This window comes from Chiloscyllium punctatum, chromosome 22 (genome assembly GCF_047496795.1).
Source record: "Chiloscyllium punctatum isolate Juve2018m chromosome 22, sChiPun1.3, whole genome shotgun sequence".
Classification (NCBI taxonomy): domain Eukaryota; kingdom Metazoa; phylum Chordata; class Chondrichthyes; order Orectolobiformes; family Hemiscylliidae; genus Chiloscyllium; species Chiloscyllium punctatum.
In genome coordinates, this window is record NC_092760.1 from 24086455 (window position 1) to 24230633 (window position 144179).

The 144179-nt window shown below is 43.9% G+C and overlaps 1 protein-coding gene across 1 annotated transcript; it reads right to left on the bottom strand.

The window, feature by feature from the left end:
- Nucleotides 1–1452: 1452 nt before the first annotated feature.
- LOC140493450 (SITS-binding protein) lies at nt 1453–86508 on the bottom strand. Its single transcript, XM_072591894.1, has 10 exons — nt 86044–86508; nt 66873–67044; nt 53216–53414; nt 44075–44225; nt 20876–21067; nt 19918–20186; nt 13255–13391; nt 3704–3825; nt 3218–3397; nt 1453–2401 (listed from the first exon to the last, which is right to left on the bottom strand). Exons 1-10 carry the CDS (start codon nt 86506–86508, stop codon nt 2201–2203), a joined length of 2088 nt encoding a protein of 695 aa, XP_072447995.1. The 3' UTR covers nt 1453–2200.
- Nucleotides 86509–144179: the final 57671 nt, after the last annotated feature.

Consider the following 144179-nt stretch of genomic DNA (forward strand, 5'->3'; position numbering starts at 1 on the left):
GATTTCCTGAGACACACATTTTCCTTGATGACAGCCCCTCCCATATGTGGTTGGAAATTCATTGTGGACTGTCTTGCAGCACATAGCCTGGCATGGCTGAGGCAGGTTCCATGGTCAGAAACAACGGGATTTTACAGAAATATGAAGGTGGTGGGCAGAGAAGGATTAATCTAATCATTTGGGAACTGAAAATCCTTGCAGCTTTGTGTTGTTACCTCTGAACTCAGCAGCTTTTATTCACCACGAGGGAAAGAAATGACATGCTTGCAGAGTCACTCAGGGTAGCCAAGAGTGAAAAGCAGCTATGGAGCGTTATGGGAGAGAATGGGTGAAGATCAGATGGAAAGTAAGGGTAGATGAAGAACACAAGGAGCATCACCTATGGAAACTAGAAATTTACCACAAAACCTGTCATTCTGATTCTTATCAGAGGTCTAGGCAAAGGAATATTATTGAATAAGATCAGTCCAGTGGTGAACACTCTAGGCAGGTTCCTGATTTTTGATAATCTCAGGCATCATTCTAGAAATACAAAAGCTGGAATTGTCTGTGTCTTTTTTGCATTCATTAGCACCCGACTAAATCAGACACTTCTTTAATGTGGCTATTTGTAACATCAAGACATTCGTCAAATATTTCTTCAGAAGTGCCTTGCAATTTGGTGACACTTGAGTAAACAGACCAGAGATGAACCTTGCTGGAAGGGGTGGCCTGTTGGTGGGTTCCCCATCTCCTACCCAAACTGCTGAGAAACTGCAGATTCAGGAAAGTCCTCTCACTCTCTTGCAGCTGAACAAACTGCAGCATTTCCAAGCAGACCCATAGGTTTAATAAAGCAGTTCGGCATCATGTTCTCCACCATCTCAACGTTCACTCAACATGCACCATAGCTGGTGATTAATCGGTCACCATCATTCGACCTCAACAAGGTTTCCTTGGTGAACCACTGCATTCCACTGGTGGAGCCACAGCAGCAACACTGTGACAAAATGAAGTCCAGGATTTTGACCTAAATACAGAACTAACAGTAAAACACTTGTAAGTGAGGATGGAGAGATAATTGAAAGGCATCCAAGGATTTGGAGCTGGGAGTGTTAGTATATAAGCTTGCAGTCTCTGGAAGACATTCCAGCTCAGACAGACACCTAGGTGGTTTACACAAACAAGAGGCAGCAAGATCAGCTCTTTGAATGTAATGCAAAGCAACTAATATTGACTGACTGGAGCAGGGTCTGACTGGATTTTGGAATATTGCAGATGTTTTTACAAGTTCTCTTGTCAGGAATTGAGAACTGAAACAAAATTCAAAACCAGCCTCCAAGATGTGGCACGTGACTTGATATATGAAGATCTGTACAACTTCCAGAAAAGATTAAGCATTAGTTTTTAATTCACATCTATATACAAAAACAGATTTTAATTACTCTGTTTAAACAGATTGTAATTGCTTTGACTGACAGTTAAAGGCACAATTTCTACTTCATTAAGGGATGAACATTTATTATAAATCAATCTTCACATAAAAAGCATGCTATGTATTTTACCAGAGAAGGAGCTTTCCTCTGTATCTAACCCTGTGCTGTACCTGTCCTTGGAGTGTTTGATGGAGCCATTGCAGAGGGAGACTTACATTGTGACTAACCCAGTCCTGGGACTATTTGATTGGGACATTATGGAAGGACCTTTACTCTGTATCTAACCCCATGCTGTTCCTATCCTGGGAGTGTTTGATGGGATAGAGTAGAGTCAGCTTTAATCTGTATGTAACCCTGTCCTGGGATTGTGGGTTGGGGATCAACTTGGTGACAGTATACATTCTCATATCAATGTGTTAAAGTAATCTGTAAATGGCTGATGGCTGTGATAAAGATAGAGAAAGTTGGCTTGATCTGGTCTCTGGCCTGTGGCATAAGCCTAGACCCTAAATTAGGGCCTAAAAAGCATCTTTAGCTAAGTCTGCAGTGCCCTATCGATTTCACTGGGATAGCACATTGTGCTGGGACTGTAAACCTCTTGGCAATGTGAGTTACATCGATAGCGAGAAGAATCAATGTTTGTGAGTTTCCTTCCACAAAACTGGCAGGTTGGTGCCTTTCCTCAGACACATGCTGACATTCAGGAGACTGTGGGCAGTCACCCTCCGATCAGGAAGGCATCTGCTTCTCCAGGAATAAGGAACTGTTTTGGTCTCTTCATGGACCTAGGATGCAGTTTGCTGACTGTCTCCAGAGTCCTGCCTGACAAAAACTGGCACATCGGTCAGAGGCACTGGATAATCCTGCAGGAGAGTACCACCATCAAATACCTGGGCAGTGCTCACATCCTTCCACTGGTAGCTGCTTCCTGGCAGGTAGATGTCTCTGTGAACTCTGCCTGGTGCCGTCACTGGTGCCACCAGTACCTGCATGCAGGAAACAGACAGGTTATACACAGCTAGCACTGGATTCAGCAGCAATCTTTAGTGTGCCCACATAACACTCCCTGCGAACGATGAAAGCCCATGATGGGAGAGTCACTTCAGTTTTGTCTTAATGATACCCCTGTATGGGAGGCAGTTGAAGAATCAGCTCCTATACAGACACTGACTACAGCCAGCTCTACCTCAGCCCCAGTTTTCATTCAGTCCCTCCACTATTAAGCTATTTTCCCAATCTCTTCTCCTGGGATATGCAATACTTTTCTTCAATTATACACTGGGAAGTTGTAGGCCATTATGTTCACTCCTGCTACACATTCTAACCAATAACTCTGTGCTTCTCATTTGATGACATTTCCAACCAGGTACCTCCATTACTGAGACTATCTTCATCCCCCTCTGGAATACTGACCCATTGCCATCACTACTTCCACTTCTGGACTGTGGAAAACCTCATTTGTGCTCGTCTTACATCCGCAAAAACTACATACCATTCCCAAACTTGCCACATGTCTGGAATAAACTTGACCTCATCCCAAACTTTACAGCCTATTCCTAACTCCAGACTCCCAGTCCCAACCCCGACTCCTCACACCTGGTGAGTGGCTTGGAGGGGAACTTGCAGGAGGCGGTGTTTCCAATGTATCTGCTGCCCTTGCAGCAGTGAGAGGGCTGCAGATTCATAATCACCAATAATCCTAGTGTTTCATCAAGGAATATGAGTAGGACAGGCAGCAAGCAATAAGCAAAAGCTGGTCTCAGGAACCTGAGACACAACATACTGACAGCACGTGCTCATACCTCATCTCCAATCAAAAACTCATCATCAATGGTCAATGTCTTTGGGTCATCTGGACTGACCCACCACAGTGGTCGAAACACAGGGTGCCCGAGGGATGCCAGCTCTACAGCCTGTTTTCTAATGAGTGGCACCACAAAGCTCTGGTGTCTTTGTATGCACATCTGAGTCACGTTCACAATCTGCAACAGAGAGTGCCACACGAATCAACAGTGATTCATAATCCAGGTCCACAGGGGGTGGTTTCCATTTAGAATAACAGATACCCAGAGTGAGTTACAGATTAGAATCTAATTGAGGGGTTGATAGGTAGGAAGAATAACATAGCAAGTTACAGACTTGAATCTAATTAGGGGTTTGAGGTGGGATTTATATTTAGAATTATAGAAACCCAGGAGTGAATTACAGACTGGAAGTTAGTGTACACCCTCAAACACTCACCCAAATGCTGTTCGTTAGCTCCTTTCCACCCACCTATCATTACTTACCCAGTTCTCACCGAAGACCCAGGGTGGTGTACTGAACGCCATTACTGGTAAGAAGGTCACGATCTGCAACCAACGAATGAATAGTTCCTCATCTGCGAGGAACCCCTTTGTCAGCGAGCCTCCTGAAAGGTCGAAAACCACAAGGTGAAGATCAGCCAATAGGTTTGCATTGAAACACAATACCAGTAAAGACTTCGAGGGAGAGTGAGGGGTCACCATTTGCTGCCACACCACGTGTAGGACTGGTGTATACTTCAGAGTCAGACCCAGGATTCTGGGAGTGGACACTGAGAGGGGGCAGTGAGAGAAAGAGTAAGGAGAGCACGTCTCCTAGAGTTTTTTAATTCATTCCTGGGAGGTGGGCATCACTGGCTGTCTAACATGCATTACCAATATAGTTGCCCTTGAAAAAGTGGTAGTGAGCTTCCTTCATGAACTGCTGCAGTCTCTGTGCTGTAAGTAGATCCACAATGCCTTTCAAGAGGGAATTCCAGTATTTTAACCCAGCGACAGTAAAGGAGTGGCCGATATATTTCCAAGTCAAGATGGTGAGTGGCTTGGAGGGGAACTTGCAGGAGGTGGTGTTTATAATGTATCTGCTGCCCTTGCTCTATTACGTAGAAATGATCATGGGTTTGGAAAGTGTTTTTGAAGAACCTTTAGTGAATTTGTGCAGTGCATCTTATAGGTAGTACACACTGCTGCTTCTGAGCGTTGGTGGTGGAGAGAGTGGTTGATTGCAGACGTGGTGTTAATCAAATGGGCTGCTTTATCCCAGATGATGTCAAACTTCCTGAGTGTTGTTGAAACTGCACCCATCCAAGTAAGTGGGGAGTATTCAATCACACTCCTGACTTGTGCCTTACAGATGGTCAACACATTCAGAACGCGCTGAGACAGGGAGTGAGAGAGTTAGATTATGGGAGTAAATAGTTCAGATGGAGCTTTAATAAGATGTTACCAGTTAGACGTGACTGACTGACTAGCAATTAACAGTGGGCTAACCACTCATGGGGAAGTGAGGTTGAGTTTTAAACGGAATGAAGGCTGGATCAGTTCCGATTTTGGGAAGAGGCTTTCATTGGAAGAGGTAGAAAAAGGACAGTGGAAAAATTTGTTCTGTAAGAGTGGAGAGTTGGAGAGAGATCAGCATATATCAAAGGAATAGGTTTAATGTGACATTTGCAATGTTTTTTTAAGGCAGTGACAGTTCTCAAGGGGAGCTGTGTATGAGCAGGAGTTTGAAGCTGCTGAACCAGCCAATGGCAGAGGGTGAGGGCTACAGTTAGCTTAGTCATTTCAGCTAATACCAGGAAGGTGGGGGGATTACTGTTGAGTGTCTCAGTCATTTCCCCCCTCCCCACTACTGTTCTGGGCCTTGTAGATTAGCCAGCACAGGAGGTGTGACTGCATGGAATGAATGAGTCACAGTACAGGGTCATTCCTGCCTGCAGAATGGGCTAGTACTGTGAAGAACTGGCACTCTCCTTGGCCTTCAAGCATTATGCACCAGAGGAAACTGTTTGATTTTAAACATGGCCGAGAGCTTGCCGACAGACTGCATTGACTTTAGATCAGGGAGCTTTTCCTTCTTCTCATAAAGCTCCATCTTAACCATTTACTTGTTTCTATTCTCTTCAATGTCCCCCCAACACCTGACACAGGATGTGTTCAGGAATCACATCAAACAACTCTGGGCCTGGTCTGTGTTGGAGAAGGAGTGGGGAGATGTGGAGTCTGAATATTCACCTCTCTTTCATTTATTTGACAGTGAAAATGTGGGAGTAAAAACAGCAAATCAGATTGTTATCGGAATGGCTATAAATGGAACACGAAGTGGAATGTGCAATGAGACCTGGGTACACTTGTACACTAGTCACTGAAGATAAGCATGCAGGAGCAGCAAGTGGTGAAGGAGGCAAATGTTGGCGTTCATAGTGAGAGGATTCGAGTACAGGAGCAGGGATGTCCAGGGCCTTGATGAGATCACACCTGGAGTTTTGGTCTCCTTGTCTGAGGGAGGATGCTCCTTCTGCAGAGAGAGTACAACAAAGATTTACCAGACTGTTTCTTGGCATGGCATGACTGGCATATGAAGACAGACTGGATCAATTGGGACGACTTTCACTGGAGCTAGGGGGTGGAGAGATCTCATAGAAATTGATAAAATTCCAACAGGACCAGAGGGTAGTTTCAGGAAAGATGTTCCCAATGACTGGGGAGTTCAGAAGCAGGTCACAGTCTAAGGATACAAGGTAAATCATTTCGGCCTGAGATAAAAAGACATTTCTTCACCCAGAGGGTGGTGATCCTGTGGAATTCACTCACACTGGAAGCAGTTGAGGCGAAAATATTGTAGGATTTCAAGGAGGAGTTGATATAGGACTTGGGGCTAAAGGGATCAAAATGATCTAGGGGAGAAGCAGGAACAAACTCTTGAGTTGGACGATCAACCATGATCATAATGAATGAAGCAGCCTTGATGCACCAAATAACCTGTCCTGTTCTGCTTGTCTATGTTTCGATGAATGGACATAATACTCTGGAGTGACAGAAGTGCTTCGATTGCTGATATAAATCTCTCCTTTTAATTTTTCAGTTATTCACAATTCAACAGACCACAAAATGGCAGAAGGATAATAAAATGCATGAATGAGTATCTGAGGAATGGGTTTTCTATGAGTTAGAGTAAAGCTTCTTCTGCACTGTCCTCATTAAGCACAAATCCAACTTCTAAACCCACGACCGCCTCCATCTAGAAGGATGAGGGCAGCAAATACATGTTCCCTTCCAAGCCGTTCACCATCCTGACTTGGAAATATTTCACTATTCCTACAGTGTTGCTCAGTCAAAATCCTGACATTCCTTCTCTAACAGCATTGTGGGTCAACTGACTGCAGTGGCTATAGAAGCCAACTCACCACCACCACCACCTTCTGAAAGGCAACTAGGAATGAGCAATGAATGCTGGCCCAGCCAGTGATGCCTATATCCCACAAATGAATTTATAAAAAACACTCCCAGAAAAGGTACAGCACGGGATTAGATACAGAGTATAGCTCCCTCTACACTATCCCATCAAACACTCCCAGGAACAGGGACAGCACCAGGTTAGATAGAGTCAAGCTCCCTTAACACTATCCCCACCAAATACTCCAATTAAGTAAAGAAAAGCAAATCCCTACGAAAGGTGTCATGACCTGCCATTGATAGTGAGATTCTACACATGGGATCAATGTTGTTTGCTCTGCCTCCAGTGATGAAACAATCTTGTGCCTCTGTCAACAGACTGTTTGAAACCTGTACACCATCACTAGCCTCAAATCATCCCCACGGACCTGGCTTCACCGACTGCTACGTGACATCAAATGGACAAGTTATGTGTTGGACTGTTCTGCATTCACTTAAATACAGAATGGTTACAGTTCAGAAGGAGGCCATTCAGTCTGTCATATGCATGGTTACTCTCTCAGTTTGTCCACCAACCAGTCTTTCCTATAGCCTATTATTTCCTCATCTAAAGTGTTTCACCATTTGCTTTTGAAAGCCTTGATTGACCTGCCGACAGTCTCAGATAGCCCAATTCAGATCCTTGATTCACTACCCCCTCACTCCCACACACAGACAGCACAGATCTTAGTCAAAAGGTGTGGGGCTGGAAAAGCACAGCCAGTCAGACAGCATCTGAGAAGCAGGAGAGTCGACGCTTGGAGCATAAACTCTTCATCAGGAATGTGGGGTTCCCAAGGGGGCTGAGAGATAAATGGGAGGGCGGTGGTGCTGGGGAAGGTAACTGAGAATGCTATAGGTAGGTGAAGGTGGGGGGTGATGGTGATAGTCAGAGAGTGGAAGGTGAAATGGATAGGTGGGAAGGAAGATGGACAGGTAGGACAATTTAAGAGGGTGGTGCTGAGTTGGAGGGTTGGATCTGGGATGAGGTGGGGGGAGGGGAGATGAGGAAACTGATGAAATCAACATTGATCCCATGTGTTTGGAGGGTCCCAAGGCAGAAGATGAGGCGTCCTTCCTCCAGGCGTTGGGTGGCTAGAGTTTGGCGGTAGAGGCGGCCCAGGACTTGCATGTCCTTGGCGGAGTGGGAGGGGGAGTTGAACTATTTGTCCACAGGGCAGTGGGGTTGTTTAGTGTGTGTGTCCCAGAGATGTTCCCTGACATGTTCTGCAAGTTGGTATCATATCTCCCCAGTGTAGAGGAGACATGACGAGAGCAACGGATACAGTAGACGACATGTGTGGAGGTGCAGGAAAATCTCTGCCAGATGTGGAAGGATCCTTTGGGGCCTTGGATGGATGTGAGGTGGGGGGGGTGTGAGTGCAGGGCTTACACCTCTTGCGGTGGCAGGAGAAGGTGCTGGGAGTGGTGGGGGGCATGGATCTAACAAGGGAGACGCAGAGGGAATAGTCTCTGCAGAACACGGATAGGGGTGGGGAGGGAAATATATCTCTGGTGGTGGGGTCTGTTTGTAGGTGGCAGAGCATATAATGTATCATTCTACAAGCAAGCCCTGGGCCTCCTCCACCACCAAAATCTAGCCACCTGATGCTCGGAGGAAGAATGTCTCATCTTCTGCCTTGGGACCCTCCGACCACACAGGATCAATGTGGATTTCACCTGTTTCCTTACCTCTCCTCCCCCCAATTCATACCAAATCCAACCCCCAACTCAGCACCACCCTCTTGACCTGTCCTACCTATCCATCTTCCTTTCCACCTATCCGCTCCAACCTATCACCTTCAACCCTCACCTTCATCTATCTCTCATATTCCCAGCTACCTTCCCCCAGCCCAACACCCCTCCTATTTATCTCTCAGCCCTCTTGGTTATCTCCCCTCCCCTCCCCCTCCCCCCCCCCCCCCCCCCCCCGCCCCACCACCTCCCATTCCTGATGAAGAGCTCATGCTTGAAACATCAACTTGCCTGCTCCTCAAATGCTGCCTGACCAGCTGTGCTTTTCCAGCACCACACTCTTTGACTCTGATCTCCAACATCTACACTCCTCACTTTCTCACAGTCAGATCTTAGCCAGTCACTGATTAACCAGGTTCTGTCTCATGCTGCCATCCTGGAGCATGATTTTGAATACCTCTAACAATTCTGCTCTTAATCTTCTCGTCACAAGGAAAACCATCTGAACATTTCCACTATATCGATAAACTGAAGTTCTTCATTCTTGTCTGCACCCTGTCTAAATACCTTCTTATCTTATCTATAGTGTGGTGTCCTAGTCAGGACACAACAATCTAGTTGATGCTGAACTAGCACTTTATGAACGTTTGCCACAGCTTCCTTGCTGTCATTCTATACACCTCTATCTATACACTGTACGCTTTACTAGCCATTTTCTCAACCTACCTTGTTATTTTTAATTACTGAAACACATTTATGGCTAGGACTCTCTGCTCCCATACTTCCTTGAAAGTCGTACTGATTATTGCACATCGCCACTCATGTTCTTCTGAACAAAATGCATCCTCCCATGTTGAATTTTAGCATCCAACTGTCCACCCATCACACCAACGTATGTTCGATAAAGTTTAGCAACCTCATCACTGGTGACAAAGCCTCCCAGCTTTGGATCACCTGCAAATTTTGAAATTGTGACCCTCAGACCCAGGAAAGGTTCACTGAGAAAAAAGGTGATCCCAGTAGTGACCCTTGGAAGAATTCACTACATACCACTCTTAACCCAGAAAATAAACACTCAACACAGCTCTCTCTGTCCTTGCTGAACTTGCGTTTTTACTCCATGAGCTTCACCTTAGCTGGTAAGCCTCAGTGTGGGGATTTTAACTGTGATGCATCCCTGGCTCTTGGAGGAGGCTATGTACCACAGCACTGAAGGACTGTTAACATTGTCCCATTATTTAAAAAGGGAGGGAAGATAGACCAGGAAACTACAGCTAGCCCAGTTTAATTTCTGTGGTAGGCAAGTTATTAGAAAGAATTTGGAGGGGCAGAATATATCTGTACTTGGAAAGACAAGAACTAATAGGGAATAGTCAGCTTAGATTTGTTAAAGATCGTATTCAACAAACTTGATCATATTTATTGACAAAGTAACTAGGAGTTGATGAGGATAATGCATTTGATGTGGTCTACATGAACGTTAGCAAGGCTTTTGATAAGAGCCCTCATGGAAGATTGGTCAAGAAAGTACAAATCTAAGGATGCAAGAAAAGTGACAGATAGGGTCCAAAAATTGGCTGAGAGGCAGGAGAAAGAGGGTGATGGTAGAGGGATACATCCATGACTGGAAATTTGTTTCCAGTGCAGTGCCACAGGGCCCTTGATGTTTATTAATTAATAACTTGGATTTAAATGTCGGGGGTATAATCAAGAATTTCATGGATAACATAAAAATTGGTAGGGTGGTGAAGAGTGAGGAGGATAACTAACCCGTCCGAGGATCTCAAAAGACTGGTCAGCTGGGCAGAGCATGGGCAAATGGAATTCAACCCAGAAAAGTGAGAGCTCATGCAATTGGGGAGAGCTGACACAATGAAAGATCTATATGTACATACATATATATGAAACAAATGAAAAGGTGAAATGAGTAAAAGGATGAAATGAAAGAAAGGATGTGATGAATGAAAGGATGTGATGAATGAAAGGATGAAATGAATGAAAGGATAAAAGAGCAAATGAGTATTTTGTTGTGGCATGTATTTGGGAAAATACAGTGAAAAGTCGCCACAATCCGGCACCATTCTGGATTATAAAATGAATTAAAAAGGAATTAAATAGAGCTTCATCTTCTGTTCAATTGATAGAACAATATAAAGGCAGAAAAATAAGAAATGATGTTCATCTTTACAGTCCTTCTTGCCAAACATGGCTCCGGGGTTTCTCGAAGGTGTTCCGATCTCTGGGCCGCAATGAGGCCCCATTCCAAGTCCAGTCAATCCCCAGTGGTCCTCCACGTCTCGCTGACATCACTAGGAGTTCTGATCTGGGCCCACAGTACAGCCGAAGCTGCAGCTGCTGCCTCATCGACGTTGCTACTAATGGAAACAAATAGTAGCTGACAAAGAGTTGTTTGTGGTAGCAGCCCATGTGTATGGGGGTTGGGGTAAGGACATGGAAGATGATGTTCAAAACCTAAAATTACTGAACTCACTTGAGTCCTGAGGCTGCAGGGTCCCCAAGTGGGAAGCGAGATGCTGTTTTCCAAGCTTGCGCTGACCCTCAATGGAGAACTGCAGTAGGCCTGAGACAGAGATGTTGGCCAGGGAACATAGTGGTGTGTTGAAGTGGAAGGTAACTGGAAAGTAGAGTGGTCAATACATAGATTTAAGACAAAAGGTAGAAGGCAAAGTGGAGAGTTGAGAAGAATGTTTTTCATTCAGATGATAGGAGTCTGTACCTCACAAATTGGCTGAGGTTATGGGGATGAATTAAGACAGAAAATCTTAGAAGATCTGAACAGAATCTGGACAATCCCCTGAGTTGTCATAGCCTCCAGGGCTTTGGGCCAGAAGTCAGAAAATGAGATTAATGGAGTCAATCACTGTTCACCAGCATGGACAACAAGGGCAGAATGACCTCCTCTTCAGCTATAAACAAACTAAAGTCTTTATCAAAAAGCACTTCGTTGAATGTTTTCAGAGGATCATGTAGACCACATTTACCACGTTACACTCATCAACCATCTCTGGCACCTTATTAAAAGGAATGCAATCTATTTACTTAAACATGATTTGCTTTTAACTAATCCGGGCTGACTTCCCCTAATTAATGCCAATTTATCTACATTGTTGTTGAGTTTGTTTTGGATGAACAGATCAAAAACCTCTCCCATCACCAAGGTTACACTGACTGGCCTGTAGTGAGCATTTTTCAACAGCAGTGTTGAATACAAAACTGGCTTAGTCACAGAAGATAGAGGGTGGTGGTGTTTTTCAGAATGGAGACTGGTAACTATTGGTGTTCCACAGGAATCAGTCTTAGGTCCTCTGTTGTTTGCAGTATATGTAATTGGTCTGGAGGAAAATGTGGGTGGTCTGATTTGGTAAGTTTGCAGATGAGATGAAGATTGATAGAGTTTCAGATAGTGCCAACGATTGTGAAATGATACAACAGGATATGGATAAATTGGCAGCTTGGGCACAGAAATGGCAGATGGAGTTTAATCCAGGTAAATGTGAGATGATGCACTTTGGAGGATCAAATTTAGGTGTGAATTATACTGAAAATGGCAGAAGCCTGAGGAACATTAACTTACAGACAGATCTGAGCTTGCAGGTCCACAGTTCCCTAAAAGTGGACAGACAGGTGGCTGAGCTGAGTAAGAAGGCATGTGACATGCTTGCCTTCATTGGCCAAGGTATGGAGTACAAGAATTGGCAAACCATGTTTCAGCTACATGAAACCCTTGTTAAGGCCACATTTGGAGTATTGTGTGCAGTTTTGGTCGCCAAACCACCAGAAGAACATGGAAGTTTTGGAGAGAATGCAGAGAAGGTTCACCAGGATGTTGCCTGGTCTCAAGGGCATTGGCTATGAGGAAAGGTTAAAAGACTAGGATTGTTTTCACTGGAAAGACAGTGAGTGAAAGGAGACCTGATAGAGGTCTACAAAATTGTGAGAGGCATGGATAGGGTGGATAGTCAGAGGCTTTTTTCCCAGGGTTAAAGTTTCAATTACAAGGGGACACAGGTTCAAGGTGAGAGGGGGCAAGTTCAAGGGAAATGTGCGAGGGAAGTTGTTCATGCAATGTGTGGTAGGAACCTGGAATGCACTGCCTGAAGAGGTGGTGGAAGCAGACATTGGCAACATTTAAGAGGCATGTGGATGGTTACACGAATAGGGAGGGAATAGAGGGATTCAAACCAAACAAGGGCATAAGGGTCATTCTTTAGTTAGGACATGATGATTGGCTGAAGGGCCTGTTCCTGTGCTTGTTCTTTGTTCTCTTTGTGTAACATTTCATCTACCTGACTTGGTCCCTGAACCAAAGTGGGATTGAAAGATTATGACCAGTTCCTGTGTAACTTTCACTCTGCCTTCAAGTGGATTGGAATTTGAGACAGAAGTCCAAGGCAAAGTCAGTGGATGAGATACCGTATCACAAGGTAAATGAAATATCTGGAATAACTCCAGGTAACAGAAGTCATTCCTGAATATTTCAACTTTTAATGTCTCAAGGTGGTACGTGTCAAAGGGATAAGTGAGTGCAGCACCAAGAAAAGAGGTGCGATTTTCTTCAACAAAGATAACTACAAAAGTAATAAATGCAGAAGAAAGCCTGAATGTTTCTCTTATACTATTCCCTTCATAGTGAAACTCTGACACCCAGCACTCCGAAAGGAGAGCACGTTCAAAATGAACAACAAAAGTGAAACTGTTAAAGGCAATCATGATATCAATGATCCCTCTGATATTACATTGGACAGAGCTTTACTCTGTATCTAACATAGTTCTGTACCTGCCCTGGGAGTGTTTGAATTTCAAAAGGAAAGAGAAATACGTAGAGGATGAAGAGAGAAATTAATTCTGACTGTGCTCCCAACTGGTTTCTGTTGTTGCTACATTACCTACAGCATCCGGAATGAAGAAACTGTAACCCAGCAAGCTGTAGTGAAGAACAGTGGGAATGACTCCCTTCAGTCCTGCATAACTCCAGTCTGACTGGCGAGGAGCCATCCGAACAAAGACAGGGATATGAGCAGTCCTGTGGTATATATAGTGACATTATCAATTGGCAAGCAAGCAAGCATCACGCTTACAATATCATCCTTTGATATCATTGGTTAAACATAGTGATCAGAGAAATGAAAGCCATAATGTAACAAGGTAAAATAGAGAGAGAGGGACAGACAGACTCACTGAAATGGAGACAGGGAGAGATACTCAAGGCAATAGACACCATCTGCAGCTCCCAAAGTGTAACAGACCACAACTTTTTATTGGTTTTGGACAAAGGACTGAAAATGAGAAAGATGGACTCTGCTTTAGAAGAATACAAGGAATTTTGACAAGGAGGCAGTAAAGGAACTGTAAGGGCTGATGTGTCACTTAGAGGGGAACTCGCAGGTGGTGATGTTCCCATGTAGCTCCTTCTCTTTTTTTTGGTAGCCTCGGTTGTGAGTTTAGAAGGTTGAGTTTAGAAGGTACTATCAAGGTGCCTTGATGAATTTCTGCAGTGCATCTTGTAGATCATACACACCAATGCTACTGAACAGCAGTGGTCGAAGGAGGGAACAGTGGATTATTCCATCACACACTGCCTTGTAGATAATGGACAGGCTTTGAGAAGTCAGGAGGTGAGTTAAGTCATTGCAGAATTGCCAGCCAAATTCTGGCCAATGGCAACCACTAGAATGCTGATAGTGGGGATTCAGCAAGTGTGACAGTGGTCAAAAGATTTTCTTTTATTGAAGATAGTCATTGATTGGCATTTATGGGTGTGAATATGACCTACCACTTCTCAGCTCAAACCTAGATATTTTCCAGGTCTTGTTGCATTTAAACTGCTTCAGTATCTGAGGAGTTGCATCCAAGAATGATGCTGAACATTTGTGCTAAAATCAGCCAACATCCCCTCTTCTGACCTTTTGATGGAGGGAAGGTTATTGATGAAACAGCTGAAGATGTTTGGGCCTAAGGAGGTCCTGCAGAGGTCCTGCAAAGTTGATATAACTGACCTTCCAACAACCACAACCATCTTCCTATGCGCCAGGTATGACTCCAACCAACAGAGAGTTTTCTCCCTGACTCCTACAGACTTCAGTTTTGCTAGGGTTCCTTAATGCCACACTTAATCGGATATGGCTTTGATGCCAAGGGCAGTCAGTTGCCTTACTTTTATTTTTAGTGCCCATTACAATAAAGGCCAACATTCCATTTGCTTTCCTCATGACTCCAGGTGATGGTAATACTGGAGAAGTCTGATCCCTGACTGAAATCTGGATTACTATACCTTAAGCTTCCTTTTTACTATATGTTTATCATGATGGTCAATCACTAAACTTATTCATAAGAGGCTGCCAAAGTACTTTAAGCCAAAGAACAAAATAAAACAGAAAAAGGAATTAAGAACTCTTTGTTATGTACAAACTATTTGAAACAATTAAAATAGTGCCTTTTATTTACCAAGCGAAGGCGACAAGAAACAGGCAACTGTTGGCCAGTTTACTTAACGGGAAAATGGGAGTTTCCACATTCTCCTCACACCTGCGTGGCTTGCCTTTTGGTGCTCTGGTTTCCTCCAATAGTCCAAAGATGTGTAAATTAAGTGGATTAGCCATGGGAAATGCAGTATTACCAGGATAGGGGTGTTGGGTCTGAGTGGGATGCTCTTCAGAAGGTCAGTATAGATCTTTTGGGCCAAATGGTCTCTACTTGCACTGTAGGGAATCTATTCTATAAAAATGGGTATAGTGGGAAAATGTTAGAGTCTATTATATAGACTGTAATAGCAGTACATTCAGAAATACCTAATATGGTAAACGCGAAGCAGTGAATGTAATTTATTTGGATTTTCAGAAAGGATTTAAAGGTAACACATGTTAGACTACTAAATAAGTGCACTTAGAATTGAGGTAGTATATTAGCATAGAGGATTGGATAACTAAAAGAAGTCAGGGAGTTGAGTGAAGGGAGCATTATCAAAATGGCAACCTGTAACTAGTGGAGTGCCACAGTGATCAGTGCTGGTGCTACGATTATTTATAATATCCATCAATATCTTGGAATGAGGACGAACATACTTGAGCTAAGTTTGCAGATGACACAAAAATAGGTTAGACAACAAGTGGTTGAAGTCATCACAAAGCGTGTTCAGAGGGATATAGATAGGTTAAAAGAGTAGGCAAAAACTTGGAAGATAGAATATAATGTGAGAAAAGTGATGTTTCACATGTTGCAGGAAGAATAGATGAGCTGAATATTGTTTAAATGGAGAGACTACAGAAAGTTACAGTACAGGGGAATTAGGGCTCTTCCTGCATAAATCACAAAAAGAAATACCATAAAAGTTCAACATGTAATAGGGAAAGCAATTGGAATGTTAGTTTTTATTTCAAAGGAAATGGAGTAAAAAAGTTAGGAAGTTTTACTAAAACTGGACAAAGCACTAGTCAGAACACAGCTGGAATACTGTGAACAGTTTTGGTCCCCTTATCGAAGGGAATACATTCTGGGCATTGGAGGCAGTCCAAAGAAGGTTTACTGGCTGACATCAGGTATGAATACATGGATAGAACATTGAACATTCCAGTGCCTTCGGCCCTCGATGTTACGCTGATCTGTGGAACCAATCTGAAGCCTATCTATCCTACACAATTCCATCTTCATCCATATGACCATTTCAATGCCTTTAAAATTGGCGAGTCTACTACTGTTGCAGGCAGGCATTCCACGCTCCTTCTACTCTCGGAGTAAAGAAACTACCTCTGACATCTGTCCTATATCTACCACCCCTCAATTTAAAGCTATGTCCCTTCATGCTAGCCATCACCATCCGAGGAAAAAGGCTCTCACTGTCCAACCTATCTAACCCTCTGATTATCTTATGTGTCTCAATTAAGTCACCTCTAAACCTTCTTCTCTTTAACAAAAACAGTCTCAAGTCCCTCAGACTTTCCTCATAAGACCTTCCCTCCACACCAGGCAACATCCTAGTAAATCACCTCTGAACCCTTTCCAAAGCTTCCACATCCTTCCTAAAATGTGGTGACCAGAACTGTACGCAATACTCCAAGTGCAGTCACACCAGAGTTTTGTACAGCTGCAGCATGACCTTCTGGCTTTGAAACTCAATCCCACTGCCAATAAATGCTTTCTGAACAACCCTATCAACCTGGGTGGCAACTTTCAGGGATCTATGTGCATAGACATCAAAATCTCTTTGCACATCTACCCAAATATCTCACCATTAGCCCAGTACTCTTTATTCCTGCTGCTTCTTCCAAAGTGAATCACCTCACACTTTTCCGCACTAAACTTCATTTGCCACGTCTTAGCCCAGCTGTGCAGCTTATCTATGTCTCACTGTAACCTGCAACATCCTTCAGCACTATCAGCAACTCCACCAACCTTGGTGTCATCCACAAATTTACTGTCATCTAGGTCATTTATAAAAGTGACAATCAGCAGTGGCCCCAAAATAGATCCTTGTGGTACACCACCAGTAACTGAACTCCAGGATGAACATTTCCCATCAACCTTTACCCTCTGTCTTCTTTCAGCTAGCCAATTTCAGATACAAACTGCCAAGTCACCCTCAATCCCATTCTTCCCTCCATATTTTGTGCAATAGCCCACTATTGGGAACCTTGTCACACGCCTTACTGAAATCCATATACACCATATCAACCGCTTTACCCTCATGCATCTGTTTGGTCACCATCTCAAAGAACTCAATAAGGTTTGTGAAGCATGACCTTCACAAAACTGTGTTAACTATCCCTAATCAACTTATTCCTCTCTAGATGATTCTAAATCCTACTCATAACTTTTTCCAGCACTTTACCCACAATCGAAATAAGACTCACTGGTCTATAATTACCAGGGTTATCTCTAATATTGTTTAAACAGGGGACAACATTGCTTTTCCTCCAGTCTTCTGGCACTATTCCTGTGACGACATGAAGATCAAAACCAAAGGCTCTGGAATCTTCTCCCTGGCTTTCCAGAGAATCCTAGGATAAATCCCATCCAGCCCAGGGGAATTATCTATTTTCACACTTTCCAGAATTGCTAACACCTCCTCCTTGTGAACCTCAATCCCATCTAGTCTAGTAGCCTATATCTCAGTATTCTCCTCAACAACATTGTCTTTTTTCAGTGTCAATACTGACAAAAAAATATTCATTTAGTGCTTCCCTGATCTCCTCAGACTCCACGCACAACTTCCCACAACTATCTTTGATTGGCCTTAATCTTTCTCTAGTCATTCTTTTATTCCTGATATACCTAAAGAAAGCTTTACGGTTTTCCTTGATCCTATCTGCCAACGACTTCTCGTGTCCCGTCCAGGCTCTTCTTAGCTCTCTATTTAGGTCTTTACTGGCTAACTTGTAACTCTCGAGTGCCCTAACTGAGCCATCCCATCTCAGCCTAACATAAGCCTTCTTCTTAGGAAAGGATGAAAAGGAAATGGGCCAAATGCAGGGAAATGGGGTTAACTTAGAAGGACATTTTGGTCAGCATGGACCAGTTTGAGACAAAGGGCCTGTCTCTGTGCTGTAGGGCTCTATGACTCTCTGAAGGGACAGTCTTATGAGGAGAGATTGAATACGTTGGGCCTGTTCTCATTTGAGTTTAGAAGAATGAGGGGTGACCTTATTTAAACATACAAAATTCTTAGGTGACTTGGACCAGGATAGATGTGGAGAGGTTGTTTCCCCTTGTGGGAGAGGGAATAATCTCAGAATAAGGGGTCACACATTTGGGGTGGCACAGTGGCTCAATGGTCAGCACTGCTGCCTCACAGCACCAGGGACCCAGGTTCAACTTTTCCGCACTAAACTTCATTTGCCACCTCTCAGCCCAGCTTTGCAGCTTATCTATGTCCCACTGTAACCTGCAACTTCAGCACTATCAGTAACTCCACCAATGTGGAGTTTGCACATTCTCTTTGTGTCTGTGTGGGTTTCCTCCAGGTGCTCCAGTTTCCTCCCACAGTCCAAAGATGTGCAGGTGCCCGTAGTGTTATGTACATTAGTCAGGGGTAAATGAAGGGGGCTGGGTTACTCTTTAGAGGGTCAGTGTGGACTTGTTGGGCCAAATGGCCTGTTTCCACAGAGTGGGGAATCTAATTTAAATCAGAGATGAGGAGAAATTTCTTCTCTCAGAGGATTGTGAATCTGTGAAATTCTTCACTGCAGAGGGCTGTAGAGGCTGTGTCATTAAGTATGTTCAATGCTGAAATAAACAGATTTTTAATCAAGAAGGGAATCAAGGGTTATGGCGAAAAGGCAAGAAAATGGATTTGAGGATTATCAGATCAGCCATGACCTTACTGAAAAGCAGAGCATATTTGATGGGATGAATGGCCTACTTCTGCTTATATATCTTCTGGTCCTGTTTGCAAATATCAGAAATAAAGATTCAACCTTTTGACCTCAACCACAACCTTACAGATACTCGAACTTCAGTGAAGCAACACTCTGCTTTCATTTGAGATGTCCTTGTCAAGTTGGCACACCTATACTTGGTTTCTTTCCAGCATTCCTCTGCATTCAGTTCATACGAGCTTCCTTAGTTAATGTCTCATCAGGAGATTCTTAAACATAGCCTTGGGGGCAGCACGGTGGCTCAGTGGTTAGCACTGCTGCCTCACAGCACCAGGCACCAGAGTTCAATTCTTGCATTGTGCAAACTCCACACAGAAAGTCGCCCATTCTCCCAGCGTCTGCGTGGGTTTCCTCCCACAATCCAAACATGTGCTGGTCAGGTGAATTGGCTATGCTAAATTGCCCATAGTGTTAGGTACGTTAGTCAGGGGTAAATATAGAGTAGGGGAATGGGTCTGGGTGGGTTACTCTAAGGAGGGTCGGTGTGGACTTGTTGGGCCAAAAGGCCTATTTCCATACTGTAGGGCATGTAATCTAATCTCCTTATATGTGCTTTTTAAAAAATTCATACATTCAACAAGTTTGTAGGTTGTCTTTCTCTCTCTCATGTAAACATTTTCTATTTCAGAAGCTTTTCTCTGACTATCTTCTCAGCCATTTGGGTTGACTGTTCTTCTGCCTTTATTGTTCTGGAGAATGCTAAACTGTGCTGTTGATATAACAGGCTTTTTCTATCCAAATGATCTGTTTCTCTCTAGGGAAAAACAAGCCCACTCTCAGATAACCAAAGTGGTTCTGTTTTTCAAACATAACCTTGTTCTGCCTCCCTGTGCCCTAGGACATCTTGCTGTGAGGCAACAGTCCAGTTTTCTTCTGTCTTTCACTCTGATTTCTACAGAAATGAATTGTTCATCTCAAAATGGATTTCTAAAAAATCTCATTTAAACGCATGCAAATCTCTGAACTCAAAACTGACATTGAAGCTATGTCTACTTTTCTTATTGGACCATACAGAAAATAAGTATCAAACTTAAAGCAATACATGACTCTGTCCACATTACAACACAAGTTTCAATATCATGAACCCTCCTAATTATATGCTGTACCTCCAGGCTATGAGTCTTGTACATTGACACCAAGGTCCATTGTGATAAATTATGGAGAGGTTTCACCACTTACTGAGTAGCAGTTGATATAATGGTTGTATTTCCCAGTTTCTCAGCCAGCAGTGTGAACTGGGTGATATATTCATCACTGCTGAGCTGCCAGGAATGATGCTGAAACCCGTTGATATTGGGCCTTCCTTCTCCTCCTTCCAGCGTGATGTATTTGACATCTAACCTTCTGTGAAGTCTGTGGGCCTGGGCCACGAACCAGTCGCGTGCTTCCTCATTACTGAGATTTAACTTGACGACAAATGTCCCCCTCCACTTCATCACAAAAGGGACCTGCAGGGCAAAACAGAGACATTGAGAGGTTAAGGAGTTTTCCGCAGGGAAAGCAGATAATGGGCTGGGGGCAGGGTGTCAGCCATGTGCCCCAACACTGAAACATACAGCGATTGGACTATGAAAAGGAAGGAGTTACGGTCAGCACTGGGAACGCCATTAAAACACACCGATCTTTCTGACTCTGTAAGAAAGTCACGTGTCCTCCTCTACCCATGTCCATCAAAGACAAGTGAGCCAAGGCTGGCCCCTCCATTTGCTTCCCATACAGAAAGAGCTACATAACATCCCTCTCTATATCTCACTCAGACTCAGCACTGGGCATTTCCAGGCACAGGCTGAGATACAGAGTAAGAGTTCCCTCTGCACTGTCCCCATCAAACACTCCCAGAACAGGGACATCACAGGATTAGGTACAAATGAAGCTCTATCTACTTTGATAGGTTTTGGTGAATGAGGCCCCAGAGCCTCATTCAGTTTGAGAGCAGTGAACCTGTGGTTTGAAGTACTGGTTAGTGAATGGGGACTAGACCCGGAGTCACTGCTGAGTCTGAAAGCCTTAGAGTGAGATAGTTCCAGGTAGATGAAATTTCCATACTTCAAGTCAGGGCTGGGTTGGAGCTTGGTCACATGGACTTCCACATTTGTTGAAGTGACAGTGTGCAATCAAGTAATAGGGAAGAGAGTACCTGAGATGAATGTGATGTTGCTGGAAGGCTGATCCAGAAATTTTCCCTCCCTTCCTGTAGGATTGTCTGGAACTGGTTGGAGTCAATGCTGATATAAGGGGAGAGTGTGATGCACAGTCTCAGCTGATGCAAGTTCAGGTATCTGCGGTGTGGAATGAGAGTCTTCCCTGTGCTGTCAGTCGCACTGTGTTCCTGCAAATGGTATAGTACTGGAATTAAACAGTGGAAGCAACCTCTGAGAATTTACCTGCAACAATGCACGCCAGTGAAGGGCTGCAGAAGTTCAGCGTGACCAGATCAAGCTCTACTGCCTTGACTAAATCCCACTGAATGCCAACATGAAGGTTTTCATTATGAAGGCAGCTAACACCTAAAACATGGTGAAGCGCAGTAAACTGAGATACACAATAAGATCCCACAAACAGCAATAAGCAGTAAAACAATCCATTTGCTTTCTACAAGTTAGTATGCTGACATGAAAAAATACACTCCTACCTCTCACATGAGGGAACAGCATCCATCAGAACAATTCACCCTCCAACAGTACAACATTCCTTCAGTAATGACCCTCCAACAGCACAGCACTACTTTAGCACTGACCCTCTGACAATGCAGTGCTCCCTCAAGATTAATCCTCTGACAGTGCAGCAATCCCTCAGTACCGACCCTCCAACAAAGCAGTATTCCCTCAGTACTGATCCTCCAACAGCACAGAACTCACTCAGCATTGACCATCTGATACAATTAATGCTTCCATCAGAGTATGTGCCACCTGTCAATCAGACTGATGTTGGAAATACATATATCTATATGCACTGTGTAAGGAAAAGCAAGTGGAGGATATTCAAGTGTTTGTATACTTGCTATAATAAATAAGGTGTTTTGCTTTCTTCAAGGAACCCCCCATCTATGGAAGTGACTGAGGGTCTTCTGTGATGAAGGTTGCCTCGCAACCCTGGCTAGTTTTGGATTTCTGCATCAAACAGAAGCAGAGAGAAATAAGAGAAAAAGCAGTAACAATAATACGTGGCAAGGTTCCAAGATCTCTCTCTTCTGTTGCTTGAAACTTGGGAAACTGGTGATGGCAACACCTCAATGTTTTTAGTACCTTGCAAAGGCGAAAAGCTGAGAAATGATAATTATCTAAAGGCTTGGATCCAGCTTGATTTCTAATCAAACTGAAGTTTTATTTAAGAGATGTTTCATCAGTATATAACTGTCAGAAATTCAGTTTTGTTAGGAGAAGCTCGGTAGAAATGATCACTAAGAACATTTCTACCTTTTCTCTGAAAGAAGATCTCTGCAGTGTCATTGAATTGTGCGTATGAGTGAGTGCGTTTGTTCACAATTAAAATTTAAAACAAGTTTATTAAATTAGCATGAGTATCATTACTAAAAGGAAACAATTAGCTATTTTGTTGATTGGATTTAAACATTTACACTAACAGCGTGACTTCTGGACTGGTAGGGTTCAATCACCAGCACGCTCCTCTTTTCACAGACCAGTGGGAAGAATCCTGTCAAAGCAAAACTGCAACACATCCAGGGAATTTTTAACATCCAGGGTTCACAAAACACTGACTTCTTGGTTTTTGTATCCTGCTTCCATCAAAATTGCATTCATCAGTACGAAATACTGCCTCTCGACCCAAGTAAGGATAGAAACTTCTAACTGAATCATTGGTAAAGAGAGAGAAAAATGTTTCATCCTGCACCCATCAGAACAAATACAAAAATGCCAAATTGACTTGAATTGCCCAACCCTTTTGGGGTGGCACAGTGGCTCAATGGTTAGCACTGCAGCCTCACAGCGCCAGGGACCTGGGTTTAATTGCAGCCTTGGGTGACTGTCTGTGTGGAGTCTGTGTCTGTGCGGGTCTCCTCTGTGTGCTCTGGGGAAGGGTTTCCTCTCACAGTCCAAAGATGTGCAGGTTAGGTGAACTGGCCATGCTAAGTTGCCTATAAGTGTTCAGGGGTGTGGAGGTTGGGTCCATTAGTCAGGGGTTAAATGTAGGGAAATGGGTCTGGGTGGGTTACTCTTCAGAGGGTCATTCTGGAATTGTTGGGCCAAAGCGGCTGTTTCCACACTGTAGGGATTCTATGATTACCATGGAGGAAACAATGGGGAATAAGGAGGCTCTCCAAGCCCCAGCTAATTTGGAAAAAGTGCCAGTTTTGAATGCATTCTCTATATTTATAGAGAATGAGTCACTACCCATTCTAACAAGTCTAAATGAAGCATGTAATGAATTTAAAGGATTACTTCAGTTATTTATGTAGCTCTTAGCACATTCAGGGTTATTCAACAAGTGCTGCCAATTGCAACTAACGATCAAATCTTTTTTTCCCAAACATTCAAATGAGTCAACATCTACCACTCCCAGACCTTTACAGGACCCAGCCTACTACAAATTATCCCAACAAGGTAAAGTATCGCAAAAAACTGAACAACCTAAGCAAGCTTTTAGACACTGCTATTATGCAGCAGCTTTACTGGTGATATTTTTCATTAATAGGAGGCTGCTTTAGTCCATAAAGAGTTCCTGCCTACTACATATTTGAGGTATCATGTGTGAATTTCAGTCAGTGCAAATTCCTGATATATGTGCCCCAAGTGATTGGCTAACCCAATCAAACAGCACTTTTTGATTGTTCATGCATGGCAGAAAACAGCCTGCACTCAACTAGCATGTGCTTGCAAAACCCAATACAAAACATCAATTGTGAGATGTGATTGTGATTGGGTAGCACTTGGGGAAAAATCTTGAGTGCACCAAAAACTACACCGACAACAGTTGATGACAGGTCAAACTTGATTCACTGATACTTGTGGGAAGGAACATACACTCATACATAAGGACTTGTTCTCTGCAAACAAAAGGAATATATTCAAGCCTTGTCTCTTTTCTGCAGGATCTCGGAGCTTAAACAGCCTATTGCTTTCTATGTAGAAATGCCCAGGCCAGTCAATATGCCAAATCGGTCAGTCTGTTCTCCTGCAATATAACAGTTGCGATTGTTGAAATTTGATATTCTTCCATCTGTTCTGATGAGTGCAAGGTAAAATCTCCTGCAGCACGTCCCCATACCAGGAAATGCAACTGTTTCAATTTTACAGCCCACTCTGTACATAGTTGGGAGTCAGCAATATCATCCATCACATGTAAAGAATATATGCACAGGAGGCCATTCAGCCCTTCAACGTGTGCGTTCATTATGTTAGCTCAAGTCTGATTGGTATCTGCTCAGTATTATTTTACGAGCCTTACCCAAGAAAATAATGCAAGAATATGGTGGACATGTTGTAATGCCATGTGAACATCAACATCAGTATTCTGCACATCTCTATTAAAGGAGAGAGTCCTAATTTCATCTCTGGGTCCCACTCCCTCCTATTCCTCCAACATTGTGTGTGCTTTGCAGGCATCAATCATTTCTGAACGTCTCAAGATCTTCCAGGAAACAGGAACTGTCATCCAAAATTCACCTGTTGTCAAATCCAGCTGGACCAGACAGAAAGCAAGTCCAAACGGCTCTGCAGGAAAATAAAAGGAGATTTCCGAGGGAGGTTTTCCTTCTGATCAATAACACCCCACTTTCTCTGCTATCCAGCCCACAACAAGGCCTGGTTGCACAGGGCTGAAAGTCCTTGAAAATGAAACTTTGCGACCAGGTTTGTGTGAACAGACAGCTGATTTTGTCTGAAGATTATCAGATTTTCATCTGTAGTCTGTGTCCTGATATCTCTCTCCAAATTGTTCAACTGTCCTGGTTTTACTCCTAAGGGCTCTGCCATTCACTGCATAATTTCCACCTGTACTAGAGCTTCCAAAGTGCATCACCTCACATTTGTCTAGATTAAACTCCATCTGCCATTTTTCTGCCCAAGCCCCCAACTGATCTATATCCTGTTGTATCCTCTGACAATGCTCCTCACTATTTGCAACTCCACCAATCTTTGTATCACCCTTGAACTTACTAATTAGAACACCTACGTTCTCTTCCAAATCATTTATGTAGATCATGAACAGCAGAGGTCCCAGCACTGATCCTTGTGGAATACCACTAATTACAACCCTCCAAAAAGCATCGTTCCATGCCAGTCCATGTAGATAACATCAGCCACTTTTCCATCTTCATCACCTCTGCAAAAAAGTGAGTGAGGCATGACTAATACTTAAGGAAGATGGTCAGGAAAAGCCAGGCAACTATAGACCAGTGAGCCTGACTTCGGTGGTGGGAAAGTTGTTGAAGGGAATCCTGAGAAACATGATTTGTATATATTTGGAAAGGCAAGGACTGATTAGGGATAGTCAACGCAGCTTTGTGCATGGGAAATCATGTCTCACTAACTTGATTGAGTATTTTGAAGAAGTAACAAAGAAAATTGATGAGGGCAGAATGGTGGACGTGATCTATGTGGACATCAGCAAGGCGTTAGACAAGGTTCCTCATGGTAGACTGGCTAGCAAGGTTAGATCACATGAAATACAGGGAGAATGAGCCATTTGGATACAGAACTAGCTCAAAGGTAGAAGACAGAGGGTGGTAGTGAAGGACTGCCTTTCAGACTGGAGGACTGTGATCAGTGGGGTGCCACAAGGATCATTACTGGGTCCACCACTTTTTGTCATTTATATAAATGATTTTGATGTGAACATAGGAGGTATAGTTAGTAAGTTTGCAGATGACAACAAAATTGGAGGTGTAGTGGACAGCGAAGAAGGTTATCTCAGAGTACAACGGCATCTTGATCAATGGGCCAACGTGCTGAGGATGGCAGATGGAGTTTAATTTAGTTAAATGTGAGGTGCTGCATTTTGGAAAGATAAATCAGGGCAGGACTTACACACTTTATGGTAAGGTCCTGGGGAGTGTTGTTGAACAAAGAAATCTTGGAGTGAAAATAGACAGGATAGTGAAGAAGGCATTTGTTATGCTTTCCTTTATTGGTCAGAGCATCAAGTATAGGAGTTGGGAGGTCATGTTACAGCTGTACAGGATATTGGTTAGCCCAATTTTGGAATATTGTGCACAATTCTGGTTTCCCTCCAATTGGAAGGATGTTGTGAAACTTGAAAGGATTCAGAAAAGATTTACAAGGATGTTGCCAGGATTGGAGGGTTTGAGCTATAGGGGGAGGCTGGATAGATTGGGACTGTTTTCCCTGGAGCATTGGAGTCTGAGGGTTGACCATATAGAGGTTTATAAAATCATGAGGGGCATGGACTGGGTTTATGGACAAGGTCTTTCCCTTAGGGTGGGGGAGACCAGAACTAGATGGTGTTGAATTAGGGTTAGAGGGGAAAAATTTAAATGGGACCTAAGGGGCAACTTTTTCACACAGAGTAGTGCATGTGTGAAATGAGCTGCCAGAGGAAGTGGTGGAAGCTGGTACAATTACATTTAAAATGCATCTGGATGGGTATATGAATGGGAAGGATTTTGAGGGATATGGGTGAAGTGCTGGCAAATGGGACTACATTAGTTTAGAATATCTGGTTGGCATGGACAAATTGGACTGAAGGGTCTATTTCTGTGCTGTACACCTCTATGACCGTATGGTCCTCCCAAACACCCCCCCACACACAAAACCATGCTGTCTATCACTAATAAGTCCATTTGCTTCTAAATATGTATAGATCATGTCCCTGAAAACTTTTCCAATAATTTCTCTACTGCCAATGTGTGACTCACAGGCCTGTAATTCCCAGGATTAGCCCTGCTACCCTTCTTAAACAATGGGGCAACATTGGCTATTCTCTTGTCCACTGGGATCTCACCTGTGGCCAAACAGAAGAAAAGATGTCTGTCAATATCCAACAATTTGTTCTCTTGACTCCCTCAATATTCTGGGGTAGATCCCATCAGGACTTTTCTACCTTAATACTTTTTGAGACGCACAACACCTCTTAATTTTTAATAGCAACTTGGCTTAGAAACTTGACATTCCTTTCCCTGGGATCATACTCCACCAATTCCCTCTGGCTCCACACATAGATTCCATCGAATCCTTAGGAGTATTAAGGTGCAGATGGATCTGGGTGTGCAGGTAGTAAAGAAGGCCTATGGCGTGCTTGCTTTCAATGGAACATGCATTGAGTATAAGGGTAGATGAGTAATGCTGTAGCTTTCTTAACCTTTACTTAGGCCATACTTGGAATATTACATACAGGTCTGGTCATCATAATACCAGAAGGATTTGAATGCTTTGGAGAGGATACAGAGAAGGTTTACCCGGATGTTGCTTGGCATGGGGGATTTTAGCTATGAAGAAAGGTTGGATAGACTGGATTTGTTTTCACTGGAATGCAGGAGGTTGAGAAGCGACTGAATAGAAGTTTATAAGATTGCAAATGGCATGGATAGAGTGGAATGTGTGAGGCTTTTTCTCGGGGTGGAAGGGTCAATTATTAGGGGACACAGATTCAAGATGTGAAAGGGAAGTTTTTTCACATAAAGAGTGGAGAGTGCCTGGAATGCATTGCCAGAAGTGGTGGTAGAAGCAGCCACAATAGTAGCATTTAAGAAGCACCTGGATGAATACATGAATAGGAAGAGAATTGAGGAAAGATAGTTTTAGTATGGAAGGGCAAAATGTGTTGGTCAGATTTGGACAGCCAAAGGGCCTATTCCTGTGCTGTATTGACCTTTGTTCCGCTTTTCCCTCCAATGAAACACATGGGAGATTTTGGCCGGTGTGCCATGTTTCCTTTCAGCATCTGCTCACTTCCTCACTTTAGCCTGCCCTACCAGGTACTGTTAGCCCTCTCACACTGCACAGAATCTAGTGAATTGGAATGCCACCCACCTACCACTCATTAAGCAGCTATGCCATGACCCTTCTATTGGCTCAGGACTCCTTCTCAGTGGCATCCAGAACTCGAAGGCAGTCAGAACAATGATTGCAGATGCCAACCAAATCCAAGCTGTACTTGTGGAGAAAATCAGGAAACCATCACAATCAGCATCAAAAAAGACAGAATCTTAGAATCCCTACAGTGTGGAAACAGGCCATTCAACCCAACAAGTCCACACCGACCCTCCGAAGAGTATCCCACTCAAACCCCCTCTCCATGACTCTACATTTACCCCGACTAATACACCTAACCTACACATCCCTGAACACAATGGGCAATTTAGCGTGGCCAACTCACCTAACCTGCACAGCTTTGGATTATGGGAGGGAACCGGACCACCCGGAGGAAACTCACGCAGACACGGGGACAATGTGCAAACTCTACACAGCCACCCGAGGCTGGAATCAAACCTGGGTCCCTTGAACTGTGAGGCAGCAGTGCTAACCACTGAACCACCATGCAGCAGGTTCACTTCAGTGTGGCACATTCAACCAAATGTTTCATTGGAAGAATGCAAGCTTTGTTGCTCATATCTCTGGGCACAAACAAGATTTCCAACATTTGAGGTACGTTTTGAAAGGCAACATCTAGCTAAAAGATATCTATTGTTAGCATTGGAGTGTGCACATTGCCTTTCAAGAGCATACCTCCATATATTGTATATACAATGTTATGACTCTGTCTGACAGTTAGTCTGCTGTAGGCCTGCAAGCTGCACATGTAGAAATCAGTCACTTGCTGTAAAGTCTGCTATATATACAGGTACACAATCCTTTATGCGAAATTCCAAAATCTGAAAACCTCTGCAATCCGAAGTTGTTTTGTGAAATATTTTTCTGTATTACAAAGTTGTTTGGTGTGCAAAGAGGTCTCCCAACTCCACACCCACTCGATCCACTTCACTCAAATGTGACATGGCGGCATGGCCCAGCCCTGGCAGGTGTCAATTGTGTCTCTACATTCATACTACTTCCACGTGGATCTGCTGTTCAATAAAATTTTTTAAATTTCAGTGTAAAAATGTCATTTATTCTGAAATCCAAAAAAATTCCAAAATCTGAAAAACAACTGGCCCATGGATTGTGTACCCTTATTACGATGTATTTTACCATTTTAAATCGACTAACCCATACAGTAAATCAATCTCGAATGGGTGATTGGTTATTAGACCATTATCATTAACATGACAGTGAACAGTGGTGGAAAACATCATGTAGGTAAAGCCTATTGACCTTGAATAGGTAACAAGTTAATTTACAGATGAAACACATGATCAAAGTATTAAAGCTAAAACTCAAGAAACAATTCTTGGCATCTTTGCTCATTACAGCTTCGGAGAGTGTTGAAAACACAGCTCGCTAGATCGCAGACAAGCAGTTCAACTCGCTTGAAAAAGGCAAGTGACCAGGATCGATGGTAAGCAAGGGAATATTAAAAGCATATTGTCAGAATGTACACAAAAGTTCCCAATTTAACGTGAGACTCAGCAGATCTTCTAACGTAGAAACATAGAAAAATAGGAGCAGAAGTAGACCATTTGGCCCGTTGAACCTCCTTTGTCATTTACTACGATCATGGCTGATCATCCAACTCAGTACCCTACTTGCACTTTCTCTTCATACCTTTGAGAGCCAAAAATTATATCTACTCATTGTTTCAGCCTCTTCGGTCAAAGTCAGTGTTTTGGTGACAGAATCTAAGGTTAAGCTTAGATTAAGCTTTGTCTAATGCAGAAAAATAAGCCTTTAAGCAATTGGAAATGAAAAGCTACAGATTGTACATGTCTGGATTAACCAAAGAACTAGAAGACCCGAACAATATGGATCTTATTAGAAGACTATTTCTGGGTTGGATTACACTTGTTTACTCATCACTGTATGCCATTTATACAGAAGGCTACAGAATCTGTGGGCCACTTCATCAGCAGATGTCCAGGGAAGGGCTTATGTAACTTTTCAGATGGAGACGTAGTTAACAGGATCACTAAGTCAGTGATCACAATGTGGCACCAGGGAAGCTGTCTCAAGAGACCTTCCAAAAATGCAGTGTCCAAGTGCTACTGAAAGATAGACATACGTTTGAAGCAATCCTGGCTGTAGGGCTGGTGTAGGAGGAAGGGCTTCCGATATGTCAATCATTGGGATACTTTTTGCAACTGAACTGGAGGGCACCAAAATAGTGGGCGGGAGGTTTGCTAGATCTCTTTGGGTGGGTTTAAACCAGATTGGCAGGGGGGTGGGAACCAGAGCTTTGGATCAAATGAAGAAGTAGGTAGTAAACAGCCAGACACAGCGTGCCACGAGTGCAAATGTTATTCCCTTGTTCAAAAAAAGGGAATAGGGATAGTGGAGAGAACTTGCGCCCAGAGTTGGAGGAAGATGGGAGGTCTTTAATTAATACTTTGCTACAATTTTCACTGTTGAGAGGGGCCTTGATGTTTCTGAGGACAGCGTGAAACAGACTGATATGCTAGAACAAGTTGGTGTTAGGAAGGAGGACGTGCTGAAAATTTTGAAAAACATAAAGATAGATAAATCCCCTGGGCTGGACAGGATATACCCTCGGTTACTACAGCGAGTGAGGGAGGAGATTGCTGCGTCTTTGGCGATGGTCTTTGCGTCCTCACTGTCTAGTGGAGTACTGCCAGGTGATAAGTGGGTGGCAAATGTTATTGCCTTGTTCAAGAAAGGGAATAGGGATAATCCTGGGAATTACAGATTAGTCAGTTTTACATCAGTGGTGGGCAAAGTGTTGGAGAGGATTCTGAAAGACAGGATTTATGATTACTTGGAAAACTATTTTTAGGCTAGAAATATTCAGCATGACTTTATAAGGGGCAGGACATGCCTCACAATCCTTATTGAATTATTTGAGGATGTGACGAGATTTGTTGATCAAGGTAGAGCAGTGGATGTGGTGTACATGGATTTTAGCAAGGCGTTTGATAAGGTTCCCCATGGTAGGCTCATTCAGAAAGTAAGAAGGCATGGGATACAGGGAAACCTGTCTGTCTGAATACAAAATTGGCTGGCCCATGGAAAGTGTTCAGTCTGGAGCTCGGTGATCAGCCGTATTCCACAGGGATAGGTTCTGGGGCCCCGCTCTTTGCGATTTTTATAAATTACTTGGATGGGGAGGTGGAAGGGTGGGTTACTAAGTTTGCCGATGACACAAAGGTTGGTGGGGGTGTGCAGAGTGTACAGGGCTGTTGTAGGATGCAATGGGACATTGACAGGATGCAGAGCTGGGCTGAGAAGTGGCAGATGGAGTTTAAGCTGGAAAAGTGTGAAGTTATTCACTTTGGAAGGTCAAATTTGAATGCAGAATACAGGGTTAGAGGCAGGATTCTTGGCAGTGTGGAGGAACAAGGGGATCATGAGGTCCATGCCCATAGATCCCTCAAAGTTAATAACCCTATCAACAAGGGTGGCAAGAAGGTGTATGGAGCATTGGTTTTAATTCCAGGGGAATTGCGTTTAAGAGCCGCGAGATTATGCTGCAGCTCTATAGAATCCTGATTAGACCACACTTAGAACATAGAACACAGAACAGTACAGCGCAGTACAGGCCCTTTGGGAAACGATGCTGTGCTAAGCATTTATCATAATCTAAGATCAACCTAACCTACACACCCTTCAATTTACTGCTGTTCATGTGCTTGTCCAGCAGTCGCTTAAATGTCCCTAATGTCTCTGACTCTATTATCTGCACTGGCAGTGCATTGCATACTGGATTAGAGGGGTGCTGGAAAAGCACAGCAGTTCAGGCAGCATCTGAGAAGCAGGAAAATCAATGTTTCGGACAAAAGCCCTTCATCAGGAATAGAGGCAGAGTGCCTGCAGGGTGGAGAGATAAATGAGAGGAGGGTGGGGGTGGGGAGAAAGTAGCATAGAGTACAATAGGAGAGTGGGGGAGGGGATGAAGGTGATAGGTCAGGGAGGAGGGTGGGGGAAGGTAGCAAAGAGTACAATAGGTGAATGGGGGTGGGGATGGAGGCAATAGGTCAGGGAGGAGGGTGGGGGAAGGTAGCAAAGAGTACAATAGGTGAATGGGGGTGGGGATGAAGGTGATAGGTCAGAGAGGAGGGTGGAGTGGATAGGTGGAAAGGAAGATAGGCAGGTAGGACAAGTCTTGGGGACAGTGATGATCTGGAAGTTTGGAACTGGGGTGAGATGGGGGAAGGGGAAATGAGGAAACTGGTGAGCGAGTCAGTTTCAGGACATGGTTGAAGAGCTTCAGGGCAGAGGAAATGACATGGGAGTTGCAGTGGGAGAGGGACTCCCTGAGATTCTTGTAGAGAGAGGAGGAAACCTTCAAGGCAGGCATCCTTGCAAGAGGATTCGCAGTAGGGCTAAAATCAACTAGGTAAAAACAAAGACCGCAGATGCTGGAAACCAGATTCTAGATTAGAGTGGAGCTGGAAAAGCACAGCAGTTCAGGCAGCATCTGAGGAGCAGGATAGTGCATTGTATACACCCACCACTCTGCATAAAGAACAGACCTCTGACACCTCCCTTATACCTTCCTCCAATTGCAAATTCTGACCTCTCATGACAGCCATTTCAGTCCTGGGAAAAGGTCTCTGGCTATGCTTCTCATTACTTTGTACACCTCTATCAAGTCATCTCTCTTCCTTCTTCTCTCCAGTGCAGAAAACTCTAGCTCACTCAATCTCTCTTCATAAGACAAGCCCTCCAGTCCAGGTAGCATCCTGCTAAATCTCTTCTGCACCCCCTCTAAAGCTTCTGCATCCTTCCTATAATGAGGCGACTAGAGCTGGACACAATATTTCAAGTGTGGTCTAACCAGGGTTTTATAGAGCTGCAGCAATGCCTCCTGGTTCTTAAACTCAAGTTGTGTGTAGAATCTGAAGACATGGGGAAACACTTAATGAATACTTTTCATCAGTATTCACATTGGAAAAGGGCAATGTTAGTAAGAATACAGGCTACAAGGTTAGATGGGATTGAGATTGACAAAGAGGAGATTTTAGCAATTTTGGAAGATCTAAAAATAGATAAGATCACTGGATCGGATGGGATTTTTCCTCGGGTTCTCTAGGAAGCCAGGGAGGAGACTGCAGAGCCTTTGGCTTCGATCTTTTTGTTGTCATTGTCTACAGGAATAGTGCCAGAAGACTCGAGGATAGTAAATGTTGTTTGTTTGTTTAAGAAGGGGAGTCAGGTCAACCCTGGTAATTATAAGACCAGTGAGCCTTACTTTGGTTGTGGGTAAGGTGTTGGAAAGTGTTATCAGAAATAGGACTTATAATTACCTGGAATAATTCGATTAGGGATAGTCAACACGGCTTTGTGAAGGACAGGTCATGCCTCAATAACCTTATTGAGTTCTTCAAGAAGGTGACAAAACAGGTGGATGAAGGTAAAGTGTTTGATGTGGTGTATATGGACTTCAGTAAGGTGCTTGATAAGGTTCCACATGGTAGGCTATTGCACAAAATATGGAGTTTCGGGATTGAAGGTGATTTAGCGGTTTGGATCAGAAATTAGCTAGCTGAAAGAAGACAGAGTGTGGTGATTGATGGGAAATGTTCATCCTGCAGCTCAGTTACCAGTGATGTGCCGCAATGATCTGTTTTGGGGCCACTGCTGTTTGTCATTTTTATAAATGATCTGGATGTGGACGTCGAAGGATGAGTTAGTAAATTTGCGGATGGCACTAAGGTTGGTAGAGTTGTGGATAGTGCCGAAGGATGATGTGGGTTACAGAGGGACATAGATAAGATGCAGAGTTTAATGCGGAAAAGTGTGAGGTAGTTCACTTCAGAAGTAACAGGAATGCAGAGTATTGTGCTAATGACAAAATTCTTGGCAGTGTAGATGGACAGAGAGATCTTGGGGTCCTAGTGCATCATGAGGCCATGCTTCAGCTGTACAAGACACTGGTAAGGCTGTACCTGGAGTACTGCATGCAGTTCTGGTCACCAGATTTATAGGAAGGATGTGGAAGCTTTGGAAAGCGTTCAGAGGAGATTTACTAGGATTTTGCCTGGTATGGAAGGAAGGAATTATGAGGAAAGGCTGAGGGAATTGAGGCTGTTTTCGCTGGAAAGAAGAAGGTTGAGAGGTGACTTAATCGAGACGTATAAGATAATCAGAGGGTTAGACAGGGAAGACAGTGACAGCCTTTTTCCTTAGATGGTCAAGGCTAACAGGAGGGGACATAGCTTTAAATTCAGGGGTGATAGATTTAGGACAGAAATTAGGGTTAGTTTCTTCACAGAGATAGCAGGGGTGTGGAACTGCCTGCCTGCAACAGCAGTGGACACGCTGATGTTAAGGGCATTTAAATAGTCATTGGATAAACATATGGATGAAAATGGAATTGTGTAGGATCGATTAGCTTCACATTGGTTCCAAAGATCAGTGCAACTTCGAGGGCCATAAGGCCTGTACTGCACTGTAATGTTCTATTTCCTATGTTCTAAATGACCAACTTAATCACTAAGATAGAGTCGGAGTCAGAGATCAACAGCACAGAAAGAAACCCTTTGATCCATCACATCCATGATTGTCAAAAATGACCACCCAACTGTCTAATCCCTTTTTTCCAGCAATTGGCCAATAGCTTTGTATGCCTTGGCACTGCAAGTCACATCTAAATACTTCTTCAATGTTACATGCATGCGTGTCACTCTCTGGGTGAAAAGGTTTTTCTTACATCCCCTCTAAACCTTCTGCTCCTTACCTTAAATCTCTGTCCTCTGGTCATTGATTCCTCCATCAAGAGAAGAGTTTTTTCTTATCTACTCTAACAAAGCTCCTCATAATTCTATACATCTTAATCATTCCCCTCTCAACAGTCCCGCCCCTCATAATTTTATACATCTTAATCATTCCCCTCTCAACTTCCCTGCTCTTCATAATTTTATACATCTTAATCACTCCTCTCTCAATCTCCCCTGCTCTACACCTGACAAAGGAGCAGCGTTCCAAAAGCTTCTGCTTTCAAATAAACCTGCTGGACTATAACCTGGTGTCATGTGATTTCTGACTTTGTTGAGCACAGTCCAACACCAGCACCACCACATCACATTTACAAATAAGACAGAGAAGGCAACTAGTTCTGAGGATAAACAGTCCAAACCCCAAGAGGCTGGTGGTGGTGGTGGTGGGGGTGGGGTGGTGGGGGTGGGGGAAGAGAGAGAGACAGAGACAGAGACAGAGAGAGAGAGACAGACAGACAGACACAGAGACAGAGACAGACATATAGAGATTGAGGGAGAGAGAAAGAGAAAAAGAAAAAGAGAATGAGGTACCTTTCTCGCAGCTCTTTTGGATTTTGACAATGATCTCACACTGTATCAAGAGCAGTAATTCTCAATTCAGTAGCCAATCAGTTGGACCTAGGCTTATATTAGAACTACAAGTTTTTCTTTTCAGGGTTGCTGAGTGGCAGATTTCCCACTTGCAAAAGGGAGATAGACAGACAGGTCTCGTACAACTCTCCTTCTCTTAGTTCTCTGACAAACAGCAACCTAACTCCAAAAGCTGTTGTTAGGCAGTTTGTTTTCACCCAGCTGCCAACATATCTCTCAAAAACATCAAATCCAGCTTCATAAAAGTTACATGACATTGTGAAACCAAGAAGTGAACATTTCGCAGTTCTAGGTTTGATCTTCACTTAGTCAGAAGTTGACTTGCTGTAATACAGCTGACAAAATTCCATTTTCCAGATCATATTTTTCAATAAAAATACATGTAGCCCTTACACAAGGAGCATCTTCAAACCACAATAAAGTTAATCTAGTATCCTCCCACAGGCATGTACATGAAGTGATTGACCAACTAGCATAAAACAATATACACAGTAAACATTGTTGAACACATATTTTACACAGTCAATTTTGTGAAAAATATCAATGTCATCACATCATACAAAGCATTTGCAAAAATTATAACCATTTTTCCTCAGAAAAGTGGTGACTGTTCATTATTAGTTAAGATTGACATGAGGCAGTTGCCAATACACTAACTTTGTAAATTCCAAGAAATAAGTCTGTATCCATAGACATGGGAATTTATGATAAAACCAACAAATATACATCTTTCAGGATACAATGGTTCATAAATTCCACATGAAGGATCTGTAGTACTGGAGTGCAAGTACAATCAATCCACCTTGATTTGTAGATATTTTACTGTTGCCACTACTGGAACAGTGACTACACATATATCAGCATACCGTGATCTTGTACAAGTCACAATCGAAGCAACCTATCAGAGATCAGAGAAACAACAGAAACTGTAGCAGGCTGTTCGGGAAACATTAGCAGAATTAAATATTAGTAAAGAATGGAACAGTTCATTTTCTTCTGAATTAGTGGAGCTAAAATCTCAGCTTTCTGCTGGAGAGAGACAAATGAAAGTTCAGGAAGAAAAAAGCTGAACAGCTAGCTCAGGTTAAATCCAAACCTGAGAGACTCCAGCCTCCCCCACTACTCTTGACCCAGTCCAATTTGTCTATCGGACCAACAGATCCACATCAGATGCCATATCACTTGCCCTTCACTCCTCCCTAGAACACCTTGACACCAAGAACAGCTACGTAAGGATCCTTCTCATTGACTACAGTTCAGCCTTCAACACTAATATCCCCTCGAGACTGATTACTGAGCTTAGTGATCTCGGACTAAGCCCTACTCTCTGCAACTGGATCGTCAGTTTCCAGACCCACAGGCCACAATCAGTGAAGATTGGGGACAATATTTCATCCTCACCAACACTCAACACTGGATTTCCCCTCCCCCCAGGGGTGCATATTCAGCCCCCTACTGTACTCACTGTATACCCATGACTGTGTTGCCAAATGCCAGACCAATGCCATTTACAAGTTTGCTGATGATATAGTCGGTCGAATCTCAGATGGCAACGAAACAGACTACAGACGGGGGGTGGAGGTAAAATGGTGCACTGAGAACAACCTAGCTCTCAATGCCGGCAAAACCAAGGAACTCATTATTGACTTTCACCAGGATGTTACTCATGCTCCCTCAACACATTAACAGCACAGAGGTGGAACGAGTGGAGAGTGTCAAGCTCCTGGGAATGGTCATCCACAACAAGCTTTCTTGGACTCTTCATGTGGGCGCACTGGTTACAAAGGCCCAACAATGTCTCTTCTTCCTCAGGCAGCTGAGGAAATTTGGCATGATGGTGAATACCCTTGCCAACTTTTATAGGTATGCCATCTAGAGCATTCTGTCAGGATGTATCACTATCTGGTATGGGCAACTGTACCATTCAAGATCGGAGACGGTTACTGAGAGTGGTGAACTCAGCTCAGACAATCACAAAGACCAACCTCCCATCTATAGAATCCATCTACCAGGCCCGCCATCAAGGAAAGGCCGCCTGCATTCTCAAAGATCCATCCCACCCTGGCAATGTTTTTCTACAACCTCTACCATCAGGGAGAAGGTACAGAACCCTGAACATAAGCATCAGCCGGTTTCGAAACAGTTTCTACCCTACTATTGTTAGAATACTGAATGGACTCACAAACTCTTAACATTCACCTGTATCTGTGCTTTTGTTTTTGCTGCTGTTTACCTATTATTTACTTAACTCTGTGATCTGCCTGTATTGCTCACAAGACAAAGCTTTTCACTGAGACTTGGTACACGTGACAATAAATTCAATTCAATTCAATTCAGATAATGAAATCTTTATGTGATAACTCTGCTCAGCTCACAAAGATGAATGAAGAGCTGAAAGGGAAAGAAAGAAAGCAGGGTGAACAGTATGTTCTGTATTCTGAAAACGGTAAGTTTGCTATCCAGTGAAAAGATTGCTAGTTTAAAGGAAGCTCTTAAGCAGTTTGCTTGTAAAATAGATCAGACTCAGCAGGAACATCTACAGAAATGCTGGCTTGAATTCAAAGGAATGCTGGAGAAAATGCCAGATTTGCAAAAATAGGTTATGAGCAGCACACAATCCAAGAAGCTACAAATCACTCACAAGAGAATCCTTTCAGAGATAAATACTAACAATGATGCTCAAATGAAAGAATTGAAGGACAAAAAATACCAAGCAACTGCTAAAGCAGTATGTGGAAGACAAGAAAAAAAAGGGAAAAAAGCACTGAAGACCTGGTCATTAGAACAGGTTATGAAGGAAGAAATATACTAGACCAACAGAAGGTTAAAACACTGACAGAATTGGAAGAATCCAGGGTACAAAAACAGAAGGTTCAAGATGTGAGCTGGTGACTTTTAAGAAATAAAACGGCAGGCATTAAGACAATGTGAACTACTGAAAATAGTTTGTGGAACGAGATCAGCAAGTGACTAATTTGGAACAAAACTTGGCTTTTATGCATCAGGATAAGCAAGTTCTGGGACAGCAACTGTAGTCCATGAAAGAAAAGCTGAACAACACAAACAGGAACAACGAGTAGTATCACTGGCTCTATGAAAATCAGAAGTCACATTACATTTTATTTTGTTCAAAAATGGCATAAATCCATGTAAAATTCTGTAAATCTCACTTTAGAAATAGAATCGGTCTGACCCAAGATTAGGACACAAACAGACTTTACCTTCACACCTTCAATGCATTATCTGAGCTGAGATGGCACCTATTGCTACAAGCTATCTTGAGAATGTAACTTGAAAAATGTTCTGGGATTTACATATGAAAGAACCAAAACTAACATGACCAGTCTAAAAGATGAAAGATTCAAGCTAAATTTGTTTAATATCATATTCCAATGACACTGCAATCCTGTCGCGATAAATTCTGTGTTATATGATTCTAGTCCACAACCACTTGATGAAGAAGCAGCGCTTCGAAAACTCGTGCCTCCAAATAAACCTGTTGGACTATAACCTGGTGTTGTGTTATTTTTGTCCACCCCTTCCACAGAACAGTTCTGTCAATCAGAGGACCAAAGAGGCCAATCCCAACATCGGCACTCCAAATCATGAGAAACAAGGGGCCTGGTTTAGTTTTTGTCAGGAATGAGGCAGAACCAGCATTGAAACAATAGGCTGTGGCTTCTAATGCTGATTTCAATAATTAGTGCCTTTTGGCTTATCAATTCTGACTGGACAGAGAGGTTACCACATGATCTCTGACCTTCAACTGCCCTAGCTACAAACTTCTTTTGTAGTTCAATATGTGCATCATCACATAACCTTACCCTCCCAAGGCATTTCTTTGGTTGGGAGCTCCGACTTCTGAGAATCAGGTTATCCTATAAATGGTGAAAATGTGTTGCTGGAAAAGCGCAGCAGGTCAGGCAGCATCCAAGGAGCAGGAGAATCGACGTTTCGGGCTTTTCCAGCAACACATTTTCAGCTCTGGTCTCCAGCATCTACAGTCCTCACTTTCTCCTATCCTATAACTGGGTTTGCCCTGTCTAGGTAAAAACAATGACTGCAGATGCTGGAAACCAGATTTGGGTTAGTGGTGCTGGAAGAGCACAGCAGTTCAGGCAGCATCTGAGGAGCAGCAAAATCGACGTTGCGGGCAAAAACGTCGATTTTGCTGCTCCTCAGATGCTGCCTGAACTGCTGTGCTATGCCCTGTCTAGTCCTATTCAACTCAGGTCTAATACTCCTCTGACTGGCAAGGGCTCAAATACACACACACTCATAACCTGCCCTTGGCCTCCCTGCACTCCAAGCATGGGATCTGCTGAGGCGGCACATTGAGCAGCCAGAACAATGACAACAGGTAGGTTGGAGGATGGGGAAGGAGCCAAGCAGTGTTAGAAATATTCAGAGAATTCACTACATCAGCCAGCAGGCGATGCATTCCCCAAGCCATTCGAAACCTTGATCAGGAATGGACTTGGGCAGGGAGCCAATCTTGTGAAAAGCCCAGAGGCTGTATGTATCAGCTCCCAGCTGGTTCATGGCTCCAAACAGCCACTTGTAGGCGTGGCTGCACAGACCAAATGCTAATGAGTGAGAGCATCTGTTCTAAGGATTAGAGATGTGTGAAAATCCCTGGCCTCAGCATTCAGTATGTTTACAGTTCAGGCCTTCTCTTTGACCTTCTGTTGATCCTGAGTCCAGCTGTTCCTAGAGCACGGTTACTGCCTCCCAACCACCATTAATGCTAATCGAGACCGCACGTCTGTCACAACCAGTCAGCACTCAATGTCTGACCATTTCATTTCCCTCACCACCCACTTATTCTCACTACAACCTGGCTGTACAAAAATCCAGTTATTTTTCCAAATCACTGGAGGGATGGTGAATCAAAGACAGTTAACCTCACAGAGAGGCCTGGAGGGCAGAAAGAGTAATACTTGGAAATTAATGTTGTGGAGCCCCATTTTGAGGTGTACAGGATGGGTTGTGTGTCATTCGCATTGTTTTACTAGTTTTCCTTTCTGGGGTCCGACACATAGACACCTATGTGGATACTGGCCTTGTATATCTTGTATGCCTCAAGAGCTTCTATGTGACCAGTATCCTCATTCTGAAGCATTACTGTTTCTCTTTTACTTTTATTTCCCCTCTGGAGAAGGGCCTTCACTGGGAGATTCAGAGGGGAAAATAAAACTGTAAAAAGTTTGGAAATGAAAGTACTGGTCACATGGAGGTCAATCAAGACAGAACAGTTCCACTAAGCAATCAAATAAAAACTGAAAAGAATTGCCGGTGCTGTAAATCAGACAAAAAAAGAAATTGTTAGAAAAGCTCAGCAGGTCTGGCAGCATCTGTGATCAGAAATCAGAGTTAATGTTCAGTCGAGTGACCCTTCCACAGAACAGTTCTGTCAGTCAGAGAACCAAAGAGGCCAATCCCAAGGAGAGTTGCTGTAGAAGCTCCCCAACAAAACGAGAGCTAAGGCTGCCAAACTAGCAGCTGAAACTTATTTGGTCAGCTATCCTGAAAAACATCCCAGCAGACATACACTGAAACAGCATGTATGTCTAAAATGACTTGGCGGACTTCCTGCTACTGGGGGAAGATAGAGGGTTTGTCTTGGCAGATGGGGAAACATCACCATCTGTACCCGTGCTCAATCATATGCTCCAACCTGCCCAAGGTCATGAATTAATATTGGAGCCCACCACCTAACTTCCCCAAATGGGAACATACGGGCAGATAAAATGTCTAAGCAAGGAGTCCATGAAGGAGATCCATGGCAGGCCCCATTCTGGATCAAATAGACGCCATTGTTGTGAGCCAGGCTGAGGATCTGGTCCGGCCTCAGACCAGCAACACTGAGTTAAAGCAAGTACATGAGAGAACGATATCCACCTTGAATAGCAAGCAGGTGGCGAAGGTAAGTGCTTAGGACGGTCTGGTTCTCAAAGATGGACAGTATGTGATACTGGTGCAGAACCAAAAATCAATGCCACGATGTTCATAGTCATCAAGCTACAACTGTCAGACTTAAGGGATTGTGTTGGTGGTCAGAAATGGGAAAAGACAAAATGTCAGCATCATCCAAAGGGGGAGCATGGTTAGAATATAATGGCACCCTTTTGCCAGCTGTTGAGAAAGACGGAACGCTTCTATGTATCACTCTTGGATAAATGTCAGCAGACAAAAGAAGTTGTGCAAATATTGTATATTCAAATGAACATGCCTTGTGTAGTTTACAGACAAATGCTGCTTTAAATTGTACTGTTGGAGGTCTAGAGCCTGAACACAGGCATCATCAGGGTAACATATGGGGGAAGGGAGAATACTGCATCACAACTTTCTGAAAATACTATCATTACATGACCTTTAGATGTAATATTCAAAACCACCACTTGTATTAGGCCACACATCCCAGCCAGGCTAGGCCTAAATGAGTCACAGGCATCCACAGCAGGAGTCAGAACTTTGTAAATGTCAGTGACAAACCTTAGCAGATTATTGGGAGAAGTATGACACTGGCAGTGAACCCTGAACAGAAAAGTTACAGCAGGTCCGGATGAAATGGCAAATGCACAAAGTGTTGTTATTACTGTTAATCGGCAGACAGCAAATTCAAAAGGGTATCAGGGAAATCAGTGACTAATTCGTGGGTTGACTGCTGGGAGTAGTGCTCAAACACGCAGATATACCCGTGCGTATGTGCCCTGTTGCGCTGGTTGTGTTGTTCATCCTGTTTACGTTGATCTACCACATCATCCTCACTGTTAACTTCATCTGCTGAAAGGAGGACAAATCCAGACACTAATCTATGGTCTTACAGCAGGAACCAAGAAACTAATTAATCCAGACTGTCATGAAAGGACGATGCAAATTGTTGTGTGGTTTCAACTTTACACTAACGAATGCTGCTAATCACCAAAGATGGTGAACCAATATATGTAAAGTGGCTAATTCTTATTTTATGTATTAAGTTGTGTCAACATAGTACTTTTGAGCTTATTGATGTGCAGAAGGAAGAAATTTATTTTATCGGGTACTATTGTCTATGTACAATGTGAAACCCAGATGCTCAGGGCGTTAGGCTATCCATCTGAGACCTTCTACATGCCTACATGAGACCGTGGTTTGAGCTTGTGATTCCATTTTCATAGATGTTTCAAGGGACCAACAGGAGGGACTATGGTCAAACAACCATGAGCCCAAAATTGTACATTCTAAAGTAAAACACAGCTAGAGAAATCAGGACTGACAGAAAAGTGGACAAGGAGAAAGCGAGGACTGCAGATGCTGGAGATCAGAGTTGAAAATGTGTTGCTGGAAAAGCACAGCAGTACAGGCAGCATCCAAGGAACAGGAGAATCGACGTTTCGGGCATAAGCCCTTCCTCAGGAATCCTGAAGAAGGGCTTATGCCCGAAACGTTGATTCTCCTGTTCTTTGGATGCTGCCTGACCTGCTGCGCTTTTCCAGCAACACATTTTCAGAAAAGTGGACAAGCCAAATTAAAAAGCAACTAGCAGCTATTGGCTACAGAGGACAATGGAAACCAAGGTCAAAGAGGTCACAAAGGTTCAAGGGGAACCAGTTATAACCAGCCCAAGGGTTATGTATTGGAGAAGAATCGATCAGACTTTCTGGCACCTTGACTTCCAGCCAGTGCCTGAAGATGTGCACTTTACACCTCCCCAGCATGGCAACAGTGAAAGTGCTGGCACTACCCCATTGGATGCTTAAAACCCCACGCATGACCCCATTGGCCAAAAGCCTTAGAACATTCTGGAAGGTCCGGGTCAAGGGAGATAAAACACACATGGAAGCCATCCCATCAATGAAGAGTCACAGCAAGAAGAACGTGCAGCAACCCAAGAAGACCCAGAAGATCTGCCCTGACCAGTGAGACCTACCTTCATGGAAGAAAGCCAGCCCTATGTCAGAGAGGAAGAAGACTCCAATGGCCCAGCTCAAAGACGGGGATTGCTGCAGGTAATATCCTTTCTCAGACAGATGGAGCTAGATAGAGAGTAAATATTGTGGGAATTTGGAAAATGCTCACATGGTGATTTTAGTAAGGAATATATTGTGAATAAAATCAAGTTAAATGCAAATTCTGTGTCCCCATGTCAATCTTACTGACAAGGCCACTTGGGTAAAATGTTTTTAACACAAACAATGTGTCCAAAAACAGATAACAGTATCAAGGAAGTTTCAAAGGGATGAACGTAAAAGAGAAATACACTACAAACTAAAACGTAATCTCCCAAGAGCATTTGAGTCTGCAAAAATGATGGAAGAAAAGATAGTCATCTGGGTGAGACAAACCTCCATTTTTCCCTTTCAGGTATATATAGGGTCAGGGGTTAAACATGAGTTTCTATCCTACAGTTCGTATATGTTTGTGCCTTAACATTGAAGTCTACTGTTACAGTAACAGTTTTGAAATCAGCCATTAAACAGGATTGCAACACAGGTAAAGAAAGGAAAAGGACAACCACTCACTCTAAATGCCAGCAGCCAGCCACTCTTAGAAAGGAATCAATATAAAGATTTTCAACGAAATGCAAAACCGAGAATCTTGAAATCAATGTCAAGATTACTGGTAAAAACCACTAACAGCAGAAACATTCTTCCTTCTCCTATTCACAAAGGACCCAGAGACTGAACCATAGAGCTTTTAGCTTTTTTTTTGGAAATCAACTTCATTTTCAATTTGTATGTTTGTTGCATTACTACTTCCAATATTTAGTCATTAATAAATTCACTCTTCTGAGAAGTCAAAAAGTCTGGTTAAATTGATTACTATTAAAAATGATTCTATTTGAGTCTGGGAGAAAGGGATCTATAGGAATTAAACCAATTGAGAAGTGGACAAATAATGAAGGCGAACTAGTTCATCCCTCCTTAGCTGAGCTAATTGATTTGGGATATCCTGTCTGGAAGGAACCAACTGGGGCAGCTCACCCGGGGCCTGGGTCTGCTGGGAACACTCTCATACCTCTGCAAGTAGCAGCTGTGTGTATTGCTCAGTGAGATCGAGGACTCCATCTCCCAGCTGATGCTGCTTCAGTTTGTTGGACAATGATCTGGCATTGTGCTCGAGTTTTGCAATGATATCAGCAGCTTTCTGTAATCTCCAGAATGGAAGCCTGCAGTCAGGAGGAGTAAAGAAACATTCCCCATCAACAATATAAAAAAAGCTCGTTGAAAGTGAAGGCAACAAGGAAAGAGGGGATGAGAAACAGAGAGAGGTCACCCTCCACTTTCTCCACTAATGCCCAGTCAGCCCCCAGGATTCCACTTCTCCCGTGAAAGGGGGGACAGGACAGAGCGCGGAGGGATAAGAGGGCAGTGGGAGGTAAGTGGGGGTAAGAGAGCTGGGAGGGTGACAGCTGGGGAGGTGAAAGTTGGGGTGGGGGGGGCGAAGAGAGCTGGGGGTGAAGAGAGAAGCGCAAGGGGGGGTTTTAGGAGAGAGGAGGTCACTGGAGAGGGGGGGGGCAATGGAGAGACGGGGCCACTGGAGGAGGGGGTGATGGGATAGTGCAGAGGCAGGAAATTAGGGGTAGGAAGCAAGAGTGAAGATAGACGGGGAGAGTGGGAGAGGGGGAAGACAGCATGGGAAATGTAGGGGAGAGGGGAGGGAGTGTGAGGGACAGCTGCAGGAGTCTGAGGGGAGTGCAGGGTGGGGGAGTGAGGGGAGAGCAGGGTAGGGGAGTGGGGGGACAGTGGGGCGTGGAGGAGTGAGGGGAGAGCAGGCTAGGGGAGTGAGGGGAAAGCAGGAGGAGTGAGGGGAAAGCAGGGGAGGGAAGAGTGATGGGACAGCAAGGGGAGACAGAGCTTGAGGCAGTGAGGGATAACAGAGAGCAGGTGAGAGCAGGGCAGTGAGGGAAAGCAGGGAGAGCAAGGAAAACTAGGGAGAGCAATGAGGGAGACCAGTGGGCACTGGAGTCAGCATGGAGAAAGGGTATCAAGGAAGAGTGGGGTCAGTGAGGGTGAAGTGGGAGAAAGCAGGGTAGGGAGACCACGGGGAGTCAGGGACAGTGGGGAAAAGAGGGGAAGGAGGCGGGGGGGGGGGGGCTAGTGAGGGAGTGTGGTGGGGGTGAGGGAATGAGGGGAATACAGGATTGTGTCTTTTTTTTAAAAACAGCCATCTCTGATTGTATTATCATCTTCAAAAATAGGTGTACACTCTCAGGTCTTTTGTTCTCTGCACAAATTTTTAAAATTATGACCTTTACTCATATTGTTTCCCTTCATCTTTCTGACCAAAATTTATTATTTCATATTTCTCTACATTAAATATTACCTACAATGTGTGCACCCATTTTATTAGTTTCCCAATGTCCCCCCAAAGCCTGCTGTTATTTCCCTCATCATCTTCTAAATTTCTGAATTTTGTGTCAACTGCCAACTGGTAAACGATACTGTGAAAACCCAAGACCATGTCATTAATATGTAGACAAGGTTAGAAATCATACAACATCAGGTGACAGTCCAACAAGTTTATTTGAAATCACAAGCTTTTGGAGGACATCACCTGACAAAGCAGCAGCACTCAGAAAACCCGTGATTTCAAATCAACCTGTTGGACGATAACCTGGTGTCGCGTGACTTCTGACTTTGTCCACCCCAGTCCAACACCAGCATTTCCACATCATTAATATATAGCACAGAGCAGAGCAGGTGGGACCTGTACATAAAAGAAGGGGTGCACTTAGACTGGAGGGGCACCAAAGTCTTGAGTGGGAGATTTGCTAGAGCACTTCGGGAGGGTTTAAATTAGTTTGGCGGGGGATGGGAACCAGACCTACAGATTCGAGGAAAGGGTAGTTGTTGAACGAGCAGATATGGAATGCAGAGAGTCTGACAGAAGGATACACAGTTGATAAAGCAAAGGGATGGATTAAAGTTGTTTGTTTCATTGCAAGGATATCATGAATGAGAGTGATGAACTTAGAACATGGATCAGTACTTATGGTGTGGCCATAACAGACACATGGCTTTGACAGAAGCAGGAGTGATTACTGGATGTTCCAGAGTTCAGATCATTTCAAAAGAATTGGGGGGGGGGGGGGGGGTAAAAGAGAAGGGGCAGGATCATTGTTAATTGGAGACTGCACTACAGCTGCATAAAAGGAGGTTGTTGAGGAGGGTTTGTCTACTGAGTCAGTGTGGGTTGAAGTCAGACACAGGAAAGGAGCAGTCACTTTATTGAGTGTTTTCTGTAGACCCACCATTAGCAGCAGAGAGATAGAAGAACAGACTGGGCAGCAGATCTTGGAAAGGTCCAAATGTAACAGAGTTATTATTCTGGGTGACTTCAACTTTCTCAATATGGATTTGAACGTCCTTAGTGCAGATGGTCTGGATGGAGACGATTTTGTCAGGTGTGTCCAGGAAGGATTTCCTGACTCAATAAGTATATAGGCAACTAGAGGGGGGAGGCTATATTAGATTTGGAGCTTGGCACCGAACAGGCCAGTGTCAGTATGGGAATCATGATGCGGAGATGCCGGTGTTGGACTGGGGTGTACAAAGTTAAAAATCACACAGTACTGGGTTATATTCCAATAGGTTTATTTGGAAGCACGGTAGACGCTACAAGACGTGTCAGAATGTCGACACGGATAACACCATTACACGTGGAGACACCTCCCACCATGTACGTGGCAGGTATTCATCCGACTCAGCCAACGTTGTCTATCTCATGCACTGCAGGCAAGGATGACCTGAGACATGGTACGTTGGTGCGACCAAGCAGAGGCTATGGCAACAGATGAATGGACAGCGCACAACAATCAACAGACAGGAGTGTTCCCTCCCAGTCGGAGAACAGATCAGTGGTCCAGGACATTCGACTTTGCACCTTTGGGTGACCATCCTCCAAGGCAGACTTTTGGATAGGCAACAACGAAAAGTGGCCGAGCAGAGGCTGATAGTCAAGTTTGGTACCCATGGAGATGGCCTCAACCGGGACCTTGAGTTCATGTCACACTACAGATGACCCAATTGCACTACACACCCTCTCCAACTTATACCCCTTTACACTCACACTGACACACATACACATAATCTCTCATAGACACGCATAACACATCCTCCCCTCCACACACACACACACTCACTCCACAAACTTGTGTGTGTATTTGCAGAATTACATTTTACTTTGCTCAAAACCTGCATGAATCCATGTAAGATTCTGTAAATCCGTTTTTTATATTAGAATCAGTCTGACCATTGTGGCACAGACAGCCTCATACAGGGAAGCTAACACCTTCAACACATTATCTGGGCCACATGACACCAATTGTTAAAATTCAATTGTGAATGTAACTTCCAAAAAAAGTTTTGCTATTTACATATGAAAGAACTGAAACCAACAGGGCATTCCAAAAGATGAGAGACCTAACAAACAATCCAGGTCGTTTTCAAGAGATCATTTCAGTTACATCACACTTTTGCTATAAATTCTGTCTCACAATCTTATTCTCCACAACCACCTGATGAAGGAGCAGCGCTCCAAAAGCTAGTGCTTCCAAATAAACCTGTTGGACTACAACCTGGTGTTGTGTGATTTTTAACAGTATGGGAAGGTACTTAATGGAAGAGGGGAAATTATATTGTAATTTGTTAGGAGCTGTGGAGTATAAATTGGGAACAATTGTTCTACAGGAATTGCACAAAAGCAATATGGAGGCTGTATTATGAGCACTTGTTGAGAGTGTTGGATAACCTTGTTTCACTGAGACAGGCAAGGAATTGGTAAGGTGAAGGAGCCTTGGATGACAAGAGAACAGTTGCTCAGTGGTTAGCATTGATGCCTCACGCCACCAGGGTCCCAGGTTTGATTGCAGCCTCAGGCGACTGGCTGTGTGGAGTTTGCACATTCTCCCCGTGTCAGCGTGGGTTTCCTCCCACAGTCCAAAGATGCGTAGGTCAGGTGAATTGGCCATGGTAAATTGCCCATAGTGTTAGGTGCATTAGTCAGAGAGAAATGGGTCTGGGTGGGTTACTCTTCAGAGGGTCGGTGTGGACTGGTTGGGCCAAAGGGCCTGTTTCCACACTGTAGGGAATCTAATCTAATCTAATTAGAAGAGATGATTTGGAGATGCCGGTGATGGAGTGGGGTGTACAAAAGTTAAAAGTCACACAACACCAGGTTATAGTCCAACAGGTTTAATTGGAAGCACACTAGCTTTCGGAGCAACGCTCCTTCATCAGTTGACTGTGGTGGGCACAAATCTAAGGCACAAAATTTATAGCAAAAATTGACAGTGTGATGTAACTGAAATTATACATTGAAAAATACCTTGATTGTCTGTTGAGTCTTTCACCTGTTCGAATACCATGATAGTTTCACTTCTTTCATGTGTAAATCACAAAACCTTTTTTTTAAAAAGTTGCATTGTCAGCTTAGCTGTAACAATGGGTGTTAGCTAGACAATATCTAGCTAACAATGTCTAGCTAACACCCCTTGTTACAGCTAAACTGAGAATGCAACTTTTAAAAAAAAAAGGTTTTGTGACTTACACGTGAAAGAAGTAAAACTATCATGGTATTCGAACAGTTGAAAGACTCAACAATCAAGGTATTTCTCGATGTATTATTTCAGTTACATCACACTATCAATTTTTGCTATAAATTCTGTGCCTTAGATTTGTGCCCACCACAGTCACCTGATGAAGGAGCGTCGCTCCGAAAGCTAGTGTGCTTCCAATTAAACCTGTTGGACTATAATCTGGTATTGTGTGATTTTTAACTAATTAGAAGAGGAGCTTCTCATCAAGAGGAAGAAGGGAGTTTACTCAAGGTTGAGGAAACAAGGATCTGGCACAGCTTTAGAGGATTACAGGGTAGCTAGGAAAGAACTCAAAAATAGACTGAGGAGAGCTCGGAGGGAGCATGAGAAAGCCTTGGTGGGAAGGATAAGGGAAAACCCAAAAGGTGTACTACGCTTTTGTGAGGAATAAGAGGATGATCAGGGAGAGGGTAGGGCTGATCAGAGATAGCAGAGAAACTTGTGCCTGGAGTCTGAAGAGGTAATGGAGGTCTTAAATGAGTTTTTTTGCTTCAGTATTCACTCGAGAGAGGGACCTTGATGATAGTGAAAACACCCTGGGCCAGGTTAATAGGCCTGAACAGTTTGATATTAAGAAAGAGGATGTGCTGGAAATTCTGGGAAGCATCAAGACCCCAGGGCCAGACCAGATATATCCAAGGTTACTACGGGAAGTACGGAATGAGATTGCTGTGCCTCTGGCAATGATTTTTGTATCCTCACTCTCCACGCGAGTTGTACTGGATGATTGGAGGGAGGCGAATGTTGTTACTCTGTTCAACAAAGGAATAAGTAAATCACTGGGAATTACAGACCAGTCAGTCTAACATCTGTGGTAAGCAAGGTGCTGGAAAGGATTCTGAGAGATAGGATTCATGACCATTTGGGAAAAACATAGTTTGATTAGAGATAGTCAGCATGGCTTTGAGAGGGGCAGGTCATGCCTCACAACCCTTACTGAGTTCTTTGAGGATGTGATGAGACAAGTTGATGAAGGTCGCGTTTTGGATATGGTGTATATGGATGTCAGTACGTCATTTGATTAGGTTCATGGTAGGCTCATTCAGAAAGTTAGGAGATTTGGGATACAGGGAAATTTGGCTGTCTGTATACAGGATTGGCTAACCAAAAGACGACAGCAAGTGGTAGTGGATGGAAAGTATTTCACCTGGAGGTCAGTGACCAGTGATGACCCGCAGGAATCTGTTCTTGGGCCTCTGTTCTTTGTAGTTTTTATAAATGACTTGGATGAAGAAGTGGAAAGGTGGGTTTGTAAGTTTGCCGATGACACAAAGGTCAGTGGTGTAGATACTGTCAATGGCTGTTACAGGCTACAACAAGACATTGATAAGATGCAGAGCTGGGCTGTGAAGTGGCAGGTGAAGTCCAACCTGGATAAATGTGAAGTGATTCATTTTGGAAGGTCAAATTTAAATGCTGAAATTTGACCTTCAGCATTCAAATTTGGGTTTGAAGACAGAATTCTTGCCAGTGTGGAGGAACAGCAGGATTTCGGGGCCCACATACATAGATCCTGCAAATCGATACCCAAGTTGATAGGAGAAAGTGAGGACTGCAGATTCTGGAGCTCAGAGTCAAGAGCATGGTGCTGGAAAAGCACAACAGGTAAGGCAGCATCCAAAGAGCAGAATGCATCCAAGGCATAAACACTTCTTCAGGCCCTTCACCAAGCCCTGATGAAGGGCTAATGCCCGAAACATCAATTCTCCTACTCCATGGATGCTGCCTGATCTGCTGTGCTTTTCCAGCACCACGCTCTTGATTGAAGTTGATAGAGTTGTTAAAAAAGCATATGGTGTTTTGGCTTTCAGTAATGAGGGATTGAGTTTAAGAGCCACAAGGTTTTGCTGCAGCTGTATAAAACCCTGTTAAGACCACATTTGGAATATTGACTCCCGTTCTGGTCGCCTCATTATAAGGAGGATGCTGATGCTTTAGAGAGGATATAGGGGAGATTTACCAGGATGCTGCCTGGTTTGGAGGGCATGTCTTATGAAGAGACGTTGAGTGAGCTAGGGCTTTTCACATGGAGAGAAGAAGGAAGAGAAGTGGCTTAATAGAGGCATACAAGGTAATGTGAGGAATAGATAGAGTAATTAGCTAGAGACTTTTCCCCAGGGCAGAAATGGCTGTCATGAGGGGTCAAAATTTTAAGGTGACCAGAGGAAGATATAGGGGAGATGTCAGAGATAGATTCTTTACACAGAGAGTGGTGGGTGCATGGAATGCACTGCCAGCGGTTGTAGTAGAGTCAGAGACATTAGGACATCTAAGTGATTGCTGGACAAGTACATTAACGGCAGTAAATTAAGGAGTGTGTAGGTTAAGTCAATCTTAGATCAAGATAAATGCTCAGCACAACATCGTGTGCTGAAGGGCCTGTACTATGCTGTACTGTTCGATGTTTCTGTAAGCTAGAGAAGTAGAAGCAAGCCATTCAGCCCAATGAGAGTTCTCCACCATTCACTTGGGTCATGGCTGATCTGATAATCTTCAACCCCACTTTCCTCCTTTTCTCCTTAACCCTCAATTCCCTTATTGATTAAATGTCTGATGATCTCAGCCTTGAATATACAGAAGAACCTTGATTATCTGGCATTCGATTATCCGATCATCAGATTATCCAGCAAGATCACAAGGTCACGATGCTTGGCTCAACTGTGTTTTCCGGCATTCAGTTATCTGGAATTTGATAAACCAAATGAAATACTCCCTGCCAGTGCTCTTTGGATAATTGAGGTTCGTCTGTACTTAATGACCCAGCTTCAACAGTCCTCTACTGGAATGAATTCCACAGATTCTGAGATTATACGCTCTGTTCCTAGACTCTCCCACAAGGGGAAATAACCTTTCTGCATCTACCCAATCAAATCTACTAAGAATCATTTATGTCTCAATAACGTCATTTCTCATCTTTCTAAATTCCAGTGACCAGAGCTGCTCACAATATTTTATCTATGGCCTTATATTCTACGCCCCAGCTAATGAAAGCAAGCATCCCATATGCCTTCGTCATCACTCTGTCTATTTGGCTGACACCTTCATGGATCTATGGGCTCATATACCAAGGTCTCTTTCTTCCTCAGTACTCTCAAGAGACCTACCATTCACTATGTAAATCCTTCCCTTATTAGAACTCCCAAAACGTATCACCTCACACTTATCAGAATTAAATTCCAGCTGCCATTGCTCTGCCCAGTTTACCAGTTGATTGTAAGCCTTAGTCCATTCTCCTCACTATCAGCAATATCACCAATTTTGTGTTGTCTGCAAACTAATTATATTATCTACATTCACAACCAGGTCATTAATGTATATAACAAATAGCAAGGGTCCCAGCACCTGTGATACACCATTGCTCATCGGCTTCCAGTCATAAAAACAATCCTCCGCTATCACCCTTTGCCTCCTATTTGCAAGCCAATTTTGGATCTAGTTTGCCAATTTGCCTTGGATATCCCTCCAAAGACTGTTAGTGTCATCATTACATTTGCCTTCCCAGCTATTTAAGAAGTTTGCCTCAAACTTGGCTATAGTGCATTCATCTTCCTCAACAAAGTTATTTATATATTTTGTAAATAGTTGTAGTCCCAGCAATTATGCCTGCGGCATTCCAGTAGTTACAAGACACCATGGGGACGATGCCCTTCTTATCCCAACTCTGTGACCTCTACTAGTATTCCAATCCTCTATCTATGCTAATAATGTTACCCCGATATCATGGGTTCTTATCTTATGAAGTAGCATAACATGTGTTTATTTATCAAACGCCTTCTAAAAGTCCAAATATCTGACATGTATTGCTTCCCACCGATCTATCAGCTTATTGCCACTTTGAAGAGTTCCAGTAAATTTGTTAGCTATAATTTCCCATTTATGAAACCATGCTAATTCTGTTTGACCATATTATATATATATATATTATAATGCTCTGCTATTATATCCTTTATAATAGACTAACATTTTCTAAATAACAGGTGTCAAGCTAACATGGCCTCTCGTTACCCATCTCCTTACCTTTATAAATAAACACGTATACATGTCCCCTGGTCTAATCTATCACTGTTTAATATTTACTAGTGTCATTTGGATTTCCTGTTAGTCACTAAACTATTCTCATCATTTACTTTGTTCCTTCATTCCTGTTTTAGATCAATTAGCTCCAAGTGCTGACAGATCTGAAACCTGAACTCTTTCTTCTTTTGGCTGATTATTTCTGCTTTAATTTCAGGTTTCCAGCACCCACAGTATTCTGCTTTTGTACATTCTACTTTCAGTGGTCCCCCGTCTTACTTGCTGTTGAATCTATAGTCCCCCTCTTGTCCTCAGTCTCCATCAGAACCAAAAATGGGACTGTTAAACATTCACTTACATTGGCAGACATTGCCTTCAATCTGACATGCATACCCTGCTGCTTTTTAAAGAAACCCAAACTGCTTGGTACTTTTATTCTGAAGAGAAAAGCAGTTGCGATTAAATAAAACTGTGAACATTCATGTAAGCACTACCACAGGAGGTCTAATCCTGGTGACAAGAAGTTTCAAACTGTTGCCTCTTACTGTAGAATGTCAGTGTCTGGGAGAGCCACAGGGATCATTCTTCCAACTTGCTGGTGGACTGCTGTGAGGTTGTCACTGACACACATGGTGTACCTCAGAGGTACCATCTCAGCATTTGGCGGAACCCCCAGGCACAGCCACTTCTTGCTCTCAATCCCAATGTGTAGTGGGACTTCTGGGTGAATTTGAACTGCCACACCTAACAGCAGAGAAACACAATATAAGATGGGTAGAAACACATCCAGTGCAGTTACCACGAGATAAATAGCCTTCTTTTAGTAACTCTGAGATTCTGGGATCTTCTCTATACCACTATCTCTGCTGACGTATAATCCCACTACAGCCAACCTCATACCTTGGCCACACCTTCATCTGCACAGTGTACGCTAAAGTGCAGAATCCAGATCAGATTGGCCTGTATCTTTAAAACAGCGAGTTGACATCCCAACATTTGAGGTTCCTGTGTAAAGGTACCTGCACTGGCTCCAGTCTGTTCTTAATGGAGTACATTTTGGGGGTTCAGTATAGTGTTTGTAATGCATTGTAACATCAATAGGCACAGAACCCAGAATGTGTATGTAAGCCTTGGACATTGGAACCATGATTTTTTTATCCACTCATGGGATGTGGGTGTCACTAACTCGGACAGTTGAAAGTCAATCACATTGCTGAGGGTGAGGAGTCACATGAAGACATGACCAGTTAAAGACAGTTTTCCTTCACTCAAGGACGTAAGTGAACCAGACTGTTTTTATTTTGACAATTAACAATGGTTACATGATATTTTATTGAATTCAAATTCCATCACCTGTTGAAGCAGAATTCGAATCCTGGTCTCTAGAACATTACTTGGGTGCCTGGATTAGATTAGATTACTTCCAGTGTGGAAACAGGCCCTTCGGCCCAACAATTCCACACCGACCCGCTGAAGCGCACCCACCCAGACCCATTCCCCTATATTTACACCTGCAACTAACACTACGGGCAATTTAGCGTGGTCAATTCACCTGACCTACACATTTTTGGACTGTGGGAGGAAACCGGAGCACCCGGAGGAAACCCACGCAGACACGGGGAGAAGGTGCAAACTCCACACAGTCAGTAGCCTGAGGCGGGAATTGAACCCAGGTCTCTGGCGCTGTAAGGCAGCAGTGCTAACCACTGTGCCACCATGCCGCCCTAAATTAATAGACTCAAGATAATACCACTGGAGCACCGGCTCCTCAAATAGTAAATATTACTCACAAATGTCAAGGTATCTGACTCCACAAGAACACAGCTCTCTGGTAAATGTTATGTGGATTAACATACAGAAAACTACAAAGCACATCAAAGTACCTGTCCCCAAAAAGCCTTCCAACAGCAGTGATAGCCTAGCGGAAAGATTCCTGTTGACCTTGTTAGCCTCGGGTCACTTAATACAGTATACAGGCATAGGATTTAGACTTAAAACTGTGGACTCAGCTAGCCCACACATCTTAGGTATTTACTGTCTTGACCAGAGTGGAATCTCTGTCTTCTCTCTGCCCCCCTGCCAGCTGAATGGGTTGGGCCCAGTAATCCATGTTTGTAGTGCAGGGAAAGCCACATGAGCTACAAAACATCACGTCAGTCCATCTGCTCGCACTCTTGATTTACAGATTGCGGAATGTGCCTGAAGGAGGTTATATCAAGTCTATATCTTCCTCCCCACCCCCTCCTAGCTCTCCCATTTCACAGTGTGCTGTCACCTGATTGCAGCCTAATGCCGTAAAAACCTTGTTGGCAAGAGCTTGTCGTGCTGGGAATTGCAAGATGACAGATGCAGTCTGAAAGCTCATTCGGACAGAAAGCAAACACAAGGAACCGTGATGGCACGCCCGAACCAGTTACATAACTGAAAAGGGCTCAGTCTCCCTATGTCATCAGAAACTCCTCAAATCCCAACTCCCAGATCAGTCACTAACCGGCAATGACTCCCTTCAAGCAATACCACTATTTAAAAATACCCATCGTGGTTTTCAAGTTTCTCCATGGCCAAACTCCCTCCCCTATGCTGTAATCTCCAACCCCATCACCCTTGAATATCCTCTTCCATCCCTGCTTATAGTGGCTCCAAAATTGGCAGCATTACCTTTAGCATCCAAGACACTGAACTCGGGTAACTCGCTCATTAAATCTTACATTTTCTCTCTGTCTTCCTTTCAAACCTGCCTCTTTGTTGTAATATCTCTCTATATATTGTAGTGAGAGATTTTGCTTTATAATGTTGTTCAGGACATTTTTATTGTGGTAAAGGCTATGTAAATGCAAGTTGTTATTGCCTGGCTCAGGCTTTTCTCCTTCTCCAGCTGCTGTCCCTCACATTCCTCTTGATTCAGTCAAGCAGTTGTTCTTGCATTAGGCAGACTGGGTTACGTTAGGCTGAGAGAAGGAACCACCTCAGTCTGATCTGACACCACCCACTGCCCAGTTAGCCCTGCCTGGCATAGACCAGGAATGTTTCTTGACTGAGGGATTTGGTTATGTACTAGACACAGCATTCCCAAACTGAGGCTCCACAGGGAGCTCCCAGCCTTAACAGTCCAAGCTGAGCACTTCCTAAAATAACATATACTCCACAGTGTCAAGGGAACGTCGTCAAGGAGACCTGCCGTCTATCAGTAAGAGCTGATCAGCCTGGGCGGCTGTCATGGTTTCAGAGAAATATGATATTACCCCTGTGAGGCGTGCCTTGTCATGAAAAGCTCAGTACGCCCCTTGCATCCTCACTGACTCCTACTCAATAACGACTGTCCCAAATTAGCAGGATGTTAGCAGGCTGCAGCTGGAACTACTGTGTTGGGTCTTAGCACAGGGTGCTGTGTGTGGGGGAAGCCTCAGGCTAGTGTGACGAGCTGCATGCATTGAGAATGGGGGTCAGAGTTTGGCCCAAGATTGTGGAGCCACGAAATGATCAGATTAGATTAAATTATCAACAAGTCCACACTGACCCTCCAAAGAGCAACCCACCCAGACCCATTCCCCTACATTTATCCCTTCACCTAACACTACGTGCAATTTAGCATGGCCAATTCACCTAACCTGCACATTTTCTCACCCAGAGCACCCAGAGGAAACCCACGCAGACAGTTGCCTGAGGCGGGAATTGAACCTGGGTCTCTGGCGCTGTGAGGCAGCATGCTAACCACTGTGCCACCTGAAGTTTTTTTTGATTAGATTTCCTACAGTGTGGAATCAGGCCCTTCAGCCCAGCAAGTCCACACTGACCCTCCAAAGAGCAACCCACCCCCCCCCCTACATTTACCCCTGACTAATGCACCTAACACTACAGGCAATTTAGTTTGGTCAATTCACCTAACCTGCAGATGTTTGGACTGTGGGAGGAAACCAGAGCACCCGCAGGAAACCCACACAGACACGGGGAGAATGTGCAAACTCCACAAAGACAGTTGCCCAAAGCAGGAATTGAACCCAGGTCCCTGGAGCTGGGTGCTAACCACTGAGCCACTGTGCCACCCAAATCAAAGGCCGCATTTCATCTCAGGTGAATGGGAAACTCAGCCCACAAGCCAAGACATTCAAAGTGAGAAGCACAACCAGTGGATTGTCTAACAATCTAAACTTGTGGGAAAATGGACAGGTCAAACAGGGACCTTGAAGGCATACCCTTTCTCCAGTGAATAGAGAGAGTGTGGCACAGGATGAAGCAAATCACAGAATCATACAATCTTCCAGAATCTATTTTATCCATCGAGCATGTGACAGCTCTTTGAAAATACTGTCCAATTGCATAACTCACACCCCAGTATTTCCCCATGAACCTACAAATGAGTCCTCTTCCCTCTTCCCACACACACATCCAGTTTCCTTCAGAAATATCAATCATTGACAAATTACTTTAAAATTTCTGACTTTTGGGTCATAATCTAATTAGCATTGAAATTGTTTCTCCTGACTTCCTCAATCCACCCCTCTAAGCAGCCAAATTGCAGCTTCTGTGATTACTTCACATCCCTCACCCTGGCACCGTTCTAATGAACCAACACTGGACCCTTTCCAAAGCTTTGGCATCCTTCTGAAATAGCGCGCACCAGTCTATGCTGAAGGGCACAATACCCCGCAGGGAGTTGCCTCTTTGAATTGGCTTATGAAGGAAGATTGGTCAGGCTTGGCTTTTAACGGCTAGAGTTTAGGAGAGTAAGAGGCAGATTGAAACAGATCAGATCCTGAGGGAAACAGGCAGGATGGAAAAAGGATATTTCCTCTTGTGGGGACAATATAAACCAACAGGTCACTGTTTCAAAACAAGGGTCATCCATTTAGAACAGAGGTGAGGAAATTTTCTCACAGAGGGTGGTGACTGTAGAAATCAATCAATGTATTTAAGACAAAGAGAGATGGGTTCTTGATTAGTAAGGGGATCAAAGGTTATGGGTAGAAGGCAGGAGAATATATGGTTGACAGCCAACAGCAAATGGCAGAGCAGACCCAATGGACCGAATGGCCAAAATCTGCTCCTATGTCTTCTGATCTTACCCAAGTTATTGCAGCCACAACTGCTCACACAGCAGCATGGTGGCTCAGTCGTTAGTACTGCTGCCTCACAGAACCACGGACCCAGATTTGATTCCAGCCTCGGATGACTGTCAGCGTGGAGTTTGAACATTCTCTCTGCGTCTGCTTGGGTTTCCTCTGGGTGTTCCGGTTTCCTCTCACAGTCCAAAGATGTGCAGGTTAGAGTGAATTGGCCATGCTAAATTGCCCATAGTGTTCAGGGATGTGTTAGTTAAGGGCAAATATAGGGGAATAGGTCTGGTTGGGTTTCTCTTAGGAGGGTCGGTGTGGATGTTTTGGGCTGTAGGGTCTGTTTCCATACTGTACGGATTCTATGATCACTTCTATGATAAAACCATTTAAAAGCCTCTTCCACCTTTCAACGAGATCAGAGCTGATCCACAACCTAACTAAACTGGGGTAATAGAGAGTATCAAAGTATATGGGTCCATTATCACACAGGAAGTAATGGGGAACATAATAATGGGATAATTGTCCACACTGGAATAACACAGAGTATAATAATGAATCTTCATCCATGCTGGGGTAGTGGGGAATATGTGACATTGGGATCATTGTCCACATTGGGTTAAGGGAGAGTATGTTAACGGGATCATTAGCTACACCAGGGTAATGGTGGCATGTAATAATGGGATTATTATCCACACTGGGAAGACAGGAAGTATAGTAACAGGATAGTGCAACACATACCCCTTTAGCAATGGACATTACAGAGGGCACAGCACCAAGCCTATATTGCTTGGCTGTGCCTGACTGGGCCTGGCACTGGAACCTGATCTGTAGATGCTCCCTGGTCTGGTCTGGTACACAGTAGGCCTTGTTCAAGCCTGTACAGTGCTATATCTATGGTTGGGTCAGTCTGAGATTTTCTTACAGGGGACCATGTTTTGTACCAGCCTTTGTCTACCAGCAGCTTCATTTCTACAGGCTACGGGTGTTTGCAAGAGGTAGGTACCTGTGAATTGTCCAGCAAGCATGATCACTGACTGCTGCCTTGATATCTAACTCTGACTGAGAAATCTGGCTGATATGTCAGAAATACTTTATGATTGAGAGAGTAGAAATACTTTCTGTTCATGAACTCGGTTGGTGATAGGGAGCTTGCGTAACTACATGGTTACAATCAATAACACCCTGCCCCTTTGAGAAGGCAATCTTGGTCTCTGACTGGCACTGACAAGGGGAGTTACAAAACAAAGGGGGTGGGTCTGGAAAACACAACATTAGTTACATCCCAAAGGCATTTTTAATCAGGCGATTGAGAGATACCAGAGAGGTCCCCAGCTGCTTCATCAAACAAATCACTGACAAATAAATTAAGGGCAGCTGTAACCTTGAGGGCTATGGAGAGGGATTGGCATGCAGACCTTGTGGTACACGTGTCTGCATCCAGCAGCTGGAATAGGTGTGACATGTTGGCCCAGGACTTCCTTAACATGACATATTGAATCTCCATCATTAGCAATTAACTCCAACAAAGTCTGGAGATGTAGTTCCCTGCCAGAATTCATTGCTGAATAATATCTTGCTCAATCTCCTTCTGAAGGCTGAGTGCCAGCTTACTTCCTAAGCTGGCAGCAACTCTGCTCCCTGTTGCCTTCTGTGCCTGTCCCATCAGTGAAACAGACTCTCGAGAAGACAGTCTGTTTGGATTGGCCACAGCAGTATGTGCTCAGTAAATGCAAATCGGGGACAATATTCAAATTCATTGTCAAAGACATGACCTCACAGAGTGTGCTCTTAAAACAATACAACAGAACTCTGATCCTGAGTTGATGAAGAATACAGAGTTCAGCATCCTTTACTCAGGGATAGCGACCCAACAACTTTTGCCTTTGTGCTTGATATGAGGCTGCTGCTCCTTGTAAATATACCACACTCTGCACCAGTGCCGCTCAGGAGTAAAGTCAGTGCAGTTGATTGTCGCTCATCAGGAGTCATTGAGATCCACAGTGTAGAGAAAAGCCCTCCCGCCTATCATGTCTGCACTGGTCAAAAAACAATCTTACCTATTCCAATCCCCTTTTCCAGCACTTGGCCTATAGGTTGCATGCCTTGGCAGCACAAATGCATATCAAAAATATTTCCTTATTGTTTTGAACGTTTCTGGCTCTACTACCCCTACAGGCAGTGAGCTCCAGATTCCCACCATCCTCTGGGTGAAAAGGTGTTTTCTCACATCTCCTCTAAACCTTCTATCCCTTACCTTAAATCTATGTCCCCAGTCGTTGATCCCTTCTCCAAAGGGAAAAGTTACATTCTGTCAGCAGTATCTATGCCCCTCATAATTTCATCAGTCTCAAACATGTCCCCTCTCAGTCTCCTCTCCTCTCAGAAAAACAGCCCCAGTCTGTCCAATCTCTCTGTGGCCTAACGTTTTGTACAGTTCCAGCACAATCTCCCTGCTCTTAAACTCTTAAAAGCTTTGTCTAATAAAAGTAATAAAAATAATATGCCTTCTTAACCACTTTATCCACCAGCCCGGATACCTTAAGGGACCAGCATACATATACACCAATGTCCCTCTGATCCAGAGTGCTTTCTGGGGTCTGACCGATTATCATGTCATCATTTATCTTGCCTTATTTGTTTTGCCCAACTGCATCACGACATCTTTATTCAGATTGAATTGTATTTGCCACTGATCAGCCATCTGACCATATCTTCCTGTCATCTAAGGCTATTCTCCTCGCTATTTACCACCCCACTAATTTTTGAATCATCTGCAAATTGATCAAACCCACACTGTGTTCAAATCTAAATCATTGATAAAAACCACAAACTGCATGGGCCCCAATACTGATCACCATGGAACTTCACTGGAAACAAACTTCCTGATGAAAAATACCCTCAACCATCATCCTCTGCTTCCTGCAACTTAGCCAATTGTGGACCCAATTTGCCAAATTTCCTTGATTCCCAGGGGGTCTCTGTCAGTCTCCCATGTGGGATCTTATCAAAAGTCCAAGCAGACAACATCAAAAGCATTGTCCTCATCTGGTCAGCTCTTTGAAAAATTCAATCAAGTTGATCAGACATCGCCTCCCCTTACAAAAACCATGCTGACTGTTCTTGATTAATCCCTGTCTCTCCAAATGCAGATGCATTCTGTCCCTCAGAATTGTTTCCAATAGTATCACCATCACTATAGTTAGACTGACTGGCCTGTAGTTTACAGGTTTATACCTTGTTCCCTTCTTGAATAACGGTACCACATTAGCTGTCCTCCAGTCCTCCACACCTTTCCTGTGGCCAGAGAGGACTTGACAATTTCTGTAAGTGGCCCTGCTTTTTCCTCCCTTGCCTCACTTAACGACCTGGAATACTTATCTACTTTTAGGTCCCATACCTCAGAAAGGATGTAGTGGTCCTGGAGAGGGTCCAGAGGAGGTTCATGAGAATGAACCCAGGAATGAAAGGCTTAACATACGAGGAACGTTTGAGGACTCTGGGTCTATACTCCATGGAGTTTAGAAGGATGAGGGGCAATCTAATTGAAACTTACAGAATACTGAATGGCCTGAACAGAGTGGATGTTGAGAAGGAGAAACGAGGACCCAGGGGCACAGCTTTAGAGTAAAAGGAAGACCCTTTACAACAATGATGAGGAGAAACTTCTTTTGCCAGAGAGTGGTGAATCTATGGAAATCATTGCCACAGAATGCAATGGAGGCCATGTTATTTAGTATATTTAAGACAGAGATGGAAAGGTTTTTGATTGTCAAGGGGATCAAAGATTACAGGGAGAATGGGGTTGAGAAATGTATCAGCCATGACTGAATGGCAGAGCAGACTTGATGGGCCAAATGGCCTGATTTCTGCTCCTATGTCTTATGGTTTTTAAGCCTGTCAGATCTGCAGAATCTCCTCTCTGTCTTTATTAATGGTATCACAAGATATAGCAGTTGGAAAATGGAGGCTTCAAATCTTCCAGACTGTGTATATCGGTCATTTGAGAAGATGAGGCTGTGACAAGGCACTGTCATTACATTCAGTATCGTTGAACATAAGATGGCAATCAGTGGACACAAAGCCCTCTTCATGGGTCCTTCATGATTGCATGTCCAAACTGGATTATGTGGGATATTTATGTGGAATTAACTGGATTATACTTCGATCTCTGGGTTGAAGATCTGGGTTGAAATCCTCCCCGCCATGTCATAACACACTCAGTGAGGCTGAAGAATGAAAAAGAATGTTAACTTCCAGATTAATGATGAATTGAAAACAAATGGTGAGCATTGTTTAACCACTTGAATAATGATAAATGCAAAAACCCTTCGAAGGGCTCACATTCCAGTCCTGCACTTTGGGAAAAGAAGAGCAACTGACTCCTCCAACTTTGCAATTGGTTCATTCAATTTTCAGATTTTACTGCACAATTGAGACCACCAGTCCCCTGTGATATCACTTCTATTGTATTGTCTACACTAACCCCATTGAAAACAAAGCCCATCCCTTTTTTTGCCAAAAGCTGTTCCTTGACTCAAGGAGATTCTGTCCTTGATTTTTTTCAGAGGGGTAATAAACCAGGTTGGGCTCCAATCAGTCTGGTATGGTACAGAGATGAAAAGGATTTTGAGATGCCTTTTGTTTATATGTAAACAGATGAGACTTCAGGCCAAAGTGGTCATGTTTTAAAAGGCTAGATTAGAGTGGTGCTGGAAAAGCACAGCAGGTCAGGCAGCTTCCGAGGAGCAGGAAAATCGACATTTTGGGCAAAAGCCCTTCATCAGGAACGAGGCAGGAGCCTCTAGGGTGGAGAGATAACTTAATCCAGGTACTTTTCATTATACACTTACCGAAACAAATTGCAAAGTTATGGTCTGAGGTGCCTGCTTAATAAAGTTTTGAGTGGTCTGGCTTAGTCCATAACACCATAAATTTATCTCTCCACCCTGAAGGCTCCTGCCTCATTCCTGATGAAGGGCTTTTGCCTGAAACATTGATTTTCCTACTCCTCAGATGCTGCCTGACCTGCTGTGCTTTTCCAGCATCACTCTAATCTCCAGCATCTGCAGTCCTCACTTTTGCCATGGTTTAAAAGTGACCTGTATAAGAATGGGGAGTGGTCAGCTCTCTAGCTGAGCTGAGCAGTTTCCTGATGAATGGCTTGTGCCCGAAACATCGATCCTCTTGCTCCTCAGATGCTGCCTGACCTGCTGTGCTTTTTCAGCAATATACCCTCAACTCTGAGCTCCAGCATCTGCAGTCCTCACTTTCTCTCAGTTTTTAGTTTAGTCTGATCTGGTGACAAGTTCAACAAGAGCTACATTGAATCTCTCTCTCTCTCTCTTTCTGCCCTTGAACTTCAACCTGTAAACATGTACTCCATTTATACTGGTTTTTAAAGGGAATTTGCTTATTGGGACTGTTGTGTGTATTCGGATCAGCATAATTAAGTCTAGTAGGATAGTTTGAGTTCTGTGGGGGTTCTTTATTCTGTTCTTTGTGTTTCATTGTGTAATTCTGTGAATAAAGTTTTGTTGGTTTTAAAATCTAGTAGTCAACCTAGCTAACTTAATCCAGGTAATTTTCATTGTATACTTAACCGAAACAAATTGCAAAGTGATGGTCTGAGCTGCCTGCTTAAGAATATTTTGATTGGTCTGGCTTAGTCCATAACACCATGACCATTTCCTCAGAGACTACATAGAATGAGGCCAATCACAGAGTTAAATTGACCACAGGCGTGAAGAATGCCATGAACCATATTCCCAGATTCTACACAATTCCCAGCCCCTGACCAAACATGGGCCCATGCCATTGTACAGGGCAGCTCAACTGACTGCAGCCTGGACCGACACCATAATATCATCCTGACTGACCGAAACTGCTTTATTTGACCATCAGGATGGACAATGATGCAGACTGTAACTGTATGAAATCCATAACTCAAGTTGCACCGACCACATGACTGAAAGCGGCCCAGCCCCTAGACTCTAAAAGGCCCAGCCCCTGAATCAAGTGGCTGGAGTCCAGCCCCTCTGCTTTGACTTTCACACATCACTTCAAACATTCGCATTGCCTCATAATGTAAGTTGTTGATATATCCTGCCCCTCTGGCCTTGACGCTGCACAGCAAAATGACCCATAATTCCTCCACCCTTGAGGACTGGTATTTTTCAATGTTTCCTCAAGCCAGAAGGTTTCTGAACCTGTTTGTGAGAGAAACCGGGAGAAAGTGAGGACTGCAGATGCTGGAGATCAGAGCCGAAAAGTGTGGCGCTGGAAAAGCACTGGCAAGTCAGGCAGGAGAGTTGACGTTTTGGGCATAAGCCCTTCATCAGGAATGTGTGAAACCAGTAAGCCAGAAGCTGACTATCTGTCCATCTGTGTGAAAATAATATTACAAAGGAAAAAGATGCCAGGCAGTCCAAATCTGTCAGTACTACCTCTAAGCATCAATGGTGTCCAAGTGTGCCCAATCTCAAGTAGTCTGATGTTGTGAGGTGGATACATTGACAATGCCCTGTTATGTTGATGAAGGGATTCAACTGCCATGAAGGCACTTGCAGCAGATGACATGATTGCCAGTAAAGAAAAGGAAAATGGTTGGCACAGCCATGACTCGATGCTGAGGTATGAACTTAACAGGTATCCAGGGTGAAAGTGAGGACTGCAGATCCTGGAAACCAGAGTTTAGATCAGAGTGGTGCTGGAAAAGCACAGCAGGTCAGCCAGCATCCGAGGAGCAGGAAAATCGACATTTCAGGCAAAAGTCCTTCATCAGGAAGCCTGATGAAAGGCTTTTGCCCGAAACGTCGATTTTCCTGCTCCTCAGATGCTGCCTGACCTGCTATGCTTTTCCAGCACCACTCTGATCTAAACTCTTAACAGGTATCCACTCTGTTTTGAGACATTGAGAATTATGACCAGGGAAAACATTACTCAGGAAGGGGAGGTTTGCACAGTAAGCGTAATTAATGAGGTACAAACTCATGCGACTAAATTTTATTGTCATCAGATAGTAAGAATTGGATCTTGCTATCTAGGTAGAAGTGAATTGCAAGAGTTTTTCTCAACACAGACTTTCACTCATTGGAGCCATTACATTCATCATTATTCTCCCCACCTCTGGGAAGGTAAAATCATACCCAAGGTTAGGCCACTTGAAATCAGAGCTGTGCCACCGTGCCACGGTTAGCACTGCTGCCTCACAGTGCCAGAGACCTGGGTTCAATTCCCGCCTCAGGCGACTGACTGTGTGGAGTTTGCACATTTTCCCCGTGTCTGCGTGGGTTTCCTCCGGGTGCTCCGGTTTCCTCCCACAGTCCAAAGATGTGCAGGGCAGGTGAATTGGCCATGCTAAATTGTCCGTAGTGTTAGGTAAGGGGTAGATGTAGGGGTATGGGTGGGTTGCGCTTCGGCGGGGCGGTGTGGACTTGTTGGGCCGAAGGGCCTGTTTCCACACTAAGTAATCTAATCTAATCTAATCTAAAAAAGATTATAGAACATTTTTCATGTTAAGGACAATGGAAATGCGGAAATCTCACAATAAATGACAGGTCAATTGAGCTTTGTAAATCTGGTAAACAGATTTTTTGTTTTTCTCCATATCACATTTTTAATTTGAGGAGAAATCCTGTAAGCGATCTCCTTCATCTCCAAAGGTGATCCAACTAAATGTACAACAACTGTTCACTTGAAATGAATTCAACTGCATTTCTATGGAAGGAGGTTAAACAGGTCAGCTCCAGTGAGTAATGTTATGGGTGGTTTGTGGTTCCTGGATGGCCTGATGTACTAGTGTGCTGTGAAGGTCACAGTTTGAGGACAGTCATTAAACACTTGCACTACAGATAAAGAAATACAAATATCACTCTCACTCTTAGTGGTGCCTTATAGCCACTGTCAAAAGGAACCAGGACAAAAGAATTTCAATTAATTTCATGCCACAACACGCTTTGTTCAAAATGTTCTTACATGGGAATTATAGAGAGCTCTCATTTTCTCCAATTGTTTAATCACCTTCCACAGCCCATATGTAGACTTTGGAGTAGGACTGCTTGGAAAATTGTTAGTGTAATAACAACAAACAACTGGGATTATATCATGAAACTTCATCCTCTGTCTTTGAATCACTTGAATACTACACTAATTACTGATTGAAATCCTAACTCAACTTATGATAGTCACTTCAGGAGGCGAAGACAGTTAATCTCTGAACAAGGTTTCTGTATCAGAGGAATTTGTAAATCAGAGGAATTGGGCAGATGTTCTGGATGTGAATCAACCCAGTCTCAGTAGCTACATGGAACTCGGTCAATATGCAACATTGGACATATACATGTAATAAAAACGATGGTTGGACAACAATGATTCATCTGCTGTGATGGTGACCCAACTCTCAAAAACTTCTCATTAAGAACACCAAAGTCCTCCACAAGGAGGATTTAAACCCATTCTTCACCCAGACATGGAATATGCCAACAGCTTCTTTAGCAAGGAAACTTAGCCAATCTACTTTCACCAACAGTGAATAAGCATTCATCCAGAGCAGTGACTGTACTACACTTTTATTTTTAAGATTAGATTACTTACTGTGTGGAAACAGGCCCTTTGGCCCAACAAGTCCACACCGACCCTCCGAAGAGCAACCCACCAAGACCCATTCTCCTACATTTACCCCTTCACCTAACACTACGGGCAATTTAGCATGGCCAATTCACCTAACCTGCACATCTTTAGACTGTGGGAGGAAACCAGAGCACTCGGAGGAAACGCACGCAGAGACAGGAGAATGTGCAAACTCCACACAGACAGTTGACCGAGGCAGGATTTGAACCTGGGTCTCTGGCCCTGTGAGGCAGCAGTGCTAACCACTGTGCCACCGTGCTGCCTGTTTTTTTTTAAACCCTTGATTCGATTCCAGACTGTATCTCATTCCTGGGTATCTGGTATGCTGTATATAAACCACCCCGAACTTCTTGATAAACCCAACCTCCCTCATAGTCTGAGACAAGCTCAAATCAATACACAGAATCACAGTGATCTGCTCCTCAACCAGCCCAACATTCAACCTTGCCATTAAAGCTGAAGCCCAGATTCCCAGAAGAATTCAATTTGTATCAAATATACAGAATGTCAACGTTCTCACCTGTTGATCCAAGGAAATACCTCTCTAACACAGATCCGTAGCCTGTGGGGGTGTCCTGTAGGTTGCTGATGATGAAAGGTTGGGAGTCAATGTCAGCATTGTTAATGGGCCAGTATTGAGAATGCATGCTTCCTCCTCCATACCATGACACATTGTCCATGGAAAAACAATCCTGTGAACAGAGAACCCAATGACCAACTCCATTGAAATTACAGAACAGAAACAGGCCATTTTGTCAAATTTGCAGTTTATGCTTCACACTCACCACCTCCTATTTCTCATAGTCGAAACTGTGGTGCGGGAAAAGCACAGCAGGCCAGGCAGCATCTGAGGAGCAGGAGAATCAACGTTTGGGTAGAAGCCCTTCACCAGGACTGAGGCTTGTGGGCAAGAGGGCTGAGAGATAAATGGGAAGGGGGTGGGGTTGGGGGAGGGGCAGGGGGGAAGGTAGCTGAGAATGCGATAAGTAGAAGAAGGTGAGGGGGAACATGATAGGTCGGGGGGAAGGGGGAGGGAGGTGGAGGTGGAGCGGATTGATGGGGAAGATGATGGACAGGTCAGGAGTATGGTGCCAAGTTGGAGGCCTGGGACTGGAATAATGTAGTGGGAGGGGAAATGAAGGAACTGTTGAAATCCACATTTATCCCATGTGGTTGCAGGGTCCCAAGGCGGAATATGAGGCGTTCCTCCTCCAGGCGTTGGGTGGTAACAGTTTGGCAATGGAGGCGGCCCTGGATCTGCATGTCCTTGGCAGAGTGGCAGGGGAAATTGAAGTGTTCAGCCATGGGATGGTGGGTTGGCTGGTGCGTGTGTCCTAGAGATGTTCTCTGAAACAATCTGCAAGTAGGCATCCCCTGTCTCCCCGATGTAGAGGAGACCACATCGGATGCAACAGATACAGGAGATGACATTGGTCAGGTACAGGTACATTTCTGTTGGATGTGGAAGGGTCCTTTAGGATCTTGGACGGAGGTGAGGGGATTGGTGTGGGCGCAGATTTTACACTTCCTGCCGTGGTAGGGGAAGGTGCTTTGAATGGGGTGTAGGCTGGTGGGGGCGTGGACGTGACGAGGGAGCCACAGAGGGAATGGTCGCTCTGGAATGCTGATAGTGGTAGGGAGAGAAATATATCTCAGGTGGTGGGGTCCTATTTCTCATAACAATGAATCAAAACCTCAAAGTACTTATGAACACATTGAACTTTTAAGTCAATGTGCTTTTTTCTAAAAAAAAGGACAGCTACAGTCAAAAGATGACAGTGATTATGCAACAGTGTTCTGTGCAGATATGTTTATGTTTTACCCTTTCAAGAAAGCATAAATAAAATGTTAGGGCTCGAAACGAACTGCAACCATTGGTCTCTGTGTTCATGGCCTGATGTACTAGTGTGCTGTAAAGTTCACCATTTGAGGACAGTCATTAAACCCTTGCATTACAGGTAAAGAAAATCAAATCTCTCACTCTTAGTGCTACCAGACAGCAACTGTCAAAGGGAACCAGGATAAAAGAATTTCCGTCAACTTGCAAAGCCAAGAGTATTCAACCGTCAATGTAGCAACCACAACTGTCCAATGTCTCAGAGACTGATTGAATTTGTAAATTTTTTCTTCGGATTCACTTTTCATTGCTAGTCTGGATGTTGTTTTTTTTGCAGTTAGCAAAACTTCCTCTTTTGTTAACTCAAGGAAGTCTGATTAAATTGGCTCCCTTCTTAAAACAAATGAATTTGAGTTCAAGAGAAAGTATCCACTGGGAAGGGATCCTTCACAAATCAATCTTGTCAGGACCAACGAAAAATGACTGAATAAAGGAGGGGAGCTAACATCCCTCCTCATCTGGAACTGAAAAATTTGGGGAATGTCATCCACGGACTCATCATCACTTATTTTGTTTTCATCTTATATTATTAGTATAATCTTTTAATCCTTTCTCCCTCACATGGGTGGGTTGCTTTTGTTAAACATATCAGTATGGGTCCCCTAAAAGTCCATGTGGCATTAGGTTCAACATTCCCACTGAATCTGTTAGAGACTATTTTATAGTTCTAACCCTAGTTTTGCAATTCATAACAAGAAGAAACATTCAAACCTTCTACAATTAACAGGCTTTAAGAAACCAGACAACATACAATGTTCTCCAAGAAATTCAATGCATTGAAATTAAGCTTCATTATTCCCAAAGTCATCCAAAGGATTCAAAGTGTTATCAAAGAATGCAAAATTCTCCACTTTACCTTTTAGACACAGGTTGACAAAGCACAGCCCAGGTTTCTGTACTTCAGAAATACTAATGCTTTGAAATAAATAACCTTTCGCTACAGTAAACAATTATGAACCATCAAGAGGGAGACAGGGGGAGAGGGAGGGAGGGACGAATGTGCACGCGCACACACTCACAAAAAGAGGTCATTATGGGTGGTGGAAAAAACTAGGATGACCCCCGTTCCATAGACCCAAATCACTAAAATGAGATGATAATTTTTGATTCTTAGAACCTACTGCTCCTTGATCTTCCTTCTTCAGATACCATCACTTGCTTGCAGGAGACATGGAGCAACAAGGTGACTCCTAAAATCTTTGACCTATTGGTTAAAAACTACAGCTAACAACAACCAACCAAGGAGGGAAAACAAACTGGCTTTCTTCGGCTTGTGGCGTCTTTATTTTTTAAATGCAGAGAAAAGGGCAGCACCTTCCTTTCTGAAGGTCCAATGGCTTCTTACCAAACATACACAAGCTGTTCAGCTAGCGGCAAGCCAATCACATAATTGTCAGCAAGCAGAGGGTCTGCACATTAACAACTGGTCACCATTCCACAGGCCAATCAACTACTTGTTGCTGGTTGAATCTCTGTTCACACACTCCACTGTCTCCAGCTTATCTGTAGTAACATTCCCCACTACTTCAACAAAGATCAATGTAAAAAGCATTTGCAATGAGTGTCAAGTAACTTGCTTTTAAAAAGTGCAGCAATCTTTCTACAATCTTTTGCTTTTAAACCAGTCATAAAGTCATAGAGCTGTACAGCACGGAAAGACCTTTGGTCCAACTTGTCCATGCCAACCAGATAGCCTAACCGATTAGCCAGCATTTGGACCATATCCCTCTAAATCCTTCCTATTCATATACCCATCCAGATGCCTTTTAAATGTTGTAATTGTACCAGCCTCCACCACTTCCTCTGGCAGCTCATGCCATACAGGCACCTCAGTCTGCATGAAAAAGTTGCCCCTTAGGTCCCTTTTAAATCTTCCTTTCCCATTTCAGTCCACAGTCATAGAAAAACCGAGAAACAAATCAAAACATAGAAATATTTAAAAAGTACCATTTTTACACTCATGCAGTAGCAGAACCGCAAGTATTCACCAATGTCCTCACCAATTATCACCATTGTCTAAAATGAAAGCCAAGTCATACAAAAGCATCAAGTTCCCAGACACCATATATAAATTGGCACAAAACATTAGGTACAAGTTAGCAATCAATATTTGTTCAAAGGTACTGACGCACACTTTTACACACAAAAAGCCATCACCTTACCTTCAACAGACGGGTGAGGTTTCAACTGAAGCAATGCAATCTCATACTTTAATTAATCAATTACCACCTATTTCATTGAAGCTCAGTTTTCAATCCCAGAACAGAATTTAGCAATTTACGTTACAAACGCTATAATCCCATTCACAATATTTTTCCTTTTACTAGCTCTTGAACTGACAGCCTGTAGCTAGATGCTGGATTAATGGTGCTGGAAGAGCACAGCAGTTCAGGTAGCACCCGAGGAGCAGTAAAATCGACGTTTCCGGCAAAAGCCCTCCATCAGGAATAAAGGCAGAGAGCCTGAAGCATGGAGAGATAAGCTAGAGGAGGGTGGGGGTGGGGAGAAAGTAGTATGGAGTACAATAGGTGAGTGGGGGAGGGGATGAAGGTGATAGGTCGGGGGCGGGGGGAGGGTGGAGTGGATAGGTGGAAAAGAAGATAGGCAAGTAGGACAAGTCATGGGGACAGTGCTGAGCTGGAAGTTTGGAACTAGGGTGAGGTTGGGGAGGGGGGGGGGGGGGAGGAAGGGGAAATGAGGAAACTGTTGAAGTCCACATTGATGCCCTAGAGTTGAAGTGTTCCGAGGCAGAAGATGAGGCATTCTTCCTCCAGGCATCTGGTGGTGTTGGAGCGGCGGTAAAGGAGGCCCAGGACCTTCATGTCCTCGACAGAGTGGGAGGGGGAGTTGAAATGCTGGGCCACGGGGCGGTTTGGTTGATTGGTGCGGGTGTCCTGGAGATGTTTCCTAAAGCGCTCTACTAGGAGGCGTCCAGTCTCCCCAATATAGAGGAGACCGCATCGGGAGCAACGGATACAATAAATGGTATTAGTGGATGTGCAGGTAAAACTTTGATGGATGTGGAAGGGTCCTTTAGGGCCTTGGATGAAGGTGAGGGAGGTGGTGTGGGCGCAGGTTTTGCAGTTCCTGCGGTGGCAGGGGAAGGTGCCAGGATGGGAGGGTGGGTTATAAGGGGGCGTGGACCTGACCAGGTAGTCACGGAGGGAACAGTCTTTGCGGAAGGCGGAAAGGGATGGGGAGGGAAATATATCCCTGGTAGTGGGGTCTTTTTGGAGGTGGCGGAAATGTCAGCGGATGATTTGGTTTATGCGAAGGTTGGTAGGGTGGAAGGTGAGCACCAGGGGTGTTCTGTCCTTGTTATGGTTGGAGGGGTGGGGTCTGAGGGCGGAGGTGCGGGATGTGGATGAGATGCGTTGGAGGGCATCTTTAACCACGTGGGAAGGGAAATTGCGGTCTCTAAAGAAGGAGGCCATCTGGTGTGTTCTGTGGTAGAACTGGTCCTCCTGGGAGCAGATAGGGCGGAGGCGGAGGAATTGGGAACACGGAATGGCATTTTTGCAAGAGGTAGGGTGGGAAGAGGTGTAATCCAGGTAGCTGTGGGAGTCAGTGGGTTTGTAAAAAATGTCAGTGTCAAGTTAGTCGTCGTTAATTGAGATGGAGAGGTTTGCCTGCCATTTTCTGGTTGTTAAACTGAACTAATGGAGTGCCACAGCAGTCAGTGCTGGGTCCTCAACTATTTACAATCTATTTCAGTGACGTGGGTAAAGGAATTGAATGTATGATAGTTTCCAACTTATCCTTGTGACATCAGAAAATCAGCTAAGTTGCAAAAGGACAAAAGAAGTTAGCAAAGGTAGGTTAAGTGACTGGGCAAGATGGAATATAATGTGGGAAAATGTGAACTTGTCCATGTTGGCAAGAAGAACAGCAAAACTGCACACTCTCTGAGTGAAGAGAGATAATATTATTCTATATTACAGAAGGGTCTGGATGTCCTGGTACATGAAACACAAGAAATTAGATTACAGGTACAGCAAGTGATTAGGAAGGCAAAAGGAATGTTGGGCCTTAGTGAAAAGGAGACCAAGTACAAATGTTGTGTTGCTGCACAGGCTTGGTGAGACCACATCTGAAATACATCATCATGTTTTGGTATCATCACCAAAGAAAAGATATACCCTGTAACTGCAACTCAAGGCAGTAGAGTGATTCAACCTCTTCCTGAAGTGAGTGGGTTATCTTATGAAGAAAGGCTGGACATGTTGGGCCTGAATCCGCTTGTGTCTAGAAGAATGCGAGGTGATCTTAGTGAAACAAAGGAACTTTGACAGGATGGATTTTGAGAGAATGTTACTTCTTTGGGGAAATCTAAAACATATTAAAAAAAGAGGTTAACTAATTTAAAAATGAGGTAGGAATTACTTTTATGTCAAATGCTGTTAAGTCTGTGGAATTCTCTTCACCATAGAGGAGGCTGGATTGTTGAACTCTATATAGAGTTAGACAATCCTTAATTGACAAGGGATTCAAGGATTATTTTGGGGGCAATGACAGAAAGGTACAGTTAAGACACAACCAGAACAGCCAAGATGTTACTGAAAGTAGAGCAGGCTGAAGGGGTGAATTGGCCTAATCCTTACTTCGTATTCCTGTGTTCTTATATGAATGAGAAAAGAAAAAGAAATCCATGTGCCACCTCTTCCTGCTATCCAGAGGCAGTGAGCATGTGGGGAAGGATTATGTCACTGAAGCACCTGGTTTTGTTCTATATCCTGTCAAATTCCATCCTGTCATTGTGGAGGCCAAGCAATCACACAAAAGTCCCACCTTTTTACCATCACAGTCACAGAACAATGGGAGTATCCTGTCTCTGAGTCACAAGTATGATGGGCCAAGTCCTGAGCTAGATCTTAAGCACAATACTCCAGGTTGCCAATCTAGTATTACATTAAATGAGACCATAAAACTTTTACCCTTTCAGGTGAATGCAAATGATTTATTGCCATTTTTTGAAAGAGAAAAGCAGGGAATCTATACCTGGCCAAAGTTCATGAATTACAAAAAAAGCAAGGATACCTGCCCATGATCGTACTGTAGTCATGGGAGGTCAACTGTCTGTCTAGCTTCCTATATTACAAGTGGTTAAAACTGCAAAAGTACCTGATTGCCAACAAAGCACTTTATGCCATGCCATGCCATTGAATAAATGCAAATTTTTTTTTACTGTCAATTACCACTTCAGTTTAGTGGATTCCCGGCCTGTGGATTAGCAGATCAAAAACCATTCCGCATGACTTCACTCTGCTGAGCTTTCCTGACTTCCCCTACAATAACATTGCTTCACACGATCATATTTCATTGCATAGCAAGCCAAAGGAAGTTTGCACACCCAAATTGGGGCGGCATGGTGGCTCAGCAGTTAGCAATGCTGCCTTACAGAGCCAGGGACCTGGGTTCAATTCTTGCCTTGGGCAACTGTCTGTGCGGAGTTTGCACATTCTCCCTATGTCTGCGTGGGTTTCCTCCCACAATCCAAAGATGTGCAGGTTAGGTGAATTGGCCATGCTAAATTGCCCATAGTGTTAGGTGCAGGGGTAAATGTAAGGGAATGGGTCTGGGTGGGTTGCTCTTCGGAGGGTTGGTGTGGACCTGTTTCCACGCGGTAGGGAACTTAATCCAAAAAAATTTTCATCTAACTCATTGACTAATCATTTAGGTTTCCTGTTACATATACTCAAAAGGTATTAGTCACCAAGGAGATGATCCTTGCTACGCTCTCACAGAGTTCACAGTGAGTGACAGCCATAACAGTTTTTCCACACTCCTGAGTTGTCATAATGGTGATGTCGGTGTCATCAAACGAGGAGGTGGGGCTGATTAGTTATGCATGATGTAAAGCTCAGACACTGAGCCTTGATCCTTTCTGTCTGAGCCTCATATTAATATTCTCTGTTTGCTGGAACTCTCAAAGCCAGATACAATCTGCTAAATTCTTGTAGGGATTACAGTTGGTCTTTGAATGGCTCATTAATCCAATTCTACTGCTGGTTCACTCACATCAGATGCCAGCTCTGGCCTATGAATGCTTACACATATATAGACAGGGCTTTTCAGATTTACAAAATCATTCTCTGATACATAATAGCCAATTTAAACATTCAAAGATGTAACTTTGAAATCCTGTTATCAATTATAACATCTGAAATAGCCCAGAACATATCAACGCTGTCACTTATGCTTTTTGAGCAACAAGGCAGCTGATTTCCACACTAAGACCTGAACAGTTTGGAAATAAATGACCAAGTACTACAATTGGTGGAGGCAGGAAGATTAGTTAGGCAATTCCAGAACACAGTGCAGATAATTTATTCACACACAGGCCCTGTCACAAAATCATTCAGACCTCATTCTCACCTTATCATGCAGTCTGCATCTCATGACCTTTTTTTTGCTACAGTGGACATTAAATACTCAATAAAGTGGTTGAGGTCTATGGAATAATCAAACTGTAGTAGTATCTAAATCATCATCCTTTTACAATAAAAGCTTGCATTTTTCAGTTGAAAAATAATCATTATTATTAACTTTAATTGCTGTTGACAAGGGTATCAGGAAAAATTATTAATACTTGACTGCTGTTGTATCATTGAATCCTAAAATCATTACAGCAGAAGTGGAGACCCAATCGATTCACTGGGCTGACTGTCCCAAGGAGCAATTCATACACTGACACTGCCCAACCCTCTCTCAATATCCCTGCATCTTACTTCTCTTTCAATATTTTGGAAACACAAACATTTACAGCACAGAAGGTGGCAACTCTGCCCAGTGAGTCTGCACTTATCGAGAAACAAACTATCCAGCCTAATCCCGTGAACTAGCACTTGGTCCCATATCATTGGATGATATGGGACTTCAGGTGCATATCCAGACACAACTGAAATGGTCTGAGGGTTTCTGCCTCATCTACCCTTTCAGGCAGTCAGTTTGAGAACCCAACCATCCTTTGGTGGAAATCACATTTCCTCAACTTCCCTCTAGCCCTACCATCAATCACTCTAAATTCATGCCCGCCTACCCCAAATATGTGCTGCCCATCCATTCCATCCAAGACCCTCACTGTTTTGTGTACACCTCAATTAAAGTTGCTCAGCCTCCTCTGTTCAAAAGAAACCACCTCAGCCTAGCCAATCTTTCCTCAGAGCTACATTATTCCAGCTCTGTACACTATCCGATGTGATTGTTGAGGTGCCTAGAATGGCAAACATTAAGGGTATGAATGAAAGAGACAACAGGGCTATAAGGAACCTTAGCTACAATTGGAAAAGGCATGGGTTGCCCGACAGTGATTAAGGGGCCATTTGAGGTATATGGGTGACATGGCATGATTGGGACATGGAATGTGTGTGGATGATGATGCAATAGGAAGGTGAGAGCTGGAGGATCTAATATTCACCAACTAAATCAAATCTCAATGAACTCGGTCAGGCCTTGTAGCTAACCCACCTGGCTCCATCCTTCACCCACCGCCAGAAACAAAGTTCAACTTATTTGTTGCACTTTTTCCAGAGGCAGGCGCAGCAAGCCAAGAAAACTCCTAATGTTGGTTTACCGTCTTGAGAGTGAGAAATGTGGGCAGCATGTGTAACTGTTGGCAGATACAACACAGCTGTGCATTTAATATAGTCACGATACATTGTGCACGTGACACTCTATGCACATAGTAGGCACACTAGACATCTCACACACATGGCAGAACACATGTCGTAGACAGCCCATGCACATGACATGGCAGGTACACTAAACCATCAAAATCTGAAATGTGAGGAAGAAAACTTTCAGCCAGAGGGTGATAGGAATGTGGAACTCACTGCTTGTAAGTGTGGTGGAGACAGAAACCTTCACAATATTCAAGAAATATTTAAGCATGCATTTGCGGTGCCATGGCATACAAGAAATGGGCTAAATGCTAGAAAATAGGATTAGAATAGTTAGGTGGTTGTTTTTGACCAGCATGGACACGATGGATATTTTTCTGTGCGGAGAATCTCTTTGACTTTGTGACATTATATCCCATCTACCAACTGGATACTACATACAATACAAAGCCTTTACAAGGGGAAGGTAAGGGCGAACGTGAGGACTGCAGATGCTGGAGATCAGAGTCTAGATTAGAGTGGTGCTGGAAAAGCACAGCAGGTCAGGCAGCATCCAAGGAGCAGGAAAATCGACGTTTCGGACAAAACCCTTCATTAGGAATGAGGCAGGGAGCCGTTGGGGTGGAGAGATAAATGGGAGGAGGGTGGGGCTGGGGAGAAGGTAGCCAAGAGTACAATGGGTGGATGGAGGTATGGATGTAGGTAATAGGTCAGAGAGGAGGGTGGAGTGGATAGGTGGGAAGGAGGATTGGCAGGTAGGACAGGTCATGAGGATGGTGCTGAGCTGGCAGGTTGGAACTGGGGAAGGTTAGGGGGAGGGGAGGGGAAATGAGGAAACTGGTGAAGTCCACATTGGTGTCCTGTGGTTGAAGTGTTTTGAGGCATAAGATGAGGCATTCTTCCTCCAGGCGTTGGGTGGTGAGGGAGTGGCGATGGAGGCGGCCCAGGACCTGCAGGTCCTTGGCAGAGTGGGAGGGGGAGTTGAAATGTCCAGCCAAGGGGCGGTGGGGTTGATTAGTGCAGGTGTCCTGGAGATGTTCCTAGAGCTCTCTGTTAGAAGGCGCTCAGTCTCCCCAATGTACAGAAGACCGCATCGGGAGCAACGGATACAATAAATGATATTGGTGGATGTGCAGGTAAAACTTTGATGGATGTGGAAGGCTCCTTTGGGGCCTTGGATGGAGGTGAGGGGGTAGGTGTGGGCGCAGGTTTTGCAATTCCTGCGGTGGCAAGGGAAGATGCCAGGATGGGAGTGTGGGTTGTTGGGGGCGTGGACCTGACCAGTAGTCACGGAGGGAACAGACTTTGCGGAAAGAGGAAAGGGGTGGGGAGGGAAATGTATCCAAAGTTTGTGAGAAGATTTGCAGCTCAGGTGCTTGTTGTTGTGGTTCTGTTCGCCGAGCTGGGAATTTGTGTTGAAGACATTTCGTCTCCTGTCTAGGTGACATCCTCAGTGCTTGGGAGCCTCCTGTGAAGTGCTTCTGTGAGGTTTCCTCCAGCATTTATAGTGGTTTGCCTCTGCTGCTTTCGGTTGTCCATTCCAGCTGTCCGTTGCAGTGGTCGGTATATTGGGTCCAGGTCGAGGTGCTTTTTGATTGAATCTGTGAATGAGTGCCATGCCCTTAGGAATTCCCTGGCTGTTCTCTGTTTGGCTTGTCCTATAATAGTAGTGTTGTCCCAGTCAAACAGTACACCAACTAGCCACGAAACGATACGACCAGCTATCCTTAGTAGCCACACACGCAGATGACAAGCAACATGAGTTCGACTGGGATAACACTACTATTATAGGACAAGCCAAACAGAGAACAGCCAGGGAATTCCTAAGGGCATGGCACTCATCCACAGATTCAATCAATAAGCACCTCGACCTGGACCCAATATACCAACCACTGCAACGGACAGCTGGAACTGACAACCGGAAGCGGCAGAGACAAACCACTACAAATGCCGGAGGAAACATCACAGAAGCACTTCACAGGAGGCTCCCAAACACTGAGGATGTCACTTAGACAGGGGACGAAACTTCTGCAACACAAATTCCCAGCTCGGTGAACAGAACCACAACAGGGAAATATATCCCTGGTAATGGGGTCCGTTTGGAGGTAGCAGAAATGTCGGCAGGTGATGTGATTTATGTGGAGGTTGGTAGGATGGAAGGTGAGGACCAGAGGGGTTCCATCCTTGTTATGGATCAAGGTGTGGGGTTTGAGGGCGGAGGTGCGAGACGTGGATGAGATGATTTGGAAGGCATCTTTAACCATGTGGGAGGGAAAATTATGGTCTTTAAAGAAGGAGGCCATCTGGTGCGCTCTGTGGTAGAACTGGTCCTCCTGGGAGCAGATACGGCAGAGGCGGAGGAATTGGAAATATGGAATAGCATTTTTGCAGGAGGTAGGGTGCGAAGAGGTGTAATCTTGGTAGCTCTGGGAGTTGGTGGGTTTGTAAAAAATGTCAGCGTTCTGTCGGTCATCATTGATGGAGATGGAGAGGTCCAGGAAGGGGAGGAAGGTATCAGAGATGGTCCAGGTGAACTTAAGGTCAGGTTGGAATACGTTGATGAAGTTGATGAATTGCTCCTCCTCCTCGCGAGAGCACGAGGTGGCGCCGATGCAGTCATCAATGTAACAGAGGAAGAGGTGGGGAGTGGTGCCGGTGTAACTACGGAAGATGGACAAAGAGTTAGGCATAGCTGGGGCCCATGCAGGTGTCCATGGCTACCCTGTTCGTCTGCAGGAAGTGGGAGGATTCGAAGGAGAAATTGTTACGGGTGAGAACCAGTTCAGCCAAACGAATGAGAGTCAGTGGAAGGGTACTGTTGGGGTCATCGGGAGAGGAAGAAACGGAGGACTTGGAGGCCCTGGTCATGGCAGATGGAGGTGTAGAGCGATTGAATGTCCATGGTGAAGATGAGGCCAGGGAAATGGAAGTCTTGGAGGAGGTGGAGGGCATAGGTGGTGTCTCAAACATATGTGGGGAATTCCTGGACTGGGGGGATAGGACAGTACCGAGGTAGGTAGAGATGAGTTTGGTGGGGCAGGAGCAGGATGAGACAATGGGTCAGTTGGGATGGTCAGGCTTGTGGATCTTGGGAAGGAGGTAGAATCCGGTGGTGCGGGGTTCCCGGACTATGAGTTTGGAAGCTATGGATGGGAGATCTCCTGAGGTGATGAGGTTGTGTATGGTCTGGGATATGATGGTTTGGTGATGGGGGGCTGGGGTCATGGTCGAGGGGGCGGTAGGAGGAGGTGTCTTCGAGTTGGCGTCTGGCTTCAGCGGTGTAGAGGTCAGTGCGCCAAACTACCACTGTACCCCCTTTATCTGCTGGTTTGATGGTGAGGTTGGGATTGGAGCAGAGGGAGTGGAGGGCTGCACGTTGTGAGAGTGAGAGCTAATAATTATTGGTACCTGATTAATCCAGAGACCCAGGTTATGTTCTGGGGACTGGGGTTCAAATCCCTCCACAGCAGATAGGGGAATTTGAATTCAACAACAAAAATCTGGAATTAAGAGCCAGCATGGCATCATGAAAGCAAAATCATGTCTGAAAGAGAACCCCCAATCAGAGTGATAGAGGGAAACAGTAGATGAGTTTTATTTAGACTTCCAGACAATGTTTCACAAAGTACCTCACAAAAGCTTAAGATATAAGATAAGAGCCTATGGTGTCAGAAGTAGCATATTGGCATGGATAGAGAATTGGCTAATGGGCAGGAAACACTAGGATGATCCCTGGTACAGAAGGATTGTCTTACAAGCAAAGCCTAAACAGTTTGGGATTCTACTCACCTGAGTTTAGAAGAATGGAAGGTGATCTCATTGAAACATAATAAAATTCTTAAGGAGCTTGCCAAGTTAAATACTAAGAGAATGTTTCCCCTCATGAGAGAGTCTAGTTCTAAAGGGCAGAATCTCAGAATAAAGAGGTGCCAATTTAAGATTGAGATGAGGAGAAATTTCTTCTCTCAGAGGATTGAGCAAGTTTAGAACACCTTGCCTGTATGGGCAGAGTCCTTGTGTATAGTTAAGACTGAGATGAATAGATTCTTGATCAGTAGAGGAATCAACTTTTATGGGGAAAACACAGGACATGAGGAATTTTGGAACTGCCATGATCCTACTGAATGGTGCAGCAGGCTTGAGAGGCAGAACAGTCTATTCCTGTTTTTATTTCTTATGGTCTTATGGTCGAAAACACGAATGTCAGAAAATCCCATCTAGTGGATCAAGGTCCTTCAAGGAAGGAAATCTGCCATTCATAGCTGGTCTAACCAGGAAACAACAATGGCAGAAACAGCCCTGTCAACTCTGCAAAGTCATCCTTACTAACATCTGGGGCTAGTGCCAAAGTTGGGAAAGCTGTCTCACACACTTGTCAAGCAACATAGTTGTACTCATGGAATCATACCTTACAGACAACGTCCCAGACATCACCATCACCGCCCATGGATATATCCTGACTGATTGGCAGGAGAGGTGATATACACTATTACAAAGTCAGGGGCACGTTACCTTGGGAGTCCTCAACATGACTCCAAACCCCATGAAGTCTCATGACTTCAGGTTGAACATGGCTAAGGAAACCTCCTGCTGATTACCACATACCTAGCAGGGAGGTCATCTTGGATTTGCTACTAAGCAATGAGCCAGGCCAGGTGTCAGATCGCTCAGCAGGGGAGCATTTTGGCAACAGTGACCACAACTGTCTCACCTTTATCACAGCCATGGAGAGGGATAGGAATAGACAGTATGGGAAAGTATTTAATTTGTGGAGGGGAAATTATACTGCAAGTAGACAAGAGCTGGGGAGTATAAATTGGGAACAATTGTTCTACAGGAAGTGCACAACAGAAATGTGGAGGTTGTTTAAGGAGCACTTGTTGGGAGTGTTGGATAACTTTGTCCCACTGAGAGAGGCAAGGAATGCTAAGGTGAAGGACCCTTGGATGACAAGAGAAGAGGAGCTTCTCATCATGAGGAAGAAGGAAGCTTACTTAAGGCTGAGGAAGCAAGGTTCTAGCACAGCTTTAGAGGATTACAGAGTAGCTAGGAAAGAACTCAAAAATGGACTAAGGAGTGGGAAGGATCAAGGAAAACCCAAAGGCATTCTACACTTAAGTGATGAATAAGAGAATGATCAGAGAGAGGGTAGGGCCGATCAGGGATAGTGGAGGGAAATTGTGCCTGGAGTCTGAAGATTTAGGGGAGGGCCAAAATTAATTTTTTGCTTTAGTATTCACTAGAGGGACCTTGTTGAGAGTGAGAACATCGTAAACCAGGCTAATAGGCTTGAACAGATTGATATTAAGCAAGTGGATGTGCCAGAAATTCTGGGAAGCATCAATATAGATAATTCCCCAGGGCTGGACCAGATAAATCCAGATCCAGATAAGTGATTTATCTCTCCACTCTGGAGGCTTCCTGCCTTTAGCCTGATGAAGGGCTTTTGCCCGAAACATCGATTTTCCTGCTCCTCGGATATTGCCTGACCTGCTGTGCTTTTCCAGCATCACTCTGATCTAAACTCTGGTTTCCAGCATCTGCAATCCTGACTTTTGCCCAGATAAATCCAAGGTTACTATGAGAAGCGAGGAATGAGATTGCTGTGCCTCTAGCGAAGATCTTTGCATCCTCACACTCCATGGAAGTAGTACCAGATGATTGAAGGGAGGCGAATGCTGTTCCTCTGTTCAAGATAGGGAATAGGGAAATCCCTTAGATCTGCAGACCTGTCAATCTTACGTCTATGGTAAACAAGGTACTGGAATGAATTCTGAGAGGTGGGATTCATGACTATTTGGAAAAGTATGGTTTGATTAAAGGTAGTCTGCATGGCTTTATGAGAAGCAGGTCATGCCTCACAAGCCTTGTTGAGTTCTTTGAGGACGTGACGAGACAAGTTGACAAAAGTCGAGCAGTAGATGTGGTGTATATGGATTTCAGTAAGGCATTGATAAGGTTCCCCACAGTAGGCCCATTCAGAAAGTTAGGAGGGAAATTTAGCTGTCTGGATACAGTATTGGCTGGCCGAAAGTAGATAGTGAGTGGTAGTGATGAAAAGGATTCCGCCTGGAGGTCGGTGACCAGTGATGTCCACAGGGATCTGTTCTTGGGCCTCTGCTCCTTGTAGTTTTTAAAAATGACTTGGATGAAGAAGCAGAAGGGTGAGTGAGAAAGTTTGCCAATGATTTACGATCCAGCTGAGAACACGAAAAGATCAGCCATGATCTTGTTGAATGGTGGATCAGGCTTGAAGGGCCAGATGGTCTACTCCTGCTCCTAATTCTTATGTACTTATGTTAAAGGTCAGTGGAGTTGTAGATAGCGTTGAGGTCTTTTGCAGGCTACAAGACATTGAAAAAATGCAGAGCTGGATTGAGAAGTGGCAGATGGAGCTCAACCTGGATAAATGCAAAGTGATTCATTTTGGAAGATCAAATTTGAATGCTGAATACAGGGTTAAAGCCAGGATTCTTGGCAGTGTGGAGGAACAGCAGAATCTTGGGGTCCACACACACAGATCTCTGAAAGTTGCCACCCAAGTTGATGGGGTTGTTAAGGCGGTGAATGATGTTTTGGCTTTCATTAATAGGGGGATTGAGTATAAGAACCGCGAGGTATTGCTGCAGCTCTCTAAAATCCTGGTTAGACCACACTTGGAATATTGCGTCCAGCTCTGGCTGCCTCATTGTAGGAAGGATGTAGCTGCTTTAGAGAGGGTGCAGAGAAGATTTACCAGGATGCTGCCTGGATTGGAGGGCTTCTCTTATGAAGAGAGGTTGTGAGAGTTAGAACTTTTCACACTGGAGAGAAGAAGGAAGAGAGGTGACTTGATAGAGGTGTACAAGGTAACGAGAGGCATAGATAGTGTAGGTAGCCAGAGACTTTTCCCCAGGGCAGAAATGGCTGTCATGAGGGGTCAGAATTTTAAGGTGATTGGGGGAAGGTATAGGAGAGATGTCAGAGATAGGTTCTTTATGCAGAGAGTGGTGGGTGCGTGGAATGCATTGCCACTGGTGGGAGTAGAGTCAGAGACATTAGGGACATTTAAGCAACTGCTGGACAAGTACATGGATAGCAGTAAGTTGAGGAGTGTGTAGGTTAGGGTGATCTTAGATTAAGATAAATGTTCGGCACAACATTGTGCGCTGAAGGCCTGTAATATATACTGTACTGTTCTATGTTCTATACATTTCTCCCTTGGATGATGAATCAGAACTAACCACCACCCTTTAACAATCAATGGAGGTACCATTACCGAATCAGCCACTATCAACCAACTGGAGGTTACCATCAATCAGTCACTTAACTGGACTCGCCATATAAATATAGTGGCTACAAGAGCAAGTCAGAGGCTAGGAATACTGTTTCAAGTAACTCACCTCCTGACTCCCCAAAGCCTGTTCACCATCCACAAGACAAGTCAGGAACATGATGGAACACTGCCCATTTTCCTGTATGGTTGCAGCTCCAATGTTACTCAAGAAACTCAACACCACCCAGGTCAAAGCAAACCACTTGGCTGACACCCATTCCCTCCCCCACTAATATTCGGTAGCAGCAACATGTTAAATCTACAGGATGCACTGTAGAAGGCTCCATAGACAGCACCTTCCAAACCCAGAGTCACCTCCAACTTGAAGGAGGAGGGCAGCAGATACAGAGGAACACCACCACCTGCAGGTTCCCCTCCAAGCCACTCACCGTCATGATTTAGACATATATCGCTTTGAAAATATATGTTGCTGGGACGAAATTCAGGAATTCCTTCCCTGATAGCATTGTTGGTCTAACTACAGCACGTCGACTGCAGCAGTTCAAGGCAGCAGCTCATCACCCCTTTCTCCAGGGAAACATAATAAACACTGGCCCAGTCAGCGACATCCTTATCCCACGAGTGAATAAAAAGTATTAAAACTCCTCCATGTTAAACAACACTTGGAGGAAGCACTGAGGGTGGCTGGAGCACAAAATGTACTCTGGGTGAGGAATTTCAATATCCACTACCACCAATGACCATGCAGTAGTCGCTGTATTGAGGAGGTTGATCGAGTCCTAAAGATATTGCTGCTGGACAGGGTATGTGGCAAGTGACGAGGGAAAAACATACTTGAACTCTTCCTCACCAATCTGCTAGCTGCAGATACATTTGTTCATGACAGTATCAGTAAGAGTGACCACTGCACTTGTAGAGGTGAAGTCCTGTCTTCACATTACGAAAATCCTCAGTCTTACAAACTAAGATATCCCTCCACGTCTCATCAACAGGCTAGGCCAAGAGTTCTCAAATTCCCTCTCCAAATCCTCAGCACCTCGCTACTTTCCTCCTTTAAGACCAGCACATCTTTTGGACTGTGGGAGGAAACCAGAGCACCCAGAGGAAACCCTTCTTAAAACTTAAATGATTGACTGGAAGCTTGGTTATCTTCCCTAACATTTCCTTACATGACTTAGTGCCAAATTCTCTCTGATCATTGGTCCTTAGATTTTTTTCCTATAATAAAGACACTTTATCAATTGCTGCATCACCTCATACTACTTCACACTGAAGTTCATCTGCCATGTATCCAGCTATTCCTGAATCCCATATCCTCGCTGTAACCTACAACATGTAGAATGCAACCATAATATTAACAAAATGCAGCCAATATATGGAAGGTTCATGTAAAACAGCTTGCTTGCATCAGACACTGTGTAACATAGCACTAGTGTTATATATAACAGTGAAAGTACACAAGATAACGTGTTTGTAGCCCATCATATGGTGCCTCCTGTAATACTGCATTCTTTCTATTCTCCTGTAGGAGTTTGTGCACTCCACTACAGCCTAACCCTCTTAATATTTAATTGGCTCGGTTAATGTTCAAATCAGTCAATGTCCATAAAGCAGCAAGACTTGGATAGTACCCAGGCTTGGGCTAACAAGTGGCAAGTACATTTACAACACACAAGTGCCAGGCAATGACCTATTCCAATAAGAGACAATCAAACCACTGTCCCTTGACATTCAGTGGCATTACAAATGCCAAATCACTCACATCATGGGGTTGTATGATTATTTGTAACATCTTGGGGTTACCATTGACCAGAACTGAACTTGATCTGCCATGTAAATACAGTGGCACAGGAGCAGATCAAAGGCTAGGAACACTGCAGCAACTAAGTTATCTCCTGATTCCCCAAAGCCTGTCAATCATATACAAGGCACAAAGAATATTCCCCACTTACCTGGATGAATGTAGCTCCAACAACCGTCAAGGAGCTTTACATCAAGGACAAAGCAGGCTGCTTGATAAGCACAACTCCACAAGATGCCAAAACCTCTCAGGATCTTGAATGTTTCAGTCAAGTCACCTCTCACTTTCTAAACTCCAGTACAACAAACCAAGCCTGTCAAACCTTTCCTCATAAGACAAGGTCTTCATTCCAGAGATTCGTTTGGTAAATCTTCTCCAATGCATTACATCCTTTCTTAAGTAAGGAGGCCAATACTGTGACAGTGCTCCAGATGCAATCTTACCAGTGTCTTGTATAACTGAAGCATAACCTTCCCACTTTTATATTCAATTTCCCCAAAAATTTAATTACAACATCCTACTGGATTTCCTTTGAAATTCATGGACTACAGTTCCCAAACCCCCCGCCTCACATATCACCTATGCACACACCATTTAGATAACATGCTCTTTGTTTTTTATTCTCTGCCAAAATGGACAACTTCACATTTCCCTCCATTAGACCCTGTTTGCCAGATCCCACCTCACTTATTGACACCCTTTTGTAGCTTTGCTACATTCTCTTCACAACTTATTTCTGTACCATACGTTCATTTGTCAACCATAGGGTTAGGATGAAAGTGGTGCTGGAAAAGCACAGCAGGTCAGGCAGCATCCTGATTTTCCTGATCTGCCTGCTTTTCCAGCACCACTCTAATCTCGACTCTGATTTCCAGCATCTGCAGTCTTCACTTTTGCCTAACCATAAGGTTAGGGTCATTGAAGCCACTGCTATCAAGTGTGAATAGTTGAGGTTTCAGCACCGATCCCTGGTGCCACACACAACTCCATGTATTACTTGTTCCTAACAATGAAACGAATCATACCTGCCGTTTGTTGTCAATGACAGACACTGAACTGCTGACCAAGTCGCAGCTTACCTGGGAACAGTGGATTTACCTTGAGAGCCACTTGGCAGTGTCTGGGGGTCCACTCCACTCGGTAACATTCGGCCAGGCTTTGGTTGATGGGTTCCAGCAGGATCTGTAGCTCACTCACGCCATCCCAGCTGGAGCACAGGAGGCTCTGGTTGTACCAGCAGCGGTTGGTAAGGAGCGTGTGTCCGGAAAGGGGGAGGTGCCGAGGCTGGATGAGGGCGAAAGACTGCTCCCCGAGCACAGATCGAAGTGCCAGCACTGACCTCTTGCTGTGCCACACCAACCCGCTGAGCTGGCCCTTGAGCAGCCAGGCAGGCTCCGGCCGTTCGGCCACTTGCCAGTAAAGTACCCCGATGGTCATAAGGAAGAGCAGGGCCACCCCCACACAGCCCAGAGCCCCTTTCCACGGCTCACTCATCTCCCGGCTGCCCGCTTCCAGACTGCACTCTGCAGCCGGGCTGCTCGACTCATCGCGCCGCCGTGCCATCCCGGAGAGAGCAGCCCTGTCCCGGGACTGTGCCCCCGGTGTCCGGTGAGAGACAGCCCAGGACTGTGCCACCAGTGCCCGATGAGAGAGAGCCCGGGACCGAGTCCCGGTGCCCGGTGAGAGAGAGCTCGGGACCGAGCCACTGACTCCGCTATTGCAATGACTGCCAGACTCTAGCTCCGTCTCGCTGTCCCCACTCACTCACACAGCACATGACCCGGACTGGAGCCGGACCAAAACCAGAGACAGATCCGAATTAGAGATAGACCAGGACTGGAAAAAGTTCGTACACAGACCTAGACTGGAACCAGATCGGAGACGGGCCGGGACGGGACTGGAATCAAATCATACACAGACCTGGTCTGCAACAAGATTGGAGGTTGACCCGGACCAGATTCAGGTCAGATATACCGGGACTGGAAACAAGTCAAAGATCGACTTACAATGGGTATAAGAACAAAGACAGACCCAGACTGGAACTAGATGAGAGGAAGGTACAGAGTGGAACCAGATCAACAATACACCCAAACTGAAACTGCAGCAGTGATAGTCATGAACTTAATGTAAACCAGGGACAAGATGTAGACTGGAACCAGATCAAGATAGATCTAGGATGGGTCTACTTCAAAGTTACACCTGGACTGGAATCAGATCAGAAGTGGATTGAAATCAGGAACAGACCGGACTGGAACCAGATCAGAAATAGAAGTACAATGGACCTGGATCAGAGATAGACTCGGGAAAAGAACGGATCAGAGATGGACCCGGACTGGAACCAGAGCAGAGATCTTCCTGGATTTGAACTATTCAAAATCAGATAAATGACCGGCATGGAACAACGTCAGCGACAGCCCTGGCCAGGACCCAAACAAGATCAGAGATGGACATCCAATGAAACTGGAGCCAGGTCAAAACCAAAATCACATCCAGAGTGGAACAGGATCAAAATCGGAGACGAACTCAGTGCGGAACCAGTTCAAAACGAGTGATGGACTCAGACTGGGTCCAATCAATATGCACAGGGCTAAATGATTTGTCGCCCGACCGCCTCTATGCGTGATTGATAGTGGCCCGACAGTCGTACAAGAGGAGTGAGGGATCGCCACCAACACCAGAACAAAAGAGAAGTTGGTACGTAGTGTTGGATTTCTTCTCCAGCTCATTGTTATGTTTTGAGCCTTTACCTTTGACAATCACAAATAATGACCCTCAGTTCCTCATGTCCCAATCAGTGTTTTCACTTGCACAGATATCCTGTGATAAAGTTATCAAGTAGCAAGAGTCAAAAAAAATGTGGCGCTGGGAAAGCACAGCAGGTCAGGCAGCATCCGGAGAGCGGGAGAGTCGACGTTTCGGGCATAAGCCCTTCCGGATGACTCCCCTGTACCTCGGATATTGTCTGACCTGCTGTGTTTTTCCAGCGCCACATTTTTCGACTCTGATCTGCAGTACTCACTTTCTCCTTATCATGATTCGGAGATGCCAGTGTTGGACTGGGGTGTACAGCGTTTAAAAAAATCACAACACCAGGTTATAGTCTAATGGGTTTAATTGGAAGCACACTAGCTTTCGGAACGCCGCTCCTTCATCAGGTGGTTGTACTTCTCCTTATCAAGTCGCTGGATAACCTTGGTTAATTTGTACCTGAACCTCCTTATACCCAGTAGGTGGCAGCATAATACTATTGTCAACTTTCTCTTGACTGCCAAACAAATTTGCTGAACAGAGAAGGCAAGGTTCTTCTATCACAGTGCTTTTTCTCGATTAATTTAGTTAACTTGTTCAGATTTGTTATTATACACACCTGCAACAAGAATCCTGGCCTCCCAAGTGAGAGTTAGTGACTCTACACTGCATGTCAAGAGCCTTTGCACAACGCTTTTATCACACTAATGATCAGATTTTGGGATTTCAGTTTGTAAGGTAATTTGGGTTACACTCTGAGTTGTTCAGATACAAAGTGATTCTGCACATGTTTAGATAAACTATACACCACAAAGTGGCTCAGTGATTAGCACTGCAGCTTCACAGCTCCAGAGAACTGGGTTCGACTCATGCCTTGGGCGACTCTGTGTGGAGTTTGTACATTCTCCCCATTCTGGATTAGTGGTGCTGGAAGAGCACAGCAGTTCAGGCAGCATCCAAGTTTTGAAATCGACGTTTCGGGCAAAAGCCCTTCATCAGGAATAAAGGCAGTGAGCCTGAAGCGTGGAGAGATAAGCTAGAGGTGGGTGGGGAGAAAGTAGCATAGAGTACAATGGGTGAGTGGGGGAGGGGATGAAGGTGATAGGTCAGGGAGGAGAGAGTGGAGTGGATAGGTGGAAAAAGAGATAGGCAGATAGGACAAGTCCAGACAAGTCATGGGGACAGTGCTGAGCTGGAAGTTTGGGACTAGGGTGATGTGGGGGAAGGGGAAATGAGGAAACTGTTGAAGTCCACATTGACGCCCTGGGGTTGAAGTGTTCCGAGGCGGAAGGTGAGGCGTTCTTCCTCCAGGCATCTGGTGGTGAGGGAGCGGCGGTGAAGGAGCCCAGGACCTCCATGTCCTCGGCAGAGTGGGAGGGGGAGTTGAAATGTTGGGCCACAGGGCGGTGTGGTTGATTGGTGCGGGTGTCTCTGAGATGTTCCCTAAAGCGCTCTGCTAGGAGGTGCCCAGTCTCTCCAATGAGGAGGAGACCGCATCGGGAGCAACGGATACAATAAATGATATTAGTAGATGTGCAAGTAAAACTTTGATGGATGTGGAAAGCTCCTTTAGGGGCTTGGATAGAGGTGAGGGAGGTGGTGTGGGCACAGGTTTTACAGTTCCTGCGGTGGCAGGGAAAAGTGCCAGGATTGGAGGGTGGGTTGTGGGGGTGCGTGGACCTGATCAGGTAGTCACGGAGGGAACGGTCTTTGCGGAAGGCGGAAAGGGGTGGGGAGGGAAATATATCGCTAGTGGTGGGGTCTGTTTGGAGGTGGCGGAAATGTCGGCGGATGATTTGGTTTATGCGAAGGTTGGTAGGGTGGAAGGTGAGCACCAGGGGCGTTCTGTCCTTGTTACGGTTGGAGGGGTGGGGTCTGAGGGCGGAGGTGCGGGATGAGGACAAGATGCGTTGGAGGGCATCTTTAACCACGTGGGAAGGGAAATTGCGGTCTCTAAAGGAGGAGGCCATCTGGTGTGTTCTGTGGTGGAACTGGTCCTCCTGGGAGCAGAAACGGCGGAGGCGGAGGAATTGGGAATACAGGATGGCATTTTTGCAAGAGGTAGGGTGGGAAGAGGCATAATCCAGGTAGCTGTGGGAGTCGGTGGGTTTGTAAAAAATGTCACTGTCAAGTCAATCGTCATTAATGGAGATGGAGAGGTCCAGGAAGGGGAGGGAGGTGTCAGAGATGGTCCAGGTAAATTTAAGGTCAGGGTGGAATGTGTTGGTGAAGTTGATGAATTGTTCAACCTCCTCACGGGAGCACGAGGTGGCGCCAATGCAGTCATCAATGTAGCGGAGGCAGATGGGGAGTGGTGCTGGTATAGTTACGCAAGATCAACTGCTCTACTTAGCCAACAAAGAGACAGGCATAGCTGGGGCCCATATGTGTGCCCATGGCTACCCTTTTGGTCTGGAGGAAGTGGGAGGATTCAAAGGAGAAATTGTTAAGGGTGAGGACCAGTTCGGCCAAACGAATGAGTGTGTCGGTGGAAAGGTACTGTTGGGGACGTCTGGAGAGGTAAAAACGGAGGGCTTGGAGGCCCTGGTCATGGCGGATGGAGGGATCCATGGTGAAGATTGGATATCCATGGTGAAGATGAGGCGTTGTGGGCCAGGGAAGCGGAAGTCTTGGAGGAGGTGGAGGGCGTGGGTGGTGTCTCAACCGTATGTGGGGAGTTCCTGGACTGGGGGGATAGGACAGTGTTGAGGTAGGTAAAGATGAGTTCAGTGGGGCAGAAGCATGCTGAGACAATGGGTCGGCCAGGGTGGTCAGGCTTGTGGATCTTGGGAAGGAGGTAGAACCGGGCAGTGCGGGGTTCCTGGACTATGAGGTTGGAAGCTGTGGGTGGGAGATCTCCTGAGGTGATGAGGTTCTGTATGGTCTGGGAGATGATGGTTTGGTGATGGGGGGTGGGGTCATGGTCGAGGGGGCAGTAGGAAGACGTGTCCTCGAGTTGACGTTTGGCTTTAGCGGTGTAGAGGTCAGTGCGCCAGACTACCACTGCGCCCCTTTTATCCGCTGGCTTCATGGTGAGGTTGGGATTGGAGGGCTGCTCATTGTGAGGGTGAGAGATTGGAGTGGGGGAGGGAGGTAGACAGGTTGAGGTGGTTAATGTCCTGGCGGCAGTTAGAAATGAAGAGGTCGAGGGCCGGTAATAGGCCAGCGCGGGGTGTCCAGGTGGATGCAGTGTGTTGGAGGTGGGCAAATGGGTCCTCGGAAGGTGGGCAGGAATCCTGATTGTGAAAGTAAGCTCGGAGGCGGAGGCGACGGAAGAATTGTTGGACGTCACAGCGTGTATTAAATTCATTGATGTGTGGATGGAGGGGGATGAAGGTGAGTTCTTTGCTGAGGACTGATTGTTCGTCCTCAGTGAGGGGGAGGTCTGGGGGGATGGTGAAAACTCGGCAGGGCTGGGAGCTGGGATCTGGTGTGGGTGTAGAGCTGGGAGTGGGGGGCGGAACCTGTAACTGGAGTGGGTGTGATGGTGGGGGGGAATGGGGGTGGAATCATGAGCAGGGGTAGTGTTCCCCTCGGGGTTCTGGGGGGTGGGAATAGTGACAGTGGGGTTTTTGGGGGGCATGTCAGCAGAATGCAGGTGAGTGGCGCTGTTGGGGGCGGAAGTCACTGAGCATGTGGCATCAGCAATGATGTGAAGGGCGGAAGTGATGTCAGGTGTGATGCATGAGGAATTGTGAGGGGTGGAAGTGGTTGTGGGAGTGGCCGTGATGGGGGCGGAAGTGACGTCATCGTTCAGCCTGGGGGTGGTAGCTGCATCAGCCACATGGCTAATGGTGGAATAGGTTCCAAGGCCAGGGGAATCTTCTGGAATGTTTGAGGAGCGCTGGTTATGGAGGTGGGTGGATAAAAGTTTGTTGTACTTACAGTTTTTGATGGAATTGAAATACTGTTTGTTGAGAGTATGAATTCTCCTGAGGATGTAGTACAGAGTGGGTCCTTTGCAATTCTGAGGGAGTGTGGCCTTCAGCTGAGGCAGGGCTGACTATAGAGAGGTTAGGTGCCGGCACATTGCTGCAAGCGTGGAGCGGAGGATCTTGAAGGAGAACTGTTGCTGGTGTTTTTGAATCTGTAGTCTGTACTGTTTGTCCTGTTCGGGTCCGAACTCTGCTGGTTTAAAGGTGGTCCGGAGTCCGTGTGGGATGAGTTGGTTATGGAGGCAGGCACTGAGGAAGCGAATGTGGCTGTGGTAGTGAGTTTGTTTCATGACATGGTTGAAGAGCTTCAGGGCAGAGGAAATGACCTGGGAGTTGCAGTGGGAGAGGATTCGCAGTAGGGTTAAAATCAACGAGGTATAAACAATGACTGCAGATGCTGGAAACCAGATTCTGGATTAGTGGTGCTGGAAGAGCACAGCAGTTCAGGCAGCATCCAAGTAGCTTCGAAATCTATGTTTCGGGCAAAAGCCCTTCATTCTCCCCATGTCTACATGGGCTTCCTCCCACAGTCCAAAGGTGTGCAAGTTTGGTGGGTTGGCCATGTTAAATTGCTCCTCGTGACCAGGGGTGTGTAGGCTAGCTAGGTTAGCCATGGGGAATGCAGGGATGGTCTTTAGAGGGATTGATATGGGCTGAAGGGCCTGTTTCCACACTGTAGGGATTCTATTGAGAATGTGTATAAGGTATGAGCAGGTGAGGAAAGAGTTAAGTTGAGGGACAAAGGCTCAACTAACATGACTTTGACCAGTAAACAATGAGGTGCTGGAGGCAAGGTTAGTGTTTAGCGAGGTGAAGAACATCTATTGTTAAAAATCACACAACACCAGGTTATAGTCCAACAGGTTTAATTGGGAGCACACTAGCTTTCGGAGCGACGCTCCTTCGTCAGGTGATAGTGGAGGGCTCAATCCTAACAGAATTTATAGCAAAAATTTACAGTGTGAAGTACACTGGGATTTCAATCCCAATTTTACAAATTTACACTAAATTTTTGCTATAAATTCTTGTTAGGATTGAGCCCTCCACTATCACCTGATGAAGGAGCGTCGCTCCGAAAGCTCGTGTGCTCCCAATTAAACCTGTTGGACTATAACCTGGTGTTGTGATTTTTAACTTTGTACACCCCAGTCCAACACCGGCATCTCCAAATCATAACATCTATTTCTAATGCTCGGTGGCTTAATCTTTACTATTGATACTTGCTGATTGTAATGGTCACCCAATCAATATAGATGTTTCCTTATTTGGATGCTGCTCCCTGTAAGGGATATATAATTCTTTAAGAATCTGCTGTTCAAGAGAAGACCACGAACTCATGTCTTTGTGTACATGGGTGATTGCGGTCTCTCCAGGGCTCGGAATAAAGATGAAGAAGGTAGAGCCATACTGTGTCTGAGTGTTTGCTTCGATTGGTACAGAAACAGGAGGACAATACAATAATGAAAGCACTGAAGAACAGGATGAATTTTTAATTTGCCTGACCTGTAGGGAGTTGTACTTTGTTTGACACAGATTGGGAGAGAGGAGGAGCTGAATCCAGGGGTGGAGCTTCAGACATGACATCATAACTCAAAGTGGTGTAGGATTGGCTGCTTTCAGACTAGCTTTAGAGGCTAAGTGATAGCAATATCCAGAAGGCATGGAATGTTCTTGTTTTTGTGGTTCGTAGTTTGTTAGGAACAGAGTGTTTGAGTAATTGGGTAAAAACAATGACTGCAGATGCTGGAAACCAGAGTCTAGATTAGAGTGGTACTGGAAAAGCACAGCAGTTCAGGCAGCATCCGAGGAGCGGTAAAATTGACATTTCGGGCAAAAGCCCTTCATCAGGCATACAGGCAGAGAGCCTGAAGGGTGGAGAGATAAGTGAAAGGAGGGTGGGGTGGGGAGAAAGTAGCACCAGGACAGAGGAAATGACCTGGGAGTTGCAGTGGGAGAGGAACTCCCTGAGATTCTTGTAGAGAGAGGAGGAGAACTTCTTCAAGGCAGGCATCCTTGCAAGAGGATTCACAGTAAGGTTCACAATGGCAGGAGAACTGGACCCCATGGAATGCTTCTGCAGTATATGGGAAATCAGACTTCCAGTGTCTATGGTGATCCTGTATGCAGGAAGTGTCTTCATCTGCAATTCCTGATTTGCCAAATGAAGCACTTAGAGCTGCAGATGGACTCACTATGGAAATTCAGTGAAGCTGAGAATGTGGTGGATAGCATGTTTAGCAAGCTGGTCACACCAACAGTAGTAACAAACTGAAAAATGTTAGGGTGACCACCAGAAGTGTTGGCAGGCAATGCAGGAGTCCCTTATGACCATTTCCCTCTCAAACAGTTATACCTTGTTGCATACTGTTTGAAGGAGGTGAGCCCCTCAGGCGGGAAGCAGCATGGCTTGATTAAATGCAGTCAACACAGCTTTGAGAGGGGCAGGTCATGCCTCACAAACCTTATCAAGTTCTTTGAGGATGTGACTAGGAAAGTTGATGAGGGTTGAGCTGTGGATGTGGTGTAGATAGATTTTAGTAAGGCATTTGATAAGGTTCCCCATGGTAGGCTCATTCAGAAGGTCAGGAGGAATGGGATACAGGGGAACTTAGCTGTCTGGATACAGAATTGGCTGGCCAACAGAAGACAGCGAGTGGTAGTAGAAGGAAAATATTCTGCCTGGAAGTCTGTGGTGAGTGGTGTTCCACAGGGCTCTATCCTTGAGCCTCTGTTGTTTGTAATTTTTATTAATGACTTTGATGAGAGGATTGAAGGATGGGTCAGCAAGTTTGCAGACGACACAAAGGTTGGAGGTGTCGTTGACAGTATAGAAGGCTGTTGTAGGCTGCAGCAGGACATTGACAGGATGCAGAGATGGGCTGAGAGGTGGCAGATGGAGTTCAACCTGGATAAATGCGAGGTGATGCATTTTGGAAGGTCGAATTTGAAAGCTGAGTACAGGATTAAGGATAGGATTCTTGGCAGTGTGGAGGAACAGAGGCATCTTGGTGTGCAGGTCCATAGATCCCTTAAAATGGCCACCCAAGTGGACAGGGTTGTTAAGAAAGCATATGGTGTTTTGGCTTTCATTAACAGGGGGATTGAGTTTGAGTCGTGAGATCTTGTTGCGGCTTTATAAAACTTTGGTTAGACTGCACTTGGAATACTGCGTCCAGTTCTGGTCGCCCTATTATAGGAAAGATGTGGATGCTTAGGAGAGGGTTCAGATGAGGTTTTCCAAGATGCTGCCTGGACTGGAGGGCATATCTCATGAAGAGAGGTTGACTGAGCTTGGACTTTTCTCATTGGAGAAAAGGAGGAGGATAGGGGACCTAATTGAGGTATACAGGATAATGAGAGGCAAAGATAGAGTCGATAGCTAGAGAGTATTTCCCAGGGCAGAAATGGCTAACACAAGGGGTCATAGTTTTAAGCTGGTTGGAGGAAAGTATAGAGGGGATGTCAGAGCCAGGTTCTTTACACAGAGTTGTGAGAGCACGGAATGCGTTGCCAGCAGCAGTTGTGGAAGCAAGGTCATTGAGGACATTTAAGAGACTGCTAGACATGCATATGGCCACAGAAATTTGAGGGTGCATACATGAGGATCAATGGTCGGCACAACATCATGGGCTGAAGGGCCTGTTCAGTGCTGTACTGTTCTATAATCAGCCAGATCAGTGGCAGCACGACTAGCTTAGTTTTGCAGCAGGGAAGGTTGAAGTGTAGGCAAGTAGTAGCGATAGGGGACTCTATAGCCAGGGGCACAGATAGGTGTTTCTGTGGTTATGGGAGAGGGTCTAGGATGTTGTGTTGCCTCCCTGGTGCCAAGGGGGCAGGTGAGAAGCCAGAGGTTGTGGTCCATTTTGGTATTAATGACTTAGGAAGAAAGAGAGATGAGCTCCTGCAGAGTTCAGGGAGTTAGGTAGAGAGTTGAAAACAGTACTTCTAGGGTTATAGTCTCAGGATTACTCCCTGTGCTACATGCTAGTGAGGCCAGATATATAGAAAATAAGAGTTGAGTGTACAGCTAAAGAGTTGGTGTAGGCAGGAGGACTTCAGATACCTGGATCCTTGCGATCTTTCCAGGGCAAGTGAGACCTGTAAAAGAAGGGTGGGTTACACCTAAACTGGAGGGCACCAATATCTTGGCAGGGGGTTATGTTAGTGCCACTCAGGAGGGCAGCATATGGTTTGGTTGAGAAGAATGTAGAGGTTGTCAAGTAAGTCTAATAGGAAGAACAGACAGGACCAGGTTAATAAACACACTGGAACTGGAAATATAAAGTTATTTAAATAAAAAGGTAATGAATGTAACAGGGAAGGCAGATGAGCTTAGAGCCTGGATTAGTACATGGGGCTACAATATGGTAGCCATTACAAAACTTGAGAGAAGGACAGGACTGGCAGCTCAACATTCCAGGGTTTAGATGTTTCAGGATTGATAGAGAGAGATGTAAAAGGGATGGGTGTATGACTGATTAAGGGAAATGTTACAACCATACTAAGAGAGAACATCTTTGAGTGCTCATCCAGTGTAGTCATTTGGGTAGAACTCAGAACAAGAAAGGTGCAATAACTATGATGGAGTTATACTATAGGCTGCCCTGTAGTAGATATAGGAACACCTATAGAAATAGATCTTGGAAAGATGTTAAAATAACAGCTGCAGTGGGTGACTTTAACTTCCCAATATTGACTGGGACTACCTTAGTGCCAGAGGCTTAGATGGGACAAGAATTTTTTAGGTAAAAACAATGACTGCAGATGCTGAAAACCAAATACTGGATTAGTGGTGCTAGAAGAGCACAGCTGTTCAGGCAGCATCCAACGAGCAGCGAAATCTACGTTTCGGGCAAAAGCCCTTCATCAGGAATAAAGGCAGTGAGCCTGAAGCGTGGAGAGATAAGCTAGAGGAGGGTGGGGAGAGAGTAGCATAGAGTATAATGGGTGAGTGGGGGAGGAGATGAAGGTGATAGGTCAAGGAGGAGAGGGTGGAGTGGATAGGTGGAAAAGAAGATAGGCAGGTCGGACAAGTCCGGACAAGTCAAGGAGACAGTTACTGAGCTGGAAGTTTGAAACTAGGATGAGGTGGGGGAAGGGGACTCTGCCGAGGACATGGAGGTCCTGGGCCTCCTTCACCGCCGCTCCCTCACCACCAGATGCCTGGAGGAAGAACGCCTCATCTTCCGCCTCGGAACACTTCAACCCCAGGGCATCAACGTGGACTTCAACAGCTTCCTCATTTCCCCTTCCCCCACCTCATCCTAGTTTCAAACTTCCAGCTCAGTAACTGTCTCCTTGACTTGTCCGACCTGCCTATCTTCTTTTCCACCTATCCACTCCACCCTCTCCTCCTTGACCTATCACCTTCATCCCCTCCCCCACTCACCCATTGTACTCTATGCTACTCTCTCCCCACCCCCACCCTCCTCTAGCTTATCTCTCCACGCTTCAGGCTCACTGCCTTTATTCCTGATGAAGGGCTTTTGCCCGAAACGTCGATTTCGCTGCTCGTTGGATGCTGCCTGAACTGCTGTGCTCTTCCAGCACCACTAATCCAGTACAAGATTTTTTTAGTCACATCCAGAAGGTTTCTTGGAACAATATGTAGATAGTCCAATAAAGAATTGTATTAGCCTTGTGCAGTCAGTTCTGCAATAATGCAATGGTTGCATTCTTGTGCAAACCTGCATTATAGAAAAATCACACTTTAAGTGCTGTTTCTAAAGTGTTGACTTTGTAATCACGTTATGTCAAAACATGTTTTAAGTTTGTGCTTTATAAATAGCACCCCCGATTCCATCAATCGCATTATAGTGATTTGCAGTGGGGAAATGCAGGCTATAGCTGAATGAGCTGAATTGGAGAATGAGCCTGGACAGGTGTTCAAAGTTTCAGTAAGGGAAGCATCTTGGAAACAGAGATCATAATTCTGTAGCTTTTAAGATAGTAAGAGAGAAGGATAAGACTGTCCTTGGGTGAAAATGCTGAATTGGGTGAAGGGTAATTACAACAGTAGTCAGCAGGAAATGTAGAAATTAAATTTGGAAGGTGAAGGACTAGTAGTATTATCACTGGATTGTTAATTCTTTGAGAAGGTGGCCAAACAGGTAGATGGAGGGTAAAGCAGTTGATGTGGTGTATATGGATTTCAGTAAGGCTTTTGATAAGGTTCCTCATGGTAGGCTACTGCACAAAATACGGAGGAATGAGATGGAGGGCAATTTAGTGGTTTGGATCAGACATTGGCTAGCTGAAAGAAGACAGAGGGTGGTGGTTGATGGGAAATAGTCATCCTGGAGTTCAGTTACTAGTGGTGTACTGCAAGCATCTGTTTTGGGTCCATTACCTTTTGTCATTTTTACATGACCTGGATGAGGGCATAGAAGGATGGGTTAGTAATTTTGCGGATGACACTAAGGTTGGTACAGTTGTGGATAATGCTGAAGAATGTTGTAGATTACAGAGGGACATAGATAAGCTGCAGAGCTGGGCTGAAACGTGGCCAATGGAGAAAAATGCAGAAAAAAGTGTGAGGTGATTCACTTTGGAAGAAGTGACAGGAATGGCTAATGGTAGGATTCTTGGTAGTGTCCCGGTACATAGATCCCTCAAAGTTATCACCCAGGTTGATAGGGCTGTTAGAAGGCAAATGGTGGGTTAGCTTTTATTGGTAGAAAGATTGAGTTTCGGAACCATGAGGTCATGCTGCAACTGTACAAAGCTTTGGTGTAGCTACATTTGGAGTATTGCGTACAGTTGTAGTCACCGCATTATATGAAGGATGTGGAAGCTTTGAAAAGGGTTCAGAGGAGATTTACTATGATGTTGCCTGGAACAGAGGGAAGGTCTTATGAGGAAAGTCTGAGGGACAGGAGGCTGTTTTCGTTAGAGAGAAGTTTGAGAGGTGATTTAATTGAGACATAAAAGATAATCAGAGGGTTAGATCAGGTGGACAGTGAGAGCCTTTTCCTCAGATGGCTAGCAGGAGGGGGCATAGCTTTAAATTGAGGGGTGATAGATATAGGACTGATGTCAGAGGTAGTTTCTTTACTCAGTAGTAGAGCATGGAATGCACTGCCTGCAACAGTTGTGGACTTGCCAACTTTACGGGCATTTAAATGGTCATTGGATAGGCACATGGACGAGAATGGAAGTGTAGGTTAGATGGGCTTCAGGTTGTTGCACCACCCTGTGAAGCCATCGGGAACTGAAGGGCCTGTTCTGCGCTGTAATGTTCTATATATATAATTTCTTGGTACTGTTAATAGATGATGCCTGAGAGATTTCTATTGAGAGCAAGATGTTTATTTCTTCAGATGGCAGTTGGCTGTGACCAAAATGCCCTTCCTTTCTTTAAGCCCAATCTCATACACTCTCATTAATTTATCAGTCTGATGTTATCAATACAAATTAAATTGGTTTATCGTATCCTGGGCATAATTTAAATTAATTGGTTAAATTCAAATCCTTAGCATCAAACCCCGACCCCAAGCTGATTGTTACACATTATCAACTCTCAGCCCTCCCTGCAGCTGTCAGCTCATCACAGACACGTGCTGTCACAATCTCTCAGCTCAGAAAAGGTACCTCTCAAAGTGACCATACACTCTTCTTACTTGGTAAGATCTCTTCCCCCCCCTCCATTCCCCACTTCAGAAAAAAAATTATAATGAAGCAATTGCTTCTTTTTCTTCTAAATCTTAAAGCCATTGTTATTAAATACACGTCATGAATCTGTTTCATATTAATTCTGCACACAACTTTGGACTGTAATCAGTCCAATCTTGTCTGCACTTTTTTTGAAATTTGTAATAACGCATCTGCAACAACCTTTTTATGACCCGCAACTTGTACAATTTGTAAATTAAAAGTCCGTAACATTAAAGATTCCAATGAAATAGTCTCATACGTGTTTAAATCTTTTCAGAAACGGGGTTTGGGGTCCGACTACACAACCAACTCCGACACATTGTTTGTCGCAAACATTAAAATGTTGTAAAGCCCATACCAAACTCAATAACTCTTTTACAACAGTGGAGTTATTTTCTCTTGTGTATATAAAGTCTTTGAAAAATAACCTTTCAATTCAATTATCATCCTCCTGCATTAACACAGCTCCAATCCCTATAATCATTGGCATCGATTGCAACTTGAAAAAGGTTTTTAAAAAATTTGATGTAGCTAGAACTGGTGTGGTGGTGAACACGGTTTTTAAAGTGTCAAAATGCTTCCTTTCGTTCTCTATGTAGAAATTTCATGTTTTTTTTAAAGCAAATCAGTCAGTGTTGCCACCATGCTGCTGAAGTGTGGAACAAACTTCTGGTAGAATCCTCTCAGTCCCAAAAGTTGAAGTACCTCTCTCTCTCTGAGGATGGTGTGGAAATTCTGTGATGGCTTTCATCTTCATGTTCCTTGGGGGGTCATCCTTCCATGCCTGATATTATGTCCCAAGAATGTCACTTCTACCTTTGCAAATTCTATTTTCTTTAAGTTTATGACTAGCTCTGCCAACTGTACTACATGAGGTTTTCATGACTGGCTAAAGGTCACAGCGTCAAGATAAACGGCAATTACTTAATCTTGCCACAACTCTGTTCATGAGTCTTTGGCATATAGCTGGTGCGTTCTCCATTCCAAAAGGCATCACTGAATTGATATAGTCAATTTGGTGTTACAAATGCAGAAATCTTTCACTTTCTCCAATAAAAGGTACTTGTCAATAACCATGCAGCAAGTCCAACTTCGTGAGGTAAGTGACTTGTCCAACTTTCTCTATACAGTGCTCCAACCTTAGTATTGGCTAGGAGTCAGATTTAGTAATGGTGACCTTCTGATAGTCCACACAAAACCATTGAGTCAAGTCAGGATTGGGAACTAACACGATTGGCGAACTCCACTCACTCTGACTCGGCTCAATTATTTGAGCAATGCATCCACTTCCTTCTGGACCTGTGTGGCTTTGAGAGGATTAAGCCTGTAGGGGTATTGTTTTATCAGAACTGTATTCCCCACTTCCACTTCATGCATAATTGTGTTAGTCCTCCCCAATCTATTTCTACACATGTCCTCATTCTGCTGCCACAAACCTTCCAACTCAGTTCTTTGCTCCTAAGACAAGTGGCTCACTATCCTATCCCAATCTTCAAAGACTTCCTTGTTATTTGAGGCACAGCAAAATCCACATCATTGGGATTTTATTCCTCACTGTTCAGGGCTGTAATTAAGGAATTTCTGCAATGGCTTTCCTGTCATCTGGCACATTTTACAGGTGCGGCAAAATTCAACCACATCCTTATGCAGTCCAGGTCAATAGAAGTGCTTTTGTATCTTAAACAGAGTCTTCCTCATACCTAGATGATCTCATACAGGTAATTTACATGCTACCCACAGTACTTCCTGTCTGTGCACTACCAGCAACACTATCTGGTGCATTTCTGCCCATTTATCCCCTATACTAACCTGCCATGGTCTCCATTTTCACCTTCGAATTCTATCCTTCAGATAATAACTCTTAGGAATACATTCTGATTCCGAGAAAAAACCAGAGCACCGGAGGAAACCCATGTAGATGCGGAGAGAATGTGCAAACTCCACACACAGTCACCCGGGGCTGGAATTGAGCCTGGGTCCCTGGTGCTGAGGCAGCAGTGCTAACCACTGAGCCACTGTGCCTAGTTTTAGAGACTGATTAGCTTCCAGATCTCAACTTGTTTCTCTTTTTCCCATTCTTCCTGAGTAAACTTTACTCACAGAAGTGAAGTCTTCATAGAGATCGGGCACTAACTCAATATCCAGCCCTTGCCTAGGCTGTGCACTCTCCTGCAGCTCCTTGACTTTTAGAGTCAGATGTACTGCATAGAAACAGACCCTTCAGTCAAACTAGTCCATGCTGACCAGATATACTAAATTAATCTAGTCCCATTTGTCAGCACTTGGCCCATATTCCTCTAAACCCTTCTCGTTCATATTCCCATCCAAATGCCTTTTAAAGGTTCTAATTAACTGTACCAGTCTCCACCACTTCGTCCGGCAGCTCATTCATACATGCACCACCCTCTGCGTGACAAAGTTGTCTCTTAAGTCCCTTTTAAATCTTTGCCCTCTCACCCTAAATCTATGCCCTCTAGTTTTGGACTCTTTCTCCCCCCTCCCCCCCCCCCCCCCCCCCCCCCCACCGAGAAAAGATCTTGTCAATTTACCCTATTCACATCCCTCAATTTTATAAACCTATATAAAGGTCACCCCTCAGCCTCCAACGCTCCAGGGAAACCAGCCCTGTTCGGCCTCTCCCTAGAACTCAAACCCTTCAATCCTGGCAACATCCTTGTAATCTTTTCTAAACCTTTTCAAGACTCACAACATCTTTCCGATAGGAAGGAGACCAGAATTGCACATAATACTCCAACAGTGGCCTAACCAATGTCCTGTACAGCCGCAACATGACCTCCCAACTCCTATACTTGATGCTCTGACCAATAAAGGAAATATACTAAACACCTTCTTCATTATCCTATCTCCCTGCGACTCCACATTCAAGGAACTATGTTCAGCAGCACTTCCCAGGACCTTATCATTAAGTTGCATATGTCCCACCCTGATTTGCCTTTCCAAAATGTAGCACCGCACATTTATCTAAATGAAACTCCATCTGCCATTCCTTGGCCCATTGGGCCTATCTGATCAAGATCTCATTGTACGCGGAGGTAACCTTCTTCGCTGTCCACCACATCTCCAATTTTGGTGACATCTGCAAATTTATTAACTATACATCCTCTGCTCATATCCAAATTATTTATATAAATCATGAAAACCAGTAGACCCAGCACCAATCCTTATGACACACTGATGGTCACATGCCTCCAGTCTGAAAAGCAACCCTCCACCACCATCCTCTGACCTTTGAGCCAGTTCTGTCTCCAAATGGCCAGTTCTCCCTGTATTCCATGTGATTTAACCTTGCTAACTAATCTACCATGAGGAACCTTACTGAATGTCTTACTGAAGTCCATGTAGATCACATCCACTGCTCTGCCCTCAATCTTCCTTGTTAGTTCTTCACAAAACCCAAGTTAGTGAGACATGATTTTCCACACACAAAGCCTTGTTGACTAGCCCTAATCAATCCTTGCCTATCCAAATACCTGTACATCCTGTCCCTCAGGATTATCTCCAACAACTTGCCCGCATCTGATGTAAGGCTCACTGGTCTATAGTTTCCTGGCTTTTTCTTAAATAATGGCACCACGATAGCCAACCTCTCATCTTCAAGCAATCACCTGTGTTTATCGATGATACAAATATCTCAGCAGTGTGCCCAGCAATCACTTCCCTACCTTCCCAGAATTCTCAGGTACACCTGATCAGGTCCTGGGGAATTATTTATCTTCATGTGTTTCAAGACATCCAGCATTTCCTCCCCTGCAATATGGACATTTTTCAAGATGTCACCATCTATTTCATTGCATTCTGTATCTTCCATGTCATTCTCCACAGTAAACACTGATTCCAAATATTCATTTGGTATCTGCCCCATCTCCTATGGGTCCACACATGGGCTGCCTTGCTGATCTTTGAGGGGTCACATTCTCTCCCTAGTAGCCCTTTTGTCATTAATACATTTATAAAATCCCTTTGGAGTCTCCTTAACCTTATTTGCCAAAGCTCTCTCATGTCCCCTTTTGCCCTCCTGTTTCCCTCTTAAGTATACTCCTACTGCCTTTATACTCTAAGGATTCACTCGATCTATCCTGTCTATATCTGACATATACTTGCTTCTTGCTCTTAACCAAAAGCTCAATTTCTTTATTCATCCAGCATTCCTACACTTACCAGCCTTTCCTTTCACCCTAACAGGAATACACTGTCTCTGGACTCTCGTTATCTCATTTCTGAAGGCTTCCCATTTTCCAGCCGTCCTTTTCCCTGTGAACCTTTGAAAGTTCTTGGCCTTCCTCCAATTTAGAACTTTACCTTTCAGATCTGGTCTATCATTTTCCATCAGTATTTTAAAACTAATAGAATTATGGTCACTGGCCCCAAAATGCTCCCCCACTGACATCTCAGTCACCTGCGTTACCTTATTTCACAAGAAGGTCAAGTTTTGCACCTTATCTAGTAGGTAAATCCATGTACTGAATCAGAAAATTTTCTTGTACACTCTTAAATTCCTCTCCATCTAAACCCTTAATACTATGGCAGTCCCAGTCTAGAATTAGAATTAGAATCCCAACAGTGTGGGAAAAGACACTTCGGCCCATCAAGTCCACAACAACCCTCCAAACTTCATATATCCTTGGGGAAGCTGAGTCCATGTGTATTGACAGCCGCCAAAAGGAAGGACAAAAAAGGTACTGACTATCAGGGGACAATATAATAGAAAAAAGGCAGACCAGAGGTCAACCACGGAAATATAAGTGGCCAAGGCAGGGAGAGAAGTGAGAATAGCATTAGTAACAGGGGCTACAGGGAAGCAGGGAACATCAGAATTGACAGCCCATAGATCCTGGGCAAACCTCCACCCATCAGGCTTGCCAGGTTTCAGCACAGATAAAATAGGGATATTGCAGGGGCTTCATGTAGGAACAAGAAAGGGAAGCCCTCAGTAGCAGCGGGAGTGAGCGAATACTGATGGAACGATGGTGGGTGAGCGCCAACTTTTAAAGTAACACAGTATGTGGAGGGGAAAAAAGGACTAAACCAGCATGGTTAGGATGGAGGGCCCATAGCGGAGGTGGCAAATTATCTAGAAGTCACAGGCGACCGACCAATGGGTCTAACATAGTGAAGGTAGCACCAACGGTAGAAGCAGGCAGGCACAAGCAGAAACAGTCCAGACCAAGTGCAGCAATGTATAAGGATGATGAATCACCAGAAATGAGGGGATCGAACAAACAGGGAAGACACGCATATATTGTGGCTAAACCATCAACTGACCATGGGGTTTTAAGGACAATGGGAGATACCGCAGAGCGGAAAACCCGGGATTGCGAAGAGGAAAGAGAAACATCAGCAGATAGTCCCTGAAGACTGACATAACAAAGCCCAGTAAAGGATAATACCAGAAATAGTGTTGAGGTGACAGTCAGCGAGTGCAGAGCAGGGTAGCGGAACAATAAAAGTCTCTAAAGGGGTAACCAGTCAAGAGGATCCAGTACAGAAAAGAAACGCACAGGGGCGATTTGCAGCTGCACAACAAGGGAATTTAAAAACGAGCGAAGCGGTTCGGTGGCACAGCGCCAGCTATAAACAGCAGCCACCGGTGGGGGTAATGGTGGGGGCTTAGTCATGGCCACAAGCAGCATGGCATAGCGCGATTTGGGAATTTCTAAATTAAGACCCTTAGGGGAACAATGTGTAAACTTAACACTTCTATTCAGAGTCTCGCAGCCTAGCAAAGTAACCGGACAGGAGGGTAAAATAATGGCCGACTCGGGAACCGTGACAGGCCCAACAGTAATAGGGATAGTATCAGAGTCACAGAGATGTACAGCATGGAAACAGACCCTTCGGTCCAACCCATCCATGCTGACCAGATATCCCAACCCAATCTAGTCCCACCTGCCGGCACCCGGCCCATATCCCTCCAAACCCTTCCTATTTATATACCCATCCAAATGCCTCTTAAAATGTTGCAATTGTACCAGCCTGCGCCACATCCTTTGGCAGCTTATTCCATACATGTACCACCCTCTGCGTGAAAAAGTTGCCCCTTGGGTCTCTTTTATATCTTTCTCCTCTCACCCTAAACCTATGCCCTCTAGTTCTGGACTCCTCCCACACCAGAGAAAAGACTTTGTCTATTTATCCTATCCATGCGCCTCATGATTTTGTAAACCTCTATCAGGTCACCCTTCAGCCTCTGATGCTCCAGGGAAAACAGACCCAGCCTGTTCAGCCTCTCTCTATAGCTCAAATCCTCCAACCCTGGCAACATCCTTGTAAATCTTTTCTGAACCCTTTCAAGCTTCACAACATCTTTCCGATAGGAAGGAGATCAGAATTGCACGCAATATTCCAACAGTGGTCTAACCAATGTCCTGTACAGCCACAACATGACCTCCCAACTCCTGTACTCAGTATTCTGACCAATAAAGGAAAGCATACCAAACGCCGCCTTCACTATCCTATCTACCTGCGACGCCACTTTCAAGGAGCTATGAACCTGCACTCCAAGGTCTCTTTGTTCAGCAACACTCTCTAGGACCTTACCATTAACCAGAGGCACCAACAGTACAGACAGAATCAGAACTGAGGGTTGGATCCGCAGAGGAAGGTGCAGAAGAATGAGTGGCCCCTGAATCCAGCAAAACCGTAATGGAACACCCTCCCATCTCCACTGTCATCATAGGATTTTCAAGTGGGGACCAGGAGAGTCGCATCGAGGCAGCCTGCTGCACCACCCCCTAAGCACTAGGGGAACGGGGGAAAACACCATAAGACTGATGCTGGTGTTGGGGGATCAAAGGAGGCATGTGGGGGCGTAACTCGACATGAAGAAGCCACATGGTGGTTTTGCTCCCAGTGCCCATACCAATAACAAGACCAACATTTGACAAATTGTCTGTCAGCGTGGGGCAAACCCTATGATTGAGGGGGAACAAAATCTAAATCAAGGATATGCCTCTATTACCTCTATTACTAAACATACCACATCTCTCCATGTAGTTAAGTGTTGTAAGAGTATCTTTCCATGAGGCAATCCGCCATGTGAGGTTCTGTGCTATATAAACCCTGGGCATGATGAGGCAGCAGGCAATTAATAAGGGTTTGGACAGCCAGTTTCTCATTGTCCTCCAAACAAATGCCAGCTGAACCTTCCCAAGTGTCTCTAAAACGAATGAGAAAATCAGGGACCATCTCAGTAGCCTTCTGCAGGCAACATGTAACTTCACTGAAGTCACTCTCTTGCCTGGCAGCGCTCAAAATGACATCCCTAATATGCCTACCTAACCAATCAGAGCACTCATCAGCCATGTCCCAGTGTTGAGAGGGAAATCGATAAAACCTTTAACTGTGGACCAACAGGAACTGTAAGCCAACTGCAATAAAGTCTGCACATCTTGCGGGAGGCAGTCATAAGATTTGATTCCTTAGTGTGGAAACAGGCCCTTCGGCCCAACCAGTCCACACCAACCCTCCGAAGAGTAACCCACCCAGACCCATTTCCCTCTGACTAATGCACCTGACATTACGGGCAATTTAACCATGGCCAATTCACCTGACCTGCACACCCTTGGACTGTGGGAGGAAACCGGAGCACCCAGTGGAAACCCCTGTGGACACAGAAAATGTGCAAACTCCACACAGACACAGTCGCCTGAGGTTGAAATCAAACCTGGGACCCTGATGCTGTGGGGCAACAGTGCTAACCACTGAGTCACTGCGCCGCCCACAGATAAATGGTGCAGATTTGTAAAAGCCAAATTATACAAAGGAACAGGTCACTTTATCGGATCTGATACATCCTGTAATATGCCACGGACCTTTATCAAGTGGAGTGCATCCTATCGTTATTCTAGGCAATTGTGGAGTGAGATAACTGTCAACGTCTGAGGGGGGTCCCTCCCTCAGAATCAAGGCACAACTGCTACCGATTTAAGCGGGTCCTGTAGCGATGGTCAGGGAATGTTGAATCAGGTGACCTGTTGCAATGGAACATCAGATGCTGGTTGGGACATCGCAGGACCACCCCCTTGGGGGCAGGACTCAGAAGGCGTTGCAGAAGCAGCGCTGGGAGTAGCACCCGCCTGCTCTCCGTTGTGAGTGGCAACGAAAGCAACAATCTCATCTATAAGAGGTCAGGTCCAGAAAGTGAAACAGGGATTTTGGGCTACTCAGGGGAGCAGGTGTAGGAGAAGGAGAGCACTCGGAGGGTCGGTGGGGTCCTTAACTTTGGGAGGCTGGCATCCTTTAGCAACCTCTTTAAATTTCTTAAGACATGAGCATGATCCCAGGCAGAATTGCTGCACCCTCCCTGAATGCTAACTAACCACTAATCTACACTCATGCACATACAAATACACTCTCTCACAGACACTCACAACCCCCCCCACCCCAGACCCAGACCCAGACACACACACACACACACACACACACACACTCTCTCTCTCTCACACTCACAACCCCCATTTCCAGACAGTCAGACACAGACAGACACAAAGACCCACATGCACACATTTTGTGGAGTGAATTTGTACTTGCAGAGTTACATTGTACTTTGCTCAAAAACTGCATGAATTCATGTAAAACTGTTATCTCATTTTTTAGATTAGAATCAATCTAAACATCATGGCATAGACAGAGAAGGCTAACACCTTCAACATATTGTCTAGCTAACACCAATTGTTACAATTTACAATTAACCTGAGAATGCAACTTTTAAAAAAAGGTTTTGTGATTTACACATGAAAGAAGTAAAACTATCATGGTATTCGAACAGATGAAAGACTCAACAATCAAGGTATTTTTCAATGTATAATTTCAGTTACATCACACTGTCAATTTTTGCTAAAAGTTCTGTGCCTTACAATTGAGTCCTCCACAACCACCTGATGAAGGAGCGGCGCTCTGAAAGCTAATGCTTCCAATTAAACCTGTTGGACTATAACCTGGTGTTGTGAGATTTTTAACTTTGTACACCCGGCATCTCCAAATCATAACCAATAATCAATCTTATCTAATTTAAATGATCCCGTATAAGGCCAATTACCATCCATATAGATCAAGGGTAAAGGGAATAACATAATGACTATCACCCATTTCCCTGCAAATGATGCCAGCTGGTAAACCCAGGGGTACCAGCAGTTCTCCTACCTCATTCTTGCACTTCATGTATTTACTGTAGCACTGTTGAGTCCTTTCTGAAGGTTACAGGTGTTGCAGGCCGCCATTGATCTTAGGAAATTGCGATCCCATTGAATTGTGTGTTAGTTTGACAGACATGGCAGCAAAACAAAAAAAAATACAATGGCACAAAATGGAGAAGCAGAGACAGACACCAGAGCTCAGGATCTTGGCCAACAACTCAAGGCGAAGGCTGCCGAATTAATCAAAAAAACTGGCGCGGTCTCCTTCAACCCAATCTTGCCTCAGCGTTAAAACGGCTCCTACTAATGCCTGTTGGCTCAGAGGAGGAACGGTCACAAACTGCCAGGGGAAACTTTGGAGGAGTCTCCAAATGCAACCTGTGTTGCCAGTAGCTCAAGATGTCACTATTAGATCATAGAGGATTAAAACTAGATAGATTAGATTACCTACACTATGGAAACAGGCCCTTCGGCCCAACAAATCCACACCAACCCTCCGAACAGCAACCCACCCAGACCCATTCCCCTACATTTACCCCTGACTAATGCACCCAATTTAGCATGGCCAATTCACCTGATCTGCGCATCTTTGGACTATGGGAGGAAACCAGAGCACCCAGAGGAAACCCACGCAGACACGGGGAGAGTGTGCAAACTCCACACACACAGTTGCCCGAGGTGGGAACTGAACCCTGATGCTGTGAGGCAGCAGTGCTAACCACTGAACCAGCCTGCCGAAGAGACTGACAGCGGTGGAAACAACTCTCCCACTTGTCACAAAAATCCCGTCTAGTAGTCACAAAAATAAACCTCCAACTACTCGCAAATAAAAGCTGCTGACTCAGGGAGCAAGAATCCCAACTCAAGGAGGTTGTACAAAAAAGGAGAAAATCGAAAGAAGGGAAAAAAAGGCCGGAAACCTCATGAAATCGAGGTCCTGTCAGCTACACCAACTGTTGGGGATAGGAAATTATCAGTGGACGACTTGCTTGTAGCGGTCTAAATTAAAGAAAATGAATCACGCCACACAAACCCTGACTGTTTACTTGTGAGCTCATGGGGAGAGACACCCACCCAGACCCAGTCGCCTTCCCTATATTTGCCCCTGACAAATGCACCTAACCTACACATCCCTGAACACTATGGGGAATTTAGCATGGCCAATTCACCTAACTTGCACATCTTTAGATTATGGGAGGAAACTGGAGCAACCAGAGGAAACCCATGCAGACACAGGGAGAATGTCTGTGTGGAGTTTGCACTGTCACCCGAGGCTGGGATCGGAAACGGGTCCCTGGTGCTGTGACGCAGCAGTGCCATTTTTGGAAAGTTAAGATCCCCTACTATTACCACCCTATTATTCCTACAGATAACTGAGGTTCCTTACAAACTGGTTTCTCAATTTCCTGCTGACTACTGGGGGCCAAAGGTACAATCCCAATAAGGTAATTATCCCTTCCTTATTTCTCAGTTCCATCCAAATAACTTTCCTGGACATATTCCAGGAATATCCTCCCTAACTATTGCTGTAATGTTATCCCTTATCAAAAAAAAATTCACTTCTCTCTTTCTATCCTTCCCAAGGATAGATTCCCTTTGACTAGTGATTCCCCTAGCACAATTGATCACTTGGAGCCTGATGTACCACTCATTACATTAAAGCCAGTTTCAATACCCAGAAATTTAGCTTTTCACATTACACTCCCCTGAGAGTCTATCACCCTCTATATTTTCCAAAACAGCATTCTTGTTTGAGATGGGGATAGTCACGGACTTCCTGCACCACCTGCTTTCCTCTCCTACCTTTCCTGGCAGTAATCCATCTATCTGACTGTATCTGCAGTTTTTCTCCCTTCCTATAACTGCCATCCATCCCCTAGCTCCTGTAAATTCCTCATTATTCTAACTGCTGCTCCAACCCATCCATGTGGCCCGATAGGGTTTGCAACCAAACATACTGCAGACATAATCAGTAACATGGGAAATTCTTCCTAATCTCCCACACCTGACAGGAAGAGCACATCACCCTACTAAAGACCATCTTTGCACCTTAATCTATGGAAAATAGCAGTCATACTGCTCTAAAAATCACTACCCCGAGCTAACTTAGTACAATATTTTATATTTTGAAATTTTAATCAAGAAACAGATCTCAATAAAACATACAGCCAAAATAAAAACCCCACTCTTCTCACTATTAAAAAAAGCTTACAGTTAAAAACCATGCACTTATCTGCTCATATGCTGAGACCTCTCCCTCACAGGTTCCTCTAAGGTCAGCTGTGAATTTTACTGTTTAATTTTTCTTAGATGCAGTCCAATGTTCAGAAATATTTTAACTCAAACAGCAAAGGCAGTAGCTGTGCAGATTCACTGCTATATCAGACAGCAGTGTAGGTTTCTTGCGCTCTCTCTCTCACTAACCATTTGGTCTGCCTTTGGTCTCTTCCTCCTTTTTAAAATGCATTGTTTTGATCTTTTTTTCCTCCAGAAGTTTCAAAACAATGCAACGGCTTATAAAACAGTAATTACTGCTCGTGCAATTCAAAGAAATTATCTCCAACACCTAAAATACCTCAAAAAAAAAGTAGCAGCTCTTAGTCAATTTTTTCCCATCTTCCATCTTGAATTACCCAAAATAAATTTTCTTTTCTTAGGGTTTCCTTTACTACTTGCACTAATCCCACTGTTTTTGGCTCTTTTACCACATCTTTTTCACCAGTGCCTTTCTTCAACAACCAGCAATGGTTCTTACCGCAGTGGAATTACCTGGAGCCTTTTACCTACTTGGGCTTCTTTTTTTCACCTATGGCAAGCTAGGGAAACAAATCATAATCTCTTGACCCCTCATTTAACAGAACTGCAAACACCTCACTAGCTCTGCCTACCAGCTTAGTCTGAATTACATTCCCCACAAGTTCTCTGGCCAATCCATTTGCCTAGCCAATTTTTCAAATGAAATAAGAAAAGACTTCAACATCTTTTTCATCAAATTTTGTAGTGTTGTAACATACTTGTAGATATCCCTACCTTCCCCCTTCATCTCCATCCTTTTAAATTTAACTTCAGAAATTGCACATTAGTCAGGAAAGTCAGACTCTTTTTTTATTTTGCTAAGAATCTTCTCTTGTAAGAATCTGCTTGTAACTGTATTCAAACAGTTTCATTTCCTTCTCTCTTGCTTCATTTTCAATTGAATTTTAGCCATTTCCAAAGATTCTGATGGCTTTTCTAGCACATTTAAATGTCAAGCTATTTCTGTAATTACTTCTTTCTTCACAGACACAGGAAACCCCAACTCCAGCTTGTCTGCCAATTCCAGCAGCTTTTCCTTACTTACCTTTTGTAAAGCTCCCAAAGTCACTTCTTCCACCCCCAGAAAATATTTAATAACTGAAAGTGCTATTTCTCTCACTTTTAATCTAACCAACCACAAGTAACTGCAATTAAACACATTTTCTCGCTTAAGTTTTATTTAAACAGGTCTAGGACAGTAACCTTCAAGTCTGTTTGAATCTGTCCAAATCCATTGTTTCAGTACATGAACTGGCCCGATCTCAGATTAGAGACCCTACCTATTCAAATAGAGCCATAGAGATGTACAGTACAGAAACAGACCTGTCAGTCCAACTCGTCCATGCCGACTAGATATCCCAACCCAATCTAATCCAACCTGCCAGAACCCGGCCCATATCCCTCCAAACCCTTCCTATTTATATACCCATCCCAGATGACTTTTAAATGTTGCAACTGTACCAGCCTCCACCACTTCCTCTGGCAGCTCATTCCATACATATGCCACCCTCTGCGTGAAAAAGTGGCCCCTTAGATCTTTTTTATATCTTTCCCCTCTCACCCTAAACCTATGCCCTCTAGTTCTGGACTCGCCCACCCCAAGGAAAAGACTTTCTCTATTTATCCTATCCATGCCCGCTCATGATTTTATAAACATCTACAAGGTCACCCCTCAGCCTCCAACACTCCAGGGAAAACCACCCTAGCCTATTCAACCTCTCCCTATAGCTCAAATCCTCCAACCCTGTCAACATTCTTATAACTCTTTCTGAACCCTTTCACGTTTCACAACATCTTTCCAATAAGAAGGAGACCAGAATTGTACACAACATTCCAACAGTGGCCTAACCAATGTCCTGTACAGCTGCAACATGACCTCCCAACTCCTGTACTCAATACTCTGACCAATAAAGGAAAGCATACCAAAATGCCTTCTTCACTATCCTATCTACCTGCAAATCCACTCTCAAGGTCTCTTTGTTCAGCAACACTCCCTAGGACCTTACCATTATGTGTATAAGTCCTGCTAAGATTTGCTTTCCCAAAATGCAGCACCTCACATTTATCTAAATTAAACTCCATCTGCCACTTCTCAGCACATTGGCCGATCTGATCAAGATTAAAACCTGGGACCTGAACCCCAATCTGTTCATATACCAGACAATGAGCTCCCAATCTGTTACAACATGAAGGTCAAACCGCTCTGCTAATTAAAACACCCCAGAAAAGCTCACCTCCCCTCTTAATCTGCTAAAAGTGTGTGAGTGAAAGAAGACTCCTGATTTCCACTGTTTAAAGAAAAGCTAACAATTTATTTTCCTAACTCTAACAGTGAATACTAAACAAAAACTATTATCAAATCTGAACCCCCTTTTTAAACTAATTAATATCTTATCCCAACTCTATTAGAATGCTGCTCCAATAACACAATTATTAAATGAGCTTAATCTGTCAAAGTCCAGACAGTCTCTTATGCGGTCTTCCTTCCAATTCTGTTGTCTTTTTTCTGTATGTGTCTTTGTATACAATATTTAATAGATGATGCCTTCTGAGAGATTTCTATTGAGAATAAGTTGTTTATTTCTTTGGATAGCAATTGGCTCTGACCAATTTTCAAAATGCCCTTCCATGCTATACTCTCTCATTGGTCTGATGTTGTCAGTACAATAAACTCAAATTCAATTGTTTTTTGGTATCCTGGACATAATTTAAATTAATTGGTTAAATTCAAATCCGGCTGCCTTAACATCAAACCACAACCCCAAGCTGATTGTTACATATTATCAATTCTCAGCACGCCCTGTAGCTGTCAGCTCATCACAGACACATGTGCTGTCACAATCTCTCAGCTCAGAAAAGGTACCTCTCTTAAAGTGACCATACACTCTTTCGACTTCATAACACATGTATGGCATGAATATTACCTGCCGCTTACCAGCCCAAACCTCGATATTTTCCAGATCTTGCTACAGCAAGTGAAAATAGTTGAGCCTAGGGCACCATCCTGAGGAACTCCTGCAAAGATGTCTTGGAGCTGAGATGACTGGTCTTCCAGGTGCCAGGTATGACTCCATACAGTGGGGAGTTTTCTCCTGATACCCATTGATTCGATTTCTGCTAGGCCTTCTTGATGGCACACTTAGTCAATGCAGCCTTGATGTCAAGGGCTGTCACTCTCACCTCACCTCTGGAATTCAACTCCTGATGTTTAGGTAAAGGCTGTAATGAGGTCAGGAGCTCAGTCACCCTGGCGGAAGCAGAACTGGGTGTTAGTGAGCAGGTGCTGCTTTATAGCTCTGTTGATGACACCTTCCATTACCTTACTGAGACTGAGACAAGACTGATAGGTGGTAGTTGGCCATGTTGCATTTGCAACATGGGGGGGGGGGGGGGAGAGACTACTCTTTGAAGGGTCGGTATGGGCTTGTTGAGCCAAATGGCCTGTTTCCACACTGTAGGGATTCTATGATCTTTTGCACTGATATGCTGGGCTTTTCCATCATTGAGAATGGAGATACTGGTGGAGCCAACTCATCCAGCTAGTTGACTGGATGTAGCAGGACAGCAGAGTTTAGATCTGACCTGTTGGTTATGGGATTGCTTAGCTCTGTCTATCTATTGCTGCTTATGCTGTTTGGTAGTGTCACCAGGTTGATACCTCATTGTTAGGTATGCCTAGTGCTGCTCCTGGCACGGTTGACCCCCTGGCTGATGGTAGTAGTTGAATGGGGGATGTACTGGGCCATGAGTTTGCAGATTTTACTGAACTACAATTCTGCTGCTGTTGATGGCTCACAGCACCTCATAGATACCTAGCCTTGAGTTGCTCGGTCTGTTAGAAATCTATCCCATTTAGCAGAGTGATCATGCCATACAATACGATGGAGGCTATTCTTAATGCGGTAGCAGGAATTTATGGTGGTCACTCTTACTGATACTCTCCTGGACAGAAGCTTCTGTAACCTGCAGATTAGTAAGGATGAGGTCAAGTATATTTTTCCCTCATTGGTCTCATCACCTCCCACAGATCCACTCTAGCTGCAATGTCCTTTAAGACCTATCCAGCTTGCGTCATTCTTGGTGTGGACATTGAAATCCCCCACCCAGAGTACATTCTGTGCCCTTGCTATGCTCAGTGCTTCTTCCAGATGTTGTTCAACATAGAGAAGTACTTATTCATGAACCAAGGGTGGACAGAATGTGGTGATCAGCAGGAGATTTTCTTGCCCATTTTTAACCTGATGCCATGGACTTCATGAGTCAATGTTCAGGACTTGCATGGCATCTCCCTTCAGATTGTATACCATTGTGCTTCCAGTTGGACAAGGCGGCTCAGCATGGAGGCACAGTCCATACTCATGATGGTGGTATCTGGGACATTGTCTGTAAGATATAATTCGATGAGTATGAATAGGTCAGGCTATTGCTTGACCAGAGCATGAGACAGCTTCCTAATTTTTGCACTAATCCCTTGATATTAGTAAGGAGAACTTTGCAGGGTCAGCAGGGTTGGATTTGTTGTTGCAATGTCCGGTGTCTGGTTTCACCATTAGTGTACCACAGTGAATCCCAGTCAAGGCATAATTCAATTTTAAAATTTTCATCTTTCTTGAACAGTCATGATACATTTGATACCTTCCAAACAATTGGAGCCATTTCAGAATCTGGCCAACACAACAATGTAGACTATCAGATCAACTGGATTTGTTGATTTTAGTATCAATAATGACCTCAAAAGGTTTTTATTCACTCGTGGGGTGTGGGCATCACTGGCAGGCCTGCATTTATTGCCTGCCTGAGTTGCCCTCAAAAAGGTAGTGAGCCACCTTCTTGAACTGCTATAAGTCCACGTGTTGTGGGTTTACCCACAATGCTGTTAGGGAGGGAATTCCAGGATTTTGATCCGACAAATGGGAAGGAATAGCGACATATCTCCAAGTCACAGTTGTGAGTAACTTACAGGGAAACTTGCAGTAGTGGTGTCCCATGTATTTGCTGCCATTATCCTTCTGGATGGAAGTGGTTATGGATTTGGAAGGTGCTGTCTGAGGATCTTTGGTGAACTTCTACAGTGCATCTGACACACCATTGCTACTGAGCGCCAATGGTGGAGGGAATGGATAATTGTGGATGTGGTGCCAATGAAGCAAGCTGCCTTATCTGGATAGTTGTCAATCTTCTTGATCAATATTAACTTTATCAATATTAATTACTTTAACTTCCTCACTCTCATTAAGTTCTTGCTTTTATATTATTTCTTACTCTGTGTCTACTACAATGAGTTCAGAAAAAATAAATTAGTGGTACTACCATTTCCTTATTCTGTTATAATTTGGTTCTAAGCCTTTAAAAGGACCTTTTCTTACTTTTGGTATTTGTTTTTTTTACATACCTATAGAAGCTTTTCTTGCTTAATCAATGTTTTGGTCATTTGCTGCTGCAAATGATAATTTCATAGTAGGAGCAAATTACTGCAGATTCTGGAATCTGTACCGAAAACAAAAAGTGCTGGAAATCACAGCGGGTCAGGCAGCACCCATGGAGAGACAGCAAGCTAACATTTCAAGTCTAGATGACTCAATGACAGATGATAGATGATAATTTCATATTGTCCTGAAGATCTTAATTGAGTCACAAATGGACCACTTCTTTTATTGATTTTATTCTTCAGTGGAATGTCTTTTTATTGAGATTTACAAACTATTGCTTTCAATGTTGACCATGCTAATTCAGCCATCACAGGATTAAATTAAATTCTAAATAAACTTGCTCTCATACATATGTAACAGATTTCATTTAAATTTAGTACTCTAGTATTCAAGCCTCTCCCCATCACTCTCAAAATCCACGTGAAATTCCAATATATTATAATTACTCTTTCTCAGGCAATTTCTTACTATAAAATTCCTCATTAACTCAATCATAACAGAAACCAAATGTGGTTATTTCTCTGAAACAAAAACAGAAGTAGAGAGAAACTCAGCAGGTCTGGCTGTGCAGAGAAAGCAATTACCCTTCTTTAGAACTAGTAATAATTTCTCTGATTGGTTCCATGATGAATTGTTCTAGTATAATTGCATGGTGAATAATACTGATTGATACCTTTCCTATTTTCTTGCAGGAGAATGTAGCACAAAACAATAAACGACAGCAAACAGCTGGACAGGAGCAAGCACAACTGTATACTTTACCCCCCAGATGAAAGAGACGACTGGTAGTACATCAATGACATGTGGCCATTTTCAGCTGAAGCAATGAAATGTGTCTGTGTATGAAATGCTCCTTCTCTCAGGCACTGCTGCCTGAGAGGCTACAGAAAGTCTAAGCACACAGTTCTTACTTTCTCCCCACCTTGTCTTCCATCCCCTCACTGCAATCCAATCATTGACCTGGAAACTTCCCAGGCAAAGGAGATATCAGAAGAAGACACTCATAAACATTGTACTGAGAAGTCAGAACATACAACATAGAACAGTATATCACAGTATAAACCCTTTGGCCCACGATGTTGTGCCGAGCATTTATCTTAATCTAAGGTCAATCCAACCTACACACCCCTCAATTTACTGTCGTCCATGTACATGTCCAGCAGTCGCTTAAGTGTCCCTAATGTCTCTGACTCTACTACCACCACTGGCAGTGCATTCCACGCACCCACCACTCTCTGTGTAAACATCTCTCCTATACCTCCTCCAATCACTTTAAAATTATAATCTCTCATGAGTGCCATTTCTGCCCTGGGGAAAAGTCTTTGACTATCTGCTCTATCTATGCCTGCCATTACCTTGTAAACCTCTATCAAGGCACTTCTCTTCCTTCTTCTCTCCAGTGTGATAAGCCCTAGCTCACTCAATGTCTCTTCATTAGACATGCCTTCCAATCCAGGCAGCATCCTGGTAAATCTCCTCTGCACCCTCTCTAAAGCATCTAAATCCTTCCTATATTGAGGCAAGCAGAACTGGACACAATACTCCAAGTGTGGTCTAACCATGGTTTTATGGAGCTGCAGCAAAACCTTGCAGCTCTTAAACTCAAACCCCCTTTTAATGAAGGTCAAAGCAACACATGCCTTCTTAACAACCCTATCAACTTTGGTGGCAACTTTGTAAGATCTATTCAAAGTTTGGTAGAAGATTTGTATAGTCTGTGGATGAGTGCCATGCCTCTAAGATATTCCTGGCTGTTCTCTGTTTGGCTTGCCCTATAATGGTAGTGTTGTCCCAGTCGAATTCATGTTGCTTGTCGTCTGTGTGTGTGGCTACTAAGGATAGCTGGTCGTGTCGTTTCGTGGCTAGTTGGTGTTCGTGTATACGGATCGTTAACTGTCTTCCTGTTTGTCCGATGTAGTGTTTTCTGCAGTCCTTGCATGGGATTTTGTAAGATATATGTATGTGAACCCCAAGATCCCGCTATTCCTCCACACTGCCAAGAATCCTGTCTTTAACCCTGTAATCAGTATTCAAATTCAACCTTCCAAAAGGAATCACTTCACTTTTATCCAGGCTGAACATCATCTGCCACTTCTCAGCCCAGCAGACATGTGCAGACATCCTGTCAATGGCTTGTTGTAGCCTGCAACAGCCCTCGATACTATCTACAACACCACCAACCTTTGTGTCATTGGCAAACTTACTAACCCAACCTTCCAATTCTTCATCCAAGTCATTTATAAAAACTACAAAGAGCAAAGGTGCAAGATCAGATCCCTGCGGGACACCACCGGTCACTGACCTCCAGGTGGAATACTTTCCTTTATGGGAGAGTCTAGGACCAGAGGGCTGAATCTTAGAGGAAGGGTCACCCATTTAAAACAGAGATGAGGAGAAATTTCTCTCAGAGGGTACAGAATATAGGAATTCTTATTGTGCAGGCTGGGTTGTTGAGCATATTTAAGGCTGAGAGAGACAAAATTTTAATCAGTAAGGAAATCAAGGATTACAGGGTAAAAGCATGAATGTGGAGTAGGATATTTGCCCTATGAAGTGAGATACAGAATACAAAGCAGGGAGGTTATGCTTGAACAGTATAAAACATTAGTTGCGCCACAATGTGAGTAGTGTGTGCAGTCCTGTCCACCACATTACATGATGGGTATTATTGCATTCTAGAAGGTGCAGGGAAGATTTACCATGATACTGCCTGGACTGGTGGATCTGAGCTAAGATGAAAGATTGGATAAACTAGGATTATTTTCCTTGGAGCAGTGAAGGTTGAGAAGTGACCAGGTAGGGATCTATATAAGATTATGAGACAGGGTGCATAAAAAGGCACTTTTTCCATTAGCAGAAGGGTCAATAACCAAGCGCATAGATTTAAGATAAGTAGTAGAGGGCTAGGAAGAGAGTTGAGACATGGTTTCAAGTCAGGAGGTAGCAGGAGTCTGAAAGTCATTGCCTGAAAGAAAAGTCGTGTCAGAAATTATCAAGATATTTAAACAATATTTAGGTGTTCACTTGCATTGCCATACGTTCCAGGGTTATGAGCCGAGAGCTTGAAAATGGGATAAGTATAATCGGATCTTTGTTGACTGTTGATGACTTAATGGTCTGAATGGTCTCTTTCAGTGCTGTAAATGTCTATGAGTCTACGAATTTCAAAACTAATTCTTGCTAAGGGTGTGGAAGTCAGAGTAAATTGACATATAGGTCAGAGGTTTCTACTTTGTTTCTCGCATCTGGTTATTCATCTTTTTATCGAAGTACTATATTGTGAATCCGAATACAGGTCCGTTGTCCTGAATGGTAGAACAGGACTGTTTAACAAGGGGTTAGCTGTAGGGGTGGCCTGTATCTGCTCATACCAAAATGGCCGACAAGGATTAAATAAAATGAGACAGCCAGTCCCAGCATTAAGACACAAAATGGTTGAAAAGAGATAAACAGGACAAACAGCTTGTTCTAGCCTTTAAGTGAAACACAATGGTACATTTGAACAGAAATACTCCAAGGCCAGTGAAGGAACCTTGTGCAGCAACCATCTGACTCAGTTTTGATAAGAGGATGCCTAAAGATAGACAAATGACTGATCCCAGCTTCATTAATGAAAGGATGGTTGTCCCAGTAAATGAATAACACCAGGTGTGAGTCTCAGCACATGAACTTGCCAGGTTAACTTTCTAAGCAGCTGCACTGACAAGAGCCAAAGTTAGAGAATCATAGGATCCCTACAGTGTGGTAACAGGCCCTTCAGCCCCACAGGTCCGCACTGACCCTATGAAGAGTACCCCACTCAAACCCATTCCTGTACATTTTCCCCTGACTAATCCACCTCACCTACACATCCCCAAACACCATGGGCAATTTAGCATGGTCAATCCACCCTAACCTGCACATCTTTGGATTGTGGGAGGAAACTGGAGCACCCGGAAGAAACCCACGCAAACACAGGAGAATGTGCAAACTCCACATAGACAGTTGCCCAAGACTGTAATCGAACCCGGGTCCTTGTGTGCTAACCACTGAGCTACCACGCCGCCCCCACAATCACCCTACTACACTGATTTTGTAGTAAATTGTTGTTTCTTTAAAGTTACTTGCAATATTAAGAAATTGGTTCTAGTTAAAGGTTCTTCAAATAAACAAAGAAGTTGTTTTCAATATAAAAAGATAAATATACATAACCAAAGCATTAGGGGAAGACAGATGTGAAAGTTAATTATCCTCAAGAAACACCCTCTCTTATGCCCTGAACAAAATAGACTGTTCACAGTCCATTAATTACAAAGTGCTAACAGTGGAAATAGCTGTATAACTTTACACTTTATAACTAACTTTTATAACAAAAATAAATATTACAGATCTTATAGCAAGTAGTTAAAATTAACTGTCTTTTGTATTTTTACATACATAATTAAGACAGTGGGAAATATAAGAGGAATATCTCAATTTGATAAAGGCAGCACATGGAATACAGTGCATTCTGGCAAAATGCAACAATTGCATTCCTCTGCAACCTTGCACAATGGAAAACTGCAATAGAAAATCATGCTGTAGAGGATCGCTACAGAAAATCGCTATACCCCTTCAGTACAAAGTTTGCGTGATCCATAAAATGTCCACAATTTATTATTAATGTTATAGCCATTCCGCATTGGTGAAATGTGCACTGTGCCAGAACAACCTGTACAATGAACAGCAGAATTCAAACTGTCCTTACAGATAAGCATGCCTGAGACAGATCTGAAGGAGTATAGCCAATAACTTGGGAATGCGATTGAATAGAATGCATAGAAATATCCCAAGGCCTGGCGATTACAATGTCTGGTAAATGCCATGAAATCATGGGAACCCTGCGGTTATCTGTATAGGGTGTATGCAATTAAGGGGGAAGGACAGTAACCACGTTGTGTGTGATCATCATAATACAAAATATATAAAAAATGTTGTACTTTCCTGCAAAAATCAGAGTATGTCATTGATCTCTCTTCCAATCTGAGCCAAAGATTAAAGAAAAGTTTGCTTTCTCACATCGAGACCAGATTCGGGGAAGATCCTTCGGCCTTCTCCCTGCATCAACCTGTTTCTGTTTGAATAAAAGTCTGCCAGCTGCCTGAATCCTGCCTATCTCCTGAGTTTTGTTCCCATTCGGCTCCCTACAGGAGCTTTAACCAAGACTGATATTTCCCAGCTTTAAATCACTGTACACGAAGAACCAGAGGGTACTATTCTTATCAGACATTTGCACAGGTCTCATACAGCCAATTGCAGAGCTAAGCAGAGCTGCCAGATTTGCCACGGTTGCAAGCTGAGCTCATCCAAGTTGATTTAGCCTTAGCTAAGAATTGACCGAGATAATGTTGGTTTTGCTGTCAGCTGTAAAGAGCCTGTTCATTGGTAGTTAATAACATTATAACACCTTAAAGCTTGAGACAGAATTCCAATCATGAGCCCCGGCTGGTGGATATGCAGAAGAAGCTGTGATTGAGGGCGTATCGCTGTTATTTTGCACAATTTCATACAATTTCACACAAATCTGCAGAAGCCAAGAAGTAAATTTTGTTTATTTAGAATAAAAGTCCTTCAATAAGTTCAATTAAATCTTGCAATTTTCGGATTTTTGAGATGAACCATCATCATGATTTGGCAGGATATAACAAATTCAGGGGTCTGTGCTGTGCCTAAAACTCTTCACAATTTATATCAATGATTTGAAGGAAGGCAACAAAGGCATGGTAGCTAAATTTACATGCAACCTCAAAATAGGTAGTAAATTATGTTGTGAAGAGGACATAAGGTGCTTGCATGTGCATATAGATATGTTGAGTGTGTGGGCAAGTAATTGGCAGATGGAGAATAATGTGGGAAAATGTGAAGATCTTCACTTTGGCAGGAAAACTGATAAAAGCAGCATACTACTTAAAATGAGAAAGACTGCAGAAATCCAAAGTGCAGAGAGATTTAGGTGTTCAGGTGCATCAGTCACAAACATTTAAATATAAGCACAGCATTGTAATGTAGAAGGCTAATAGGATGCTATCCTTTATATTACAAGAGGAATTAGATATAAAAGGATGTCCTTCAGTTATACAGGACACTGGTGAGACCACAACTTGAAGACTGTGTGCAATTTTAGTCTCCTTACTTAAGGAAGGATGTAAATGCATTGCAGGAGGCTCAAAGGAGGTTCATTAAATTGCTTACAGAGAATAGCAACATCAAAGATAGGAGCCATTTAACCTCTCAAACCTGTTCTGCCATTCAGTACAATCATGGTTGATCATCAAGCTCAATATCCTAATCTCGACCTCCCCCATAACCCTTAATCCCTTTAGCCACAAGAGCTATATCTATATCCTTCTTAAAAAGACAATGTTTTGGCCCCAACCACTTTGTGATATTGAATTCCACAGGCTCACCACTCACTGGATAATGAAATTTCTCCTCAACTCGCTCCTAAAAGGTTTGCTCCTGTCATGGACCAGGCCAGACCCCTCAATACATTTCAGGAAGGTAGCCCAACTCTAACTTTGCAAGTTTTTTTTAAGCAGGTATAGAGTGGATATTCCAGAAGCGATACAGCTGGTCAAACCATTTAATTTTAAACAAAACAGAACTTATTTAAAAGATCACTGAATGAAACACAATCAAAAGAGAACAGAGTAAATAATAACCTATCCGAAAACCCAACAGATTATACCAATTTAAGAATGCTGTTCCCAATACTAGCAACAATCCCCATAAACACCCCATGGCAGAAAAGGTAAAATCAAACACAGGGTCTTACAGTAGCGAGACAAGTGGCAGCATGGCACACCCTTTTCCGTGTAGCTGTTTCTTGGATTAGCAGCCTCAAAACAGGCTGACTGCTTTCAGTGAATAGCCAGACTGGCGAAACCAAATCAAACCAGAGAAAAGCAGAGCAGGGAGAACTGCCCACTCTCCTTTCATTGTACAAGTGTTATTTTTAAAAACTTGAAAGCCTTTTCCTAAGGCAGTATCTGTTAGCTATAATCAAATTGGCCCTAAAACCTATCTAATCCAGACTTTTTGGAACCTGTGTCTTTACGACCTCCTGAAAATAAAAACCAAGGACACCATAACCTTGTTAAAGGAGCAGCCTTATCACACCTCCCCCTTTAAAAAACGTGGCTTCATTTTAAAACCCCTTAATCTTAAATTGTTAGTACACCACAACAGCCATATACATTACATTGACAATAGTCATATAAATATGCACAACTACATTTTGTTTCAGTCTGTTTTATTCCCGCTACTGAACGCCTTCATTTCTCATTCAAGTCTCGACAATGCTTCGGCAATCACGTTTTCTCATCCTGCCACATACACAATTGAATAGCTATAACAACAAGCTCCATCTAAACAGTCTGGCATTTCTGTCCTTAAATCTCTCCATAAATTTCAATGGGTTATGGTCAGTATACATGATTGTCTCAGACATGTTACTGGTAACATAAACATTGCAATGTTGTAACACCAACACCAAGCTCAAAGTCTCTTTCCCAACTGTCAAATATTTCTGCTGATGAATGTTCAATTTCCTGGAAAATATACCCAACAGGTTTTTCTATCTTCCTGCCAGGGAACAGCACCAACACACACATCACTTGTATCAATAGTCATCTTGAATGGCTTTGCTTAATTAGGTGGGACAGTGGTTAACACAGCTTTCATTCTGTCAAATACCTTCTGACAGTCCGCTGTCCACCGAAACTTCTTGCCTTTCTTTAGCAATTCAGTGAGAGGAGCAGTCACACTGCTAAAACTTGGTATGAATTTTTAATAAAATCTACTCAATCCCAGGAACTGTAGTACTGCTCTTTTTGTCAATGATATGGGCAACTCCTTAATTACCTTTGTTTTTACATCCTGTGGGGCCATTTGTCCATGTCCAATAACAGGGCCCAGGAAGGTGACCTGGTCTTTGGTAAATTCACTTTCAATCAGGTTTATCACCAAATCTGCTTTCCGAAGTCAATGGAATAAGTCTGATAAATGTTGTGAATGTTTCTTCAAAGTGTGAAGAAAAATCACCAAGTCATCAATATATATGACACAATTAGGTAATCCGGTTAGTCTCTGAAATGTGGCTGGCACATTTTTCATACCAAATGGCATGACTTTAAACTGATACAGCCTATTTGGCACTACGAATGCCAAAATTGTCTTCACTTTTTCTGACAAAGGTACCTGCCAGTATCTTTTGAGCAAGTCCAACTTCGAAATGTAAGTTGCTTATCCCAACTTCTCAACACAGTCTTCCAAACACGGAATTGAACATGCACCAGTCCTTGTAACTGCTTTGACTTTGCAATAGTCCACACATAATCGTTCGGTACTGTATGGTTTTGGCACCATTACTATGGGTAAGCTCCAGTCACTGTAACTCACTTTGATTATGTCATCTTGGAGCATGCGTTCAACCTCCTTTTGAATCTCTGCCTATTTTAGAGGGTTATGCTGATAAGGATGTTGCTTAATCGAAACAGCATCTCCTATATGTACATTATGCATAATTAGGTTAGTACATCCCACCTTATTTCCACGTATCTCCCCATGTGATAGTAATAACTCTTTCAGGTCATTTCAATTTTCGTCTGGACGATAACTCAATAATTTATCCTAATTTTTGACAATTTTCTCATTGGCCAATTTAATTTGAGGAATGTCCAAGTCAGAATCCTCTGAACTTCCATAGAATCTCTACAGTGTAGAAACAGGCCATTTGGCCCAACAACATGCAAAAGGTTCCTCAAATGCAGGAATAGGTACTAATCGTGCAGGTTTTATTCCTGCCTGTGGTTTTCCAATTACCTGACATTATGACATATCTGGCAAAATTCAACTACATTCCTTGTGCAATCCAGGCCAGTAAAAATGTTTTTGTATGTTAGCTTGTGTTTTTCTCACTCCTAAATGACTCCCTAGTGGTAGCTCATGTGCCAATCACACCTCCTTTATATAACCCACTGACAATACAACTTGATGAATTTCTGCCTATTTCTCATCTGCCTGAATATGTGATGGTCTCCATTTCCTGATTAAGACATCATTTTTAAGATAGTAACATTCAGGGATATGTTCAGACTCTTTTTCTGTGTATGTCTTTTGATACAATTGTTTTAAATTTTCATCTTCTTGCTGTAACCCAGTTAATTTATCTGATCTAAAGATGTCTGCTTTTTCATTGATCTGCTCCTGGTTTGTCTCCACCATCTGATCAAACAGGGTCTCTGATAATTTCACTTCATCCTTCTTATCTCTTTGATCTCTCCTGTTTCAACTGGTGACTATGTGACCTCGTTACCACATGGTTAGGAAAAATCCCAGGATGTGTGTCCTGCAATAGTTCAGTTGCCTGAGTTTCCACTGGCTTTTCAAACACAAGTAGGCAGCACTCCTACCTGCGAACCAGCTATATCATTAGCAAGGACAAATTGAATTCCTGGAGCTGAGAGTTTTTCCAGTATTCCTCCTTAACCAATCTCCGACCACTTTGTACATTCTGGTGCAGCTTTCTAGCCTCCACTTTGCTTTCCATTGCCACTCCAACAAAACTCCTGGCTTATCTTGTTTTCCTACAACTGGCTTCCCAGTACTTTTCCTAAGCCACCAACACTGTGATTTCATGTGGCCTACTTTATTGCAGTGAAAACACCAGAGCTTTTTAACTGCTCTTTCCCCTTCAAGGGTTTCCTTTTTACTCTGTGGTAAGTTATCCTTCTGATCTTCACTGAGATATACCTTTCTCTTTCCATAAGAAGATTTCTTTTTTTCCCTAATTTCTATCCCTCACGGATTGAAATTGATTTTGGAACCCAAGCTTTGATTTATGGACCAACTCATAATTATCAGCCATTTCAGCTGCTAATCTTGCTGTTTTAACTCTGCTCTTCCAAGAGTTCTCACTACTTCAGGAAGTGAATTTTTGAACTCCTCCAAAATAATCATATGTTTTCTCAGAGGGATGTGTGACTTTGAAGTTTTCTGTTTAAGCAATCAGTAGAAACGAGGTCATTGATGATTTGTATTTTAGAGGTGAATACATTCTTCTTAGCAGGGGAATAAAGCATAATTGTGCATAGGTGGGAATGTGGAATTCAGAACACAAAAACAGATTGGCAGTGACCTTAACAAATGGTGAAGTAGGCTTGAATGTCTGCTTCTATTTTGTATATTTGGATTATCCATATTTAGTTCAAACAAGGCACTGCATTTGACAACAAGGAAAATACAGTTTGCGCAGGGCCAATAAGCTTTCAATTACAGAAAGAATGACCAGTTGATCCTGAGGACCACAGAATCTAAAATCAGAAAGTTATATTATCAGACCATTACATTATCCCCCGCAGAAATCTTGCCAAGTCATACACCAGAATGTATGACATTTTGATTAGAATAATTTTAAAACTTGCAGTCTCATCTACCATTTTTCTAAAAGAAATTTAATTTGTGCACTGCTCTCTGAATCACAATATTTGCTTCACACCTGCCCATTCATTCACCTTCCATTTTGCTTTGATATTTGGCTGCTGGAGGAGACCCACATTCAGCCAGTGTACATTATAGTCACAGAGGTCTCAGACACAGAAAAAGGCCCCTTTGGCCTATCGCATCTGCATCAATCAAAAACAACCACCTAACTATTCTAATGCCATTTTCCAGCACTTAGCCTATAGCTTTATATGCCTCAGCATTGCAAGTGCACATCCAAATACTTCTTAAATATTATGAGGGTTTCTGCCTCTAGCACCTTTACACCTCTGGGTGAAAGTGCTTTTCCTTACATCTCCTCTAACTATTCTGCCTCTTACTTTAAATCTATGCCCCTTGGTCATTGATCCCTCCTTTCTTTCTATCTACCCTATTTATGCCACTCATAGTTTTATACATTTCAATCATGTCCCTTCTCAATTTCCTCTGCTGTAAGGAAAACAACCACAATATGTCCAATTTCTCTTCATATCTGAAAATCTCTAACCCAGGCAATGTCCTGGTAAATCTCCTCTGCACCCTCTCCAGTGCTATCACATCACTTCTATAATGTGGATTCCGGAACTGCACACAATAATCTACCTGTGGTCTAACCAACATTTTATAAACTCTCTGCCTCAACTAATGAAGGAGAGTATACTAAATGCCTTCTGACCCACATAATCAACTTGTCCTGATACCGTAACGTGGCTGGTGTACATGCACACCAAGGTCCCTCTGATCCTCGTTGTTTCCCAGGGTCTTAACATCCATCACATATTCCCTGGCCTTGTTTGCCCTGTCCAAGTGCATCATAAATTTATCTGAATTGAATTCCAATAGCCTCTGTCAGCCCATCCTCTTAAGGCTATCGTCCTTACTATTTATCAACCCACTAATTTTTGTACTGTCTGCAAACTTACTGATTAATCCTCCTATAATTGAGTCTAAATCATTTATATAAACCAAAAACAGAAAGATCCCTGTGGGACCTCACTGTACACAGACTTCTAGTTGGAACAACACCTCTCAGTATTACCGTCTGCTTCCTGACACTCAGTCAATTGTGGATCCAATTTGCCAAATTTCCTTGGTTCCCTGGGTTCTTCCCTTTGCTATCAGTTTCCCATGCCTTTCATAGTTTCCCCGCCACTGCGATTAGACTGACTGGCCTGTAGTTTCCTGGTTTATCCCTTGCTCCCTTCTTAAATCATGGTATCACATTGGCTACCCTCCAGTCCTCTAGCACCTCTCTTGAGACCAGAGAGGGATTGAAAATTTTAAGTGCACCTGCTGTTTCTTCCCTTGTCTCACTCAACAACCCGGGATACATTTCATCCAGACCTGGAGATTTATCTACGTTTAAGCTAACCTGTTGATAGCTTCCTTCATGTCAGAATCTTGGCAATTAACACAAGCTCAGCAGTCAGGTATGGGTGAGGTAAAGTTGGAGTGCGGGATTCTACAAGTCATCACAATCTTATCATCATCACGCATCATTTCTAACAAAATACAAATTATCTTCTCTTAGGAATGGAAGTACATAACAACAACTGTTATTTATGTGGTGCCTTTAATGTAAAAGGACTTCTCAAGGCACTTCACAGAAGTACAAACAAAAATATTGATGCAGTCAAAGCATGAGCTTCTACGTGGAAGGATCGAAAGCTTAATCAAGGAGGGTGCTCTCTAAGAGGAGAGATTTAGGGAAGATACTCCAGAACATGGAGTCTTAGTATTTTAACGCTTAATCACAAATTGTGAGGAGTGAGATAAAGGAACAGAGTCAGAAATAGTATGTATAGAAGCACTAAAGACAGAGAAGATTGACAAAGGTTTCACCTGAACTGAGAGGGTGTAAGAAGCAGAACCAATTGAACCATTGCAACACTGTTCTTTAGAATAGGGTGGCCCCAGTGATGTCTTTAGGACTGATTAAAAGAGTTGGTGGTGTGGGAAGGTGTCCACTAGTGGGGCTTACCAAATTAGGAGTGTAAATTGAAGTCATTAATATTCCAATGAGTAATTTGAAGAAATATCCTGCCTCACAGTGGACAGTGATCCGGTTCGATTCCAGCCTCGGGCGACTATCTGTGTGGAGTTCACCCCGTGCCTGCGTGAGTTTTCTCCGGATGCGCTGGTTTCCTCCTACAATCCAAAGATGTGCAGGTTAGGTGAATTTGCCATGCTAAATTTCCCATAGGGTAGGTTATTAGTCAGGGGTAAATGCAGGGGAATGTGTCTGGGTGGATTACTCTTTGGAGGGTCAGTGTGGACCTGTTGGGCCGAAGGGCCTATTTCCACACTGCAGGGATTCTAATTCTAATTCTTAGGGAGTCGTGAAAACATAGGATCCATTGTTGCAATGAGAGGTTAAGGTGAATAACAAAATGCATTTATAGGGAAGCAGGGAAAGAAACCATCTGACATACAGCAGGATAGAAAAGCATGTTGGTTGAGTAAATGAAATATGCCCACAAAGCGTATTTCTGTGATGTAAATGTAATATAATTCTTTGTAGAATGTAGGAGTGGAGGAAGTTACAAAGATAAAAACAGAACAAGATTGTGAAGCGATTTAAACTCAAGGATGGGAAATTTAAATTTGAAGTGTAACAAAGTTACAGGGAAACAAAGGAGGTCAGATAAGAGGCCAATAGATGAGCAGGAATTGTTGAATTTGGATGAGTTATGGTTTTTCAGGATATGGAATAGTTTTATCTGACCAGAGCATGTACGAAGGATGAGCTAAGGGCATACTGGAGGTGATATGTAAAGAGAAGGAATGGGTTTAGAAGCTGAGTTCACATTTGACTAGGAAACTGAGGTTAAGAGTGTGCTCTCTGGTTCTGAGACAATAACCAGGGATGGGAATTGTCATGATGACAACTCTAAAGTACCATGAATTACAAATTGAGCATTTTTAGGTTAAACAGCCAAAATATGACTGCAACAATAAATTCTACAGATCTCTGGAGAAAGGGAGAGATATTGGAATGCTACAATTGATGAGGTATCAAGGAAATTTCGAAAGGGTGGATTTAAAAGGGAGAAACGCACTACAAATTGGTATGTAATCTCCAGGAAACCATCTTTGAGTGTGAACATAATGGGAGAAGAGACAGCAATCTGGGTTAGAGGCATGTTTTAGGCCTTTTCCTTTCTGAGTACACATGAACAGGAGGTAAAAGCCAGTTCAACCAGTTTCTATGCTCTAATGAAAGAAAGTGTGCTCGTGAGCTGACATTCTCGTGAGTGACTGTTGGCTGAGGTACTTGCGTCTACTAGCCTGTATTAGAGTTGCAGTGTGCTATGAAGATTGCAGTCAAAGAACCATGCACTTATCACCCCATCTTGCAAATAAAGTATTCTCTTGCACTGAGTGCAGCCAGCCACCTTCACAAACTAATCTTCACATATGACCCAGAGACTGACCCTTTTATTTTAACCTTTTCTAATCTGGGTGAACGTGGATTGTGTTATTATTTCTTCTTGAATAAATTTACTCTTTTGTTAACACAAGCATGCCTGGATTAACTAGCACCTTTTCAAACATAAATTCATTTGGGCTGCAAGATAGGTACCCACATGGGAGACAACCTTTTTAAATTAACCTTGTTGCAGCTAATTGAGGATGTGTAACCTCCTAACTCCTCACCCAAGTGCTTGGAAATTTGGGGGTCATCTGCATGGCACGGTGGCTCAGTGGTCAGTACTGCTGCCTCCCCCAGCACGAGGGACCCAAGTTTGATTCCAGACTTGGGCAACTGCCTGTGTGGAGTTTGCACATTCTGTTTGCTTCTGCGTGGGTTTCCTCTGGGGGCTCCGGTTTCCTCCCACGAACCAAAAGATGTGCTGGTTATGTGAATTAGCCATGCTAAATTGCCCATAATGTTCCTGGATGTATTGTTAAGGTGCATTAGTCAGGGGTAAATATATGATAATAGGGTAGGGGAATGGATCTGTGTGGGTTAATAATCTTCAGAGGGTCAGTGTAGACTTGTTGGGCCGAATGGCCTGTTTCCACACAGCAGTGAGTCTATTCTATTCTATTCTATTCTATCTCATCTAGAATGGTAATATCTTGGAGTACATTGCCAGGGTCTGGTTATAGCAGAATGGAATCAAAGACATGGAGTGTACAATTGGTGAGAGGGGCAGAAAACACTGGCTGTAACCTTCACCTATTAAACTGGAGGAGTTTGCATTTTATCCAACTGTAGGTTTTAGGCAAAACATTCTCATAAAATAAAGGATGGAAAGATTGAGAGTGGTAGTGAAGAGATAGTGCTGTACATTTAAAAGCTGATCCTAATTCTGTGAATGATAGCACTTAAGGGAAAGAACGTAGCTGAAGAAAAGAAGTAGGCTGAGGATATATCAATGGGGGATTTTGAAGGTAGCAGTGCAGGAAAAAAGCCATTGCCTAAGATTCTCTGACACAAAATCAGATCAGTCAGTAGTCTGAACTAAATGGATAATCATTGGAGGAAATTTGAATTGTGAAACATACCAAAGGCTGCTCAAGGAGGAGGAAGCACACCACATCACAATCACAACCACACAGACTGCAATTTGTGACTTGGATTAGGCCATTTTGAAATCTTCCTACCAAAGATTTGAATTATGACATGATTCTCTGGTGTGCAATTGCTCATTCTCATCTCAAACCCTCCTCCCTCATTCTGACTAGAGACAGACCTTTCCCTTGATTATTTAAAACTAGGGATCAACATTAGCCCACTCAAAATCCTTTAACACAATGATCACATACACAAAATTTCCACTGGGCCTGAGGAAGCCCTTTGGCTCATCATATCCACCAGCCAGTAAAATGTTATAGAATCATAGAATCCCTACAGTGTGGGAACAAGTCCTTAGACCCAACAAGTCCACACCGACCCTCCGAAGAGTAACCTATTCATACCCATTCCCCTACCCTACATTTACCCCTGACTAATGCACCGAATCTACACATCCCTGAACACTAAAGGCAATTTAGCATGGCCAATTCACCTAAACTGCACATCTTTGGATTGTGGGAGGAAACTGGAGCACCAGGAGAAAACCCATGCAGAGACGGGGAGAATATGCAAACTCCACACAGATAGTTGTCCAAGGCAGGAATCGAACCCGGTTCCCTTGCACAGTGAGACAGCAGTGCTCACCACTGAGCTACTCTAATTCAACTTTCCCACTCTTAGTTCATAAGTCTGGAGTTTATGGCCGAGCAGTTGTACTTCCAAGGATTTTCTAAATACGATGAGGGTTTCTGTCTCTGCTACAGACAGGTAGTTCCAGATTCTCACACCCAGCCACCCCCCTCAACGTACTTTGGGCTCAACCATATCCTTATACCTCAGACAATGCTTCACCTCCATGCATTTCCACGTGACAGCAGTTACTGTTGAAGTGTTGGCTTTTTGAACAAGTTTTCCACTTTATCCAATTTGCTTTTGGAATGTTGTGATTAAACCTGTTCAAATAACCTTTTCAGGTAGTGCAGCGTTCCAGATTTTTCTCTTGGTTCATTTCATAATCACATTCTGCAAAGACAGGTGCATAAAAATACTTTGGAATGATATGCTTGATTTAACACTTTCTTTGAGCTAGAAAACTGGCTGCTGTGATTGTTACTGGAGTATTAATAGCTGAGAGAAATAAACTACTATCGCTATAATTGGCTTAATAGGGTTCTGCTCTGTGAAGTTGTTAGATACAAAATGGAAGTTTGACAATAAACTAGTGATTGTTAGCTAGTGATCACAATCTCACTGAAAATTTCCAAAGGGTTACTGTGCATTAAGTTCTGTTCTATTTCAATTCCATAATATGCCCCTTTGCCTCACAAACAATTACTTTATACAGAAAATATTAACAGTGTAAATTCATTGCAACTATTAAAAATCAACCAGTTTTAACCTTGTGAAAATCTAATTTTTTGATCTTTCTAATTCAAGCTTGATTTCTATTTGGCTTCCTGTTTGATTATTTCTAGATTGAAACTAATATCAATACTTTGACATAATAGTGCCAGACTTCCCAAAGTGCAGGATCAGTTCATAATATCACTCTCAGCCTCTGTCATTGCTTCTTCATTCAATCAGGTTCATCAACCTAACCTTTGTGATTATCTGCAGTCTCTCTCATGGATGTCTACTCAGGGTTGCGAGTTTCTGCCATGGGTCATCATATGACCGAACAGGCCGATTTACAATCTCCAAACCAGTGGACACATGGAGGAGAACGTTCCACAAAGTAGTGAGATCTAGAGAGCAGGCTTTGCACCCTTTTCTTTCCCTTTCTGCTGGAAGGTAAGGAAATCGTACCGAGACTGGAAATGTGGCAGCATGGTGGCTCAGTGGTTAGGTGACCTTATAGAGGTTTACAAAATTATGAGGGGCATGGATAGAATAAATAGACAAGGTCTTTTTCCTGGTATCAGGGAGTCCAGAATGAGAGGGCATAGATTTAGGGTGAGAGGGGAAAGATATAAAAGAGACCTAAGGGGCAACTTTATCACGCAGAGGGTAGTACGTGTGTGGAATGAGCTGCCAGAGGATGTGGTGGAGACTGGTACAATTGCAACATTTAAGAGGCATTTGGATGGGTAGATGAATAGGAAGGGTTTGGAGGATATGGGCCGGGTGCTGGCAGGTGGGACTAGATTGGGTTGGGATATCTGGTCAGCATGGACAGGTTGGACTGAAGGGTCTGTTTCCACGCTGTACATCTCTATGACTCTATGACTGCTGCCTCACAGCACCAGGGACCTCGGTTTGTTTCCAGCCTCAGGCTATATTGAGTTTGTACGTTCTCCCTGTGTCTGTGTGGGTTTCCTCTGGGTGCTCCAGTTTCCTCCCACAGTCCAAAGATGTGCAGGTTAGGTGGATTAGCCATGGGAAATGCAGGGCTTATGGGGCAGAGGTTGGGGGGTCTGGGTGACATGCTCTTTGGAGGTGCAGTGTGTGAATTCAATGCACCGAATGGGCTACTTTCACACTGTAGTGATTCTATGATACTAATTGTGGCACAGGCCTAATCTCTCATGCAGCTCAGGAATTCAACATTTTCTAGCTCCTTTTAGTGTGGGATTGCTGGATAAATAATTTCTGGCCTTATTTGGATCTGTGTATAGAGTCTGGACCATCCTGAAGTCTATAGAAACAAAATGATTGCACAGCAGCCTGTATAACTGGAATAGTTACTGTTTTGTTCAATGGATTTATTGAAAGGAACCAGAAATTCATCAGAACCCTATCTCAGTTTTGATCATGTTTCTCTCTTTAGAATGTTTGCCATGTTAAAAAAAAAGCTTCACTCATGGAGCACCTCCTCCTAACATAATTCGCTTTTCACAACATTTACAATATTGAACAAAAGGACAAAACTTGCAATTATATTTAACACAAAAAGGTCAAGGATGCATGGGTATATCTGTTAATAATGTGTTGGACAAACCCAGCCAGTTACTGTCTCATCTGTCCACTCTCAATCATCAGCAAAGTGCGGGAAGGTTTCAAAAACAGATTGAGCAAATAGCACTTACTGCTCAAAAACCTGCTCACTGTTGCTCATCTTGTGTTCCCATAGGATCACTGAATTCCAGATCTCATTGCAGCCATGATCCAAGCATGGACAAAGACAATTCCAAAGGATTCAAGAAGCTTAATAGCACCCAAGACAAAGCAGCCCCCTTGATAAGCAAGCCATCACTACAGTTCACTCCTGCCACAACCTCCATGCACAACAACTGTAATTCCATAAGACCATAACACATTAGTGCAGAAATTAGGCCATTTGGTCCATTGCGTCTGCTCCACCATCCAATTATGGCTGGTAAGTTTTTCAAATCCACTCTCCCGCTTTCTCCCTTTACCCCTTGATTCTCTTGATAATCAAGAACATATCTATCTCAGTCTTAAATATACTCAAAGACTTAGCCTCAACTGCCTTCTTTGGAAATGAATTCCATAGATTCACTACTCTCTGGCTGAAGACTTTTCTCCTTATTTCCGTTTAAAACATCTTCCCTTTACTCTAAGGCTAAGCCATCGGGTCCTCATCTCTCCTACCAATGGAAACATCTTCCCAACATCTACCCTATCCAGGCCATTCTATATCATTCTATATGCTTCAATTAGATCTCCCCTCCTCCTTCCACACGGGAGGCTGCTGAGCAAGATGAGGGCCCATGGTGTTCGAGGTGAGCTGCTGGGATGGATTGAGGATTGGCTGTCTAACAGAAGGCAGAGAGTTGGGATAAAAGGTTCTTTTTCAGAATGGCAGCCGGTGACGAGCGGTGTCCCGCAGGGTTCGGTGCTGGGGCCACAGCTGTTCGCATTATATATTAATGATTTGGATGAGGGAACTGGGGGCATTCTAGCGAAGTTTGCCGATGATACGAAGTTAGGTGGACAGGCAAGTAGTACTGAGGAAGTGGGGAGGCTACAGAAGGATCTAGACAGGTTGGGAGAGTGGTCCAGGAAATGGCTGATGGAATTTAACGTGAGCAAGTGCGAGGTCTTGCACTTTGGCAAAAAGAATAAAAGCATGGACTACTTTCTAAATGGTGAGAAAATTAATAAAGCCAAAGCACAAGGGGATCTGGGAGTGCTAGTCGAGGATTCTCTAAAGGTAAACATGCAGGTTGAGTCTGTGATTAAGAAAGCGAATGCAATGTTGTCTCTTATCTCAAGAGGGTTGGAATATAAAAGCAGAGATGTACTACTAAGACTTTATAAAGCTCTGGTTAGGCCCCATTTGGAGTACTGTGTCCAGTTTTGGTCCCCACACCTCAGGAAGGACATACTGGCACTGGAACGTGTCCAGCGGAGATTCACACGGATGATCCCTGGAATGACAGGTCTAGCATATGAGGAACGGCTGAGGATACTGTGATTGTATTCATTGGAGTTTAGAAGATTAAGGGGAGACTTAATAGAGACGTACAAAATAATACATGGCTTGGAAAAGGTGGATGCTAGGAAATTGTTTCCGTTAGGCGAGGAGACTAGGACCCGTGGACACAGCCTTAGAATTAGAGGGGGTCATTTCAGAACAGAAATGCGGAGACATTTCTTCAGCCAGAGAGTGGTGGGTCTGTGGAATTCATTGCCACGGAGTGCAGTGGAAGCCGGGACGCTAAATGTCTTCAAGGCCGAGATTGATAGGTTCTTGTTGTCTAGAGGAATTAAGGGCTACGGGGAGAACGCTGGTAAGTGGAGCTGAAATGCGCATCAGCCATGATTGAATGGCGGAGTGGACTCGATGGGCCGAATGGCCTTACTTCCACTCCTATGTCTTATGGTCTTATGGTCATTCAGTATAAACACAGAGTCCTCAAGTGTTCCTCATATATTAAATTTTTCATTCTTGGAACCCTTCACGTGAACCTCCTCTGAACATGCTCCAGGACCAGTACATGGTTCCTGAGATTTTGAGCCCAAAACTGCACACAATAATCCAAATGTAGTCTGACCAGAACTTTATAGAGCCTCAGAAGTACATCCTGCTTTTACATTCAAATCCTCTCAAAATAAATGCCATCGTTGCATTTGCCTTTCTAACTACTGTCTCAACCTCCAAGTTTACCTTGAGAGAATCCTAGACTAGAACTCCTAAGTCTCTTCGCACTTCAAACTTCTGAATTTTCTCCCCAGTTAGAAAATAGTCTATGCCTCAATTCTTTCCACCAAAGTGCACAGCCACACACTTGCCCACATTGTACTCAATCTGGCACTTCGTTGCCCAATCTCCTAACCTGTCCAAATCCTTCTGCAGCCTCTCGCCTCATCAATGTTACCTGTCCCTATATCTATATTTGTTATGTCTGCAAACTTAGCCAGAATGCCCTCAGTTCCTTCGTCTATAGTTAATGTATAAAGTGAAAAGTTATGGTCCCATAACTGAGCCTCGCGGAACATCAAGTCACCGGCTGCCATCCTGAGAAGGATCCTGTTACACCCACTCTCTGCTTTCTGCTTGACAGCCAAGCTTCTATCTATGCTAGCACAGTGCCTCTGTGCACCATTAGCCCTTATCTTACTCAGTAGCCTCTTGTCTGGCACCTTGTCAAAGATCTTCTTGAAGTCCAGGTAGACAATATCCATTGGCTCTCCTTGGTCTGACCTGCTTGTTACTTGCTTAACGAATTTGAGCAGATTTGTCAGGTATGACCTCCTCTTGATCAAACCATGCTGACTTTGCTCTATTTTACAATACACTTTCAAGTATTCAGAAATCTAATCCTTCACAATGGTTTCCACGACCAAGGTTAGGCTAACCAGTCTGTATTTTCCACCTTTTGCCTTACTTCCTTTTTAAACAGGGGTGTCACATGAGCAAATTTCCAGTCCTCTGGGACCCCTGATTTTCGCAATTCCTGAAAGATTTCGGGTGTAGGTTTGCTTGCTGAGCTGTAGGTTTGATATCCAGACGTTTCATTACCTGGCTAGGTAACATCATCAGTGGCAACCTCCAAGTGAAGCGAAGCTATTGTCTCCTGCTTTCTATTTATATCTTTCTCCTGGATGGGGTTCCTGGGGTTTGTGGTGATGTCATTTCCTGTTCATTTTCTGAGGGGTTGATAGATGGCATCTAGATCTATGTGTTTGTTTATGGCGTTGTGGTTGGAGTGCCAGCCTCTAGGAATTCTCTGGCATGTCTTTGCTTAGCCTGTCCCAGGATAGATGTATTGTCCCAGTCAAAATGGTGATTTTTTTTCCATCCGTGTATAGGGCTACGAGGGAGAGAGGGTCGTGTCTTTTTGTGGCTAGCTGGTGTTCGTGTATCCTGGTGGCTAACTTTCTTCCTGTTTGTCTTACATAGTGTTTGTGGCAGTCCTTGCATGGAAATGACATCACCACAAACCCCAGGAACCCCATCCAGGAGAAAGATATAAATAGAAAGCAGGAGACAACAGCTTCACTTCACTTAGAGGTCGCCACTGATGTTGTTACCTAGTCAGGTCATGAAACGTCTGGATATCAAACCTACAGCTCAGCGAGCAAACCTACACCCTAAACCTCAACCTTAGCTACAAACCTTCACAAATCCTGAAAGGTCATCACTAATGCCTCCGTTATCTCTTCAGCTATCTGCCTTAGAACTCTTGGGTGTAGTCCATCTGGTCCAGGTGACTTATCCACCTTCAGGCCACTCAGTTTCCCGAGCACCTTCTCCTTAGCTCTGCCCCCTCACTCTCTTGAATTTTTGGGATATTACTTGTGTCTTCTACCAAGAAGACTGACACAAAGTAATTATTCAGTTCCTCAATCCATTTCTTGTTCCCCACTACTATCTCTCCAGTGTCATTCTCCCAATGTCCACCTTTGCTTTTCTTTTGCTCTTTATACACTTAAAGAAACTATAACAGTCTTCCTTTATATTACTGCCTAGCTTACCCTCATATTTAATCTCTTCTCTCCTTATTACCTTTTTTGTTGCCCTCTGTTGGTATTTGTAAGCTTCCCAATCCTCTGGCTTCCCATTGCCCTTCGCCTCAATATATGCTTTCTCTTTTGTTTTTCTGCTATCCCTGACTTCCCTAGCCATCCATGGTTGCCTCATCCTCCCAGTACTGTGCTCTTTTTCTTCAGGATGCATTCCTGCTGTGTGTCCTGAATTACTCCCAGAAACTCAAGGCCAGTGGTGTTCCATTCTCTTTCTTGCTAGGCTCCTCTCCCAGTTAATTCCACCCCAGATTCTCCCTCATGCCTCTAAGCTGCCTCTATTCAGCTGTAATACAATTACCTCTGATTCTATCTTCTCCCTCTCAAACTGCAGAGTAAATTCAATCGTATTTTAATCAGTGCCTCCTCAGGGTTCCTTCACCTTAAGCTCCCATATGAAGTCTGCCACATTGCAGAACATTATATCCAGTATTGCCTGTCCCCTAGTGGGCTCCACCACAAGCGGCTCCAAAAAGCCATCTTGCAGACATTCCACAAATTCCTTTTCTTGCAATCCACCACCAACCTGATTTTCCCAGTCCATCTGCATATTGAAATCCTCCATGATTTGGATATGCTGGTGTTGGACTGGTGTGTCCAAAGTTAAAAATCACACAAAACCAGGTTATAGTCCAACAGGTTTAATTGGAAGCACTAATTGACAACCACCTGATGAAGGAGCAGAGTTCCGAAAGCTTGTGCTTCCAATTAAACCTGTTGGACTATAACCTGGTGTTGTGTGATTTTTTAACTTTGAAATCCCCCATGATCACTTAAGTTTGCCTTTCCTGCACATCTTTTCTATCCCCTGGTGTATCTTGCACCCTAGCTCCTGACTACTATTTGAAGCCCTGTACAAAACTCCAACTATGTTTTTTTTTCACCTTGCGGTTCCTCCATTCTACCCACACAGATTGTCCACCATCTGATCCTACTTCATTTCTTATTGTGGACCACCATTAACAAAATAAAACATGCGACAACACTTCACAGCAGCATTACACAAAACTGATGGTCAGAAACATAAGACGATATTAGGTCAGATAATCTCAAACTTGGCCAAAGGTGTGGATTTCAAGAGGTGTTACAAGGGGAGAAAATGAAGTAAAGGAGGCAGAGGTCAAAAGGTGGAATTCCAGAGCTCAAAGGTGAGACAATGAAAGGAGGGCACAGCTGGCAACGACAGAACAATAAACATAATGGATGCTCAAGAGATTAGAATTACATGAGCACAAATATCTTGAAGGGTTGTGGGGCTCAAGGAGATTATGGAAATATGGACGGGCATAACCATGAGGTGATTTGAAAACCCAGCTGTAAACTTTAAAATGAAAACATTCCTCAACATTCCACAGACCAACCGAAGTCTGTGGGCACTGGCATGATGTGTGAAAAGGATAGTGTAAATCAACAAAGTCTTTCCCCTGGGTGGGGGACACCAGAAATAAAGGGCATAGGTTTAGAGTGAGAGGGGAAAAATTTAAAAGGGACCTAAGGGGCAACTTTTTCATACAGAGCGTGGTACGTGTATGGCATAAGCTGCCAGAAGAAGTGGTGGAGGCTGGTACAATTACAACATTTAAAAGACATCTGGATGGGTATATGAACAGGAAGAGTTTAGACGGATATGGGCAAGTGCTGGCATTTGGACTAGATTAGGATATTTGATCAGCATGGACAAGTTGGACTGAATGGTCTGTTTCCTTGCTGCACATGTCTATGACTGTATGATTTGGTGCATGTTAGGACATGGTTAACAGTGTTTGGCGATACTGGAGTTCAAAGAAGGGAGATTACAGTAGATACAGTGGGAGGGCAGCCAACAGTATTTTGGATTAGTCTAGTCAAGAGGTGACACAGGCATGAATGAGAATCTAAGCAACAGCTGAGTGGAGACGGGAAACAGTTGGCAATGTTGTGGAGGCGGAAATCTGTGTGCAGGTATGTAGTTGGTACCTAGCTTGGAATCATGTTTGACACCAGAATTGCAAGCAGACTGGTTTAGACTGTTGCCAGAGAGTGAAGTGAAGTTGGTAGCTAGGGAACGGAGGTGGAGCAGAGCTGAAAATAAAAGCTTCAGATTCCAAAATTTAATTTGATGAATTTTCAGCATGATCAGTATTGGATTTTGAATAAGTAGTCTGATAATTTAGTACCAGACGAATGAGTGAAGTTGAATCCACTGGATACTGCAAAGGCTTTGAGCCACGACAATATTCTAGGAATATTACTGAAGAGCAGTCTCCAGAGCATGCCATGTCCCTAGACAAACTGTTCCAGTACAATGCCCATTTCTGTTCTGTGCATAAAAAGCAGGAAAAATCCAACATAGCCAATTACCGCCCCACCAGTTCACCCTCAATCATCAACAAAGTGAAGTAAAGTGTCATCAACAGAACTGTTGAGTAGCACTCACTCAACAATAACCAACCAACTAATCCCCAATTCGGGTTTTGCCAGGGTCACTCGGCCCCTGACCTCATTACAGACATGGTTGTAAGAAGTGAGGTGAGAGTCACTGCGCTGGATATAAAAGCTTCATTTGATTGAGAGTGGCGTCAAGGAACCCAAGCAAAACTGAAATAAATGGAAATCAGGGCATGTTGGTTGGCATCATACCTGGTATATAGGAAATGCTGTTGTTCAAAGTCAATTAACTCAGTCCCAGGACATAGCCGCAGAAGTTCTCCAAGGTCAACCATTTTTATCTGCTTCATCAATGACCTTCCTTCCATCAAAAGGTCAGAAGTTGGGGGTGTTCATGATGATTGCACAGGGTTCAGCACCATTCGTGACCATCAGATACTGAAGTAGTCCATGTTCAAATGCAGCAAGATCTGGACAATATGCGGGCTTAGGCTGAAAAATGGAAAGTAACATTTGCACCACATAAGTGCCAGGCAATGACCATCTCCAATAAGAGTGATAACCATCACTCCTTGATATTTATTGGCATTATTATTACTGAATCCCATGAACATCTGAGAGATTAAACATTCACTTTGCCAAACTTGTGACCCCTACTTTCTAGAAAGGCGAGGGCAACAGATACAAGGGTACAACTTCCATACGGCGTACCTTTATTGCAGTCACAGATCCTGACACCCTCAAGGTACTTTGGTCTACTTGTTGACTTTAGTGCTGGATTAAATAAAATTGCAAATGGGTTCAAACCCATTTCAAAATTTGGGAGAAGATTTGTAGCTCGGGTGCTCGTTGCTGTGGTTCTGTTCGCCGAGCTGGGAATTTGTCTTGCAAACGTTTCGTCCCCCGTCTAGGTGACATCCTCAGTGCTTGGGAGCCTCCTGTGAAGCGCTTCTGTGCTGTTTCCTCCAGCATTTATAGTGGCCTGTCTCTGCCGCTTCCGGTTGGCAGTTCGAGCTGTCCGCTGTAGTGGCCGGTATATTGGGTCCAGGTCGATGTGTTTGTTGATAGAGTCTGTGGATGAGTGCCATGCCTCTAGGAATTCCCTGGCTGTTCTCTGTTTGGCTTGCCCTATAATGGTAGTGTTGTCCCAGTCGAATTCATGTTGCTTGTCGTCTGTGTGTGTGGCTACTAAGGATAGCTGGTCGTGTCGTTTCGTGGCTAGTTGGTGTTCGTGTATACAGATCGTTAAACTGTCTTCCTGTTTGTCCAATGTAGTGTTTTGTGCAGTCCTTGCATGGGATTTTGTACACTACATTAGTTTTGCTCATGTTGGGTATCGGGTCCTTCGTTCTGGTGAGTTGTTGTCTGAGCGTGGCTGTTGGTTTGTGTGCTGTTATGAGTCCTAGTGGTCGCAGTAGTCTGGCTGTCAGTTCAGAAATGCTCCTGATGTATGGTAGTGTGGCTAGTCCTTTGGGTTGCGGCATGTCCTCGTTCCTTCAAGTCAGTTTCTTCTGAACAAGGTCCTCCTATGCATTGACATCTTTTTTGCATTTCTTGAGGGATGCTTTCCAGGAGTCTTTGAAATGCTTCTTTTATCCTCCTCTCGTTTGAGTGCCTTCCTTAAGCTGGACAAACATGATTTGCTTTAGCAGTTAGAACTCAGACACCTGAAGCACAAATTGGTTGTAGATGATCATGACCTCGATGCTTGTGCTATTGGCTCCTTCAAGGACACAGATGTTAGTACGTCTGTCCTCCCAGCTGATGCAGAGGATTCGTCTCAAATAGCATTGATGGTACTTCTTCAGCTCGTTGAGGTAGTCAGAGTTTCAGAGCCTTAGAGAAGAGTTAAAAGTATGATTGCTTTACAAACATGGATTTTGATGTCAGCATAAATGTTAGTCATAGAAAACTCTCATCCTTAGGTGTCTGAAGGTGGCACATACAGACTGGATGTAATGTTGAATCTTCACACTGGTGTCAGCTTTGAATTAGGGGTAGCTTCCCAAGTAAGAGAAACATTCCACATTTAGGAGGATTTCTCCATTGATCTGGACTGGAACTTGACTTGGGAATGGGTTGGTAAAGGATTTGAGTTTTCTTGAAGTTGACGCTGAGACCAATTCTTTGGCATGCTACTGCAAAGGTATTGAGCAAAGCTTGATGATTCTCTTTCGAGAGAGAAAGAGAGAGAGAGATGACACTGTCATCTGCACCCTGACGTTCCACAAGCAAGGTCAGTATCATTTAGTGAGCAAAATTAGGACGCATGGTGTTGGGGGCAAAATACTGACTTGGATTGAAAATTGGTTGGTTGACAGGAAACAAAGAGTAGTGATAAAAGGCTCCCTTTCGGAATGGCAGGTGGTGACCAGTGGGGTAATGCAGGGATCAGTGCTGGGACCGCAGCCTTTTACAATATACATTAATGATATAGATGATGGTATTAAAAGTAGTATTAGCAAATATGCTAATGATACAAAGCTGGGTGGCAGGGTGAAATGTGAGGAGGATGTTAGGATATTACAGGGTGACCTGGACAGGCTAGGTGAGTGGACAGATGTATGGCAGGTGCAGTGTGTGGATAAATGTGTGGTTATCCACTTTGGTGGCAAGAACAGGAAGGCAGATTACTACCTAAATGGAGTCAAGTTAGGTAAAGGGACAGTACAACAAGATCTAGGTGTTGTGTACATCAGTCAATGAAAGCAAGCATTTAGGTACAGCAGGCAGTAAGAAAGCTAAAAGCATGCTGGCCTTCATAACAAGAGGGATTGAGTATAAAAGCAAAGAGGTTCTTCTGCAGCTGTTCAGGGCCCTGGTGAGACCGCACCTGGAATATTATGTGCAGTTTTGGACTCCAAATGTGAGGAAAGACATTCTGGCTATTGAGGGAGTGCAGCTGTAGGTTCACAAGGTCAATTCCTGAATGGCGGGACTACCTTACGTTGAAAGATTGGAGCGACTGGGCTTGTATAGCCTTGAGTTTAGAAGGCTGAGAGGGGATCTGATTGAGACGTATAGATTATTAAAGGATTGGACACTCTGGAGGCAGGAAGCACGTTTCTGCTGATGGGTGAGTCCCGAACCAGAGGACACAGTTTAAAAATAAGGGGTAGACCATTTAGAACAGAGTTGCGGAGAAACTTCTTCACCCAGAGAATGGTGAGTGTGTGGAATGCTCTGCCCCAGAAGGCTGTGGAGGCCAAGTCTCTGGATACTTTCAAGAAAGAGTTGGACCGAGCTCTTGAGGATAGTGGAATCAAGGGTTATGGGGATAAGGAAGGAACAGGATACTGATTGAGGATGATCAGCCATGATCATAATGAATGGTGGTGCTGGCTCGAAGGGCAGAATGGCCTACTCCTGCACCTATTGTCTACTGACTATTTGCTTCTTGGATTTCAACTGGTCAAGAATGAAAAGTTTTCTGTCCATCCTGCAGACTACTAGGAAGATTATTTTTGACAAGATAAAAAATGGTGGCAATGAAGATGGAGAAAAGGGTGGGGGTGATGACACATCCTTGCTTGACTCTGACTCAACAGTCCACTTTGTCTCCTTATTTGAACATGATGGTGACAACAGCCTCTCTTACACCTACAGCGAATTCATTTTTGTCTCAGATTTTCCGGAAAGGTTGAAGGAAATGACACGCAAACTTTGCTCTTCCAAGTTTTAAAATCTCTGTTGGAACCCC

Excerpts from the sequence above, each read along its gene's own strand:
- LOC140493450 (XM_072591894.1), bottom strand. The coding sequence starts at position 86,508 with ATGGCACGGCGGCGCGATGAGTCGAGCAGCCCGGCTGCAGAGTGCAGT. Across the intron at positions 21,068-44,074 it reads CACAGCTGCTACTTGCAGAG|GAACACAGTGCGACTGACAG; the intron begins GTATGAGAGTGT and ends TACCATTTGCAG. Across the intron at positions 2,402-3,217 it reads AGTTTTTGATTGGAGATGAG|GTACTGGTGGCACCAGTGAC; the intron begins GTATGAGCACGT and ends TCCTGCATGCAG.